Here is a 144179-nt window from a genome sequence, read left to right as displayed (position 1 = left end):
GGCTGATCCTTTTATTCTGATTGCGAATCTTAGAATACCTCCAGACAGGTAACAGGGCAGTCTCCCCGGTGGCCATTTGCTCTAGGTGCAGTTCACTTATTGACCTATGAGACAAAGGGGGCGCCGGAGAGCTGTGCCTGTGTAGTGACGTCATGGATTGGTGACGTGGGAGGAACCGCGTTTCCTTCACACCTGTACTGCTACATATATTCAGAGACCTATGCTCCCTTTACTTACATACTACAAATAACCTGTTCTCAGCTTACAAAAGGTAATTTATCTTCTGTATCATTTCAATACCATATCTGTTTATTTCAACTAATAATATGGTTACAGTTCCCTATATTGTATGTAAGTGCCTTCACTACAATACACAGTGCATGGCATAACCTAACATGACAATATACAAAACATCTGTAGCAGCATATAAATATCACTTGAAATGGCTTGAATAATAGAGGCATTTGACTGAAACGCACTGTATTATGTGAAAATATCTACCACATAATTTTTATGCGTGACCTTCAGTTCATTGAGTCTCTAGAAAAAGAACACTAGGTTCTGAACAAAAAGTCATGTTCTATTAAATTACTTTATTTAATGTATTTTTATTTTCAATTTCTGAAACTTTAGCAGAATAATCAATGTTTATCATGTGGAAATTATATGTTTACAATTCTCTTTCAATCAATTGCTGCAAATATAATATTGACACGAAGACAACCATAAATTTAGGTATTTCAGATGCAAAAGATAAATGTATCATTCAAATAAGAGTGTATGTTCACCTTTGCACTCGATTTTCTGTATAAAATGTAGCATTTGGGGGTGATCATAAGAAAATGTGACAAGGACCAGACTTGCGACAGTGAGGGGCTGGAAGGGTAAATGGTAAGTATTTCTTTTTTCGATTTTTCACATTTTAGAGAGTATAATAATGGAAATTCAATTCATGGAGATTAACTTCTCGGCTAATCGAATTTCCTGGGACAATTAAACAAAGAGGAAAATTGGAATTTTGTCCAATTAACTCGTGTCTAGAAAAATAAAATTGTCATGACAAACATGGTTTTAACACTTTTTATCGTTACATACTACATACTATAAACAGATAATACTTTTTTCAGTTTCACAGAAATTTGCCGGTGCTTTTTTTATACTCATTGTCAAAGTCCATTATAAAAACAGTCCTGAATTTGGCTCGAATCAAAGTTTATTTTGGAATATGAGTGAATTTATTTTGGCACTTATTGATGGAGTTTATTGGGTAAGAAAAGGAGTCCATACAAAGGAGAGAAAATTCTATCAGTCTGTCCTTTATAACTTTCCTTCCACGACCTTGCACCAAATTTTACATGTTTAACTGGACTCAAGAAACAATAGTGGCTGTATAGCGGAATAAAACTTTTGTTGTTTGTTTTTGATTTTGCCACTCAATATGGAGATGTTGGCAATCAAGGTATTTGGGACCTTATGATTTAAGTTTGGTTAAGTCCAAGTGGTGTTTTCTTTGGAGGGCGTGAATTTCTTCTCCATGATAACACCCACTTGCACTCAACAAAAGCTAACTCATTAAGTGCCAAAATGTTTTTTTCTACTCTGCAGTCACTATTACATTGTGTGTACAGTTCAATGTGAAAAACTTAAGGTCAAAGGTCCTCTTTAACCCCTTCCCAACCTGTGACGCAGCGTATGTGTCAAGAAAGTAGGTGTTAGGAGTCGAGTTTCCTCTGCTGCACAGGAGGAATCTCGATCCGTGCCTGCTGCGGTCTCCCATTCTGTACCGGCCGCAGTGGGGCCTGCTCAGCGGAGGCGTCGCTCCCAGCGTCTTGCTGGGACTGATTCTGTGCAAAGGGTTACTGTTGCCTTTTCTGGCTCTCCTGTTGTACCCTGCACTGATCTGCGGCGAGCGGGGTTCTCTGGGACTAAGTCCTTATTTGCACACACTGAGCATGCCCAGGGCAAGATCTCCCGTTGGAGATCGAGGGTCACATGCTCAGGTACTGCAGCACATTCCATTGGTCCTCCAGGAAGGTCCTGAAAGGGCAAAACTTCAGTAGCAGCTTCCTGTGCTGCAACTATATAAACTGCGCATGACCGCACGGCCATGCGCTAGTATTGTCTTGATAATATGTGTGTGTGTTGTGAGTGAAAGTCGCTCTTTAAAATACCCTCCCTATTGGATGACTGTTCGCGGAAGGTGTATGTTTGCTATCTAGCGCCCGACTTATCCAACAGCACGTTACACACATTACAGCGTCTAGTTGCTGTGACCGCCTGTACGGCGTCGTGCGCTTCCTCTGCCCTTTCCTTACCCAAGCCTGGGTGGTTAGTGGCGTCCGTCAGTGCGGCACTGCATGCACTCTCGTGCCTTTATATACTATTTTAATAGTTTCCTTACACACCCAGTTGCGGTGTTGTGCCAGCAAGTGGTCTAATCGGACTTCAATCCTGTGTTGGGGTTGTGTTCGCTGACTTCTTGCTCGCGCTCTATGTGCGGTACCGCGGTCCTGTGACTCAACAGGATCACTTCCTTCACGCAGGGTGAAGTTAACCCGTGCGTGTATACTTATAGTACCACCATATAGTCCGTCTTACTAGCAGCAGGGTTTTTACCTGCACGGTGGACCTCGGACTGCGAACGCACCTAGTTTCATATCATCTATACTTGGTGCGTTCCGCCAGTCCTTAACAGTAGGTGCCAATCTGACCTGTGATGCATATACAGAATCATCACGTTCCTGCAGGTCGGGTGAAAGGGTTAACTGTAATTTCACCTGACCTGCAGGGACAGGGGGAGTGATACTTCAGCCCCCGTGGCTACGATCGCTCTGATTGGCTGTTGAAAGTGACTGTTTCACTTTCATTTTCAATCAGAGCAATCGTAATATTTCACCAATGAAAATTGGTGAAATATTACAATCCAGCCATGACCGATGCTGCAATATCATCGGCCATGGCTGGAGACCACGATCTGCCCCGCCATCGATTTCCTCCCCTTCGTACTCTGTCCTGTCATCGACTGTCCTCCGCTCACCTCCATCCTCCTGTCCACTCCCCTGTGCTCCGACCCACCCCCATGCTCCGATCCCACCCCCCATACTTACCGACCTCTGGTGCCCCTCCCGATGTCCGTCCATCTTCTGCATGGGTGTCGCCATCTTCCAAAATTGCGGACGCATGCGCCGTGTGCCTGCCGAATCTGCCGGCCAGCAGATTCATTCCAGGTACATTTTGATCACTGTGATAGAACCTATCACAGTGATCAAAATAAAAAAATTGTAAATAAACCCCCCCTTTATCACCCCCATAGGTAGGGACAATAATAAAATAAAGAAAATATATTTACTTTTATTTTTCCACTAGGGTTAGGGTTAGAACTAGGGTTAGGGTTGCAATTAGGGTTAGGGTTGCAATTAGGGTTAGGGTTAGAATTAGGGTTAGGGTTGCAATTAGGGTTAGGATTGCAATTAGGGTTAGAATTAGGGTTAGAATTAGGGTTAGGGTTGCAATTAGGGTTAGGATTTGAATTAGGGTTAGGGTTGCAATTAGGGTTATGTTTAGAATTAGGGTTAGAATGGTACGGAAAATACTACGCAGAAATGCTGCGTTGTATTTTCTGCAGCATGTCAATTCTCTGTGCGGATTTCGCAGCGTTTTACATCTGTTCCTCAATAGGAATCTGCAGGTAAAATCTGCACAAAAAACACTGGAAATCCGCGGTAAATCTGCAGGTAAAACACAGTTCCTTTTGCCTGTAGATTTTTCAAAAACGGTGCAAAAAATCCTCACACGAATTCACAACGTGGGCACATAGCCTTAGGGTTAGGGTTGGAATTAGGGTTAGGGTTGGAATTAGGGTTAGGGTTGGAAATAGGGTTAAGATTAGGGTTAGGGGTGTGTTGGGGTTAGGGTTAGGCTTGTGGTTAGGGTTATGGTTAAGGTTGGGCTTAGGGTTAGGGGTGTGCTAGAGTTGTGGTTTGGTTAGGGTTGGGATTATGGTTAGGGGTGTGTTGGGGATAGGGTTGTGATTAGGGTTATGAGAGTTAGAATTGAGGAGTTTCCACTGTTTAGGCACATCAGGGGTCTCCAAACGTGACATGGCGCCACCATTGATTCCATCCAATCTTGCGTTCAAAAAGTCACATGGGGCTCTCTCCCTTCCGAGCCCTGGCATGCGCCCAAACAGTGGTTTACCCAAACATATGGGGCATAATCATACTCAGGAAAAATTGCACAACAACCTTGGGGGTCTAATTCCTCCTGTTACCCTTGAGAAAATAAAAAATGGGGGCTAAAAAATTATTTTTGTGGGAAAAGAAATGATTTTTTATTTTCACGGCTCTGCGTTATAAAATTCTGTGAAGCACTTTGGGGTTAAAAGTGCTCACCACACATCTAGATAAGTTCCTTGGGGGGGTCTAATTTCCAAAATGGGGTCACTTGTGTGGGGTTTCTACTGTTTAAGCACATCAGGGGCTCTGCAAACGCAATGTGATGCCCGCAGACCAATCCATCTAAGTCTGCATTTCAAAACGTCACTACTTCCCTTCTGAGCCTCGACGTGTGCCCAAACAGTGGTTTACCCCCACGTATGGAGTATCAGCATACTCATGACAAACTGGGCAACAACTGTTGGGGTCCAATTTCTCCTGTTACCCTTGTGAAAATAAAAAATTGCTTGCTAAAAAATAATTTTTGAGGAAAGAAAAATGTTTTTTTTATTTTCACGGCCCTGCGTTATAAACTTCTGTGAAGCAGTTGGGGGTTCAAAGTGCTCACCACACATCTAGATAAATTCATTGGGGGATCTAGTTTTCAAAATGGGGTCAGTTGTCGGGGGTTTCTACTGTTTAGGCACATCAGGGGCTCTGCAAATGTAACATGACGCTCGCAGACCATTCCATCAAAGTCTGGATTCCAAAATGTCACTACTTCCCTTCCGAGCCCCGACATGTGCCCAAACAGTGGTTCCCCCCACATATGGGGGATCAGCGTACTCAGCAAAAACTGGGCAACAACTTTTGGGGTCCAATTTCTCCTGTTACCCTTGTGAAAATAAAAAATTGCTTGCTAAAAAATAATTTTTGAGGAAAGAAAAATGATTTTATTTCTGTGAGGCACTTGGGGATTTAAAGTTGTCGCTGCACATCTAGATTAGTTCCTTGGGAGGTCTAGTTTCCAAAGTGAGGTCACTTGTGGGGAAGCTCCAATGTTTAGGCACTTAGGGGCTCTCCAAACGTGACATGGTGTCCGCTAACGATTGGAGCTAATTTTTCATTCAAAAAGTGAAATGGCGCTCCTTCCCTTCCGAGCCCTGCCGTGTGCCCAAACAGTGGTTTACCCCCACAATGTGAGGTATCAGTGTACTCAGGAGAAATTGTGCAACAAATTTTAGGATCCATTTTATCCTGTTGCCCATGTGAAAATGAAAAAATTGAGGCTAAAAGATATTTTTTGTGAAAAAAAAAGTACTTTTTCATTTTTACGGATCAATTTGTGAAGCACCTGGGAGTTCATAGTGCTCACTATGAATCTAAATACGTTCCTTGAGGGTCTAGTTTCCAAAATGGGGTAATTTGTTGGGGATCTCCAATGTTTAGGCACACAGGGGCTCTTCAAACGCGACATGATGTCCGCTAAAGCTTGGAGCCAATTTTTCATTCAAAAAGTCAAATGGCACTCCACCCCTTCCAAGCCCTGTCGTGCGCCCAAACAGTGGTTCCCCCCACATATGGGGTATCGTTGTACTCAGGACAAATTTTTCAATAACTTTCAGAGACCAGTTTCTCCTTTTACCCTTGGGAAAATAAAAATATTGTTGCTAAATGATCATTTTTGTGACTAAAAAGTAAAATGTTCATTTTTTCCTTCCATGTTTCTTCTGCTGCTGTGAAGCACCTGAACGGGTAATAAACTTCTTAAATGTGGTTTTGAGCACCTTGAGGGGTGCAGGTTTTAGAATGATGTCACTTTTTTATTTTCAGCCATGTAGATCCCTCAAACTGACTTCAAATGTGAGGTGGTCTCTAAAAAAATGGTTTGGTAAATTTTGTTGTAAAAATGATAAATCGCTGGTCAAATTTTAGCCTTATAACTTCCTAGCAAAAAAAAAAATGTGTTTCCAAAATTGTGCTGATGTACAGTAGACATGTGGGTAATGTTAGTTATTAACTATTTTGAGTCACATAACTCTCTGGTTTAACAGGATAAAAATTCAAAATTTGAAAATTGCGAACTTTTCAACATTTTCACCAAATTTTTATTTTTTTCACAAATAAAGGCAAAAATGCTTGACCTTAATTTAACACTAACATGAAGCCAATATGTCATGAAAAACAGTCTCAGAACCGCTAGGATCCTTTGAAGTATTCCTGAGTTATTACCTCATAAAGGGACACTGGTCAGAATTGCAAAAAATGGCCAAGTCATTAAGGTCAAAATAGGCTGGGTCATGAAGGGGTTAAATCCACTCTTGTGTAAGTCTAAAAAAGCTGTTATCACATATTTCTGATGGGGTTTGACTTGTAGATCTTGTAGATTTTTATGTTTTTTTTAGCTACAGATAGAAATGGACACAGCTAAATGGAACCCTTTTTTATAATCTCATTCCTTTTTAATCTATTTCTGACTTTCACTTAAAAAATTGCATTTAATTGTACCAAAAGCTATATCAAATTTTATACCTCTTTCACATTGACCACTGTAATCCCTGTTTCACATAGATAACTGTATTCCTTGTTATCTCAGCTTGTGTCATCTACACTGCAACAGCCGTCATTTCATTATCATAGGAGAAAAAATTATAATGAAATGTAATACCTGCATTTTAAGGCATGGGGCAGATAACACACTGGCAGTAGGTGATGGAGAGTCACATCTGAGCACAGGGACCTCTTGCACATATCACAGAGCATGCTTACAATGCACTCTCATAGAATTCTATGATTAATATTCTAACTGATTCTAGAGGTAAAGAAAATGTTGTAAATAAAATATCATGTTTTATTCTTTTCTTAACCCCTTCCCAATGCAGCCAATTTTCGCTTTAACGTTTTGTTTTTTTCAAGCCCTCCTTCCCAGAGCCATAACTTTTTTTTCTCTGTCCACATAAACTTATGAGGGCTTGTTTTTTGTGGGACGCATTGTACTTTTGAATGACACCATTCATTTTACAACATAATGTATTGTAAAATGGGGGAAAAAATACCAAGTGCAATGAAATAGTAAAAAAAATGCAATTTTGACATTTTTGGGGGGGAATTGTTTTTATGGTTTACATTGTGTAGTAAAAATGACCTCGAGATATGATTCTTTCACCAGTATAATTATGGCAATACCAAACATATCAATTTTTTAAATTATTTTAGTTTTTTTTTTTTTTTTTAATTGAAGTTTGAAAAAAAAATGTTTTGGGGAATTGTGTCGCCATATTCCAAGACCTGTTAAGGGCGAAACAAAATTTCTATTGATTTCATTTTTGAATAAATATGAAATTTTGATAACTTTTTACAGCATTATTTGTGGTATTGGATTCACACGAAAAACTTAATTTTGGCATTCTTACATTTTTTTTCAGTTTACAATGTTTACCGATCTGGTTAATTATTTCTATATTTTGATAGATCGGACTTTTCTGAACATGGAAATTCCACATGTTTTTTTTTACTATTTTCTTTATTTTTAATGGGGGAGAAGGCGTGTGTTTTGGACTTTTATGGGGGTTTTTTTCAGATTTTTAAGCATTTTTTTTCTTTTCACTGTACTTGTTAGTCATTTTAGGGACTTGAACATGTGATTGTCTCATTACCTGTGCTGTATACAGCAATACCCCAGTATTGCTGCATATAGTAAAAATCATGGTCATTTTTTGAAGCCCGGCCACTTACTGTGTTGCAAGGGATCTCCCTAATGACAATCACAGAGGTCTTTAACAGACTCCCGACTGTCATAGAAACCCATCAGCAACTGGCGATCATGTCATAGATGCACCCATGGACACATGGAATAACTCTCTCCCTTGCCGCTTCGCTTTTAATGCCGCTGTCAGAATTTGATAGGGGCATTTAACAGTTTACCAATCCTGGGCGACACTTTTCACCTCCTGCAGTTGTTAGAGGCAGGCCCTTGCTTTAGCACACAGGTATTACCTGCCGAGTATGGGGTGAGCTCACCCCATAAGCCCCTCCATTCACCCGCTACCGACTTTTGCACATGATAACATACTAATATCTAACAGGCTGTTTCATTGAATAATTATGCATGGTGAAGAGCACCTATCAAAAATCTAAAATCCAAACTTCCTGCAGAATTGTACTTGAGGCACAGCTTGGCTGTGGTAATAACAATTTTGCAAATATTTACTGGTGGACTGAATACTTTAACAAAATGAACCACAGGAGATCTGCTTATTTCTATGTCAGCCATGTTTGCTGAAAAAGGTGAAATGTTTGCTAAAAAAATAAGATCTGCTGTTTATTTAATACCGGTTTTTTAACTTTAGGAACAGATGGAATTTTGTAAAATAAGACGGCGCTTGTTAAACTTATCCTGACTTATCTACACTGCGCTCAAGTGTCGTTACAGAAAGGGGAATCTCACAACGACAATAATTTAATGAATAGTGCAGAAGAGAAATCCATAACCATTCTAAAGCCAGACAAGGAGCAACATGCAGGGGTAAAACAGACTTGAAATAAGTAATGAACATTCCATTAGTGTGCTCTGGAACATACTTAATTGGCAGCGGATTGTGCTTCAAAGGCAATGTCTGCACTTTAGCTGTGATCTGACAGCCCTATAATTTGCAATTGTAGGCGCCACTCGGCGATTTCAGATGCACATTTTGCTTATTGAAAGACCTCTAAGAGTAATATGAGATGGGATAGATGATTGATTGTGTTTTACCTCTTTCTTATAGCTGCCATTTCAATACTCATCAGAATGTGTTAACTTTTAATGAGCCTCTTATTTTTAAGCTATAGCTGTAGTCAAGCATTACGCAATCGTCACAGTAAATTTACTTCATTGGATTTAAAAGTGAATGACATTTTTTTTCTGACAAATGGCTTGTATCTGCTGCATGGACTGATTCAGATCTGTGAATTTACTTCAGTGCTTCATATAAAGCGACTGATAGAACAGGTCATCTGGATGAGTTATCGCTGTCACTCCAACAATGTCAGAGTCGAACATTTCCCTTCTATGCCTACAACCTCGTGATGTACGCCATGCAAATCAGAACATTCCTCAAGTCAGTGCACTGAGAAATGTCATCTTATCTAATAAAACTAGGAATATAAATAGTTGTTTTTAAAACATCTTTTTTTACTTTTTTGTTTTACAAAAAAATATAGAAGGAAGGTTTTATATGAAAACTGTACATGAAAAGTTTGCACGAACAGCATAACACACATTACCCCCCTCTCATTCTGACTCAACATCCCCAATCATCCCATTCTCTTTCAGCACCCTATCCCATAATTGTGAAAACATCCAATCCCTTAAAGGGGTTGACCAGGACTTTAACATTGATAGCCAATTCCTTGGATAGGTTATCAATGTCTGATAATTAATGTTGTGACTCCCGGCACCCCCTACCAATAAACTGTTCCCGGAGTTGGCAGGAGCTTAGTTACAGAGCTGCAAAACACAGCTCTGTCTACGGAACAGTGGACATGGGTGGATACTGCACATCCACTCCCAACTGACTTCAATAGGAAGCTGATGCACTGTATCCTGCCATGGCCACTATTTCATCAATTGAGCAGTGTTGTACAGCTTCAAAACTGAGCAGTTCTAGTCACTGCCAACTTTGGGAGCAGCTGAGAGTCTGAATTTTCAGGTGTCGAACCCCCACTGATGAGACATTGATGACCTAGCCTAATGATTGGCCATTAATGTTAACGTCCCAGACAACTACTTTACAATACAAAATAAAGGAGGAGAATATATATGCAACATACTGGAGGAGAGGTCATAGAGGAAAGATACCACTCTGTAGAACCAATTCTTTAGGCATATTCTCATGATGATATTATATCAGCAATGTTTGGTCCATCAGAATGTCTTGTTACCGAAATGAACAGAAACATAAGCACATATGATACTGTTATTCTTGATCACAAAGTTCAGGGAAATGGCTGAGTACTCATCGAGCATCATGGCCCTTTTATGATGGTAATCAATGTGCATTTGTAAAGCTCAGACTTAAACTCACTGTACAAACATTTGAGAATAGAGATTGAACAGTGGTAAAATACAAAAAATACAGGTTACCAATAATTCATATAGTAACAAGAAAAAGTGTTAGTCCTCATACACATGTCAGCTTTTTCGGAAAGCCCATCCTAAAGTTTAGTTGCATAAATTATTCTGTGTTTAGGAAGCAGATCAAATAGCATCAATACAAAACATTAGAAAAATTATTAGGCAAGTCAGTATTTTCACCGCATCATCATTTTTATGCAGCTTTTCCATCTCCAGATCAGGTGATATGTTTTTGTGTAATGAGGGAAAGTGAGGCCTAAGGATACAGCACCCTTTATCAAGGTGTGCAAAATTATTGGGTGGTTTGTTTTCCTCAGGCAAAATGAGCCAAAGAGGAGATTTAACTAACTAACTAAAAGCTCATTAAAAGTCATACAAGGAGATGTAGCACTCTTGAAATTGCTAAGATATTGGGTTGTGATCACAGAACAGTCAAAAGTTATGCTGCAAATGGTCAACTTGGTCAAAAAATGTCTTGAGTAGTGATGAGCGAACATGCTCGATGATACTTGGATTTCACTCGAGTATATGGGGGCCAAGATATGCCCAGCACTCATCGAGCATTGGGTAGTGCACAGATTGAATGCTGGAATCCTCAGCCTACATGTTTGGCACCTGTTACAGTGCCAATAAACATGCGTGAATTTCTTGCCAGTCACTGTAATGCTTCAGCCATCTTGGTATTAGCATTGCTGTTATTGGCTGGCTGCATTACAACATCAGAGGTTATAAAAGGACTGGCACTGCCATGCTCAGTACACTGAGGTCATTGCACAGCTCAGGGACAGTTATTATTGGAGAGATAAAATAGTTTTCCAGACCCGTGTGAACAGTTTCAGGAATCAGAATTCTCTAATGGTGATACTTTGCTGAACCATCATCTTAAAAGTTCTTCTTAGGCAAATCTTGAGCTTTGCTGTTTTATGCCATACATTCTGAATTTAGCCTAGGGGCAGCTGGAGCAGGGAGAGTGGTGAATACAGCCTCTAGGCATGGCTTAGGGCTTTGCAGTCCAATGCTAAATATATAGCTGCTTTACGTAACCACAATTTTGATGGTGAAATACTGTAGTTGACAGTATTGTCATCCATACAGCTTAACGTGCTTTACATGAAATTACGGTGGTTTAACATGTTCTTTAATAATGGCTTGGCCTGCTACAGGTGACAATGTTTTTGTTCCAAAATTTGACTATTGTCATCCATACAGTTTAACCTGCTTTCCCTGAAATTACGGTGTTTTGAATTTTATAGAAACCTTTTGGCCTGCTACAGGTGACCACATCTTTTTTAAATTTAGTTTCAATTAATCAAGGAAACTTTGTTTCCAGAGACCTAGGAATTAGAAAATGCAAAAGGCGTGCAGTACACGGTGGGGAAGTGGAAGTGCTGATGACGATGCATGCAGACTGTGAGGATGTGAGGCAGGTGTGACTGCGCCTGTTGCTGGAGCACAAGCAACATGCATATCCACGACACATACCTTACTGTCCCCTTTTTCAAGGAGGCAAGGGACTCCACTCCTGAAGCCACACCAATACAAAGAGGTAATTTGTTGAATAGCAGATAATGCTTCCAGCATGCTTGCCAGCAACACCCATTCTTCCACTCGGTCCAGTCTCACCACTCAAGAGTCTGGATCACTTAATCTTCACCCTCATCCTCTTTACTCCCACCATATCAAGTCCCAAGATCCCATACTAGGACACTTTGAGGAGCTCTTTACATTATTTCATGATTGTCACCTCTTACCCTGTTCCAAGAGGGACACATGCTATTCAGTGATGCACAAAACTTATAGCAGCCACAGTCACAAGCATATGATGGCGGGGAAGGGCAAACTTTGTCTAAGGAGGTAGATGATGATGAGACACAGTTGCCGACAAGTCTGCTTGTTAAATCACCATGTCGGGAGGACCAGTGGGTGGCAGTGGAAGACAAGGTGGTGGATGACCCAACCTGGGGAGCTGGAATGCAGAGCAAGGCCAGCAGCGCTGAGGAGCAGGGATTGGTAGCATTGACATATGCAGTAAGAGGTAGTTGGGTGACCAGAGGCAGGCAACTGTTCGGCGGACCATCGACACTCCTGAATTTCTCCAAAAATGGTTAGGTGCTCTGCACCATTCCCTCAGTGAAGCAGCAACATGCTCTGCTGAAGCTTATTTATTTGGGAGACAAACTGCATAATGAGGCTGAGGAGGAGGAGGAGGAACATGAGCTGGTTGCTAGTGCAACAGAGGATGAACCCACACAAGTTTCATCATGTCTCTCCTATCTGGATGGGCTGAGGAGGGGAATGAAGAGGAAGAGAGGGAGGAGATGTAAAGTCATCATCATGATGGAGAGAGGGAAATATTGGCCAAAAATTTTGGCCAAAAAGAGTACTGGTTCTTCAACTAGCTAGACGCACGCTACAAGGAAAACCTTACATCTCTCCTTCCTGAGACAGAGAGGTCTTCAAAAGTGGTGCTATACAAAAAAAGACCATTGTGGAAAATATGCTAAAAAAATAACATCAGACAACGCTAGCAGCAGGGAGCAATCTCTCAAGGAGGAGAGGCGAAGAATAAACACACCAGGTACAGATGAGGCCCTGTCAGAGGCCTGGGCCAATTTCATGACACCCTCTGAGCATCCAGGTCCTTATGATAGGGTATTTTTAACAAGAAGGAAAAGGAAAAGTTTTTAAAGATGGTCAAGCAATACCTGACGGACAAAACCATCATGCTCCCTAATTCCTCTGCAACCTTCAGCTACTGAGTCTAAAAACTGGACACCTGGCATGAGTTGTCCCTCTATACCTTTGAGGAGTTGTGTTGCCTTGTCACTAGCATCTTGTCTGATGGGGTTTTTAGTGCCACCAGGGGGATAACAGACAGGTACTATCGTCTGTCAACAGAAAATGCTGACAGGCTCACTCAGATAAAAATGAACAAAGATGGCCCTTTTTAGAATTTTTTTGGCTTTGCACTGTGTATAGAGCCTTTGAGTGTAGAAATAAAACAACTACTTTCTTAAATTTTGAGGCACTCAACTTGGTGCATTCAAGGATGTGTGCATGACCCTGCTTGTAATTTTTAACAGGCTTTGCACTTTGTGCAAAGCTTTTATGAGTGTAAGAGTACCACAACTACACTTTGTTCACAATATTTGAATGAAGTACTTCAGTTGATACTTTGAAGGGTGTATGAGTGACCCTGCCTGTAATTTTTGACAGGTTTTGCCCTGTGTGCAGAGCTTTGATGAGTGTAGGAGTACCACAACTACATTTTGTTCACAATATTTGAATGAGGCACCACTGCATGACAATTTAAACAGAATGTGTATGAGGCCCTCCTTTATGTCTCATATAGAGTGTATCTGAGTTCCTCTTTTATCACATTTTTGGTAGTTTTTGGTTCCTTTATAAATTACACTGAAATTTCCAATTTTGTTAAATAAAAATCTCAAGTTTGGTTTACTTAAGTTACTTTTTATAATAATTTTTTAATTTTGCTTTATATGCAAGTACAGGAAATAATGTTTCTTAACATTTTTTTCCTGTACACTCCAATTTCTCGTTGATTTTGAATGTTTTATTGTCAGTCCTTTAAAGTGGAGTAAAAGTGTGACATCATTGTTCTAGGAGTCGGAGATGATTCCAGGGGTCTTCCCCGTGCTGTTCTTCCATTCAGCGCTTTTCCTATCCATTTCAACATTTTCAACGTCTTTATAGGGTATGCTGGAAAAATGATCGGATTAGCCTTTGACTCTCATTATACTTGTTTCACAAAATGAGCAATCGAGAAATATGAATGGCTCGGTTAAAGTGACAAGCATCTGAACACTGTAGTGCTTGCTCTTCCCTAGTCTTGAGAATGACTACCAAAGATTTTAGAACAATCAAATGTCAAGCATCCAGAAAGCGATTATCCTCCAGTGTTGCAATATTCCAGAACTGCAACCTCTCCGGAGGGCCCAGATGTGCAAGGTGTTTAGTGCTCAGAGACATGGCCAAGGTAAGGATGGCTGAAACCCGACCATCATTGAGCAAGACACAGAAGTGGAAATGTCAAGACTGGGCCAAGAAAAATATCTGGATACACCTTTTTCAAAAGTTTTATTGACTAATGAGGTGAGAATGATTCTTGACGTACCAGATGGATGGGAATGTGACTGGATCCGTAAGGGGCACAGACCTCCATTTCAAATCGGATACCATAAAGGTGGCGGTTGGGAACTGCTATTGGATGATATTATTAAAGTTGAGTTAGTTGGACCTTTTCAGGTTGAATATGGATTCAAAATCAACTCCCAAATCTATTGCCGTTTTTTAGAAGACACTTTTTACAAACAGTGTACAGAAATAGTATGCATCTTTCAAGAAAACCATGATTTTTATGTAGGACAATACTCCATTGCATGCATCAAAATTATCCAATGCCTGGCTATTAGTAAAGGTCTTAACCCCTTTACCCCCAAGGGTGGTTTGCACGTTAATGACCGGGCCAATTTTTACAATTCTGACCACTGTCCCTTTATGAGGTTATAACTCTGGAACGCTTCAATGGATCCTGGTGATTCTGACATTGTTTTCTCGTGACATATTGTACTTCATGACAATGGTAAAAATTCTTTGATAGTACCTGCGTTTATTTGTGAAAAAAACGGAAATTTGGCAAAAATTATGAAAATTTCGCAATTTTCCAACTTTGAATTTTTATGCAATTAAATCACAGAGATATGTCACACAAAATACTTAATAAGTAACATTTCCCACATGTCTACTTTACATCAGCACAATTTTGGAACCAAAATTTTTTTTTGTTAGGGAGTTATAAGGGTTAAAAGTTGACCAGCAATTTCTCATTTCTACAACACCATTTTATTTTAGGGACCACATCTCATTTGAAGTCATTTTGAGGGGTCTATATGATAGAAAATACCCAAGTGTGACACCATTCTAAAAACTACACCCCTCAAGGTGCTCAAAACCATATTCAAGAAGTTTATTAACCCTTCTGGTGCTTCACAGGAATTTTTTGAATGTTTAAATAAAAATGAACATTTAACTTTTTTTCACAAAAAATTTAATTCAGTTCCAATTTGTTTTATTTTAACAAGGGTAACAGGAGAAAATGGACCCCAAACATTGTTGTACAATTTGTCCTGAGTATGCCAATACCCCACATGTGGGGGTAAACCACTGTTTGGGCGCATGGCAGAGCTCGCAAGCAAAGGAGTGCCATTTGACTTTTCAATGCAAAATTGACTGGAATTGAGATGGGACGCCATGTTTCGTTTGGAGAGCCCCTGATGTGGCTAAACATTGAAACCCCCCACAAGTGACACCATTTTGGAAAGTAGACCCCCTAAGGAACTTATCTAGAGGTGTGGTGAGCACTTTGACCCACCAAGTGCTTCACAGAAGTCTATAATGTAGAACCGTAAAAATAAAAAATCATATTTTTTCACAAAAATTATTTTTTCGCCCCCAATTATTTATTTTCCCAAGGGTAAGAGAAGAAATTGGACCCCAAAAGTTGTTGTACAATTTGTCCTGAGTACGCTGATACCCCATATGTGGGGGTAAACCACTGTTTGGGCGGATGGGAAAGCTCGGAAGGGAAGGAGCGCCGTTTGACTTTTCAAAGCAAAATTGACAGGAATTGAGATAGAACGCCATGTTGCGTTTGAAGAGCCACTGATGTGCCTAAACATTGAAACCCCCCACAAATGACACCATTTTGGAAAGTAGACCCCCTAAGGAACTTATCTAGAGGTGTGGTGAGCACTTTGACCCACCAAGTGCTTCACAGAAGTTTATAATGCAGAGCCGTAAAAATAAAACAAAATTTTTTTCCAACAAAAATTATTTTTTTAGCCCCCAGTTTTGTATTTTCCTGAGGGTAACAGGAGAAATTGGACCCCAAAATTTGTTGCCCAATTTGTCCTGAGTGCGATGATATACAATATGTGGGGGGAACCACTGTTTGGGCACATGGGAGGGCTCAGAAGGGAAGGAGTGCCATTTGAATGCAGACTTAGATGGAATGGTCTGCAGGTGTCACATTGCGTTTGCAGAGCCCCTAATGTACCTAAACAGTAGAAACCCCCCACAATTGACACCATTTTGGAAAGTAGACCCCCTTAGGAACTTATCTAGATGTGTGCTGAGCACTTTGACCCACCAAGGGCTTCACAGAAGTTTATAATGGAGAGCCGTAAAAATAAAACAAAAATTTTTTCCCACAAAAATTATTTTTTAGCCCCCAGTTTTGTATTTTCCTGAGGGTAACAGGAGAAATTCGACCCCACAATTTGTTGTCCAATTTGTCCTGAGTGCGCTGATACCCCATATGTGGGGGGGAACCACTGTTTGGGCGCATGGGAGGGCTCGGAAGGGAAGGAGCTCTATTTGGAATGAGGACTTAAATGGAATGGTCTGCAGGTGTCACATTGCATTTGCAGAGCCCCTAATGTACCTAAACAGTAGAAACCTCCCACAAGTGACACCATTTTGGAAACTAGACCCCCTAAGGAACTCATCTAGATGTGTTGTGATAGCTTTGAACCCCCAAGTGTTTCACTACAGTTTGTAACGCAGAGCCGTGAAAATTAAAAAAAAAAATCTTTCCCCCCAAAATTATTTTTTAGCCCCCAGTTTTGTATTTTCCAGAGGGTAAGAGGAGAAATTTGACCCCAAAAGTTGTTGTCCAATTTGTCCTGAGTACGCTGATACCCCGTATGTTGGGGGAAACCACCGTTTGAGCGCGTGGCAGAGCTCGGAAGGGAAGGAGCGCCATTTGGAATGCAGACTTAGATGGAATGGTCTGCAGACGTCAGATTGCGTTTGCAGAACCCCTAATGTACCTAAACAGTAGAAACCCCCCACAAGTGACCCCATATTGGAAACTAGACCCCCCAGGGAACTAATCTAGATGTGTTGTGAGAACTTTGAACCCCCAAGTGTTTCACTACAGTTTATAACGCAGAGCCGTGAAAATAAAAAATCTTTTTTTTTCCCACAAAAAATATGTTTTAGCCCCGAGTTTTGTATTTTCCCAAGGGTCACAGGAGAAATTGGACCCCAAAAGTTGTTGTCCTATTTGTCCTGAGTACCCTAACTGTAACTTTAGCCCCAACCCAAACTGTAGCCCTAGCCCTAGCCCTAACCCTAATCCTAACCCTAGCCCTAACCCTAGCCCTAACCCTAACCCTAACCCTAACCCTAGCCCTAACCCTAACCCTAGCCCTAGCCCTAACCCTAGCCCTAACCCTAACCCTAGCCCTAACCCTAGCCCTAACCCTAGCCCTAACCCTAACCCTAGCCCTAACCCTAGCCCTAACCCTAACCCTAGCCCTAACCCTAGCCCTAACCCTAACCTTAGCCCTAACCCTAGCCCTAGCCCTAACCCTAACCCTAACCCTAACCCTAGCCCTAACCCTAGCCCTAACCCTAGCCCTAACCCTAGCCCTAACTCTAACCCTAGCCCTAATGGGAAAATGGAAATAAATACATTTTTTAAATTTTTCCCTAACTAAGGGGGTGATGAAGGGGGGTTTGATTTACTTTTATAGCTGTTTTTTTAGCGGATTTTTATGATTGGCAGCCGTCACACACTGAAAGACGCTTTTTATTGCAAAAAATATTTTTTGCGTTACCACATTTTGAGAGCTATAATTTTTCTATATTTTGGTCCACAGAGTCATGTGAGGTCTTGTTTTTTGCGGGACGAGTTGACGTTTTTATTGGTAACATTTTCGGGCACGTGACATTTTTTGATCGCTTATTCCGATTTTTGTGAGGCAGAATGACCAAAAACCAGCTATTCATGAATTTCTTTTGGGGGAGGCGTTTATACCGTTCTGCGTTTGGTAAAATTGATAAAGCAGTTTTATTCTTCGGGTCAGTACGATTACAGCGACACCTCATTTATATCATTTTTTTATGTTTTGGCGTTTTTATACGATAAAAACTATTTTATAGAAAAAATAATTATTTTGGCATCGCTTTATTCTCAGGACTATAACTTTTTTATTTTTTTGCTGATAATGCTCTATGGCGGCTCGTTTTTTGCGGGACAAGATGACATTTTCAGCGGTACCATGGTTATTTATATCTGTCTTTTTGGTCGCGTGTTATTCCACTTTTTGTTCGGCGGTATGATAATAAAGCGTTGTTTTTTGCCTCGTTTTTTTTTTTTTTCTTACGGTGTTTACTGAAGGGGTTAACTAGTGGGCCAGTTTTATAGGTCGGGTCGTTACGGACGCGGCGATACTAAATATGTGTACTTTTATTGTTTTGTTTTTTTTTATTTAGATAAAGAAATGTATTTATGGGAATAATATTTTTTTTTTCATTATTTTGGAATATTTTTTTTTATTTTTTTTTACACATTTGAAAATTTTTTTTTTTACTTTTTTACTTTGTCCCGGGGGGGACATCACAGATCGGTGATCTGACAGTTTGCACAGCACTCTGTCAGATCACCGATCTGAGAGCAGTGCAGGCTGCTTCACAGTGCCTGCTCTGGGCAGGCTCTGTGAAGCCACCTCCCTCCCTGCAGGACCCGGATCCGCGGCCATCTTGGATCCGGGGCTCGAGCAGGGAGGGAGGGAGGTAAGACCCTCGCAGCAACGCGATCACATCGCGTTGCTGCGGGGGGCTCAGGGAAGCCCGCAGGGAGCCCCCTCCCTGCGCGGTGCTTCCCTGCACCGCCGGCACATTGCGATCATCTTTGATCGCGGTGTGCCAGGGGTTAATGTGCTGGGGGCGGTCCGTGACCGCTCCTGGCACATAGTGTCGGATGTCAGCTGCGATAGGCAGCTGACACCCGGCCGCGATCGGCGGCGCTCCCCCCGTGAGCGCCGCCGATCGCGCTGGACGTACTATCCCGTCCATGGTCATAGGGGCCCACCCCACATGGACGGGATAGTACGTCCGATGTCAGAAAGGGGTTAAAGATGAAAGAATATTAACAGGGCCCTTTACTCACTTGACCTAAACCCTATTGAGAATGTTTGGATCCTTCTTAAACAGGAGATTTACAGTGTTTGGTGCTGCCCAAAAAGTTGACCATCAACAAATTAAGAAACTAGCTGACTTCCTGGATGGAAGGCTTATGACTGTTATTAAAAAGAAGGGTGGCTATATTAGCCACTATATTTTTTATGTCAGATATGTATTTTTGCACATTTTAGGTTGTTTGGTCATTCTCACTTTAACATATGAAAATAAACAGTTGAGATGAGAAAATGTAAGTTTTTCAATTAGTTGCCCAATAATTCTATACATACAAATATTCTACTAAGGAAAGCAAAACCTCCCTGTTACTTAAATATTCAGGTATCTGGTTTATTAACCTTTTGCATTGACTGTCAGCACTGGTGTTATTCAATAAAAAAAGTAATCATCAAAAATGCAAATTGGCTAACAGTTGTCCACACAGTGCAGATTTGTTTCCTATGTCAGTCTTTCTATTAATTTCGGTAAAACATTCCAATTAAATTGCCCGTGATTTAATGTTAAAATATAAAAACACAGAACATGATATTTTACAAGTGAATAAGTATTATATACTGTTTAAATGGAAGCACACTGGACACTGTACAGTACATTGAAAAAATGGTCTAAGTGATTATTTTTCTGACATACTTATGATTGGAGAAAGGTCTCACCACAGGGCACCCATACGGTCTGCTTTAAATGGCAATGTAAGTGCTTATATGAATTCATGAGAGTATCTACAGTCCTCCAGATGAGAAAAGTACAGTCATTAATTCTCACTGTGGACTGCCTCTGGAAGCTCATTATGCCAGAATAGGCATCATCATCAACCTATCAATAATGTTCTGCAATACTTTTTGCACTGGAAATGTGTAGTTTGCTATAAAACCATTATAAAGGGTAATATAAAAAGTAGAATTAAATATATAACACTTTTATGTCTTGCTCACATAGTGCAAATGTGCCTTTTGAATTAATATTTCTATTTTTTTTATTTTTAAAGTAGATTTTTCTTTATGCTTGTTCTGTTTAGAATAATATGTTGCGTTTGTCTTAATAATTTTTAAAATTGTATCAAATTAGTGAATTGTCTATTGCTTAAAAAAGCCTTTATTATAAGCATTACTTTAATAGTTTGCTATTAGTAGGGACATGCTTAGTGGATACTCGGATTTCACTTGAGTATCTGGGTACTCAAATTTGAAACTCTAATCCCCAACCATCATGTTTTATCTCCTGCTATATAGACAGTAAGCATGTAGGGATTGCCTGCAAGTCACTGTAACGCTGTAGTTATCTTGGTTCTGAAATTACTATGATTGACTGGCTGCACTACTTCATCAGAGGTTAAAGGACCAGTGTCATGCTGCTGCTATGCAGCATAGCGCAACCTCCACCAAAGGGAGCTTGAGAGCAAAGTGATACTGCGTAGACAGAGAAGCACCACAGAGCAGCAGCACAGGCGCCACCAAGTGGCGAGAGCGTGGTCAGACAAGCCGATTCAAAAAACAATCACAGGCAGAAGTACAAAAGGAATCAGCAGTACACATGGTCAGGAACAGGCCAGGAGTTCAGCAATGGTCAGAAGCGGATAAGACAAAGTCAGAAGGCAGAAGCGAGTCCGATTACAAGCCAAGTCAGAAACCAGAGAATCAACCCAACAAACAGGGAAACGCTGGGAAACAAGGGCAGACATAGGGAGTCAACAGAAATGGGGCAAGTCAGGGATTACAGCAGGAAAAATCAAGAGCTACCAGAGTCAGGTTCACACGCCGGAGGCAGAACTACAGCTGACACCGCCAGCAGGATGCATAGGAGCTAAATAGCAAACCTGAACCCAGAATGAGGCAGAGCAAAGTTAACTCTTGACATGATCTGCCTGGAAAAAGGGCTTACAGAATTAAACTCTGGAACGGATCATGACAATCTGCTTTGTGTTACAGTTCAGTGGTAAAAAACAATCCCAAACAATCGTTGAAAATATTTCTGGATTCAATTAGTCATCCATAGAGTATTAGGTGCGTTCTGTTAAATTTTGGTTGTATGTAACACTCCATAAAACTGTTCCAAATTTTTTTCTTAATTCAAGTAGTCATACATACAGTTTAACGTGCTTATTGTTACATTACAGTGGTATATAAAACTAAAAAAAAAAATACAAAAAAGGGATGAAAATTTTTTCTGTATTCAATTAGTATTGATGAGCAAATAGTGAAATATTTGCTTTCGGGAAAATTGGCACAAATAATTTCTAATATCTGTGTATTTGTGTATCTGTGTATGTATCTGTATAGGGCAGCACGGTGGCACAGTGGTTAGCACTGCAGCCTTGCAGCGCTGGCATCTTGGGTTCAAACTTTCCGTGTTTGCGTGGGTTTCCTCCGGGTTCTCCGGTTTCCTCCCACATCCCAAAGACATACTGATAGGGAATTTAGATTGTGAGCCCCATCGGGGACAGTGATGATAATGTGTGCAAACTGTAAGGCCATGTTCACACTTTGCGGTTTTTACCGTGGAAACGTGGCGATTTTGCAGCTGTGGGTTCGCAGCAGTTTCCATAGCGTTTACAGTAACCTGTAAACCCTATGGAGACCGCAAACCGCTGTGCACTTGCTGTGGGAAAAACCGCGCGGGAACGCAGCGGTTTACAACCCACAGCATGTCACTTCTTTGTGCAGAATCGCAGCGATTCTGCACCCATTGCATTGATCCGCTTACTTCCCGCATGGGGCTGTGCCCACCATGCGGGAAGTAAGCGGATAATGTGCGGGTGGTACCCGGGGTGGAGGAGAGGAGACTCTCCTCCAGGCCCCGGGAACCATATTTGTGGGTAAAAAAAAGAATTAAAATAAAAAATAAGCTGTACTCACCTCTCAGCACTGCACGCAGCCGTCCGGTCTCAGGTATGCTATGCGACCAGGACCTGCGGTGACGTCGCGGTCACATGACCGTGACGTCAGGAAGGTCCTTTTCGCACAGCATCTTTGGAACCGGACCGCCGCCTGCAGCGCTGAGGAGATCGGGACGTCAGAGGGTGAGGATATCATTATTTTATTATTTTTAACAATACTATTGATGCTGCATATTGCTGCATCTGCAGCATCAATAGTAGGAGTAAAATTCCGCAGCGGAACCTGCAGGACAAAATGTGATAAATCTGCAGGGATAACCGCAGCGGGTTTGCCCTGCAGATTTATCAAATCAGCTGCGGGAGAACCCGCAGGGACCCGACGCTATGTGTGAACATAGCCTAAAGCGCTGCGGAATATGTTAGCACTATATAAAAATTAAGATTATTATTTGTGCCAAACAGCAAATCCAATGCAAGTCAATGGGAAAGCCGGATATTTTTCAGCTGGACCAAACAAACAGGTCTATGGGCACGAGAAAAACGCTGAAATGGATGGGAAAGAGCTAAAACTAAATGGGAACAGCATGGAGAAGATGCCTGCATGCCTTTCTAACTCATACATGGTATCTGGGAATAATGTTATCAGACTATTGTGCCGGTTTTATAGATTTATAAAAAGACCAACCAAACCTAATTTTTTTTAAGGGGAAAAATGCTAAGAAACATTTTTTCCTACATACTTACATGTATATAATGCAATATAAAAATGAAAAAAAAATATACCTCCCCTTTAACATATGTTCAAATGGAGCATTTTGGCTTTAGTTTTTCCTTTAACATTTGTGAGGGCTCTCACTTCTACATTTGGGAGGTCCCTCCCTCACAACAAATAGCAAAATAGTGGAATACATATTTCCCACACCTTTGCAATGCCAGCTAAAAGTGCCCACCGACATGTCATTATGCGACCATTGCTTCAAATTTTCAAGGGACCAGTGGGTGCTCTGAAACCTGAATTTTGTGAGCTCCACAATTCATTTTGACCACCTGATCCCAATGGAGCCACTGTCAAAGCGGGTGAAGCCACTGCAAGGTGAAAATATTAAAGGAGTTGGGAAAACTGTATGATCAATGTCAGTAAATTAGATTCTACCAGACACCAAAAGCATTATAATTAAATTCTGAATACAGTGTATGCAAGCTAAATCCTGTATCATGGTCAGTCTGCCTGAAACCCAAGTTGTGAATATGTACAAGCCTCATTTTACTTGGAAGCAACCTCCTCAAGGGAAAGAAACAGGAGTGCCATTGACCAATCTGCACAAGCCTAAGCAGATCTTCTGGAAACTACCCAACCAGGCAGAATTACTCAGGTGACAGGCAGTGCTACAGAGCTCAGGTAAAGGCCTTAGCGTGGCAATGACCATGTTCCAATATGTGTAAGGCTGCAGTCTGAATAGGTCTGCGAGCATATTATTCCAGTCTCTTAGATGTGCTTAAAATGTAGTTTAACTTGCCAGTACTCCACCACCATTTTCTTGTAAGGACCCAAATTTAGAAAATGTAAGGGAAGCGACAGTTTAATAAAGAGATATGTCTCATTTACGAGCCTGAAAAAGTCAGCAATGTTCTTTTTCTTGCACCAGACAATGTAAATTGCTAATGAATAAGTATGCCCTATCTAACTAACAATTTCTAAACAGACTTATATGCTTACAAATGACAACTGAACACTGTGCAAGGATAATGAACTGGACATGACTGGATAATGAACTGGTTGCTGACAGTTGTGTCTGTGCCACCGCAGGTTGTGGGCAAGACACATCAGCGCATCCATCCTAGCCAGCCGATTGAGAAGGATGTAATACATGGGAAGTGCCAGTGGTTTCACCATCAGACATAGATTTTGTATCCAGGCGTTCTGCCCACTTACTGGGGTGCTGCGTATATGAGCAGTATATGGCGTATGCTAACAGAGGTATTGAGTCCAATTTCCCTTTGTAAAGGAATGTATGACCAAGATTTTCGAACAAGCAGCATATGTAGAGAATGTTTCATTACTCATATTATTATTCTGTGTAAGGCTGAAACCTGAAGAATTGTGTGGAGCATATTAATCCATAGATGTTCCAAAATGTCCAAGTGCACACCCAAAAATCAACATCAGGCTACCAGGTGCACGCTTAAAGAGACCATGAGATGGTCAACACAATAAAAAATTATAATAATAATAATAATTTTATTTATATAGCGCCAACATATTCCGCAGCGCTTTACAAATTATAGAGGGGACTTGTACAGACAAAAAACATTACAGCATAACAGAAATACAGTTCAAAACAGATACCAGGAGGAGTGAGGGCCCTGCTCGCAAGCTTACAAACTATGGGGAAAAGGGGAGACACGAGAGGTGGATGGTAACAATTGCTTTAGTTATTCGGGCCAGCTATAGTGTAAGGCTCAGGTGTTCATGTAAAGCTGCATGAACCAGTTACCTGCCTAAGTATGTAGCAGTACAGACACAGAGGGCTAATACTGCATAAAGTGTATGAGAACATGATGCGAGGAACCTTTTTTTTTTTTTTATTATAAATAGGCCACACAGGGATCGTTAGGTTAATGCATTGAGGCGGTAGGCCAGTCTGAACAAATGAGTTTTTAGGGCACGCTTAAAACTGTGGGGATTGGGGATTAATCGTATTAACCTAGGTAGTGCATTCCAAAGAATCGGCGCAGCACGTGTAAAGTCTTGGAGACGGGAGTGGGAGGTTCTGATTATTGAGGATGCTAACCTGAGGTCATTAGCGGAGCGGAGGGCACGGGTAGGGTGGTAGACTGAGACCAGGGAGGAGATGTAGGGTGGTGCTGAGCCATGGAGTGCTTTGTGGATGAGGGTAGTAGTTTTGTACTGGATTCTGGAGTGGATGGGTAGCCAGTGTAATGACTGGCACAGGGTAGAGGCATCGGTGTAACGGTTGGTGAGGAATATGATCCTGGCTGCAGCATTCAGGACAGATTGGAGCGGGGAGAGTTTTGCAAGAGGGAGACCGATTAGTAGAGAGTTACAATAGTCCAGACGAGAATGAATAAGTGAAACAGTCAGAGTTTTTGCAGAGTCGAAATTAAGAAAAGGGCGAATTCTAGAAATGTTTTTGAGATGCAGGTAAGAAGAGCGAGCCAGTGATCGGATGTAGGGGGTGAATGAAAGGTCAGAATCAAGGATGACCCCAAGGCAGCGGGCATGTTGCTTTGGAGTAATGGTGGAACCGCACACGGAGATGGCAATGTCAGGCAAAGGTAGGTTAGTAGAGGGAGAGAACACGAGGAGTTCAGTTTTTGACAGGTTTAGTTTCAGATAGAGGGAGGACATGATGTTAGAGACAGCGGTAAGACAATCACTGGTGTTTTCTAAAAAGGTCGGTGTGATATCGGGAGCAGAAGTGTATAATTGGGTGTCGTCAGCATAGAGATGGTACTGGAAACCAAATCTACTGATTGTTTGTCCAATAGGGGCAGTATACAACGAGAAGAGTAGGGGGCCTAGGACTGATCCTTGAGGAACCCCAACAGTAAGGGGAAGGTGAGAGGAGGAGGAACCAGCAAAACATACAGTGAAGGATCGGTCAGAGAGATAGGAGGAGAACCAGGAGAGAACGGTGTCCTTGAGGCCGATGGAGCGGAGCATAGTGAGGAGGAGCTGATGATCCACAGTGTCAAATGCTGCAGAGAGATCCAAGAGAATTAGCATGGAGTAGTGACCATTAGATTTAGCTGTTAGTAGGTCATTAGAGACTTTAATGAGGGCAGTTTCAGTAGAGTGTAAAGAGCGGAAGCCAGATTGAAGAGGGTCGAGAAGAGAGTTATCTGAGAGATAGCGGGTAAGACGGGAGTGGACCAGGCGTTCGAGGAGTTTAGAGATGAAGGGAAGATTAGAGACAGGTCTATAATTAGCGGCACAGTTTTGATCGAGGGATGGTTTTTTAAGTAATGGATGTATGATGGCATGCTTAAATGAGGAGGGAAAAATACCGGAAGTGAGGGAAAGGTTGAATATTTTTGTTAGGTGAGAGGAGATAGCCGGGGAAAGGGACTGGAGGAGATGTGACGGAATGGGGTCACTGGTGCAAGTGGTCGGGCGCGAAGATGCAAGGAGCCTGCTTACTTCTTCTTCTGTAACTGCTTCAAAGTCAGAGAGTGAACTAGATGCAGTGGGGGAGGGAGGACAGTGCATGGTATGAAGAGATTGGGAGATGATTTCCTGTCGAATGTGGTCAATTTTTTCTTTGAAGTAATTGGCCAGATCGTCAGCACGGAGATCCGTGGTTGGGGCCTGCTCTCTTGGGTTGAGTAGGGACTGGAACGTGTCAAAGAGACGTTTAGGGTTATTGGACAGGGAGGTGATGAGGGTGTTGAAGTAGGTTTGTTTGGAGAGGTGAAGGGCAGAATTGTATGTCTTTAGCATGAACTTATAATGTATGAAATCTTCGGGTAGATTAGATTTTCTCCACAGACGTTCTGCGCACCTGGAGCACCGCTGCAGGAAACGTGTTTGCAGCGTGTGCCACGGTTGTTGCCGTCTGTGCCGAGTTGTTTTATGTATAGGAGGAGCAGCTTCATCCAGAGCACTTTGCAGGGTTTCATTGTAATGCTTCAATGCAGAATCAGGACATAAGATGGAGGAAATAGGGGCCAATGAGGACTGCAAGTTCATCATAAGTTTCTGGGTGTTAATGGCCTGTATGTTTCTATAGGTGTGGAAAGTGGGGGTGACCTGAGCGGGATGGCAGTTCTTGATAGAGAATGAAAGAAGGTTGTGGTCAGAGAGCGGGAGAGGGGAGTTTGTGAAGTCATCCACTGAGCAAAGTCGGGAGAAGACCAAGTCAAGGGAGTTTCCATCTTCATGTGTTGGAGAGTTAGTATGCTGCGAGAGGCCAAAAGAGGAGGATAGAGATAAAAGGTGAGAAGCAGATGGGGAGAGGGGAGAGGCAATGGGGATGTTGAAATCACCCATGATAAGGGTAGGGGTGTCACAGGAGAGAAAGTGTGGAAGCCAGGTGGCAAAGTGATCCAGGAACTGATGAGAGGGGCCGGGAGGACGGTACACCACCGCCACTCGCATGGAGAAGGGGACGTAGAGTCTGACCACATGGACCTCAAAGGAAGGGAAGACAAGTGAGGGTACTTGGGGGATAACTTGGAGAGTACATTTGGGTGAAAGGAGCAGACCAACGCCTCCACCTGCTCTGTTGTCTGATCTTGGGGTATGAGAAAAGTGCAGTCCACCATATGAAAGAGCAGCAGCAGCGGTGGTGTCTGACTGCTGGATCCAGGTTTCAGTAAGAGCCAGGAGATTAAGAGAATTAGAAAGGAAGAAGTCATGAATGAAGGAGAGTTTATTACACACAGAGCGAGAATTCCAAAGGGCACAATTGAAAGAGACAGCAGGCATGCAGGGAATATTAATAAGGTTAGAGGGGTTTCTGGGTGTAGCAATTGGGAGGTTTGACTGGCTATAACATGGGGGGCCGGGGTTTGGAGATATGTCTCCAGCGACTAGGAGAAGGAGGATCGAAAGAGTGAGCAGATGGTTAAGTGATTTGTGAGAGCGTCTCTTGTGTTGGATGTTGGGACTGAATGGATCTGTGCTGTTAAGCAATGTGAATAGAGCATGAGTGCTATACATAGGAGAGGCAAGGACAGAGGGGCCGATATGGATGGAGTGTAGAGAGTTAATGCAAGGGCGGTGAATGTGAGTGAATGCAGCAGCCAGAATATAGATTATACAAATAAATATGGTGAGTATTTGTGCTGTTTCAAGTGAATATGGATTAGATTTAGTTTTTCTTACCTGTCTCCTGCCCTGTCTAACTGCCATGTTATAACTGCCGAGTACTTAGAAAAAAAAGTACTTTGAATAAAAAATACACGAATAACAGTGCACGAATGCACCCCTGCATGAATGCATCCCCAAGCTACATCTACATTTATAGAAGGCTAGCCCTTAGATCTTTTTTTTTTTTTTTTTTTTTTTGTGTTAAAGCTCGTTAGCAATCAATCTAACTCAGTTGAGACAACAGGACACAATAAATGTAGTGATCAGATAAACAAATGTCCAGGTCTACATGGATCATAAAGCACTTTGAAACAGTTATGTGATCTCTCTGAGTAAGGACATGCAAAAGTGAGTTAAATATCTATAAACACAAAGGCATAATAGTATGACTAACATATATAGATACATGCAGGATTCAATGCCGAAGATAGAATGACTCAGATACCATCCAAGCTGCTTGCTGTCAGGGACTGGAGCAATAGACATGCAGGATATTTCAGCTCAGAGAATGAATGATATGTTTACCATCCAAGCTGCTTGCTGTCAGGGACTGGAGCAATAGACATGCAGGATATTTCAGCTCAGAGAATGAATGATATGTTTACCATCCAAGCTGCTTGCTGTCATTGACTGGAGCAATAGACATGCAGGATATTTCAGCTCAGAGAATGAATGATATGTTTACCTGTATGAAGAGAGAAGAGATGCTTGATTATATTCTGCCATGTTATAACTGCCGAGTACTTAGAAAAAAAAGTACTTTGAATAAAAAATACACGAATAACAGTGCACGAATGCACCCCTGCATGAATGCATCCCCAAGCTACATCTACATTTATAGAAGGCTAGCCCTTAGATCTTTTTTTTTTTTTTTTTTTTTTTTTGTGTTAAAGCTCGTTAGCAATCAATCTAACTCAGTTGAGACAACAGGACACAATAAATGTAGTGATCAGATAAACAAATGTCCAGGTCTACATGGATCATAAAGCACTTTGAAACAGTTATGTGATCTCTCTGAGTAAGGACATGCAAAAGTGAGTTAAATATCTATAAACACAAAGGCATAATAGTATGACTAACATATATAGATACATGCAGGATTCAATGCCGAAGATAGAATGACTCAGATACCATCCAAGCTGCTTGCTGTCAGGGACTGGAGCAATAGACATGCAGGATATTTCAGCTCAGAGAATGAATGATATGTTTACCATCCAAGCTGCTTGCTGTCAGGGACTGGAGCAATAGACATGCAGGATATTTCAGCTCAGAGAATGAATGATATGTTTACCATCCAAGCTGCTTGCTGTCAGGGACTGGAGCAATAGACATGCAGGATATTTCAGCTCAGAGAATGAATGATATGTTTACCTGTATGAAGAGAGAAGAGATGCTTGATTATATTCTGCCATGTTATAACTGCCGAGTACTTAGAAAAAAAAGTACTTTGAATAAAAAATACACGAATAACAGTGCACGAATGCACCCCTGCATGAATGCATCCCCAAGCTACATCTACATTTATAGAAGGCTAGCCCTTAGATCTTTTTTTTTTTTTTTTTTTTTTTGTGTTAAAGCTCGTTAGCAATCAATCTAACTCAGTTGAGACAACAGGACACAATAAATGTAGTGATCAGATAAACAAATGTCCAGGTCTACATGGATCATAAAGCACTTTGAAACAGTTATGTGATCTCTCTGAGTAAGGACATGCAAAAGTGAGTTAAATATCTATAAACACAAAGGCATAATAGTATGACTAACATATATAGATACATGCAGGATTCAATGCCGAAGATAGAATGACTCAGATACCATCCAAGCTGCTTGCTGTCAGGGACTGGAGCAATAGACATGCAGGATATTTCAGCTCAGAGAATGAATGATATGTTTACCATCCAAGCTGCTTGCTGTCAGGGACTGGAGCAATAGACATGCAGGATATTTCAGCTCAGAGAATGAATGATATGTTTACCATCCAAGCTGCTTGCTGTCAGGGACTGGAGCAATAGACATGCAGGATATTTCAGCTCAGAGAATGAATGATATGTTTACCTGTATGAAGAGAGAAGAGATGCTTGATTATATTCTGCCATGTTATAACTGCCGAGTACTTAGAAAAAAAAGTACTTTGAATAAAAAATACACGAATAACAGTGCACGAATGCACCCCTGCATGAATGCATCCCCAAGCTACATCTACATTTATAGAAGGCTAGCCCTTAGATCTTTTTTTTTTTTTTTTTTTTTTTGTGTTAAAGCTCGTTAGCAATCAATCTAACTCAGTTGAGACAACAGGACACAATAAATGTAGTGATCAGATAAACAAATGTCCAGGTCTACATGGATCATAAAGCACTTTGAAACAGTTATGTGATCTCTCTGAGTAAGGACATGCAAAAGTGAGTTAAATATCTATAAACACAAAGGCATAATAGTATGACTAACATATATAGATACATGCAGGATTCAATGCCGAAGATAGAATGACTCAGATACCATCCAAGCTGCTTGCTGTCAGGGACTGGAGCAATAGACATGCAGGATATTTCAGCTCAGAGAATGAATGATATGTTTACCATCCAAGCTGCTTGCTGTCAGGGACTGGAGCAATAGACATGCAGGATATTTCAGCTCAGAGAATGAATGATATGTTTACCATCCAAGCTGCTTGCTGTCAGGGACTGGAGCAATAGACATGCAGGATATTTCAGCTCAGAGAATGAATGATATGTTTACCTGTATGAAGAGAGAAGAGATGCTTGATTATATTCTGCCATGTTATAACTGCCGAGTACTTAGAAAAAAAAGTACTTTGAATAAAAAATACACGAATAACAGTGCACGAATGCACCCCTGCATGAATGCATCCCCAAGCTACATCTACATTTATAGAAGGCTAGCCCTTAGATCTTTTTTTTTTTTTTTTTTTTTTTGTGTTAAAGCTCGTTAGCAATCAATCTAACTCAGTTGAGACAACAGGACACAATAAATGTAGTGATCAGATAAACAAATGTCCAGGTCTACATGGATCATAAAGCACTTTGAAACAGTTATGTGATCTCTCTGAGTAAGGACATGCAAAAGTGAGTTAAATATCTATAAACACAAAGGCATAATAGTATGACTAACATATATAGATACATGCAGGATTCAATGCCGAAGATAGAATGACTCAGATACCATCCAAGCTGCTTGCTGTCAGGGACTGGAGCAATAGACATGCAGGATATTTCAGCTCAGAGAATGAATGATATGTTTACCATCCAAGCTGCTTGCTGTCAGGGACTGGAGCAATAGACATGCAGGATATTTCAGCTCAGAGAATGAATGATATGTTTACCTGTATGAAGAGAGAAGAGATGCTTGATTATATTCTGCCATGTTATAACTGCCGAGTACTTAGAAAAAAAAGTACTTTGAATAAAAAATACACGAATAACAGTGCACGAATGCACCCCTGCATGAATGCATCCCCAAGCTACATCTACATTTATAGAAGGCTAGCCCTTAGATCTTTTTTTTTTTTTTTTTTTTTTTGTGTTAAAGCTCGTTAGCAATCAATCTAACTCAGTTGAGACAACAGGACACAATAAATGTAGTGATCAGATAAACAAATGTCCAGGTCTACATGGATCATAAAGCACTTTGAAACAGTTATGTGATCTCTCTGAGTAAGGACATGCAAAAGTGAGTTAAATATCTATAAACACAAAGGCATAATAGTATGACTAACATATATAGATACATGCAGGATTCAATGCCGAAGATAGAATGACTCAGATACCATCCAAGCTGCTTGCTGTCAGGGACTGGAGCAATAGACATGCAGGATATTTCAGCTCAGAGAATGAATGATATGTTTACCATCCAAGCTGCTTGCTGTCAGGGACTGGAGCAATAGACATGCAGGATATTTCAGCTCAGAGAATGAATGATATGTTTACCATCCAAGCTGCTTGCTGTCAGGGACTGGAGCAATAGACATGCAGGATATTTCAGCTCAGAGAATGAATGATATGTTTACCTGTATGAAGAGAGAAGAGATGCTTGATTATATTCTGCCATGTTATAACTGCCGAGTACTTAGAAAAAAAAGTACTTTGAATAAAAAATACACGAATAACAGTGCACGAATGCACCCCTGCATGAATGCATCCCCAAGCTACATCTACATTTATAGAAGGCTAGCCCTTAGATCTTTTTTTTTTTTTTTTTTTTTTTTGTGTTAAAGCTCGTTAGCAATCAATCTAACTCAGTTGAGACAACAGGACACAATAAATGTAGTGATCAGATAAACAAATGTCCAGGTCTACATGGATCATAAAGCACTTTGAAACAGTTATGTGATCTCTCTGAGTAAGGACATGCAAAAGTGAGTTAAATATCTATAAACACAAAGGCATAATAGTATGACTAACATATATAGATACATGCAGGATTCAATGCCGAAGATAGAATGACTCAGATACCATCCAAGCTGCTTGCTGTCAGGGACTGGAGCAATAGACATGCAGGATATTTCAGCTCAGAGAATGAATGATATGTTTACCATCCAAGCTGCTTGCTGTCAGGGACTGGAGCAATAGACATGCAGGATATTTCAGCTCAGAGAATGAATGATATGTTTACCATCCAAGCTGCTTGCTGTCAGGGACTGGAGCAATAGACATGCAGGATATTTCAGCTCAGAGAATGAATGATATGTTTACCTGTATGAAGAGAGAAGAGATGCTTGATTATATTCTGCCATGTTATAACTGCCGAGTACTTAGAAAAAAAAGTACTTTGAATAAAAAATACACGAATAACAGTGCACGAATGCACCCCTGCATGAATGCATCCCCAAGCTACATCTACATTTATAGAAGGCTAGCCCTTAGATCTTTTTTTTTTTTTTTTTTTTTTTGTGTTAAAGCTCGTTAGCAATCAATCTAACTCAGTTGAGACAACAGGACACAATAAATGTAGTGATCAGATAAACAAATGTCCAGGTCTACATGGATCATAAAGCACTTTGAAACAGTTATGTGATCTCTCTGAGTAAGGACATGCAAAAGTGAGTTAAATATCTATAAACACAAAGGCATAATAGTATGACTAACATATATAGATACATGCAGGATTCAATGCCGAAGATAGAATGACTCAGATACCATCCAAGCTGCTTGCTGTCAGGGACTGGAGCAATAGACATGCAGGATATTTCAGCTCAGAGAATGAATGATATGTTTACCATCCAAGCTGCTTGCTGTCAGGGACTGGAGCAATAGACATGCAGGATATTTCAGCTCAGAGAATGAATGATATGTTTACCTGTATGAAGAGAGAAGAGATGCTTGATTATATTCTGCCATGTTATAACTGCCGAGTACTTAGAAAAAAAAGTACTTTGAATAAAAAATACACGAATAACAGTGCACGAATGCACCCCTGCATGAATGCATCCCCAAGCTACATCTACATTTATAGAAGGCTAGCCCTTAGATCTTTTTTTTTTTTTTTTTTTTTTTGTGTTAAAGCTCGTTAGCAATCAATCTAACTCAGTTGAGACAACAGGACACAATAAATGTAGTGATCAGATAAACAAATGTCCAGGTCTACATGGATCATAAAGCACTTTGAAACAGTTATGTGATCTCTCTGAGTAAGGACATGCAAAAGTGAGTTAAATATCTATAAACACAAAGGCATAATAGTATGACTAACATATATAGATACATGCAGGATTCAATGCCGAAGATAGAATGACTCAGATACCATCCAAGCTGCTTGCTGTCAGGGACTGGAGCAATAGACATGCAGGATATTTCAGCTCAGAGAATGAATGATATGTTTACCATCCAAGCTGCTTGCTGTCAGGGACTGGAGCAATAGACATGCAGGATATTTCAGCTCAGAGAATGAATGATATGTTTACCATCCAAGCTGCTTGCTGTCAGGGACTGGAGCAATAGACATGCAGGATATTTCAGCTCAGAGAATGAATGATATGTTTACCATCCAAGCTGCTTGCTGTCAGGGACTGGAGCAATAGACATGCAGGATATTTCAGCTCAGAGAATGAATGATATGTTTACCTGTATGAAGAGAGAAGAGATGCTTGATTATATTCTGCCATGTTATAACTGCCGAGTACTTAGAAAAAAAAGTACTTTGAATAAAAAATACACGAATAACAGTGCACGAATGCACCCCTGCATGAATGCATCCCCAAGCTACATCTACATTTATAGAAGGCTAGCCCTTAGATCTTTTTTTTTTTTTTTTTTTTTTTGTGTTAAAGCTCGTTAGCAATCAATCTAACTCAGTTGAGACAACAGGACACAATAAATGTAGTGATCAGATAAACAAATGTCCAGGTCTACATGGATCATAAAGCACTTTGAAACAGTTATGTGATCTCTCTGAGTAAGGACATGCAAAAGTGAGTTAAATATCTATAAACACAAAGGCATAATAGTATGACTAACATATATAGATACATGCAGGATTCAATGCCGAAGATAGAATGACTCAGATACCATCCAAGCTGCTTGCTGTCAGGGACTGGAGCAATAGACATGCAGGATATTTCAGCTCAGAGAATGAATGATATGTTTACCATCCAAGCTGCTTGCTGTCAGGGACTGGAGCAATAGACATGCAGGATATTTCAGCTCAGAGAATGAATGATATGTTTACCATCCAAGCTGCTTGCTGTCAGGGACTGGAGCAATAGACATGCAGGATATTTCAGCTCAGAGAATGAATGATATGTTTACCTGTATGAAGAGAGAAGAGATGCTTGATTATATTCTGCCATGTTATAACTGCCGAGTACTTAGAAAAAAAAGTACTTTGAATAAAAAATACACGAATAACAGTGCACGAATGCACCCCTGCATGAATGCATCCCCAAGCTACATCTACATTTATAGAAGGCTAGCCCTTAGATCTTTTTTTTTTTTTTTTTTTTTTTGTGTTAAAGCTCGTTAGCAATCAATCTAACTCAGTTGAGACAACAGGACACAATAAATGTAGTGATCAGATAAACAAATGTCCAGGTCTACATGGATCATAAAGCACTTTGAAACAGTTATGTGATCTCTCTGAGTAAGGACATGCAAAAGTGAGTTAAATATCTATAAACACAAAGGCATAATAGTATGACTAACATATATAGATACATGCAGGATTCAATGCCGAAGATAGAATGACTCAGATACCATCCAAGCTGCTTGCTGTCAGGGACTGGAGCAATAGACATGCAGGATATTTCAGCTCAGAGAATGAATGATATGTTTACCATCCAAGCTGCTTGCTGTCAGGGACTGGAGCAATAGACATGCAGGATATTTCAGCTCAGAGAATGAATGATATGTTTACCATCCAAGCTGCTTGCTGTCAGGGACTGGAGCAATAGACATGCAGGATATTTCAGCTCAGAGAATGAATGATATGTTTACCATCCAAGCTGCTTGCTGTCAGGGACTGGAGCAATAGACATGCAGGATATTTCAGCTCAGAGAATGAATGATATGTTTACCATCCAAGCTGCTTGCTGTCAGGGACTGGAGCAATAGACATGCAGGATATTTCAGCTCAGAGAATGAATGATATGTTTACCATCCAAGCTGCTTGCTGTCAGGGACTGGAGCAATAGACATGCAGGATATTTCAGCTCAGAGAATGAATGATATGTTTACCATCCAAGCTGCTTGCTGTCAGGGACTGGAGCAATAGACATGCAGGATATTTCAGCTCAGAGAATGAATGATATGTTTACCATCCAAGCTGCTTGCTGTCAGGGACTGGAGCAATAGACATGCAGGATATTTCAGCTCAGAGAATGAATGATATGTTTACCATCCAAGCTGCTTGCTGTCAGGGACTGGAGCAATAGACATGCAGGATATTTCAGCTCAGAGAATGAATGATATGTTTACCATCCAAGCTGCTTGCTGTCAGGGACTGGAGCAATAGACATGCAGGATATTTCAGCTCAGAGAATGAATGATATGTTTACCATCCAAGCTGCTTGCTGTCAGGGACTGGAGCAATAGACATGCAGGATATTTCAGCTCAGAGAATGAATGATATGTTTACCTGTATGAAGAGAGAAGAGATGCTTGATTATATTCTGCCATGTTATAACTGCCGAGTACTTAGAAAAAAAAGTACTTTGAATAAAAAATACACGAATAACAGTGCACGAATGCACCCCTGCATGTAATAGAATATATAGAGATTGAGAGTAGAAACTTGAACATTGCACAATGTACAAATGTTTCCAAAATTTACCCCAAGGGGTCAGTATCATGCACACTGGAAGAGGCCGTGATTGGGATCTCCTAATAAATTTAGCAATTATAAGAGATAGGAGGACAATTTTCATCATTGCACATTACCCATGTGCGGTATACATATATGATCACTAAGTACTTGTTGCAGATGCAGGAGAAGGAGGAGGAGGTGATTTCCTGAACAAAATGGGTTTGGATAGTAAGGAATGGATGTTAAGACAACTTAAAAAAACCAGACTGCTTTTACTTTTTGTTGCTGTCATCCGTAGGGCTTACAAAATCAGTGGAAATCCAGCCGTTGCTCAATTTTAGAAGAGTCATCTGTCTGCATTTTCCGTTTTCAGACGTGTACTCCTATCCATTCTGATTGCAGCAGCCAAACTAAAAACCCACTAGAATAACACAGTTGTGGCAGGACATGGCATCACCTCCAAGGTGTACAAGGAGAGGTCGTGCCAAGTGTGCTGCTTGGACAAGCAATAGTTAAAGGTTAGTGAAGAATCAGGAAGAACACTGGTATGGTCACTTAAATAGTCCTTCACTATCTTGGTTAAGTTCTCCCTACTTATCATAGTTACACCCACAGATAGATCTTGCTGATGTGATGGTTTCATGAAAATGGCCCAGTTGGTGGACATTCCCTCCACCCACCCCTAAGTTGCACCTGGTATGCGTGGCCCACCCCTGTAATCCTTGTGGCTAAAAAGAGCAGATACCTCTGCCAGCAGCATTGTCTGAGGGTAATCTTTTGAGCAAGTCTTCCACAATGGCCCTCTGGCATGCATGCACTGAAAACGGCACAGCACGTCTACCTCCAACATGAAAGAAGCAAATATCTCCTTGTACCGTGGGTCAAGAAAGGTGCAGAGGCAATATATCTTGGTGGACAAAATGTGTTTCACGCGAGGGTCTTGGAAAAGGCATCTGAATATGACCTCTGCCATGCGTGGCAGACTACAAAGAGTCAAACATTAAGTGTCCTCACCAGAAAGAACACTAAAAATCCTCTCCTCATCACAACACATAGCCTCCTCCTCCTCTTCATGCCATCCATGAATATTGTGATATATTGTGTGAATATTGTGTGAGGCTGGGCTGTGAGGTATCATCCAGTATAAAATCTTGCTCGATAGCCATCTGCTTGGCATCCAAAGCTTCCTCTTTGAGATTCTGCAGCAAACAGTTTGATAGACAGAGCAGCGGGATGGTTACACTGATAATAGTGGGGTTAGTGTTCACCATCTTGGTGCACTACTCAAAGTTTTGATGAACCTCACATATGTCAGTGATCCACACCCACTCGGCAGATGTGGTGTGGGGGCTGAGTGTTACTCTAAGGGGCATTGTAAAGCTGGAGTCAAGAGACTGCCCTCTGCTTCTCACTAAATATTGCTAACATATGAAAGGTCGAATTCCATCGTGTGGGCATATCACAATTCCGGTGGTAACGAGACAAATTAAAACTCTGTTGCAGAAAAGCAGGTGAAAGCCTGAGATGACTTTCGGAAATGTGCGCTGACACAGCATACCTTGGCAAGAAGGTCAGGCAAGTCAGGATACGTTTTTAAAAACCGCTGGACAACCAAGTTCTGCATGTGGGCTATCCATGGCACGTGTACCAGCTTGTCGAGCTTTAAAGCCATCACCAAATTATGCCCATTATCGCACACAACCAGACCTGGTTGGAGGTTCAGTGGGGAGAGCCATGGATCGGTCTGTTTTTTATCCCTTTTAACAGTTCAGCTGCATTGTTGGCTTATTACCTAAACAGATGAGCTTCAGCTGACATTTCGCCAAGGCAGTGCTGCAGATTTCTCAGCTGGGGAGTGATGGGGAGGCTAGTTCTGCTGAGGATGAGGAGGAGGAGGTGAAACAGGAAGTGGAATACGAGGAGACTGAAACCCTGATGGAAGTTGTGCCTGCTATTCTTGGTGTGGGTAAGATGTACGATGTCCCAGCATCTAACTCTGTCCCAGACTCCACCAGGTTAACCCAGTGTGCCATCAGGGAAATGTAGCATCCCTGTACACATGAACGTGTCCACGTGTCTGTGGTTAGGTGGACCTTTCCTGTGACTGCGTTGGCAAGAGAATGGTTGATATTGTGTAACGTGCTTATGTAAAGCAGGGACAGTATACCAGGAAAAATAGTGGTGGCTGGGAATCGAGTACGATGGGGCTGCCACTGTCAAGAGGTCATGGAAAGACTCTGTTCCCGCCAGTCAAAACAGCAACATTTCAAGGGATATCAATCTGGCAATGTAAGTGTTTAGCATTTGGCTGTGGGTAGGTGGATATTTCTGCATTGTTACACGTCTGGGCAGTGACTACCGAACACTATGCTGAGACAATGAACTGCATATGGTTGCTGACTGTTGATTGTGCAGCTGCAGGTTGTGGGCAGGAGGCATCAGCGTTTGATTCATGGACAGCAGATTGGGAAGGCCATAACACCGGGGAAGGGTTAGTGGTTTCACCCTCAGACACAGATTTTGTACTCAGGTGTTCCGCCCACCTACTGGGGTGCTTGGCTGCCATGTGCTTTTGCATGCTGTTGGTGCTCAGGTTGGCAGTGTTCTTGCCTCTTCTTAGCTTGGTTTGGCACAAGCTGCAAATTAGTTGTTTTGTCAGAAGGAATTTCAGGAAAAAACTGCCATACATGCCATTATCTAGCCGAGTGTTGGGGGCTTTTTCTAACAGTTGACCAAGATCTCCATCTGGTCAAAACACTGCAAGTGATGAGCGAGCACTAAAATGCTCGGGTGCTCATTACTCGGGTCAAGCAAATTGGAATACTTGGGTACTCAGACAGAACGAGCCTAATGTAAGTCTATGGCAGACCCGAGCATTTTTACGGCGATCCCCCTTGCGGGTCCTTTTAAGGTCTAAAAACATCTGAAAATGAGGGAAACACTGCTCAAATGACATGGGAACATGATGGCATTTCACGCCATTTTTACAGGTGTACCAAAAACATACACTACCGTTCAAAAGTTTAGGGTCACTTAGAAATGTCCTTATTTTTGAAAAAAAAGCACAGTTTTTCCAATGAAGCTAACAATAAATGATTCAGAAATACACTTTATACATTGTTAATGTGGTAAATGACTATTCTAGCTGCAAACGTCTGGCTTGTAATGCAATATCTTCATAGGTGTATAGAGGCCCATTTCCAACAACCATCACTCCAGTGTTCTTATAATACTTTGTGTTTGCTAACGGTGTAAGAAGGCTAATGGATGGTTAGAATACCCTTGAAAACCCTTGTGCAAGTATGTTAGCACAGTTGAAAACAGTTGGGCTGATTAAAGAACCTATAAACCTGACCTTCCTTTGAGCTAGTTGAGAATCTTGAGCATTACATTTGTTGGCTCCATTAAACTCTCAAAATGGCCAGAAAAAAAGAACTTTCATGTGAAACTCAACAGTTTATTCTTGTTCTTAGAAATGAAGGCTATTCCATGCGAGAAATTGCCAAGAAACTGAAGATTTCCTACAATGGTGTGTACTACTCCCTTCAGAGGAGAGCACAAACAGGCTCTAACCAGAGTAGAAAGAGAAGTGGGAGGCCCCACTGCACAACTGAGCAACAAGACAAGTACATTAGAGTCTAAACTGGCAGCTTCATTAAATAGTACAAGCAAAACGCCAGTGTCAACGTCTATAGTGTAGAGGCAACTCCAGGATGCTGGCCTTCAGGGCAGCATGGCAAAGAGAAAGCCATATCTGAGACTGGCTATTAAAAGGAAAAGATTAATATGGGAAAAATAACATAGATAATGGACATTGGAAGATTGGAAAAAGTGTTATGGACAGACGAATCCAAGTTTGAGGTGTTTGGATCACACAGAAGAACATTTGTGAGATGCAGAACAACTGAAAAGATGCTGGAAGAGTGTCTGTCGCCATCTGTCAAGCATGGTGGAGGAAATGTGATGGCCTGGGGTTGCTTTGGTGCTGGAAAAGTGGGAGATTTGTACAAGGTAAAAGGGATATTGAACAAGGAAGGCTATCACTCCATTTTGCAATGCCATGCCATACCCTGTGGACAGCGCTTGATTGGAGCCAATTTCATCCTACAACTGGATATTGACCCAAAGCACACCTCCAAATTATGCAAGAACTATTTAGGGAAGGAGCAGGCAGCTGGTATTCTATCTGTAATGGAGTGGTTAGCGCAGTCACTAGATCTCAACCCCATTGAGCTGTTGTGTTAGCAGCTTGACCGTATGGTAGGCAAAAAGTGCCCATCAAGCCAAACCAACTTGTGCGGGTGCTTCCGGAACCATGAGGTGAAATTTCTCCAGATTGCCTCAGCAAAATAACTGCTAGAATGGCAAAGGTCTGCCATGCTGTAATTGCTGCAAAGGGAGCAATCTTTGATGAAAGCAAAGTTTGAAGGAGAAAATTATTATTTCAAATATATATTTTTTTTAACCTTGTCAATGTCTGGACTAGATTTTCAATTCATTTGGCAACTCATTTGATTAATAAAAGTATGAGTTTTCATGGAAAACACAAAATTGTCTGGGTGACCCTAAACTTTTGAACGGTAGAGTACAAAAATAAAACAAAATTAGGGTTGAGCGACTTTTCTTTTTATAGGATCGGGTCGGGTTTCACGAAACCCGACTTTTTCAAAAGTTGGGTCGAGTGAAATCGGCCAATCCTATAGAAAAGTCGGGGTCGGGGTCGGCCGAAACACGAAACCCAATGCAGTGCATTGGGTTTCTAATGGTTCCCAGGGTCTGAAGGAGAGGAAACTCTCCTTCAGGCCCTGGGATCCATATTTAAGTGTAAAATAAAGAATCAAAATAAAAAATATTGATATACTTACCCTCGGACGCGTGCTGGTTCTCAACGGCAGCCTTCCTTCCTAAGAATCAGCACCTGAAGGACCTTCGATGACGTCGCGGCTTGTGATTGGTCGCGTGAGCGGTCACATAGGCGTCACGCGACCAATCACAAGCCGTGACGTCATCTAAGGTCCTTCAGGCGCTGATTCTTAGGAAGGAAGGCTGCGGGTTAGAACCAGAGCGCATCCGAGGGTGAGTATATACCTATTAGGAATATACTCACCCTCGGACACGCCCTCGGACGCTTCCTTCCTAAGAATTAGTGCCTGAAGGACCTTAGATGACGTCGCGGCTTGTGATTGGTCTATGATGCCCATGTGACCGCTCACGCGACCAATCACAAGCCGCGACGTCATCGAAGGCCCTTCAGGCGCTCATTCTTAGGAAGGAAGGCTGCCGGTGAGAACCAGGGCGCGTCCGAGGGTGAGTATATCAATATTTTTTTTTTTTATTCTTTATTTTACACTTAAATATGAAGTCCGATACCGATTCCCGATATCTTAAACATATCGGAACTCGGTATCGGAATTCCGATTCCAGATCAGAAGATCGCCGACCTCATGGCCGACCCCACACAGGGGTCGGGTCGGGTTTCATGAAACCCGACTTTGCCAAAAGTCAGCAACTTCTGAATCTGGCTGACCAGTTTCGCTCAACCCTACCCAAAATGGATTTTGCTGGGAAATTTGTTAAGATACATCTTTTCCAGGGTTATCACTTGTATATAAGGCAAAAGAATTAACCCCAGACAAAAATGTTCCTCCAACTCTTTGGCTATGTACACATGCAGCGTTTTTGATGCGTTTTTCAACTTTAACATTGCTTTCAATAATGTTTCAATAAATGTTTTTTGGTTGGGGACAGGATGGCACTGTACCCCTGAAACCACATAATCTTTATATTTGATTATCTGTCCTTTGACCATCTCCTCTGTGTTGGGATGGGTTATATAAGAAACCTATTTGAAAAGAAGATATATCTTTATATTCTGAGTGTTTCTCTAATTGGGGATTATGCACAACCCCCCTCCCTTTCTTATTCTCATCACATTGGGATATTAGTTATAATAACAAAAAGATTAACCAAGATGTACTTATTGCCCTAGAAGGCTCATGAAAGATTATAGTCATTTTGCATGTTTCTAAAACGCTGAGCTCTATTGTTTGCACAGCTCAGTAGTTATCAGGCAAAAAGAAACAGATAAACAAGTTAATTTTGCATATAGCACTTTATCGGGTGTTTGGTGGTGGCTTTGTTAAGGAGTCCTGGTGAAGGTCATTGAGGGTCAGTCGACGTGGAGCAGGGGCGTCAATTCACTACCCAGGATGCCAACCTCCATTGATAGGAAGGGATACCTTCAGGGATAGGCACAATCTATCTTCCTTACATCTTTCCTATTATTGTCAATTTTTGAATTTAATGTGCCATTGTTGCATATCCCGGTGGATAACTTTCACGGGATGATTTCCTCAAGACCCTGTACCTATTCCTTTTTTAAGAATTGTGGTATTTTTTTAAGAAATATATTAAAAGTTAATTTTTAAAGGGTTTTTGTCTTGACACTTGGTTTTCCACTGTTACTAAAGCCCTACACTATTGCCTTTGGTTTTTGAGTTGTTTTTTAGTAACCATTTCTTGATCATGTGAGGAGAGGTGTATACCTCCAATAGGTTTTTAATCTTCCCAGTCACTACATAGTTCTTAGGCTATGAGTAAGAGGAGTATATATCGAAACATGTCAACCAATATGCGCTAAATTGCGATTTTGAAACAAACTTTTTTATGTACCTGGATTTGTTGTCTTTTTGGCCATAATGGATTTTATCTATGGAAATAAATCCTTTATTTTATGAAGTTCCGGATCCCTTGTATCTTGTTTACATTTTGTTTGATTGGATTCCATGCACTCATTGGGACAGGTGAGCTGGATTGTCTACCTACAGTCAGCATCTGATGGCAATGCTTTTTGACTAGAAAATAAAGATCAAGAAAAATTGTTATCAATAAATTGACACATTTTTCATAAATCAAAATGTGTGAAGCAATATCCAAATAAAGTTATTTGCCTCTAGATTTGGTATGATATAAATCTGTTCCACAAAGATCCATTATACAACTTTATGCAATAGCTCATTGGCATATCATGGTAAATAGGAGAATACTGATCCATTCAATTAATCTGTGAACTGTGGATAAAATTATAAAGATTGGATTTCAAGCTAAAATTAAAGAGTTTTTATTCTATTTATCTGTATGATTCAAACTTATCATACAAAAGGTCAATGGGGTGTACATGTATTTCTAGCTACTGTATATATTTAAGTTACCGGTACCTACCAATTATTAGAAAAATACCGTTTGTCAGTTTTTTCGTTTCCTGATCAAAATAAAGTTTACCTGCTTGTTGCTAAGTAACAGCATCTAAAGAAGACATTTAAAATACTGGAATATGTTTTATTTTTTTATTCTCAAAGGAAAAGAACTTCTTCTGTAAAGTAATTGAATTTTAATGAGCCATATAAATGAAACAAGAAAATATAGCAGCATTTATATTAGGTGGCTAATAAGCAGCTTGCATTAACCTAATTGATGATTATATAAATCTATTTTTTAAAACAAAGTTTTCAAATGATGATTACAAATATTAGTTTCTTTTACATTAATTTTGACACATTTTGACATTGTAGAGAGGTTTATTTAAAGTTCATATGAAATATGGACATATTTACACCTATAAAATAATCCAGTCCATACACTTTAAAAGGATTGCCCAATTCTGAGTCATGGCTGCAGTTTGTTACAAAAAAAAATCAACAAACCATGCTGCTCTCACTTTTCCCTAGTTTAAGGGTACCGTTACACTATACGATTTACCAACGATCACGACCAGCGATACGACCTGGCCGTGATCGTTGGTAAGTCGTTGTGTGGTCGCTGGAGAGCTGTCACACAGACAGCTCTCCAGCGACCAATGATGCCGAGGTCCCCGGGTAACCAGGGTAAACATCGGGTTACTAAGCGCAGGGCTGCTGGTTACCAGCGTAAAAAAAACCAAACACTACATACTTACGTTCCGGTGTCTGTCCCTTGCCGTCTGCTTCCCGCACTGACTGTCTGCCGGCCGTAAAGTGAAAGCACAGCACAGTGCGCTGTGCTCTGCTTTCACTTTACGGCCGGCAATCAGTCAGTGCGGGAAGCAGACAGCAAGGGACCTGACAGACACCGGAATGTAAGTATGTACTGTTTGGTTTTTTTTTACATTTACGATGGTAACCAGGATAAACATCGGGTTACTAAGCGCGGCCCTGCGCTTAGTAACCCGATGTTTACCCTGGTTACAAGCGAACGCATCGCTGGATCGGTGTCACACACCGATCCAGCAATGACAGCGGGAGATCCAACGACGAAAGAAAGTTCCAAACGATCTGCTACGACGTTCGATTCTCAGCAGGGTCCCTGATCGCTGCTGCGTGTCAGACACAGCAATATCGTATGGATATCACAGGAACGTCACGAATCGTACCATCGTAGCGATCAAAATGGCACTGTGTGACGGTTCCCTAATGGCAAGTCTACACCACTGCTTCTAGTGTCTGGCATTGGCTGCAGCAACATCAACAGCATGACAGCAAATCAGTGCCAGTGTAGACTGAACAACTCCTTCAGAGCCGTTGAGTTCACTGATTGGCTGTCAATGAGACGTAAACCCCGCAGTCACTGCTAGACACAGAAAGTAGCGGTAGAGTCCTGGTTATGCTTTCAAGATTTTCTTAGTATTGCCCAGGTGATATTTGCATCACCTGCAAAGGCAGGAATTCCATCACCTGTGCAATACTAAGAAAATCCTGAAAACATGACCTGTTGGGTGGCTCTTGAGGGCTGGAATTGGGGAACACTGTGGTAGAGACTCCCCAGGGGGCCTGGTAATGGTGAGATTTTGTAAGCTTGCAAGCTTGTTGCATTTAAAGAAATAAATAAACTGCAGCAGAGACATACATTTTCTGAAGGGGGATATCTCATTTAAATTAATGTTGATGAAAATAAAAAATTTCAACCAAACCAATAATTTATTTAGTGAATATTTAAGAATAATCATTTTAGTCAACCAATTACAGACTTTGTTTAAATTTAGGCTACCCTTGTTTGATTTTAACAGCCAAAAACTCTGACAAAAGACCTTACATTCCAAGAAAGATCATTTGCCTACAAACTATCTTTCTCTGAAAAATAATTTCCAGAAATAAAGGTCTTTCATTGTCCAGTGCCACTTGACATGTATGCCCAGATTGAAGAACATCAACAGACAAGAAGGAATAAAATGTGTATGGTGGTGTTGGCATTATAGCCATTAATAAAAGCTGTTATCTCAGACTTTTATATTTTTCTTCTTATGGGGTTAAGACCTTACAGGAAGATAGTTGCTAAGTATCTGTTGCCTCTGCCCAGCACCAATCTCTACTGCCTCAGAGCAGTCATATGACCGCTTGTCATGCTGGGGGTGAGAGGATGCCCAGTGTGCGGTGCAACTTGAGGGGAACACCAGGGAAGATGTACAAGGGAGACCCTGATGATAGGGAGCAGGGAGTGGGGATACCTCCTAACATAAATTTGAGTGTGATCCCTTGCATTCCCTACTGTCCATAAACAGGCCCTTCCCCCTGTGCGCAATCACGTGCATAAGCTCTCACTGACCTGGAACTTATGTTGTCTAGTGCATAGGCCAGAGAAACAATAGTCCCACTACTGCAAAAAGACAACAAGAAGAAGGTACGACAGACAATGGGAAAAGACACAACAAAGAGAACTACTCTACTTCACTAACAGGAAAGCTCAAAGTTCACAGCCAGAATTGAAAGAGTCCTTAATCTTTTCAGTACCAAACAAAAGTAAATCCATTCCAATTCAAAGTAAATGAGGACCTGCAATCTATTAAACTTTGTGATCTTCTGATCACAGATCCTCCAGGAGTCACATAAGGACGTGACATCGCTCCTACTGTTAATTCTTCTACTTCATTTGACTACACATCAACAAAGAAGCTCTTTTACTTTGGTCTGTTCTGTTGACACAGCATTACTGCCAACATCATCCTGACTGAAAGCCTGCTCCACATAAAAAGGGAGGAGCTGGCTGTCAGTTAGCATGACATCAACAGTGACACCCAATCAACAGAGCAGAGCAAAAAAGAAGATGCTAGAACAAAGTGACAACACCGGAAGCTGCAGAATCACCAGCAGAAGTGGTCTATGACTGCTCTGAGCTGGCAGAGATTGGCGCCTAGCAGAGCAGGCAGGATATTGGCAATTAACCCATTAAAAAAAGTCCCAGATAACTTTTTTAATCAGTCATTCGAGCAGTAATATAGTTAATGTCCATGGGGGACTTCAATCATTGAAATGACTTTCTTTATTTAGTCTGATTTCACAGGTATGTAAAATCTACCTACAAAAGGGATGGCTTGTTCTGAAGAGCTCACTAAATTTGATTGTTTTACAATAATCTTATGTACCTTTGCAGTTTATGAAATGTCTTCCCTGCTGAAAAATCTATGATCAATAATGAGTAATATTGTCGAAAAAAGTGGAAGCATTTAGGAACAACAGTAACTGAGCCAGAAATGGCAGACCATTTAAAGATGTAGAATGCACTCTCCAAGTGCTCAGGCACATGATGCATAGAAGTCACCAACATTCTGCTCAGAATTATTCCAGAATGATGTATAGAGATTCTACCCTGCCATCTGACATCATCGCACTCTAATCAGCATGTATATTTATCTATTCCCCCAGCAGGTATGTCATCCAGCTTTTCCAAACTGAACTTTCCTATCTCAGCCTGTAACAAAACTTTTTATGTCATCAAGCTTTTCCAAACTGAACTTTCCTATCTCAGCCTATAACAAAACTTGGTATGCTTTTCAACTGACCCCTGCAATATCCCCAATGTTATTTCTGACCTTCATTAGTCTGCCTTGATCATATACATATGGCTCTTAAGTATATGACCAAGAGGAGCACAGACCACTCCTCTCTGCTTCCCACCTGAATGCACTTTGCTGCACATATATTGTATAGCATAAGTCTGCCAAGACGTCAGTCTGCCCCGTGTATCACATAAGTGTATCATAGAAGTGTAATGCTCAGAATTCATTCCAGAATTGACCCAAAAGGGAACTGACAGTAACTGGATATAGTGCAAATAGATACAGAAAGGACAGGCTAACGGAGCGCCAGGCTGGCGGTCAAGGGAGATGTTGATTGAGAAAGGTCCGATGCAGCTCCTGCCGGGTGCCTCAGGAGAGAAATAAACAGTGAGTTGCAAAATACTCCAGTCACATGGAAGCGCACAGGACACAGATGAAAGGATTAAAAGTTTCTTTGTTTATTGAAATCCACAACACGTTGTTAGGACTGGCGGAACGCACCAAGACAGATGGTATAGATGCGTTCGCAGTCCGGGGTCCACCGTGCAGGTGAAAACCTGCTGCTAGCAATTAGCAGACTATATGGCGGTACACTAAAGTATATACGCGTGGGTTAACCTCACCCAGCGTGAAAGAAACAATCCTGTTAAGGCACAAGACCGCGGTACCGCACCTAAAGCGCGAGCAAGTAGTCAGCGAACTCAACCCCAACTAGGATTGAAGTCCGATTAGACCCTTGCTGGCACAACACCGCAACTGGGTGTGTAAGGAGACTGAAGAGCAATATTAAGGCACAAGAGTGCATGCAGTGCCGCACTGACGAACGCCACTAACCACCCAGGCTTGGGTAAGGAAAGCACAGAGGAAGTGCACGGCGCTGTACTGGCGGTCACAGCAACTGGACGCTATAATGTGTGACTAGTGCTGTAAGATAAGTCGGGCGCTAGGTAGCAGCCATACACCTTCCGCGAACAGTCATTCAATAGGGTAGGGGTATCCAAGGATGACTTGCACTCACAACATACACACATTAGCGATTGAAAGACAATACTAGCGCATGGCCGTGCGGTCATGCGCAGTTTATATAGCAGCAGCACAGGAAGTGGCCACAGCACCTTTGCCCTTCCAAGACCTGCCAAGAGGACCAATGGAATGTGCTGCAGAGCCTGAGCACATGACCCTCGATCTCCAACGGGAGATCTTACCCTGGGCATGTTCAGTACGTGCAGACAAGGACTTAGTCCCAGAGAAGTCCGCTCGCTGCTGACCAGCACTGACTTTAATGGCAGAGACTGGAGAAGCAGCAGTAACTCTCAGAACAGAGTGAGAATGAGCAAGACGCTGGGACTGACGACTTTGCTGAGCAGACTCCACTGCGGCTGGACAAGAATGGGAGACAGCAGCGGAGGTGGCTCGAGATTCCCCCTGTGCAGAAGCGGGAACTCGACCCCTAACACGCGTTTCAACGGAACAGCTCCGTCTTCATCAGGTGGCAGTATACAGAGAGTGGGCCAGAGTGAGTATATAAAGGAGCACCAACCAATGAGATTTAAGGAGCAATTGTTCAGAACACATGATTAGGTGGAATCACTTGATTAATTAAGATACAAGTCGCAAACGCAGTTTAAAAACATATATGTCAAAAAAGATTAAAAAACCGGATACAGCATAATAATATAAAATCAACTAAAATAAAAACAATAAAATGCATAAAAATAATAAAAGAACAGGGCAAAAATGCAGCCGTTATGTGACCTTTTCAATGATGAGATTTAACCCCTCAGGTGCCAGTATGCCGAGTTTAAAAATCCAATAACTTTCTCTTCTTACTAAATTGGTAAAGCGGTCAGGCATATCCTTTGGTATCTGATGGTATGATGGTAAGTTTTAGTGATCTTAGGTTCCTATTATGTACTGCGAGGAAGTGTTTTGACAGACTATGCATTAAATACCCATTCCGGATGTTCTGACGGTGTTTATTCATCCTTGCATGCATAGCCTGTATCGTCCGCCCGACATATTGCAGCCCACAACCACATTCGATCAGATAAACTACATAGCTAGAGCGGCAATTTACATGACAGTTAATATTAAAACTGATACCCGTAGTGTATGACTGAAATACTTTCGCTCTATTACTGATGGAACCACAACATAAACACTTAGCTGCCCTGCAAGCAAAGCAACCCAGATTATGGTGTGTCCGGCAAGTAGATGTGGATTGTTGTGAATTCTGTTTTCGGGCTCCCTCCTGTGGTCATGAATGGTACTTCGGCTGGTTCTGTCCATGGACTTTCTCTGATGCCTGTGGGTGTTTCTGAGTTTCCTTCTACAGGTGACGAGGCTAATTCGTTAGTGGGCTGCTCTATTTAACTCCACTTGGATCCTTGTCCGATGCCAGCTGTCAATGTTGTAGCATTGGTCTAGTTCGCTCCTGGATCTTCCTGGTTACCTGTTTTCTCCAGCAGAAGCTAAGTTTCGCTTTGCTTTTTTCTTGTTTGTTATTTTTTCTGTCCAGCATGCTTATGTGAATTTTGCCTTGCTTGCTGGAAGCTCTGGGACGCAGAGGGGCGCCTCCGCTCCGTTAGTCGGTGCGGAAGGTATTTTTCCCTGCACTCTCTGTGTGGCTTTTTTAGGGTTTTGTGCTGACTGCAAAGTGACCGTTCCTATCTTCTGTCTGTTTAGTAAGTCGGGCCTCTCTTTGCTAAATCTATTTCATCTCTGTGTTTGTGATTTCATCTTACTCACAGTCAATATATGTGGGGGGCTGCCTTTTCCTTTGGGGAATTTTCTCTGAGGCAAGATAGGCTTATTTTTCCTATCTCTAGGGCTAGCTAGTTCTGAGGCTGTGACGAGGCGCCTAGGTCATGTTAGGAGCGCTCCACGGCTATTTCTAGTGTACGTGATAGGATTAGGGATTGCGGTCAGCAGAGGTTCCACTTCCCAGAGCTTGTCCTGTATTAATGTGCTATCAGGTCTTTTCTGGTGCTCTAACTACCAGATCCACTATTTGTTCTAACCACCAGATCATAACAGTCCAGTTGGCCAAAAGTATTGATGCATCTCAATAGAGGGATAAGTGAAGCTCTGAGACCATTTTTTTTTCTTTGCATTGTGTTCTGTCTCACTTTTCCCCTTTACCTCTGGGTGGTTCAGAACACAGGTGTAGACATGGACATTCAAGGTCTGTCCTCTTTGATGGATAATCTCACTATAAGTGTACAAAAAATTCAAGATTCTGTGGTTCAGAATCCGATGTTAGAGCCTAAGATTCCAATTCCTGTTATAAAACTCCATTTAGTGAAATCAGAGGGTTTAACAGACCTTTTATTCTTATTTTTAATCTGCTCAATGCATTCTTTTTGTGTGAAGGCTCTGGCTCTTGTGAATGCATCAGAAACCAATTTTTTAGGGTACGCTTTACTCTTAAAATGGTGTTTCAGGATATCGGCTTCTTTGAAGAAATCACTGTCTTTAGTGCAGTTCTTCCTGATCCTCCAGTACTGCCCATAAGGGATATTTAAAATCCAATTAGGGAGGTGACCACTGCTAAAATTTAGATAGCTATTTACGTCTACCCTTTTGAAATGCATGGATGTTGAAAAGTGACCATGTGGGTCAACATGTACCAATAAATCTAGAAATTGGATTGCTGTACTAGATAAGTTGGCTGTGAATTTTAGTCCCCAAGAATTCATATTCAGGGACTGAATAAAATCCAGTGCTTCTAGTTCGGAACACATCCAGATAATAAAAAGATCATCAATAAAACGGCGGTAGAGGGCAATTTTGCCAACCGCCAGTGGGGACTGCGCGATGAAGACAGACTCAAATGCCCCCATGAATAACTGGATATAGTCACTGTAAACAATGTTTCTGTTTGTTTTCACTCTCGTCCCTATAATCCTTCACTTTCTAATAACTCCCCTAAACCCTACACCTAGTAAGGAACTGGTCATCTCTTTGTCAATCCTCCCCATCCATCTCACCTCCTCCTCTGAGCTGTTCCTCAACATACAATCCTCTGTCTCCAAGCACAGACAGTCCCCTCATGCTCTCTCCTGTTCCCACTTGCTAACACTTTCCCTGCTCCTCCTCACTGCCGGTGATATTAATCCAAATCCTGGTCCTCCTCACCAAATTCCCACAGTCATTTCTACTTCCCATCCACGCATCTCAACTTTACGTAACCTCTCTAACCTTATACCCATTCGCCCAGCCCCCACTTCCCCAGTCCCACTAATAGGAGCAATATGGAACGCTCGCACTGTCTGCAACAAACTTTCCTACATCCATGGTCTTTTCATTACTCACAAACTTTCCTTCCTCAACATCACCGAAACCTGGCTCACCTCCTCTGACACAACCTCTCCTATTGCACTCTCGTATGATGGATTTCACCTTTCCCACACCCTCCCCCCGCCCCAGCAGCAAGCATGGTGGAGGAGTGGAAGTGCAGTTGTGCACAAAACAGCTGTCATCCTACATGGACACGTTCTCCCTGATTTTACTGCATATGTTCTAATAAAGACTGTCACAGTTCATCAGGCCTGGTGAGTGAAAGCCGTTTTCTTTTCTTCTTTTTTTCATTGGATTGTTATGCACTTTTTTGACTGTGCACCCGGAGTGCCCTTGCATGGATGAGTGGGTAGTTATACTGGAGCGGCTTTACAAGGCACACTGCAAGATGATCACATAAGGCAGCAGTGTGGGCACGACTCTTCTTTTTTTTCTTGGATGGTGGAGGAGTTGGTTATCTCCTGTCAGATAACTGCACCTTCAACACAATCCCACTGCAACCCTCTGTTACCCTCACTTCCTTTCAGGTGAACTCTGTGCACATCTATTACCCCTCCAACCTCCAACTGGCTGTCATTTACTGACCCCAGGGCAGCCACTTAGACAACTTCACTACCTGGCTACATAATTTCCTCTCCACTGACATCCCTACTATCATCATGGATGACTTCAACATCCCCATTGATACTTCTCTCTAAGCTACCACTAAGCTTCTATCTCTGATTCCTTCTTCTGCTGTCTCCCTCTTACAGGCATAAGTTCCCCACAAAATGCGGAAGCCGCTGCCGCTTTGTATAACACCACAATAGCTGTAGCTCTGGAATCTGTTGCCCCTCTCACACATACCAGAGCTTGCAAAATCAACAGACAGCCCTGGCACACCAGCATGACCAAAGAACTGAGGCGAGCTACCAGGGCTGCTGAGCGGAGATGGAAAAAATCTCACTCTAATGATCACTTCATCGCATTCAAACAGTCCCTCACTACTTTCAAGGCCAACACTTGCTGCAGCAAAAGAAACCTACTTTTCATCTCTCATATCCTCCCTTTCTCACAACCCTAAACAGTTATTCAACATTTTCAATTCTCTCCTCCATCCCCCAGCACCCCATCCTTCTCCACTCATCTCGGCCAAAGACTTTGCATCATTTTTCAAGCAGAAGACTGATAACATCAGAGACACTTTTGGTCAACAACCCCCAGAAACCTTTCTCCTAACTGCCCAACCCTCCTCCTCCAAAACCAACTTCTCCTGCATTACAGAAGATCAACTCTCCACTCTACTCTCAAGATCACATCTCACTACATGTGCACTTGACCCGATCCCATCCCACTTCATCCCAAAGCTCACCACAGACTTCATTCTAGCCCTAACCCATCTCTTCAACCTATCACTAACAACCAGTGCCTTCCCCTCAAGATTTAAACATGCCTCAATCACACCTATCGTCAAAAAGCCCTTTCTTGACCCATCCTATGTATCTAGCTATCGCCCTATATCACTTTTCTCCCATGCCTCAAAACTACTGGAATAACAGCTTCATCTTGAACTGTCCTCCCACCTCTCTTCTTGCTCCCTCTTCGACTGTTTACAATCTGGTTTCCAGTCACACCACTCTACTGAAACTGGCCTAACTAAGGTCACCAATGACCTAATAACCGCCAAGGCCAAGTGACCCTACTCTGTCCTCCTCATCCTGGACCTGTCCTCTGCCTTAGACACAGTAGGCTATTCCCTATTATCACAGACCCTGTCATCCCTTATCATCACAGACTTGGCCCTATCCTGGATCTTGCCATACCTAACAGACCAGACATTCAGCGTCTCCCACTTGCACACCAACACCTTACCTCGTCCTCTATCTGTCGGAGTCCCTCAAGGTTCAGTCCTAGGGCCCCTGCTCTTCTCCATTTACACATTCAGCCTGGACTGCTCATAGAATCTCACGGCTTTCAATATCATCTCTATGCCGATGACACACAGATCTACATCTCTGGACCAGATATCACCACCCTACTAACCAGAATCCCACAATGTATGTCTGCTATTTCATCCTTCTTCTCTGCTAGATTTCTAAAACTTAACATGGACAAAACAGAATTCATCATCTTTCCCCCATCTCACTTGACTCCCCCAACAGACCTATCTATTAAAGTAAATGGCTGCCCACTCTACCCAGTCCCATAAGCTCACTGCCTTTTGGTAATCCTTGACACTGATCTCTCCTTCAAACTACATATTCAAGCCCTTTCCACTTCCTGCCGACTTCAACTAAAACATATTTCCCAGATCCGTACATTCCTGAACGAAGAATCTGCAAAAACCCTAGTCCATGCATTCATCATCTCCTGCCTTGACTACTGCAACCTCCTGCTCTGTGGCCTCCCCTCTAACACTCTCGCACCCTTCCAATTTATTCTAAACTCTGCTGCCCAACTAATCCACCTGTCCCCCCGTAATTCCCCAGCCTCTCCCCTCTGTCAATCTTTGAACTGGCTCCTCATTTCCCTAAGACTTCAGTTCAAAACCGTAACCATGACATGCAAAGCCTTCCACAACCTGTCTCCTCCATACATCTATGACCTTGTCTCCCGGTATTTACCTGTACGCAACCTCCGATCCTCACAAGATCTTCTTCTATACTCCCCTCTTATCTCCTCTTCCCACAATCACATACAAGATTTCTCCCGCGCATCCCCCATACTCTGGATCTCTCTACCCCAACATATCAGACTCTCACCTACCATGGAAACCTTCAAAAAGAACCTGAAGGCCTACCTCTTCCGACAAGCCTACAACCTGCAGTAACCACCGATAGACCAAACCGCTGCACAACCAGCTCTACCTTATCCTACTGTGTTCTCACTCATCCCTTGTAGATTGTGAGCCCTCGCGGGCAGTGTCCTCTCTCCTCATGTACCAGTCATGACTTGTATTGATTAAGATTATTGCACTTGTTTTTTATTATGTATACCCATCTCACATGTAAAGCGCAATGGAATAAATGACACTATAATAATAAATAATAATAATATAGGGGAGATCCAGCTCAAGATGGAATAACATCAGAAAAAGTTTAATCAATCAGCAAGTAGCATCTACGTGTTTTACCTTCTCATCTCATAAGTGTTAGCCCAGAACTTCAAACTATCTAAATTGCACTGTAGAGATACTTGGAGTTCACTATGATTAATGGTGCAATATGCCAAAGAAACACATAGAAACTTGCTGATTGGTGCATTTTTTTTAGTATTTCATAGCAGTATTTTAATGCAGTTAAAAAAAAAGTTTGTGTTTTTTACACTGTCTTGAGCTGGATCTCTTTTTGATGTCCATGTCATTGGTTATGTTCCGGGCATCAGGGGATGTATTGCTACATTGGTGAACTGGCTTTTTCCCTTTTTTTGTTTATAAAGAATCTTTTCGAAGCACGAGTGCTATTTTATTGATTTTATGTTGTATAAAATGTCCCATGCATTTATCATTACACAGGCCAAACATATTCTAAGAGCGCTTAAAGTGCATAATAAATGTCCACCTCCAATGTCCAACTTCTATTTTCTCTTAAAAGGCTTGAGGCTGCACCAATTTTATTAAAGCATTGTGGGAAGCTGCAAACATAAGGAATTCTTTTATTTTGTTTTTGCAGTGTTGTTTACCAAAGTAAAAAAAAATAGCCTGCTGAAACATTGGATGATTCTCCATTCCCCATTAAAATGATCAATCACATTTGCACAGTGTTACTATGTGTTCTCTTCCAATGTTTATAGCACATTACATTTTTAATTATTTCAGTCTATCAACATTTGCAAGTGTCTAAGGATTGTGTCTCCTGTTTTTATATAAAAAAGACGGTTTGTTCTGTTTGCTAGTGAGCTTAGATCAAAGATATTCATCATATAAAGCCTCTCAAAGAATTTGAATAACCCCAAAAATCCCAGCTGGTGGCAATATCAGTGTTGTTCTGAAAAAAATAGGATAAAAGAAAGACAGATGGTTAAGGCAGTGCCTTCCCCACATGATCTTCGTTCATCATCCCTTTTGATGAAATGAATGAAAAGCAATAGAGAAACAAAAAGCACAGTGCAAATTACTTTTTCAGTGGACCTAATAAAATCTGGCGCCAGTTTTATAATTTGGGCTGCTCATCTCATGAAACATTAATTCAACCATAATATCAATCAATCAAAATGTAAGTTGAGAACTCAGTGACCGAAAAATGAAGATTGTGAGTTCTATATTCTCTGTACCAACAGATGTGAATTCCACTTCTATTGAGTACACCAAAATGGAGAGAAAGTCATATTTTCTATGCATCAATGCATCATCAAATATAAATCTTATACCAATAAACACTTAGAATTATTTATATGTTTACAACCTAGAAAAAATATTTGGAGGGCTATTGCCAGTGTGACACAGAAGTTTCAGTTCCAAATACTAAAATTTTTCATGCAATAGTATGTATTAAGTATTAGAATCTGTTGAAAGTTTTTTAGAGATCCACATGGAAATAGTTGCGCTATCCAGTTTTCGTTAAGTTCTAATATTTATTTGCAACTATGACAGCTGAACAAGCAATTGCAGCACTACAGATTCTTATATGGCTTAATTCCATGTTGTTATTTTTTTACAGACTCAACATATACCCATTATAATCTATTGTGCGATTTGCATGTTCATGTTTTTTCACGGACAATGTGTCTATGCAAAACTCATGGTGACGTGCATTTTTTCTGGCAGCACGGATGGCAGTGGCCAATACAAGACTATGCGTAAAAAAAAAACACATGCAGCACATGGATGCACATGGATGCCATTATTGTGCCATCCATGTGCTATCCATATTTAACATTGCAAAAGAAAGAAGAAGCTTTGTAATTGATTTACCGTATATACTCGAGTATAAGCCGACCCACCTAATTTTGCCACAAAAAACTGGGAAAACTTATTGACTCGAGTTTAAGCCTAGGGTGGAAAATGCAGCAGCTACTGGTAAATTTCAAAAATAAAAATAGATGCTCCATACCGTTCATTATGGCCCCATAGATGCTCCATATAAAGCTGTGCCACATATAATGCTCTGCACTGTTCAGTATAGCCCCATAGATGCTCCACATAAAGCTGTGCCATATATAATGCTCTGCACCTTTCAGTATGGCCCCGTAGATGCTCCATAGAAAGCTGCCCCATATATAATGCTCTGCACCATTCAGTATGGCCCCATAGATGCTCCACATAAAGCTGTGCCATATAGAATGCTCTGCACCGTTGATTATTGCCCCATAGTTGCTCCACATAAAGCTGTGCCATATAGAATGCTCTGCACCATTCAGTATGGCCCTATAGATGCTCCACATAAAGCTGCCCCATATATAATGCTCTGCACCATTCAGTATGGCCCCATAGATGCTCCACATAAAGCTGTGCCCCATATATCATGCTCTGCACCGTTCAGTATGGCCCCATAGATGCTCCACATAAAGCTGTGCCCCATATATAATGCTCTGCACCGTTCAGTATGGCCCCATAGATGCTCCACATAAAACTCTGCCGTATAGAATGCTCTGCACCGTTCAGTATGGCCCCATAGATGCTCCACATAAAGCTGCCCCATATATAATGCTCTGCACTGTTCAGTATGGCCCCATAGATGCTCCACATAAATCTGTGCAATATAGAATGCTCCGCACCATTCATTATGGCCCCATAGATGCTCCATATAAATCTGTGCAATGTAGAATGCTGCTGCTGCTGCAATAAAAAAAATGACATACTCACCTCTCTTGCTTGCAGCTCCTCAGCGTCCCGTCTCGGCGTCTCTCCGCACTGACTGTTAAGGCAGAGGGCGGCGCACATTAATACGTCATCGCGCCCTCTGACCTGAACAGTCAGAGCAAGGGGACGCAGAAGACAGAGCGGCGCCCGGCGGGTGGAACAGGGTCTGTTCCGCAGGACTGGCGCATAGCAAATGTGGTGCCAATATTCAAAAAGGGCTCTAAAAGTGAACCTGGAAATTATAGGCCAGTAAGTCTAACCTCTATTGTTGGTAAAATATTTGAAGGGTTTCTGAGGGATGTTATTTTGGATTATCTCAATGAGAATAACTGTTTAACTCCATATCAGCATGGGTTTATGAGAAATCTCTCCTGTCAAACCAATCTAATCAGTTTTTATGAAGAGGTAAGCTATAGGCTGGACCACGGTGAGTCATTGGACGTGGTATATCTCGATTTTTCCAAAGCGTTTGATACCGTGCCGCACAAGAGGTTGGTACACAAAATGAGAATGCTTGGTCTGGGGGAAAATGTGTGTAAATGGGTTAGTAACTGGCTTAGTGATAGAAAGCAGAGGGTGGTTATAAATGGTATAGTCTCTAACTGGGTCGCTGTGACCAGTGGGGTACCGCAGGGGTCAGTATTGGGACCTGTTCTCTTCAACATATTCATTAATGATCTGGTAGAAGGTTTACACAGTAAAATATCGATATTTGCAGATGATACAAAACTATGTAAAGCAGTTAATACAAGAGAAGATAGTATTCTGCTACAGATGGATCTGGATAAGTTGGAAACTTGGGCTGAAAGGTGGCAGATGAGGTTTAACAATGATAAATGTAAGGTTATACACATGGGAAGAAGGAATCAATATCACCATTACACACTGAATGGGAAACCACTGGGTAAATCTGACAGGGAGAAGGACTTGGGGATCCTAGTTAATGATAAACTTACCTGGAGCAGCCAGTGCCAGGCAGCAGCTACCAAGGCAAACAGGATCATGGGGTGCATTAAAAGAGGTCTGGATACACATGATGAGAGCATTATACTGCCTCTGTACAAATCCCTAGTTAGACCGCACATGGAGTACTGTGTCCAGTTTTGGGCACCGGTGCTCAGGAAGGATATAATGGAACTAGAGAGAGTACAAAGGAGGGCAACAAAATTAATAAAGGGGATGGAAGAACTACAATACCCAGATAGATTAGCGAAATTAGGATTATTTAGTCTAGAAAAAAGACGACTGAGGGGCGATCTAATAACCATGTATAAGTATATAAGGGGACAATACAAATATCTTGCTGAGGATCTGTTTATACCAAGGAAGGTGACGGGCACAAGGGGGCATTCTTTGCGTCTGGAGGAGAGAAGGTTTTTCCACCAACATAGAAGAGGATTCTTTACTGTTAGGGAAGTGAGAATCTGGAATTGCTTGCCTGAGGAGGTGGTGATGGCGAACTCAGTCGAGGGGTTCAAGAGAGGCCTGGATGTCTTCCTGGAGCAGAACAATATTGTATCATACAATTATTAGGTTCTGTAGAAGGACGTAGACCTGGGGATTTATTATGATGGAATATAGGCTGAACTGGATGGAAAAATGTCTTTTTTCGGCCTTACTAACTATGTTACTATGTTACTATGAATGTGGACAGGTAACTATGTAATACTCACCTGCTCCCGGCGTCCCTGGCTCCTTATCCCGGACAGCTGGTCTCTGGGTGCCGCAGCCTCTTCCTCTGTCAGTGGTCACCGTTACCGCTCATTAGAGTAATGAATATGCAGCTCCACCCCTATGGGAGTGGATTCCATATTCATAACTTTAATGAGCGGTCCCCCGTGACTGCTGAACAGGGGAAGAGCTGCAGCACTGAAGACCGTGGGATGGGCAGGAGCAGCGCCAGGAGCGCCGGGACTAGGTGAGTATGCGACAGTCCTCTCTCCCCCTCACCCGCCGACCCCACTGCCAATCATGACTCGAGTATAAGCCGAGAGGGGCACTTTCAGCCCCAAAATTTGGGCTGAAAATCTCGGCTTATACTCGAGTATATACGGTATTTATCCATCCATGAAAAACCTTGATGACACCAATTGTAAAAACAGAAACACTGATGACACTCTGATCTAAAACACCGGTACTATTTGGATACGCAAATGAGTTCAAACATAGGAACAGCAACATTGAATTAGTTTTTCTAAGGCTATGCTCACACGTTCAGTATTTGGTCACCATTTTATATTAGGCCCCCTTCACATGTCCTGGTGATTCCTGTACAGGAAAAAACAGTACTGATGAGAACCTTGGTCATGTCTGTGTGACATTTGTATGTATGTATGTGACATTCTTGTATCCATGCGCTGTTGGTGTGTCAAATCTATGTGCCATTTGGGTGATACCTACCGGCACCTGGGAAAAACAGTATAGTTTGCAATGATCCCAGGTGCCGGCGGCTAAAGGCAGCTCTCATCATTGTCGCCTGGTCTCTCTGTTGTATTCAGCACCTGCTGTGTACATCTTATGTAAAATTAAGAATTTAATTTAAAAAAAAGGTGTGGCCTCCCTTGTAATTTTCATAACCAGCTGAGGGAAAGCAATATCCCAAAAAGGTTCCCAGGCTATTAATAACAGCTCACAGATAGAGTTGAGCGACCTTGACCTTTTTAGAGTCGAGCCGGGTTTCGTGAAACCCGACTATCTCAAAAGTCGGGTCGAGTGAAATCGGCCGATTATGACGTAAAGTCGGGATCGACCGAAACACGAAACCCAATGCAAGTCAATGGGGCAGCATAGTCGGCAGTGAGTGGGGGCCAGGAAAACACCTAGAGTGCCCATTTTAATGTCAAAACCATCCATTCTTCTTAATGAAGCTTGTCAAGCGTAATTTACCTTATAATAATTGGAAGGCATTTGAAATTGGAGGTCATTTGGCTAAAGTTGTGGTGGGTAGGGCTGGTTCAAGTAATTAGTGGGCCCAGGAAATCTGGACCACGTCACGGCAGTGGAGCAGGGAGAGGTAAGTATTTCAACTTTGCAAGTGCTGTGAACCTGAGCAAGCAGGGGGGGCCCATTCGTTGGCATTGGCACTGGCACAGGGCCCCTCAAAGTACAGCGGTGTGTTTGCACGGCGGGGGCGCCTCCCACCGGCAGCAACACTTTTGCGTACTATGAGAGGCCCTGTGCCAGTGACGTCGCCAACTAGTATTCCCCCCCCACCTGATGAAGGAACCTGCACTTTCATCTGCACCTTCCTCTTTGTCCCCGTGTAAGGTGGTATGGTATGCGGGAAGAGCAACCTGACTTTCAGCAGGGTCACAATGTTGATGTGTAGCGTGCACGGGGAATGTTGCGTTATGGGTCAATGTACCAGCAGACTCATCTATCACTGGCTGGGCAATGGGCAGGATGAGGAGGAAACACAGACATAGGCCCAAATAATAAAGTGGGCTAAATGCAGTTCAAAATTGGTAACACAGGAATAACCAGGGGGCATTGCAGTGGAGGACAACTGGAATGAGAGGCTGACACAGAGAGTAGGCCCAAATCAGTAAGTAGTCGAAATGCAGTTCAAAATTGGCAACCGTAGTAAACAGGCGGCACAGCTTTGTTCAGTGGAGGAGAACAGCAAGGAGTGGCAGACACCGATAGTAGGCCCCAACCCAACTAGTAGGCCAAATGCAGTCTAACATTAACAACTACTTAACGAGCGCCTGAAAACGGAATTTCAGGACAGGAAACCAGGAGAACAGCAAGGAGCGGCAGACACTGTTAGTAGGCCCCAAACCAACTAGTACGCCAAATGCAGTTGTTCCATTTAACCACAATTTAACGAGAGCCTGAAGATAGAAGCTCAGGAAAGGCAACCTGGAGAATACCTTGGAGTGGAACACACCATCTCTCTCCACCCCATACCCATTTTGTAGGCCTAATGCTGTGTAGTTTTCTACAACTACTAAACGAGAGTCGGAAGACCGAAGCAATGGCAAGGCAACCTGGGGAACACCTTGGAGTGTAACACACCATCTCTCTCCACCCGATACCCATTTTGTAGGCCTAATGCAGTGTAGTTTTCTACAACTACTAAACGAGAGTCGGAAGATCGAAGCAATGGCGAGGAAACCTGGAGAACACCTTGGAGTGTAACACACCATCTCTCTCCACCCCATACCCATTTTGTAGGCCTAATGCTGTGTAGTTTTCTACAACTACTAAACGAGAGTCGGAAGACCGAAGCAATGGCAAGGCAACCTGGGGAACACCTTGGAGTGTAACACACCATCTCTCTCCACCCGATACCCATTTTGTAGGCCTAATGCAGTGTAGTTTTCTACAACTACTAAACGAGAGTCGGAAGACCGAAGCAATGGCAAGGCAACCTGGGGAACACCTTGGAGTGTAACACACCATCTCTCTCCACCCGATACCCATTTTGTAGGCCTAATGCAGTGTAGTTTTATACAACTACTAAACGAGAGTCGGAAGATCGAAGCAATGGCGAGGAAACCTGGAGAACACCTTGGAGTGTAACACACCATCTCTCTCCACCCCATACCCATTTTGTAGGCCTAATGCTGTGTAGTTTTCTACAACTAGTAAACGAGAGTCGGAAGACCGAAGCAATGGCAAGGCAACCTGGGGAACACCTTGGAGTGTAACACACCATCTCTCTCCACCCGATACCCATTTTGTAGGCCTAATGCAGTGTAGTTTTCTACAACTACTAAACGAGAGTCGGAAGACCGAAGCAATGGCAAGGCAACCTGGGGAACACCTTGGAGTGTAACACACCATCTCTCTCCACCCGATACCCATTTTGTAGGCCTTATGCAGTGTAGTTTTCTACAACTACTAAACGAGAGTCGGAAGATCGAAGCAATGGCGAGGAAACCTGGAGAACACCTTGGAGTGTAACACACCATCTCTCTCCACCCCATACCCATTTTGTAGGCCTAATGCTGTGTAGTTTTCTACAACTACTAAACGAGAGTCGGAAGACCGAAGCAATGGCAAGGCAACCTGGGGAACACCTTGGAGTGTAACACACCATCTCTCTCCACCCGATACCCATTTTGTAGGCCTAATGCAGTGTAGTTTTCTACAACTACTAAACGAGAGTCGGAAGACCGAAGCAATGGCAAGGCAACCTGGGGAACACCTTGGAGTGTAACACACCATCTCTCTCCACCCGATACCCATTTTGTAGGCCTAATGCAGTGTAGTTTTCTACAACTACTAAACGAGAGTCGGAAGACCGAAGCAATGGCAAGGCAACCTGGGGAACACCTTGGAGTGTAACACACCATCTCTCTCCACCCGATACCCATTTTGTAGGCCTTATGCAGTGTAGTTTTCTACAACTACTAAACGAGAGTCGGAAGATCGAAGCAATGGCGAGGAAACCTGGAGAACACCTTGGAGTGTAACACACCATCTCTCTCCACCCCATACCCATTTTGTAGGCCTAATGCTGTGTAGTTTTCTACAACTACTAAACGAGAGTCGGAAGACCGAAGCAATGGCAAGGCAACCTGGGGAACACCTTGGAGTGTAACACACCATCTCTCTCCACCCGATACCCATTTTGTAGGCCTAATGCAGTGTAGTTTTCTACAACTACTAAACGAGAGTCGGAAGACCGAAGCAATGGCAAGGCAACCTGGGGAACACCTTGGAGTGTAACACACCATCTCTCTCCACCCGATACCCATTTTGTAGGCCTAATGCAGTGTAGTTTTCTACAACTACTAAACGAGAGTCGGAAGATCGAAGCAATGGCGAGGAAACCTGGAGAACACCTTGGAGTGTAACACACCATCTCTCTCCACCCCATACCCATTTTGTAGGCCTAATGCTGTGTAGTTTTCTACAACTACTAAACGAGAGTCGGAAGACCGAAGCAATGGCAAGGCAACCTGGGGAACACCTTGGAGTGTAACACACCATCTCTCTCCACCCGATACCCATTTTGTAGGCCTAATGCAGTGTAGTTTTCTACAACTACTAAATGAGAGTCGGAAGATCGAAGCAATGGCGAGGAAACCTGGAGAACACCTTGGAGTGTAACACACCATCTCTCTCCACCCCATACCCATTTTGTAGGCCTAATGCTGTGTAGTTTTCTACAACTACTAAACGAGAGTCGGAAGACCGAAGCAATGGCAAGGCAACCTGGGGAACACCTTGGAGTGTAACACACCATCTCTCTCCACCCCATACCCATTTTGTAGGCCTAATGCAGTGTAGTTTTCTACAACTACTAAATGAGAGTCGGAAGACCGAAGCAATGGCAAGGCAACCTGGGGAACACCTTGGAGTGTAACACACCATCTGTCTCCACCCCATACCCATTTTGTAGGCCTAATGCAGTGTAGTTTTCTACAACTACTAAACGAGAGTCGGAAGACCGAAGCAATGGCAAGGCAACCTGGGGAACACCTTGGAGTGTAACACACCATCTCTCTCCACCCGATACCCATTTTGTAGGCCTAATGCAGTGTAGTTTTCTACAACTACTAAACGAGAGTCGGAAGATCGAAGCAATGGCGAGGAAACCTGGAGAACACCTTGGAGTGTAACACACCATCTCTCTCCACCCCATACCCATTTTGTAGGCCTAATGCTGTGTAGTTTTCTACAACTACTAAACGAGAGTCGGAAGACCGAAGCAATGGCAAGGCAACCTGGGGAACACCTTGGAGTGTAACACACCATCTCTCTCCACCCCATACCCATTTTGTAGGCCTAATGCAGTGTAGTTTTCTACAACTACTAAACGAGAGTCGGAAGACCGAAGCAATGGCAAGGCAACCTGGGGAACACCTTGGAGTGTAACACACCATCTCTCTCCACCCGATACCCATTTTGTAGGCCTAATGCAGTGTAGTTTTGTACAACTACTAAATGAGAGTCGGAAGATCGAAGCAATGGCGAGGAAACCTGGAGAACACCTTGGAGTGTAACACACCATCTCTCTCCACCCCATACCCATTTTGTAGGCCTAATGCAGCCTACTTTCCGACAACTACTAAACGAGAGCATGAAGATCGAAGCTCAGGAAAGGCAACCTGGGGAACACCTTGGAGTGTAACACACCCTCTCTCTACACCACGGAAGGGCTGATTCTTAGGAAGGAAGGCTGTCGGAAAGAAGCAGGGCGCGTCGGAGGGTGATTATATTCTTATTAGGTATATACTCACCCTCGGACGCGCCCTACTTCTTTATTTGTAATGAATGTTTATTTGCAATGTGGTTTTGACTTACTCTATTTTTTTGGTAAATAATGATTTTATTATTTTCATTGTTTTGCATCTTCTTGGCAATAATATAAAGAAGACGCGACAGGACAACACTCGGTGGATGCCATATCTGTGTTTTAAATTGAAAAAAACTTTCAGTTAACTACTTGCAGGAGAAAGTTATTGTAGCTGGTGGCCATTTTTAGTACTGTACCAGATTTTTGTTGTATGTGTTTGTTTTTAATGTTACAATGTCTGCATTTGATATCTCTCCAGTATTTTCTTTTTTATAAGCAAAATACTTATTTTTATATTTTCTGATGTTGGTTCAAGGGGTACACGGGCAGCAGTAGACAGGTCAGTGGAGGCCTAGTGGAAGGAGGGACCGCAGACAGGCTTCGAAGCCCTAACATAATAAATTGGGCTGGCTGTAGGCAATTTAAAATTGGTTCCAGGGGAACCCGGGCAGCAGTAGACAGGTCAGTGGAGGCCTAGTGGAAGGAGGGACCGCAGACAGGCTTCGAAGCCCTAACATAATAAATTGGGCTGGCTGTAGGCAATTTAAAATTGGTTCCAGGGGAACCCGGGCAGCAGTAGACAGGTCAGTGGAGGCCTAGTGGAAGGAGGGACCGCAGACAGGCTTCGAAGCCCTAACATAATAAATTGGGCTGGCTGTAGGCAATTTAAAATTGGTTCCAGGGGAACACGGGCAGCACTGGCCTGGTCAGTGTAGCAGTAGTGGAAAAACGGGCCGCAGACAGGCTTCGAAGGCCTAACATAACAAAAATTGGGATGTAGGCAATTTACAATTGGTTCCAGGGGAACACGGGCAGCAGTAGACAGGTCAGTGGAGGCCTAGTGGAATGAGGGACCGCAGACAGGCTTCGAAGCCCTAACATAATAAATTGGCCTGGCTGTAGGCAATTTACAATTGGTTCCAGGGGAACACGGGCGGCAGTAGACAGGTCAGTGGAGGCCTAGTGGAAGGAGGGACCGCAGACAGGCTTCGAAGCCCTAACATAATAAATTGGGCTGGCTGTAGGCAATTTAAAATTGGTTCCAGGGGAACCCGGGCAGCAGTAGACAGGTCAGTGGAGGCCTAGTGGAAGGAGGGACCGCAGACAGGCTTCGAAGCCCTAACATAATAAATTGGGCTGGCTGTAGGCAATTTAAAATTGGTTCCAGGGGAACACGGGCAGCACTGGCCTGGTCAGTGTAGTAGTAGTGGAAAAACGGGCCGCAGACAGGCTTCGAAGGCCTAACATAACAAAAATTGGGATGTAGGCAATTTACAATTGGTTCCAGGGGAACACGGGCAGCAGTAGACAGGTCAGTGGAGGCCTAGTGGAATGAGGGACCGCAGACAGGCTTCGAAGCCCTAACATAATAAGTTGGCCTGGCTGTAGGCAATTTACAATTGGTTCCAGGGGAACACGGGCGGCAGTAGACAGGTCAGTGGAGGCCTAGTGGAAGGAGGGACCGCAGACAGGCTTCGAAGCCCTAACATAATAAATTGGGCTGGCTGTAGGCAATTTAAAATTGGTTCCAGGGGAACCCGGGCAGCAGTAGACAGGTCAGTGGAGGCCTAGTGGAAGGAGTGACCGCAGAGAGGCTTCGAAGGCCTAACATAAGAAAAATGTCAATACAATGGTATTGACAGTGCCAGGCATTGAAGGATGTCAGCGCATAGACTAAACATTGGTGGAGCTGTGAGAGAAAATTTTGCAAGTGGTAGAGCACTGTTTGACCTGGGGGGGGGGGACTGTCTTGTGGCCGGCGGTACAGGCCCAGGGCCCCTCATATTACAACGGTGTGTCTGACGTTGGGTGCGCACCACCACCGCCAGACACTTTATTGTACTATGAGGGACCTAGTGGCAGTGCCGTCGACCAAAAGCGGGCACACCCACCTCTTCAGACAAACAGTACTCTCACGGGTGCTGGCGCCAAGTGGCGATACCACGGCCCCGTGTGGGGACTTTGGCCATTTAGGGAGGTGTTAACATGTCGGATGCTGGACAATCAGGTGCTGCAAATTACGAGATTGGAAAAGTCGTTCAGAATAGTCCACAGGCAAGACCTTTACATAGGAAAGCTAGGTGTCAGCCGGGCAAGGTGGGGCAAAAGATTTCGAAATCCAGTTGTGGTTCATTTTAATGAAGGTTAGATCATCTACATTTTGGGTAGCCAGACGAGTCCTTTTTTCTGTTAGTATTGAACCTGCAGCACTGAATACTCTTTCTGATAGGACACTAGCTGCCGGGCAAGCAAGCTCCTGCAATGCATATTCTGCCAATTCTGGCCAGGTGTCTAATTTTGATGCCCAGTAATCAAATGGGAATGACGGTTGAGGGGGAACGTCGATAAGGGATGAAAAATAGTTAGTAACCATACTGGACAAATGTTGTCTCCTGTCACTTTGAATTGATGCTGCAGTACCTGTCCTGTCTGCGGTCATAGCAAAATCACTCCACAACCTGGTCAGAAAACCCCTCTGGCCAACGACACTTCTGATTTCTGCCCCTCTAACACCACTGGTCTGCTGGCCCCTGCAGCTCGTGTTAGAACGATCACGGGCGCTGTGTGCAGGGAATGCCAGAAGCAAACGGTCAACAAGAGTTGATTGTTTGGTTGCTAATATTAGTTCCAAGTTCTCATGTGGCATTATATTTTGCAATTTGCCTTTATAGCGAGGATCAAGGAGGCAGGCCAACCAGTAATCGTCATCGTTCATCATTTTTGTTATGCGTGTGTCCCTTTTGAGGATACGTAAGGCATAATCCGCCATGTGGGCCAAAGTTCCAGTTCTCAAATCTGTGGTTGTGCTTGGTTGAGGGGCAGTTTCAGGCAAATCCACGTCACTTGTGTCCCTCCAAAAACCAGAACCCGGCCTTGCCGCGCCAACAATTTCCACTGGCCCCGGAAAAGCTTCCTCATTAAAAATATAATCATCCCCATCATCCTCCTCGTCCTCCTCCTCCTCTTCGCCCGCTACCTCGTCCTGTACACTGCCCTGGCCATACAATGGCTGACTGTCATCAAGGCTTTCCTCTTCCTCAGCTGCAGACGCCTGATCCTTTATGTGCGTCAAACTTTGCATCAGCAGACGCATTAGGGGGATGCTCATGCTTATTATGGCGTTGTCTGCACTAACCAGCCGTGTGCATTCCTCAAAACACTGAAGGACTTGACACATGTCTTGAATCTTCGACCACTGCACACCTGACATCTCCATGTCTGCCATCCTACTGCCTGCCCGTGTATGTGTATCCTCCCACAAAAACATAACAGCCCGCCTCTGTTCACACAGTCTCTGAAGCATGTGCAGTGTTGAGTTCCACCTTGTTGCAACGTCTATGATTAGGCGATGCTGGGGAAGGTTCAAAGAACGCTAATAGGTCTGCATACGGCTGGAGTGTACGGGCGAACGGCGGATATGTGAGCAAAGTCCACGCACTTTGAGGAGCAGGTCGGATAACCCCGGATAACTTTTCAGGAAGCACTGCACCACCAGGTTTAAGGTGTGAGCCAGGCAAGGAATGTGTTTCAGTTGGGAAATGGAGATGGCAGCCATGAAATTCCTTCCGTTATCACTCACTACCTTGCCTGCCTCAAGATCTACAGTGCCCAGCCACGACTGCGTTTCTTTCTGCAAGAACTCGGACAGAACTTCAGCGGTGTGTCTGTTGTCGCCCAAACACTTCATAGCCAATACAGCCTGCTGACGTTTGCCAGTAGCTGCCCCATAATGGGAGACCTGGTGTGCAACAGTGGCAGCTGCGGATGGAGTGGTTGTGCGACTGCGGTCTGTGGACGAGGTCTCGCTTCTGCAGGAGGACGAGGAGGAGGAGGAGGGGGTGCGAATGGCTACAGCCAACTGTTTCCTAGACCGTGGGCTAGGCAGAACTGTCCCAAACTTGCTGTCCCCTGTGAACCCTGCATCCACCACATTTACCCAGTGTGCCGTGATGGACACGTAACGTCCCTGGCCATGCCTACTGGTCCATGCATCTGTTGTCAGGTGCACCTTTGTGCTCACAGATTGCCTGAGTGCATGGACGATGCGCTCTTTAACATGCTGGTGGAGGGCTGGGATGGCTTTTCTGGAAAAAAAGTGTCGACTGGGTAGCTCGTAGCGTGGTACAGCGTAGTCCATCAGGGCTTTGAAAGCTTCGCTTTCAACTAACCGGTAGGGCATCATCTCTAACGAGATTAGTCTAGCTATGTGGGCGTTCAAACCCTGTGTACGCGGATGCGAGGCTAAGTACTTCCTTTTTCTAACCATAGTCTCATGTAGGGTGAGCTGGACTGGAGAGCTGGAGATCGTGGAACTAGCGGGGGTGCCGGTGGACATGGCAGACTGAGAGACGGTGGGAGATGGTATTGTTGCCGCCGGTGCCCTAGATGCAGTGTTTCCTACTACGAAACTGGTGATTCCCTGACCCTGACTTCTTTGGCCTGGCAAAGAAACCTGCACAGATACTGCAGGTGGTGCAGAAAATGGTGGCCCTACACTGCCGGAAGGGATGTTGCGTTGATGACTAGCTTCATTGGCTGAGGGTGCTACAACCTTAAGGGACGTTTGGTAGTTAGTCCAAGCTTGCAAATGCATGGTGGTTAAATGTCTATGCATGCAACTTGTATTGAGACTTTTCAGATTCTGCCCTCTGCTTAAGGTAGTTGAACATTTTTGACAGATGACTTTGCGCTGATCAATTGGATGTTGTTTAAAAAAATGACAGACTGCACTCTTTCTAGCATCGGATACCTTTTCAGGCATTGCAGACTGAGCTTTAACCGGATGGCCACGCTGTCCTCCAACAGGTTTTGACTTTGCCACGCGTTTTGGGCAAGATACGGGCCCGGCAGATGGAACCTGTTGCGATGTTGATGCCTGCTGCGGCCCCTCCTCCTCCGCTTCAGAACTGCTGCCGCCTGCACCCTGTTCCCCCAATGGCTGCCAATCGGGGTCAAGAACTGGGTCATCTATTACCTCTTCTTGTAGCTCGTGTGCAACTTCGTCTGTGTCACCTTGTCGGTCGGTGGTATAGCGTTCGTGATGGGGCAACATAGTCTCATCAGGGTCTGATTCTTGATCAGCACCCTGCGAGGGCAATGTTGTGGTCTGAGTCAAAGGACCAGCATAGTAGTCTGGCTGTGGCTGTGCATCAGTGCACTCCATGTCAGATTCAACTTGTAATGGGCATGGACTGTTAACTGCTTCACTTTCTAAGCCAGGGACGGTATGTGTAAAGAGCTCCATGGAGTAACCCGTTGTGTCGCCTGCTGCATTCTTCTCTGTTGTTGTTTTTGCTGAAGAGGACAAGGAAGCGACTTGTCCCTGACCGTGAACATCCACTAACGACGCGCTGCTTTTACTTTTACCAGTTTCACGAGAGGAGGCAAAAGAGCTAGAGGCTGAGTCAGCAAGATAAGCCAAAACTTGCTCTTGCTGCTCCGGCTTTAAAAGCGGTTTTCCTACTCCCAGAAAAGGGAGCGTTCGAGGCCTTGTGTAGCCAGACGACGAACCTGGCTCCACAGCTTCAGACTTAGGTGCAATATTTTTTTTCCCACGACCACCTGATGCTCCACCACTACCACTACCCTCATTACCAGCTGACAATGAACGCCCCCGGCCACGACCTCTTCCACCAGACTTCCTCATTGTTTTAAAAACGTTACCGTATTTGTTGCAGTCACACAACTTACACGGTGAGCTATAACTTCAGTATGATTTAGCTACCCCTTTACAGGTGGGTGAGACCACAATGAAAATCAGGCACAATGTTACACACTCTGTTGTTGGTGGCAACAAATGAGAGAGATGCCACACACGCAGGACTGTCACTGAAGCGCAAATGTAAATCTTAATCTCCCACTGATTTGTGTTTTTTTTTTTAAAAAGGAGACTTTAGAAAAAAAAAAAAAAATAATGATTTTTTAAGGAAGAATTTATAAACCAAATAAAATGAAATGATTTTTTCAGGGAGAATTTAGAAAACAAATAAAACATAAAATAGCCTTTCTAGGGCCCAGTGAGTGAGAGAGGACGCACACAGGAGTCAGGAGTGGCACACAAGCCCAGAGGCCAATATTTATCTCCCACTGATTGATTTAGTGATTTTTTCAGGTAGATTTTGGAACCCAAATCAAGCAAAAAAATTAATAGGCTTTCTATGGCCCACAATTGGAGAGAGAGAGATGGCACACCCAGGAGTCAAGACTGGCACACAAGCAGAAAGGGCAATATTAATCTCCCACTGATTTGATTTTTTATTTTTTTTTTTCAGGGAGACTTTAGAAAAAAAATACAAAAAAATGAATTTTTCAGGAAGAATTTAGAAACAAAATAAAATAAAATGATTTTTTCAGGGAGAATTTAGAAAACAAATAAAACAAAAAATAGGCTTTCTAGGGCCCACTGAGTGAGAGAGGACGCACACAGGAGTCAGGAGTGGCACACAAGCCCAGAGGCCAATATTTATCTCCCACTGATTGATTAAGTGATTTTTTCAGGTAGATTTTGGAACCCAAATCAAGCAAAAAAATTAATAGGCTTTCTATGGCCCACAATTGGAGAGAGAGAGATGGCACACCCAGGAGTCAAGACTGGCACACAAGCAGAAAGGGCAATATTAATCTCCCACTGATTTGTTTTTTGTTTTTTTTTTCAGGGAGACTTTAGAAAAAAAAAATACAAAAAAAATGATGTTTTTCAGGAATAATTTAGAAACCAAATAAAATAAAATGATTTTTTCAGGGAGAATTTAGAAAACAAATAAAACAAAAAATAGGCTTTCTAGGGCCCACTGAGTGAGAGAGGACGCACACAGGAGTCAGGAGTGGCAAATTTATAAACCCAATAAAAAAAATAATAAATAGGCTTTCTATGGCCCACTATCTGAGAGAGAGAGATGGCACGCTTAGGACTGGCACACAAGCCCAAAGGCCAATATTAATCTCCCACTGATTGATTTATTGATTTTTTCAGGTAGATTTTGGAACCCAAATCAAGCAAAAAAATAAATAGGCTTTCTATGGCCCACTGAGAGATGGCACACACAGGAGTAAGAAGTGGCACACAAGCCCTGAGGCCAATATTTTTCTCCCACTGATTGATGTAGTGATTTTTTCAGGTAGATTTTAGAACCCAAATCAAGCAAGAAAATAAATAGGCTTTCTATGGCCCACTGAGTGAGAGATGACACAGACAGGGATGGCACTCTAGCAGAAATGCCAATCTTAATCTCCCACAAAAAAAAAAAAAAAAGGAACTGTCCTTCAATTACTATCTCCCTGCAGTAATCTTAGCCAGGTATGGCAGGCAGCAATAAGGAGTGGACTGATGCACAAATTAAATAAAAAGTGTGGACAAACAAACAAGATAGCTGTGCAGAAAGGAAGGAACAAGAGGATTTGTGCTTTGAAAAAAGCAGTTGGTTTGCACAGCGGCATACACACAGCAATGCAGCTATCAGGGAGCCTTCTAGGGCAGCCCAATGAGCTACAGCGCTGAGGGGAAAAAAAAAAAATGTAGCTTTCACTGTCCCTGCACACCGAAGGTGGTGTTGGGCAGTGGAAATCGCTACAGCACAAGCGGTTTGGTGGTTAATGGACCCTGCCTAACGCTATCCCTGCTTCTGACGAAGCGGCAGCAACCTCTCCCTAGGCTCAGATCAGCAGCAGTAACATGGCGGTCGGCGGGAACGCCCCTTTATAGCCCCTGTGACGCCGCGGACAGCAAGCCAATCACTGCAATGCCCTTCTCTAAGATGGTGGGGACCAGGACCTATGTCATCACGCTGCCCACACTCTGCGTTTACCTTCATTGGCTGAGAAATGGCGCTTTTCGCGTCATTGAAACGCGACTTTGGCGCGAAAGTCGCGTACCGCATGGCCGACCCCGCACAGGGGTCGGATCGGGTTTCATGAAACCCGACTTTGTCAAAAGTCGGCGACTTTTGAAAATGTTCGACCCGTTTCGCTCAACCCTACTCACAGATGTTAGCTTAGCCTTTACTGGTGAATTTAACGGGACCCCAGAAAAATATTAACATAGGGTCCCCCTATAAATTCAAACCAGCAAGGCTAAACAGACAATTGTTGGGCTGATATTAATAGCCTGGGAAGGGGCAAGAGATATTGACCCCCATCCCAGGCTACTAATATCAGCTCTCAGCAGCCATACATAAGATGTGCCAAATCGTGCACTCAGCCTCACTCTTCCCACTTGTCATTTGGTTGTGAAAAGTAGGGTAATAGGTTTGGAGTTGATGTCACCTTTGTATTGTCAACTGACATCAAGACCAGGGTTAGGAATGGAGAGGCATCTATAAGACACCCCCATTACTAGCCCCATAGTAAGTTTTGAAACAAATACACAGCAAGAATAAAATAGTTTATTTGAAATCAAACTGAACACACTGTTTTTGGAGCGCCCCCAGACGCAGGGCCACGGGTTACTCAGTACCGGTCCTCTGCTGGCTCAGTTCTGGGGATGTCACGGTGGCTGGACCCAGTCCGTGACCCTGCTAAGGGGCGTCCAATGAAAGGTGATACAAGTCTGTCAAGGTTTTGTGATGCCACCTGTGGTATTCGGTCAGAGTGACCGACGCTGCTTGGGGCCCACTGGGGTGATGTGATGGCAGCTAGATGGTAAACCTTCCCACAGGTGAAGTATGTCCCCAGGGCTTCCCAGTCAGGTGGATGGTGATAGTGTGAGGTGCAGACAATAACGAGGACACAGGGTTGCAGTCTCTTTACCTCTTTACTGAAGACTTCAGGATCCGCAATCCAGAGCACAGTTAACAGGGCAGTCTGAGACCGGCCAGTCCGAAGGCACATCCAGAGTTCTCTTTGCAGGTGGAAATAAGCGCCTACCACTCGCGCCTGTGTGTTGTAGTTCTTCCCTGCTGAGCATTCGGGATAGTCCTCACAACTTCTATTCTCGTTTCTTTCTGATTCGTTCCAGTTCTTTCTAGTTCTACGTCCCCCAGGTATGTTATGGCTAGGATGCACCCGTTTGACGGGTAGGCTCAGAGTCCTTCCGGGACCCTAGAGACGCCCCTCTCCACGCGTTGCCCCCTATGTCTGCTTAGGTGATGTAAGGTAGACAGCCAACCTATAATTAACTGTCCTGCGGAGTTTGAAGTAAGGCATAGAGTCAGTTACTTCCTCAGTGTTCCGGCCACTGGTATGCACCTCAATAGGATGTTGCCGTTCTCCGGGCACGACTCCTACTGGCTCTCCTTTGTGCTTGATCTCGTTTCTCACTGTCCACAATATCCTTCACTTCATGTCTCTTTCTTAGGATACTGCCACGGGTAGTGCAGGCGCGGTTCCGTAACGTTCTGTTCTGGTCGCTAGGTACCTGCCAGGTTCCCACGCCTGACAGGGACCCCCCTGAATCTTCTACCTGCAACACCCCCTGCCACGGGATGTTGCCTGAATCCAACCCAGTCAGCTTCTGATCTAACTTCCTATCCAACCCCTAGTTTTACCAGTGTGAGGAGTGGCCTAATAAATAAAACCTTTTGCTCCCCCTAGTGGCCGGAGTGGGAAGTGTAATGTGTGCTGGTGATACCTGGTCAGAAAAACTCCTTTAGTGCCATCAGACGTACCATCACTCCCCTTAGTGGCAGAGCGACGTTACTGCAACGACCAGATCTCTGGGGCGCTGCACTCCCCCCCCGGTTAAATCCAGTACTCCTGGACTGGGAAGAAGAACAACAATACATGTGAGCAAAAGACATACAAAATTTTGAAATGCTTGAAACAAGTAAATTTAACAATGCTTCCCTTTATGGGAGGTGAGGACACTTGAACGTTACAAATAAAAACAAGGTTAAATATTTTAAATAACATTCTGACTATAAATAACTTCTGGTACCCTGCCGGGTATTCTACTAAGTGCAAATTCTGAACAATAATTTAACTTTTCCTTTAAGGGCGTATAGGCTGAACCCACTAAAGGCTAACTATAAAGTACTATAAGTCAAACTCAATGTTTTCTTCATTTTCTAACTTCACCAATGCAGGACCGCCGAGCTCCTTGGCTGGGCCTACTGTCATTGTCGCAACCAGCTATCGTTCTACGGTTCTCAGGAGGACTCTCTCTCTAACCCCTACGGGTTTTAGCAGCAAGAAAAAACAAGAGGTTAACTATTTACAAATGCGGGCCTTCGAGGTTTATTTCTTTAATGTTGGTGGTTGTAGCTCCGCAGGCAACAGCGAGCGGGGCCATCCAGCCAGATACTTGCGGACACTAGGTGTAGTCACAGGAGATCCTTCACTCCAGGCAGGGGTCTGGGTGGTGATTGTTCTGAACCCCGCAACGGCCGGGGTGCTAACCACTCCCGAGGCTAGGCTTTCTGCCACCACAGTGGTAGTGGTGTCCACGGTGCAAGTGGTGGTCTTAACGATGGTGCACGTGGGGGTCACCACCGTAGTTTTGGTGATAGCAGTTGTCTGGTCACAAGGGGGCACCCTTGCCAGGGGGAAGGCTTCTCTGATGCTTTGGTTGATGATGTCACGGGCCTTGCCGCTTATGAACGTTCAGGGCGAACCACACCCTTTCCCCAAAGTGTCACGTATAGGTGACCTCGTCCCCCGGGTAGAGATCCCGGTCCAGGTGTCCCTCTTTGAGATGGGACTCCACATCCCTCCGGTTGACGAAGATCTCTGAATACAGGTCCGGCTCCTTGATGAAGCCCCATCCCCCACAGAGCTTGAAATCCACAACGGTACCCTGCCTGCGTGGGGCCTGGTGGATGGTGCGGTCTTTGCGGGCCCGGTCCTTCACCGCGAGGTCCCGCCGGTAATGGGCCTCTCGTCCGGCCTGATACCTCCTCTCCTGCTCCTCCCACTGCCGATCCAGCTGGGCCTGGTAGTCTTCCCAGCTGAGGGCCTCCACCATCTCCCCCTCTTGCGTCTTCACCCCGGGGAACCCCATGAAGTCAGATCCCGGGTTCACCCAGCGGCACACTGTGCGCTCAGCATAGACCTCGCCTGGCATGGTGATCGGCGAGATCGGGGCCTTTAGGAAGTGTTCCATGCCCGTGGCCCGGTCCCAGTGTGGAAGGTGCTGACAGGTGTGGGGCCCAGGGGAAAAGGGTGCCGTGACGAGGCCTATCAGCAGGTCCTCTGCCTGCGGAATGGGGTCGGCAGACTCACTGGCCGATGCGGCATCCTCCATTGCTGCCGGCTCCGGTGATGGCAAAGGATCCGGTGTCGGGGGTTCCTCCGCCGGTGCCTCCTGGCACGAGGCCTTGGTCTCCAGCCACCACTGAAGAAGCTGTTCCATCAGGTCCTCCATCTCACCCTGCAGGAGACCGGTCCCAGCCGTGGAGATCTGGCTGCTGTGCTCATCTGGGTAGCTGGGGGAGCCCTCTGCTTCAACCCCGCATTCTAGGTCTGAGCGACTGGCCATGGCGTCCTCCACGTGGGTCGCTTCCTGGTCTCTTTCCTGCTTTCTCCTTCATGGGCGGTTCCGTTTTCTCTGTCTCTGTCCTCCATTGAGAATCAGGAGGCGGATCTCGGCCGCTGACAGACACGTCCTCAAGGTACCGAAATATTTGGACTGGGCGGTTATGACTGTTCGCGCTTCTCAGCTTTTCCATGCCCACACTCCACGCCCTTCTTCTTCTCCTGCGCTCCTCGTGGCGCTATAATGGCGGCGGTTTTGGCGGGAATCAGGCGGCAATCAGCAATACACAGTCCTTGCAATAAATCACGGTTCAAGCACAATTCAATCACAGTTCCAAGGCACACATGACCTGCTTCTTCAGGCTTATGTACAATCCTGTTCATGACGCCAAGTTGGAGCGCCCCCAGACGCAGGGCCACGGGTTACTCGGTACCGGTCCTCTGCTGGCTCAGTTCTGGGGATGTCACGGTGGCTGGACCCAGTCCGTGACCCTGCTAAGGGGCGTCCAATGAAAGGTGATACAAGTCTGTCAAGGTTTTGTGATGCCACCTGTGGTATTCGGTCAGGGTGACCGACGCTGCTTGGGGCCCACTGGGGTGATGTGATGGCAGCTAGATGGTAAAACTTCCCAGAGGTGAAGTATGTCCCCAGGGCTTCCCAGTCAGGTGGATGGTGATAGTGTGAGGTGTAGACAATAACGAGGACACAGGGTTGCAATCTCTTTACCTCTTTACTGAAGACTTCAGGATCCACAATCCAGAGCACAGTTAACAGGGCTGTCTGAGACCGGCCAGTCCGAAGGCATATCCAGAGTTCTCTTTGCAGGTGGAAATCAGTGCCTACCACTAGCGCCTGTGTGTTGTAGTTCTTCCCTGCTGAGCATTCGGGATAGTCCTCACAACTTCTATTCTCGTTTCTTTCTGATTCGTTCCAGTTCTTTCTAGTTCTCCATCCCCCAGGTATGTTATGGCTAGGATGCACCCGTTTGATGGGTAGGCTCAGAGTTCTTCCGGGACCCTAGAGACGCCCCTCTACACGCATTGCCCCCTATGTCTGCTTAGGTGATGTTAGGTAGACAGCCAGCCTATAATTAACTGTCCTGTGGAGTTTCAAGTAAGGCATAGAGTCAGTTACTTCCTTGGTGTTCCGGCCACCGGCTACGCGCCTCAGTAGGATGTTGCCGTTCTCCGGGCATGACTCCTACTGGCTCTCCTTTGTGCTTGATCTCGTTTCTCACTGTCCACAATATCCTTCGCTTCGTGTCTCTTTCTTAGGATACCGCCGCGGCTAGTGCAGGTGCGGTTCCGTATTGTTCTGTTCTGGTCGCCAGGTGTGTGAAGTGTAATGTATGCTGGTGATAACTGGTCAGAAGAACTCCTTTAGTGCCATCAGACGTACCATCACTCCCCTTAGTGGCAGAGCGACGATACTGCAACGACCAGATCTCTGGGGCGCTGCATTTTACACATTTATTAAAAATAAAAGCATAGTTATACTCACCTTTATGCCTAAAATCCATTGAAGCCTATGTCCCCTGTAAAACACAAAAAAAACCTACCATATCCACATCTGTCTGACATTAAGCTAATCCTCCGATGCCCATGTCCTTCGTAAAAAAAATAAATAAATAATGAACAACCATATCCCTCACTTAACGGACATGAAGATAATCCATACTGCTTCATGCCGTAATCCATCTCTGCTACATCTAGTTTTCAAACTGGACTGTGGCATGATGCGACCATTCAGGATAAAAACCAGGAGACAATGAGCTGACAGCAGAAACATTACAGAGGTTACTGCCAGTCACTGAAGCTGTGTTTATATGCCGCTCAGTTATCTGTGAGATGGGAGGATGAACTCAGGTGACCTTAATGAGATCACTGCTAGCACCATGTCAGTAATATTGCCAGGTCAGTTTTACCATAAAGTGACATGGTAAATAAAAAAAAAACAAAATCAATTGCGTAATTGCATGTTCTTTGCAATGTTAACCCATTTGGATCTTTTTCCTGCTTTTCAGTACACCATATAGTAAAATCAATGGTGTTATTCAAAATTATATCTCATCCCACACAAAAATAAGCCTTCATATGGCTATATTGATGGAAAAATAAAAAGAGTTGTGGCTCTTGGAAAAAGGGAAGGAAAAAACAAAAGCAAAAAATGGAAAATCGCCCAAGGGTGAAGAGTTTAAAATGGTTTTCCAGATTTAGCAATCAGGTCTGCAGTCATTGCAATTGACTGCAGATTTGTGAATTTTGACATTACACAGTATTGCCGACCGTCAGGAGCAGGCGAGCACATAACTGCAAGTATACAATACAAATTAATTAAGCAAGGCCAGACTTAGGGTCTAATGTGGTCTGGGCATATGCAAATCACATACTTGTGGTAACATGACTGTCCGCTCCTACTGCAGACAATGGAGAATACTGACAGCACATGCCATGCATGTTGTGGGGATTCACAAGGTCTGTAGTCACATAGATTGACTGTAGACTTGTAGCGTAAGGCAGGACAACCCCTAGCAAGACATTGGAATATAAACCCACAAAATTAAAAGTGTAATTTCAGCATACTAGTTGAAAATCCCCTGCAAATGGTATATGCTGATATGTATGTGCACCTGAAAAGTATTTTGTTTGCTTTACACTTTCCTATATTTTCAAGAATTGCTTTCTATAAATCTTTTTGCATTTGAAGCTAAAGGCTCTGAATTCAGTTGGTATTCTCCGTGAAACATTTTCCTTATCCCTTTCACTTTCAAAGCTTTGCTTGTGTGCCTCTCTCTCCTTCACACCCATATCTCACACTAATATAGGTGTGGAAACTTTAGCTTCTACAGGGTAGGCCATTTATATGAATACACCTAAATAAAATGGGAATGGTGGGTGAAATCAACTTCCTGTTTGTGGCACATTTGTATATGGGAGGGGGAAAACTTTTCAAGATGGGTGGTGACCATGGCGGCCATTTTGAAGTCGACCATTTTGGATTTTTATCAATGGAAAGAGGGTCATGTGACACATCAAACTTATTGAGAATTTCACAAGAAAAAACCAATGGTGTGCTTGGTTTTAAGGTAACCTTATTCTTTCATGAGTTATTTACAAGTTTATGACCACTTATAAAATGTGTTCAAAGTGCTGCCCATTGTGTTGTATTGTCAATGCCACCCTCTTCTCCCACTCTTGACACACAGATAGCAACACTGCAGAGGAAATGTTAGCACAGGCTACCAGTATCCATTGTTTCAGATGCTGCACATCTCTTATCTTCACAGCATAGACAAATGCCTCTTCCCATTGAAAAATATAAAGTTGGATCCAAAATGGCCAACTTCAAAATGTCCGCCAAGGTCACCACCCATCTTGAAAAGTTTTCCCCTTCCCATATACTAATGTGCCACAAACTGGAAGTTTATATCACCAACCATTCCCATTTTATTTAGGTTTATCCATATATAACCAAAAAAAATGCAGCTCCGGAAATTACTCAGATGTATACCATGCTATGTGAGAATAACACAAACCAGATCTGACCATGGATGGCGTTAAAATGCTCAAATATATGTTAGAAGAGAAGACAATTTAATAGTATTTAAACACAAGATAAAAAAATCCATCACTAATGCACTTTTGTCATCAAAGCATCTGTATATACAGAATGTTATATTTCTGTAAGCCAAGGCAATTTACTCAGATGCCTTTTTATACATTAAATACATTGGAACAAAACCACCAATCCTCTTTACCAACAGTAATTTCATCATTATTTTTTCAGAATCAGTTTTTATCATTTATCTGGAGGATAATGGCAAGATGCAGTGATGGATCACAGTTGTGGTACCAATATGTTATCAGAAATAAGCTAAACCATTCCTCAGACAGTGTAATTAATATAGGCTGACAGTTTATAGCAGTGGCTCTTATCTTAAGCGCTTATCTTCATCTACAATCAAGAATTTAGAATAGATGCCCATCGAGAGTATGTTCTTCATAACAGGGAAGCATTCTGGATTCATTTTTTGAATACACAAGTCCCCATGGGTTTAAATCTCAGGAAAATATGCTACATTATTTTTTTTCTTTCCATTTAATATTAGCTGATCAAATTCTGGATTTAATCATGGAAAATGCCATTGGAATTGTATCTAGAAAAATGCCTACTCTACGTAATTCCTTTTTACCTAGTCTTTACAGCAACCATACTAACACTATGTTCCCCAAAAATAAGACCAATAAGACCTGGAAATAAGTCCTAGAATCATTTTACACTATTTTTGGAGTATACTTGAAATATAAACACTACTCCAAAAGTAAGCCTTAGTTACAGTAATGGCATTAGGTGTTGATGAGGATCAAGCTGAGCAATTGTCCAGGGCCCCAATCTCTTAGGGCCCTCCAGCTATACTATTCTGATGTTAATACTGCTTAAGGGCCTTTGGTGACATCACGGGCATGTGACTATGATGTCACCAAAGGCTCTTTGACTACAGGAGTCTAAAAGAACTAAAGAGGAGACAGGCTGGTATGTACGGTATGTGCAGTGTGTGTTTATACATGTATATATATGTGCAGTGGGTTTGTATGTACATGTGCAATGTGTGTATACATGTGTATGTGCAGTGTGTGTGTATATACATGTGTGTATATACATGTGCATGTGCAGTTTGTATATACGTGTGTATGTGCAGTGTGTGTGTGTATTCAGTATATATGTCTATGTGCTGTGTGTGTAATGACATGATTATATTTGAACAAATGTTCATTTCTTTGTTCAAGAATAAATGTGGATTGTTGTTCATGGGAAAAGACATCCCTTGAAAATAAGCCCTTACCCATCTTTTGAAGCCAAAAACAATAAAACCTTGTTTTATTTTTGGGGAAATACTTTACTAATGATGAGCGAGTATGCTCGTTACTTGAGCTTTCCGAGCATGCTCGGGTGTCCTCTGAGTATCTTCAGCGTGCTCGTATATTATGTTTGAGTCCCCGCAGCTGCATGATTGGCGGCTTCTAGACAACCTGAATACATGGGGGATTCCCTAACAAACAGGCAATCCCTGCATGTGTTCAGGTTTTCTAACAGCCGCAAATCATGCAGCTGCGGGAACTCAAACATAATCTACGAGCACGCTCAAGATACTCAGAGACAGGTACCGACTGGGACTGAAATTCAGTCCTGGCATTTGAAATCACACAGACCCATGCTGTCCCCATCTCCAAGCACCAGATGAAATATATTACTAATATTACCCTGGATGCAGGAAAGCAAGATTTACTACAAAAACAATATTTCTAATGATTCCCATGGGGTAAGTGACGGAGTCAGCGACTTTGTGTTCCATCACAACTGTTAATAATATGGATGTCTTGAGAACACTGATTCTGTTAACAACAGAGCAGACAAGGTGGCCCATGACCAGACAGGCCCTTCTGGCATTTGCCAGAATTGCCAAATGGCCAGTCCGGCCCTGCTCAGAGACCACCCAAGCATACTCAGAAAACACGAGTAATGAGCACACTCGCTCATCACTACTAACCACTCAAAAAACTGGTTGCCTTTGACTGGTTGCTACAGGTGTGGTCAACTTCCCTCTAACACATGTTCACACATCCTTAAGGCATAATCATTCTCAGATTCCAAGAGTGTTCGAATATAACACAAAAAAAGTTGTTGTTTTTTTTTCTTTTAATTCTGATTATATGATTTATATTATTGAATGTACAGGGTGCAATCTGAAATGCGTGGGATTCACTAGCAGTAAATTAAAATCTAGAATTAGGGAATATTGATATGTCACACAGCCCTCTAGTTGCAACATTTCAAATGCATCCAGATATTTTATTGCATCACAAAACAGCAGTGTTCCAAATCTCAATACTTACGCTATAAAACACAAACCGCTGCACATTTGCGGAGGTGACTGAAAATAGGCTCTTCATAACAGGGAACCCTTCTGAATTTATATTTTGAACACAAATATTTTTTTCTTTTTTCTATTGTTATTATATTCACAATTGTTCAATATTCCTACCAATTCTTCACTTTGCAAATTAGAGTGTGTGGAGCTAGCACCAAACCGATATGATGGAGCAGTTGAACATATAAAATTGCAACTCATTGCATGTATTTATATACCAGGATTAATGACGTTTGGCATTCGAAAAGCATAGGTTTCATGGAGTTCTCCTCTTTATTTTTTTGCAATGCATATACAGTGGGGCAAAAAAGTATTTAGTCAGTCAGCAATAGTGCAAGTTCCACCACTTAAAAAGATGAGAGGCGTCTGTAATTTACATCATAGGTAGACCTCAACTATGGGAGACAAACTGAGAAAAAAAAATCCAGAAAATCACATTGTCTGTTTTTTTATCATTTTTTTTGCATATTATGGTGGAAAATAAGTATTTGGTCAGAAACAAACAATCAAGATTTCTGGCTCTCACAGACCTGTAACTTCTTCTTTAAGAGTCTCCTCTTTCCTCCACTCATTACCTGTAGTAATGGCACCTGTTTAAACTTGTTATCAGTATAAAAAGACACCTGTGCACACCCTCAAACAGTCTGACTCCAAACTCCACTATGGTGAAGACCAAAGAGCTGTCAAAGGACACCAGAAACAAAATTGTAGCCCTGCACCAGGCTGGGAAGACTGAATCTGCAATAGCCAACCAGCTTGGAGTGAAGAAATCAACAGTGGGAGCAATAATTAGAAAATGGAAGACATACAAGACCACTGATAATCTCCCTCGATCTGGGGCTCCACGCAAAATCCCACCCCGTGGGGTCAGAATGATCACAAGAACGGTGAGCAAAAATCCCAGAACCACGCGGGGGGACCTAGTGAATGAACTGCAGAGAGCTGGGACCAATGTAACAAGGCCTACCATAAGTAACACACTATGCCACCATGGACTCAGATCCTGCAGTGCCAGACGTGTCCCACTGCTTAAGCCAGTACATGTCCGGGCCCGTCTGAAGTTTGCTAGAGAGCATTTGGATGATCCAGAGGAGTTTTGGGAGAATGTCCTATGGTCTGATGAAACCAAACTGGAACTGTTTGGTAGAAACACAACTTGTCGTGTTTGGAGGAAAAAGAATACTGAGTTGCATCCATCAAACACCATACCTACTGTAAAGCATGGTGGTGGAAACATCATGATTTGGGGCTGTTTCTCTGCAAAGGGGCCAGGACGACTGATCCGGGTACATGAAAGAATGAATGGGGCCATGTATCGTGAGATTTTGAGTGCAAACCTCCTTCCATCAGCAAGGGCATTGAAGATGAAAAGTGGCTGGGTCTTTCAACATGACAATGATCCAAAGCACACCGCCAGGGCAACGAAGGAGTGGCTTCGTAAGAAGCATTTCAAGGTCCTGGAGTGGCCTAGCCAGTCTCCAGATCTCAACCCTATAGAAAACCTTTGGAGGGAGTTGAAAGTCCGTGTTGCCAAGCGAAAAGCCAAAAACATCACTGCTCTAGAGGAGATCTGCATGGAGGAATGGGCCAACATACCAACAACAGTGTGTGGCAACCTTGTGAAGACTTACAGAAAACGTTTGACCTCTGTCATTGCCAACAAAGGATATATTACAAAGTATTGAGATGAAATTTTGTTTCTGACCAAATACTTATTTTCCACCATAATATGCAAATAAAATGTTAAAAAAACAGACAATGTGATTTTCTGGATTTTTTTTTCTTAGTTTGTCTCCCATAGTTGAGGTCTACCTATGATGTAAATTACAGACGCCTCTCATCTTTTTAAGTGGTGGAACTTGCACTATTGCTGACTGACTAAATACTTTTTTGCCCCACTGTATCTTTTTAATGGAATAACAATAAAATCAATACTTTACTCCATCTGGACCTGGAAGTTGTTTTTTTTGGGGGAAAAATTAATATAGGTTGACAGTTTATAGTGTAGTGACCAGGAGGAAAGCCATTACTAATGTATGTTATACAGTATATCATATGGTAAGTGTGTTCTCTATTCCCTAAATGATTATACTTGCGACACCGACTCCTTGTCTTGCCTTGGGAGGAGGTAAACTATTTAATTTTATGCTGCCCTCTCTTGCCTTGTTTTGGTATTACAACTTGTAGTACTATGCTGCCCTCATCTGCCTTAGTTTGGCATTGCATCATGTTTTTCTGATTTGAAGATAAGTGGCAGTTGGAGGTGGGGCGTGCGGGACAAACAGTACTTTATGGATGGTTTTGGTGGGGAGAGGAGGCAGAAAATTGGTGCTCCCGGATTGGGACAAGCGGGGTGTACAAATTGCATGCTATTCGGAGTGCCCCAAGTCTTACAGCAACAGAGTGCTGAGAGAAGGAACTGCAGAACTGCTCAGCAGATTCGCTGGATACTCTGATCTGATTAAGGACAGTTTGATCCTCCCCCTTCATGCAGCACAGTTAGTCAAATGAAAAGTTACCGCCGTCCTTCCAAGGCCGGGACCGAAAAAAAGCTTTGACCGTCGCAATTTTAAGAAAAATTTTATCGGCTATCCATGACTGTTATATTGAAAAATATAAGGATTGTTACAAGTCTTCAGTAAAGTTCATCTTTCAAGTTTGCACGAGACCCCAGTGTATGCTTCTTTTGTCCGGAGCCTCATCCCTCTTAAACATAACTCACAGTCTCATATATCCATTGTCTCCCCTTTACAATCGCCAGCTAATCTAGGGATTGTTAGAGCCATCGGAGTTACCGTGACTGAACCATCCTCCAAGATACTAGGCCCTGCATCTCACAAGGCGGTGCGTCAATAGCAGTGGCTCTTAATAAGTGCTTACCTACATCTACAATCAAGCATTTAGAATAAATGCGCATACAGAATATTTGAGTCTTTAAAAACAAAATATCCATCCTTAAACACACATTAACATGCAATGTACATTAGAGAGGTTCCCACTCAATATAGAAAAATCCATATATCAGTAAATCAAATGTTGTAACATTAGCCAGAGCTAGAATATATAAAAATGTGATATAATGCCAAAAAAAGAAAGAAATAGGTAAGAATATATTGGTGGTGATCAAATAGAACCATGATAACGCAAAACGGTAAAGAGGGAGAAGGGAAAACAAGATCTGAAGGCACCAAAAGGGAAAGAGAAAAGGAAAATTGATGAGGTAAAGAAAATAGAAAGAAGACTGGTACAATTTCAATCCTATCCTTGGATTCTTAGCACTTACTGGTAAGACTATAAGTTCAAGAAATTCCATAAAAAGCAGCCAGCATGTCAATGCGGCACAAGAAGGCTAAAGGAATTGGACAACATCACAGAATTGTAAACAGAGCAAACTTTCTCCCTAAAGACTTGTATTTCTGAGCAATCACATTAGATATGAAAATATGCTCCCAGATGCCTTTTGAATATGTCAGAAAAGGTCAGAAGCTTTTGGGAAAATATTTTGATGAATGTCAGGGTTTTCATACCACTGAGATATCACCTTGCATTTTTTTTTATTATATATTGTTTATTTCTACTTATTGTATGCTCCTGTAAATAACAAGGGAAGCAGGGGAGCCCAAAATATAGCAAAATGTCAAATTCAAAAGGAGGCCATATTTCCTTATGCACTAATAGGGAAATGCTATCCCAAGTAAGTGTAGAAATTATTTCTGATCTACATTTGTTTACATTTGTCTACAACTGGGGTCACCCAAGAAAGGTAGACAAGGGACCCTCAATAACCACCCATTGTTGGATGCTTTATTGTGTGAATGGATACAGTGTTTATTAAAGATGAGTGAATTGATTTCACGCAACCCTTTGTGGGAACCCTCCAAATTTAACTTAGAATCTGATTCATATGACTTGCCTAGGATGACAGCCTCCATTTTAGAAATTGCACAAAATTGAATAAGTCTGGGATTTTCTTGGAGCTATTACATCACATGTTATAGTACAACCAGTCAGGGCGGAATATCATAGCCTGCATAAAAGTAAAGCCAGCTCACAGCTTAGTAATAGAGATATAGAGAGAAAACCTTAAAGAACTGAATAAACATTGCAGACAGTGTTTGACAGCACAACAGTGAATAACAGCTACCATCTGTATACTCGCAGTCTTATATGAAGTCACTTTGAGATCATTTTGATATTACTAAGGTTTGCATTAATGAGCTTGAAACTAGTTGGATAGAGACCTAGGAGACTTCGGAGAGTTGTACACAATGCTTTGTAGTAGAGTACTTGTGATTAGAGTTGAGCTAATTTCTTTGGCACCCTGCTTATTAAGCTATAGCACTTCCTGAATAAGCTGCAGAGGAAACCGGATACATGGAGCGCGCCGGCTGATCAGCGCCGCAGCTACATGTGTTGCGGCTTTGTCACTGTCAGAGCACATGCATGAATATACCAACAAACTGTTCTGTGACAGTGACACAGTCGTGACATGTGCAGCTGCAGCTTCAATCAGCTGATCAGTTGGGGCCTCCATGTATCTGGGTTTCCTCTGCAGCTTATTTGGGAAGAGCTATAGCTTGCCATTTCAGCGGGGACCTGAAGAAATTCACTCAACTCTACTTGTGATTTGCTTCAAATCAATTTGCTGCAAATCAAATTTTTTGAGAAAATTTGGCAAAGGTATCACAGTCAAATTTCAAAAGAGTCGCTCATCAACCTGCATTTGGTCCAGCATTCTCACCATGATTATAATGCCGGCACAAGTTCTCAGAGAAGGCCGGTTTCTGAAAATGCAGTGATCTATCATTCAAAGGCAGAGGGGACGGAAGGACAAACCCTAGTTTACAGCCCGGCCCCTGTGCACCGACATATAATTTATGGAAAACTTCAAATGGTGGTTATAGAAGAACCACAAGGCAGATTTCTTTACCAAAGGTATTAATGTAATCAATATTACAGCACCATCAGAGCCACGTGTTTACTTTACAAAATTATACTGACTGGTTCTTTTTAAATGTTAGTAAAACACACAAAATACAAATGTCAATATTTTATGCAGATATCGCAGACACTGTACAAGTGAAACAAAATGAGGGCTGCGTCAACTAGCTTGTCAAATACCGAACAAAAATTAATGGTCATTGGTGACATTTCACTGCTTACTTAATGGAGTCTTGGCTTTTCATATGTGCTGCAGCACTAATTGCTATTTATGGATATCCTTTCTCCTCCTCCTTGTCTTGTAATGGTACAACAGCCGAGCTCTGTAATGAATACTGACATTTGGGGGATCTGAGTCTTTAGAGTGATGGAGCCATGCAAGAAGAAGATGCAGGAGTATTTTGGTTTTTGTTTGCTGTCACCTGCCCAATTAATTATTTCTTGTCCTCTGATTCATTTGAGTCCATCGCCACCGTTGTCCTCAGGTGTGAGAAGGTGTTAATGGGCTCTGGTTTTTTTTCAAAATTCTTGCATGTCAAAGGTCCAGAAATGACCTTCCTACAGAAAATATCATATATATCTTAATACTGTATGTGTCATATATTTGTGAATAATCGGTGTACATTATATACAAGGACAGTCATGAAGTGGTTCTGAATATATATTCTAGCACTTTTCATAATAAAAATTACACTCTTATTTTTCTAATATAAAAATCATGCACACAAGTATGATGGGCAGCATACAGAATGGTCAAAAAATTTCAAACACTGATACTTAGAGTTCATGTAAATAACCATATTTTCAGTCCAAGTGCGATCCAACAAAACTTCGAATTGCACTTGGATCAATGTTATTCTATGGAGCCGTGCACATGTCCGATTTTTTTTCCTCCGACACTTTGTCTGAATAAAAAATTGCAGCAAGCTCAATTTGCATCTGATTGTTGTTTCACACTTAAGGTACCGTTACACTAAACGACTTACCAACGATCACGACCAGCGATACGACCTGGCCGTGATCGTTGGTAAGTCATTGTGTGATCGCTGGGGAGCTGTCACACAGACAGCTCTCTCCAGCGACCAACGATCAGGGGAACGACTTCGGCATCGTTGAAACTGTCTTCAACGATGCCGAAGTCCCCCAGCCGCGCTTAGTAACCTGATATTTACTCTGGTTACCATTGTAAAAGTAAAAAAAAAAAAAACAGTACATACTCACATTCCGATGTCTGTCACGTCCCCCGCCGTCAGCTTCCCGCACTGACTGTGTCAGTGCCGGCTGTAAAGCAGTGCACAGCGGTGACAGACATCGGAATGTGAGTATGCAGTGTTTTTTTTTTACTTTTACAATGGTAACCAGGGTAAATATTGGGTTACTAAGCGCGGCCCTGCACTTAGTAACCCGATATTTACCCTGGTTACAAGTGAACACATCGCTGGATCGGCGTCACACACGCCGATCCAGCGATGACAGCGGGTGATCAGCGACCACAAAAAGGTCCTAATCATTCCCCAGTGACCAACGATCTCCCAGCAGGCGCCTGATCGTTGGTCGCTGTCACACATAACGAGATCGTTAGCGGGATCGTTGCTACGTCACAAAAAGTGTGACGTTGCAAGGATATCGTTAATGATCTCGTTATGTGTGAAGGTACCTTTAGTCATGCAAGTAAATGAGTTTGTGGGAAACATTGGACTACACTCAGATGACACCTGAATGTAGTCAGATTGTCATGGACTGACAAAATGGAGAAGATGGAGACATTTTTTTCCATCTTCTCCTCCTCATTCAAGAAAATCAGATAACACTGATCCATGTGATTAGCATAACCGGTCTGATGCCCTCAAATGAGAGAAAATACTGTTGTATGACCCTTGCCTGTCTCATGGCCACATGATTGTTACTGAACTGTCTGACAGGACCCTTTGCAATTGCTCAGAGGTGGTGAAAAGGCTATTTTAAACCCCTCACCCCAAAGCCTGTTTTCACCTTCACGACCTGAACGCCTAAATGTATATCCTATATGGTAGCCATAAGATACATATATATATGTATATATATATACATATATATATATTGTGATGTGACTGGTGGTCGCGTGGTTAATGGGAGGTATATATCACAGGGATGGATGCTCCCTGCGATGCAACACGGAGTATTTTGTCATTAGTGCACATGAGCACTAAAGATGTCGTTTCGTGCACCTGGGTCCAGGTTGCGGGTAGCTACGAGAGATGGGAACGTCTGGCTACCCATATACCTCACCTCTGAGTGGGGGCGCTAACTGTACGTTTTTCCCTGCAGGAGTTTGAGGACCTGCAATGATGTCATGATCACGTGAAAGTGCATGTGATGTTACCTCACCTGTGGGTGTGGTTACAGGCTACCTAAAGGAGGTGTGTTTAGCACATGGTAGTGAGTGTTTGGGAGTCTGCCAGTGTGGACAGACTTCCATGTGTCTGGGCTGGACACTACAAAGAGACCGTGTTTAGACTGTAGAGCCTGCGTGCCCACAGACCAGAGAAAGTGGAGCTCTACTATGGACATTGAGGACTTATCTGTCTGATGTAAGACTGTTTACCGTTTGTTCATCTTTCTATGGTTTATGGAGAGAATAAACCAAACAGACTGCTTTAAGTGGAAAAACCGTGCCAAAGTGCTAGAATCTCGTGCCAAGCTGCACGTGGTGTGGTCATGAATGGTACTTCGGCTGGTTCTGTCCATAGACTTCCTCTGGTGGGTGTTTCTGAGTTTCACAGGTGACGAGGTTAATTCGTTAGCTGCTGCTCTATTTTACTCCACTTAGATCTTTGCTCCATGCCACCTGTCAATGTTCCAGTATTGGTCTGTTCTCTCCTGGATCGTTCTTGTGACCTGTCTTCCCATCAGAAGCTAAGTTCCAGCTTGTATTTCTTTGGTTTGCTATTTTTCTGTCCAGCTTGCTATTTAATTTGTTGTCTTGCTTGCTGGAAGCTCTGGGACGCAGAGGGAGCGCCTCCGCACAGTGAGTCGGTGCGGAGGGTCTTTTTGCGCCCTCTGCGTGGTCTTTTTGTAGGTTTTTGTGCTGACTGCAAAGTAACCTTTCCTATCCTCGGTCTGTTCAGTAAGTCGGGCCTCACTTTGCTAAATCTATTTCATCTCTGTGTTTGTATTTTCATCTTTACTCACAGTCATTATATGTGGGGGGCTGCCTTTTCCTTTGGGGAATTTCTCTGAGGCAAGGTAGGCTTTATTTTTCTATCTTCAGGGCTAGCTAGTTTCTTAGGCTGTGCCGAGTTGCATAGGGAGCGTTAGGCGCAATCCACGGCTATTTCTAGTGTGTTTGATAGGTTTAGGGATTGCGGTCAGCAGAGTTCCCACGTCCCAGAGCTCGTCCTTATTATCAGTAACTATCAGGTCATTCCGTGTGCTCTTAACCACCAGGTCCATTATTGTCCTGACCACCAGGTCATAACAGTCCCCCAAGACACGAAGTGTGCGAAATGCTACTATATATATATATATATATATATATATATATATATATATACACCTACAAACTAAAAAAAGGCTCCACACAAAAGCAATTGATACTATGAAAATATATATTTTTAATTTAATAAATTAAGACCAGAAAGTCATTTAAAAATCAGTATACATTACAGGCGAGACTCACAAAAAACACAGCTAGCACAGATCACGGACATTTAACTCCTCTGAAATAATAAAAGACTCACTGGCACATTCAAGCTAATGTGAATAGGTGCATACTAGGAGCAGCCAGCTCCATATAAAATCTGCAAAAAAAAGTTGCACTTTATCATGCTAAAGCATGTCAATGTTAAATATATGAAATATGAATAGCAATATTATTTTATATGGAGGTGGCTGTTCCTAGTATGCAACTTTTCACATTAGCTTGGATGTTCCAGTGAGTCTTTTGTTATTTCAGAGGAGTTAAATGTCCATGATCGGTGCTAGCATGGTCACTGTGGCGCTCAATGTGAGGCTGCGCAATCGTGCCTCCTTACATCTACTGCTCTTTGGGGGAATGCAACTCCTGCACAACAGTACATGTACAGCGCATGTCGGAAAGGAGTTAAACATTTGGATTTGTCAGATTTGCTAATTTTGATCCACAAAGATTGTAAACCTTCTTCCTCTTGAATTATGCTCTCATTCTCTGGGATTTACTGATTTATGAAATATCTAAGCAGTGACTCTCAAGGAAACATCAAGACCTCAACTTAGACATTGACATTTTAAAGCTAAACATCCATTATTTTAGTACAGATGGAGGGTAACCTCTTTGGAAACTAGTGGTGGGCCAAAGCCTGACATTGTCTTCTTCATCAAGTTTCTTGACCCCATCACCTCACCTCTGTTGCATGTGGTGCCTACCTATAATCCTCCAACTGTTAGTCCCTAGGATGTGTGAGTGTACAACCCAGCAGCCTGCACACAGATGAGGTCTATAAAAATTAGGAGTACTGAATTCTATAATAAAGTTTGTTCACTGTTATCTTCTTCCCCTACATAGAAATTACCAGCATTCCATTTGCTTGATCTTCAAGTCTTCGTGGGAAATATTCCTAATTTTCCCCTCTTATTGAATTCAACAATGAACTTGTTATCTTGTTAGCTTCTTAAAAGGAGCCTGTAAACCCCAAAATGCATATTAATCTATCTTTCTTTTAATTCACATTCAAATGAGGGAGCATTGCTGCACTCCTGGCATGGCCAAAGACTCAGAGCCCTATTATCCTCCATCAATTTGCATTTTGAGACCTTCCCCTACTTATGATTACCAGAGCTTGCTTGATCAGAGAGATCACTGCCAGAGCTCAGCCCTCTTGTCTGTGCATGTGAATTAACATTGCCTGAGCCCGGCTGTGCACATAAGGTACAGTACAAGGCAATATCAGTGTTTGCTCTGGCAATATAGGAAGTCCCTGAAGTTCATATTTAGGGGGCATAATGATGCACTGAGCAAAGCCAATGTTACATAAAATCCCCCTCTCTTTCATTTTTTTCTAGGGTAATTGCTTTCATTCACATGACTTTGCAAGAACCTGCAGAATGGCCCTATTTGCTTGATGTAAAAATAATGCTGAAAGGACTGATTTAAAGGGTGAGCCCAACGTTCCGCAACCCAAATTTGCACAGCATTTATGGCTAGGTGATAAGCTTGTGTGCCGGTGCTGATTTTGAGTTTCAGTTTGCCTGTATTATGACTGCTATTAAGGGTACTTTTGAAAAGTTATCTTTTTATGGCAGTGCTTAGCTATGGCTTTCACAATGTCAAGTTTGGTCATATTCCCATGAAAATGGTGCATTTTAATTAATAGATCATGGAATAAAAATAAGTTCCTCAACTGGATGTTTTAAAAAAAATGTTCCTGAGATAATCTTATAAATGTGGGATCATGCTGGCAATTGACAGCATGTGGACTGCAGTTGTCTGACTGTGTTTGCCACATTGTCATGTACATGACAGCGCGGCAAACACTGGATGTTCGGGCCTCCCGTTCAGGTGAATGGGGTCTGGGTTCTAGTTTGTGTCTGGGTACTGTTCTGGTATCCGAATCCAAACTTTTTTTTAACTGTGCAGCCGAACCTGTCAGACCCGAACATCTAAGGGTCCGCTCATCTCTACCCATCAGAGCCTAGTCTATTGAATTTCTCATCTCTCCAAATCACCCATTTCAAATCTTGCTGGTGCTGTGCAATAAATAAATAAAATGGTGTGGACTCCCCTCAAGTTTTGATAACCAGTGCAGGTAAAGCTGACAGCTTACAGCTGCGGGCTGCAACCCCCAGCTGTCAGCTTTATATTGGCTGCTTATGAAAAATAGAGGGGAACCCACTCAATTGTTTTCCTTTTTTATTTATTGCACAGGCAATGGCTGACGAATACTCTCATCATTGTACGCCTGCTCTCGCTGCTATCAGTGAGAGCAGGTGTAGGATGATGAGAGTAGCACTCTTATCAGTCAACGCCTGTGAATGGCAGTAATCTATCTACTGCTGTCAGAGCTGCTGGGTCACATGCTGTCATTTGACAGCGCAGGAACCGCAGGGCACTGACTAGTGGTAGCAAACTTACCGCCGATTAGAGCCACTGGGACAGCATGGGAAACACCCAATTTAAGGCTGTTAAACCTGAACAGTAACAAAGACTACTTGGAGAAGTCTGTATTCGGGGTCCGTGCACTGACTCTAGGTGTTCGGTGCGGACCCCAAAGTTTACTGTTTGAATTTGCCCATCACTAGAGTCAACTCTTTTAAGACAATACAAGTGACAGTGTACTGTATTTAGCTATTTTTTTTCAACAAAACTAATTTGTAAAATGTAACTAACATCTCTACAACAACTATAAAACACTCCATAGTAGCATGTCTTTTTAAAAATGCTTATTTTTTATTAATATTAATCCCACAAATTGAAGCATGATCGTTTGCCAGACTTCTCTAAGCAGGCACTATACCAAATAAGTAAGTGACTTAGTCCTTCACATTGAACATTTTCAGAATGATATAGTAGTCCTTCTCTGAAAACTGTCATAATGCCACTCACTGCTACTGTTTAGGATTTGAAATATTACAAATAATGCTAAATTATCCATCTCGAAAGCCACAAATTACTTCCAATAAAATAGACCTGCCTGCATTACAGTCTTGGAATATAACAAAATGAGTCTGATAGTCAAATTCAAGGCCAACAATTATTGTTCTTGTTTTATTGGCTTTCTTCTTGAAGTACTACTTTTGATTTTATAAATTTTAAAGTGACAAAAATGAAGAATTAAAAACAAGACTTTAGATTGCTATTTTATTATTGAACACACAAAATTTTTAAATTCAATGGGATTGTGTTAATATTACTAGAGCTGCCACTAGATAAGTCATGCTCTCATCATATTGTTTACATTAAAGCCCGTCGCCCCCGGGGATGCTTGTATAAGGTAAATTCTATGTAAGGCCGATGTCACACTTGCGTGTGCAATGCGAGAAACTTGCACCAATACCGGGAACTGCTGCGCGCCCTTAGGACCGGAGTGTGTGGCTGCATGTATTTCTATACAGCTGAACGCCCAGGTCCGCACCACCAGCGGCAGTGTCAGGAATTGATGCGCATGTTTCTCGCATTGCACACGCAAATGTGACACTGGCCAAACTAATGCTCTCGTGCTGTAGTCTATTTGGCTAAACGGTGGTGGATTTTTTACCCCATGTACTAATATCTTGGTTGATATACATGATGTGATTAGAACTTTGCTATGCTGTAATTGCACTAATTAGTGTCCCAGATATTTACTGTCCAGTAGTTTGCTTGTTCGTTTCCAATTTGTTTTTAAATATTTCATATTAAATAAAAATTAAATTTTTAATGGGTTTATACTCTCTGGGTATCTATTTAACCGTTTTTGTGCTTAACATATTTGGCATCGCCGCTTTTAGAATCGTCTGATCTATCAAGCTATCAAAATAACTAATCCAATCAGTAAACAGCATAGCGAAAAAAGTCATAACGCCAGAATTACAGTTTTTTGGTTGCCACAATGTTGCATTAAAATGCAATAACCAGTGATCAAAAGATTATAGCCACACCAAAATGGTATAATTAAAAACTGTGACCTACCCACCAGGTGGAATTCAACGTTACATATGTTGGAGCGGTTGTGTGAGCAGCAGCCAGCAGTAATGGAGTACCAGCTGCATCAGGCGCAAAGAAGTCGCACTGCGCACCATTCAGATTTCACAACCACTGAGTGGGCCACCATGAAGGACATCTGCCAGGTTTTGCGTGCCTTCGATGATTCCACGCGGATGGCGAGTGCAGATGATGCATTAGTCAGCATGACTGTCCCCCTTATCTGCCTGTTTGAAAGAACACTGCAAGCGCTAAGGGATGAGGTTATGGAAGAGGTGGAGGATGAGGAGTCACAAATGCCATCTACTTCTGGACAGTCTGCGCAATGTGGTTCCTCACAAAGGCCTAGGCAGGGGACACTTTGTGAGGAGGATGAGGAGGAGTCAATGGAGGAGGAAGACATCTTTACAGAGGAGGGAGTTACACAATGCTCCAGTAGTCAGTATGTAGAGTGAGGGTGGGGTGATGCAGAGCAGGCAGAGATCACACCTCAAGCAGGGGACAGTGTTTCTTGGCCAGTTGGCAGTCTGCAGCACATGGTTGATTTCATGCTGCAGTGTTTGAGAAACGACCGCCGCATCACCCACATTCTCAACATGGCTGATGATTGGGTGTACACCCTCCTAGATCCGCACTACCGGGACAACTGACAAACCCTCATAACTAGGGTTGAGCGAAACGGGTCGTTCATTTTCAAAAGTCGCCGACTTTTGGCAAAGTCGGGTTTCATGAAACCCAATCCGACCCCTGTGCGGGGTCGGCCATGCGGTACGCGACTTTCGCGCCAAAGTCGCGTTTCAATGACGCGAAAAGCGCCATTTCTCAGCCAATGAAGGTAAATGCAGAGTGTGGGCAGCGTGATGACATAGGTCCTGGTCCCCACCATCTTAGAGAAGGGCATTGCAGTGATTGGCTTGCTGTCTGCGGCGTCACAGGGGCTATAAAGGGGCGTTCCCGCCGACCGCCATGTTACTGCTGCTGATCTGAGCTTAGGGAGAGGTTGCTGCTGCTTCGTCAGAAGCAGGGATAGCGTTAGGCAGGGTCCATTAACCACCAAACTGCTTGTGCTGTAGCGATTTGCACTGTCCAACACCACCTTCGGTGTGCAGGGATAGTGGAAGCTACATTTTTTTTTTTTCAGCGCTGTAGCTCATTGGGCTGCCCTAGAAGGCTCCCTGATAGCTGCATTGCTGTGTGTATGCCGCTGTGCAAACCAACTGCTTTTTTCAAAGCACAAATCCTCTTGTTCCTTCCTTTCTGCACAGCTATCTTGTTTGTTTGTCCACACTTTTTATTTAATTTGTGCATCAGTCCACTCCTTATTGCTGCCTGCCATACCTGGCTGAGATTACTGCAGGGAGATAGTAATTAAAGGACAGTTCCTTTTTTTTTTTTTTTTTGTGGGAGATTAAGATTGGCATTTCTGCTAGAGTGCCATCCCTGTCTGTGCCATCTCTCACTCAGTGGGCCATAGAAAGCCTATTTATTTTTTTGCTTGATTTGGGTTCTAAAATCTACCTGAAAAAATCACTACATCAATCAGTGGGAGAAAAATATTGGCCTCAGGGCTTGTATGCCACTCCTGACTCCTGTGTGCATCATCACTCACTCAGTGGGCCATAGAAAGCCTATTTTTTTTTGCTTTTTTTGGGTTCTAAATTCTACCTGAAAAAATCAATAAATCAATCAGTGGGAGATTAATATTGGCCTTTGGGCTTGTGTGCCAGTCCTAAGCGTGCCATCTCTCTCACAAATAGTGGGCCATAGAAAGCCTATTTATTTATTTTTTTTTGGTTTTATAAATTCTCCCTGAAAAAAAAAAGGGAGATTAATATTGGCCTTTGGGCTTGTGTGCCAGTCCTAAGCGTGCCATCTCTCTCTCTCAGATAGTGGGCCATAGAAAGCCTATTTATAATTTTTTTTGTTGGGTTTATAAATTTTCCCTGAAAAAAAAAAAAAAGTGGGAGATTAATATTGGCCTCTGGGCTTGTGTGCCAGTCCTGAGCGTGCCATCTCTCTCACAAATAGTGGGCCATAGAAAGCCTATTTATTTTTTTTTTTTTGGTTTTATAAATTCTCCCTGAAAAAAAAAGGGAGATTAATATTGGCCTTTGGGCTTGTGTGCCAGTCCTAAGCGTGCCATCTCTCTCTCTCAGATAGTGAGCCATAGAAAGCCTATTAATTTTTTTGGTTGATTTGGGTTCTAAATTCTACCTGAAAAAATCAATAAATCAATCAGTGGGAGATAAATATTGGCCTCTGGGCTTGTGTGCTACTCCTGACTCCTGTGTGCATCATCTCTCACTCAGTGGGCCATAGAAAGCCTATTTTTTGTTTTATTTGTTTTCTAAATTCTCCCTGAAAAAATCATTTTATTTTATTTGGTTTCTAAATTCTTCCTGAAAAAATCATTTTTTTTTATTATTTTTTTTTCTAAAGTCTCCCTGAAAAAAAAAAAATCAAATCAGTGGGAGATTACTATTGTACTTTCTGCTTGTGTGCCAGTCTTGACTCCTGGGTGTGCCATCTCTCTCTCTCTCTCCAATTGTGGGCCATAGAAAGCCTATTATTTTTTTAGCTTGATTTGGGTTCCAAAATCTACCTGAAAAAATCACTACATCAATCATTGGGAGAAAAATATTGGCCTCTGGGCTTGTGTGCTACTCCTGACTCCTGTGTGCGTCATCTCTCACTCAGTGGGCCATAGAAAGCCTATTTTTTGTTTTATTTGTTTTCTAAATTCTCCCTGAAAAAATCATTTTATTTTATGTGGTTTCTAAATTTTTCCTGAAAAAATCATTTTATTCTATTATTTGTTTTTTCTAAAGTCTCCCTGAAAAAAAAAAAAATCAGTGGGAGATTAATATTGCCCTTTCTGCTTGTGTGCCAGTCTTGACTCCTGGGTGTGCCATCTCTCTCTCTCTCCAATTGTGGGCTATAGAAAGCCTATTATTTTTTTTGCTTGATTTGGGTTCCAAAATCTACCTGAAAAAATCACAACATCAATCATTGGGAGAAAAATATTGGCCTCTGGGCTTGTGTGCCACTCCTGTGTGCGTCATCTCTCACTCAGTGGGCCATAGAAAGCCTATTTTTTGTTTTATTTGTTTTCTAAATTCTCCCTGAAAAAATCATTTTATTTTATTTGGTTTCTAAATTCTTCCTGAAAAAATCATTTTATTTTATTATTTTTTTTCCAAAGTCTCCCTGAAAAAAAAAAAAATCAAATCAGTGGGAGATTAATATTGCCCTTTCTGCTTGTGTGCCAGTCTTGACTCCTGGGTGTGCCATCTCTCTCTCTCTCTCCAATTGTGGGCCATAGAAAGCCTATTATTTTTTTGCTTGATTTGGGTTCCAAAATCTACCTGAAAAAATCACTACATCAATCATTGGGAGAAAAATATTGGCCTCTGGGCTTGTGTGCCACTCCTGACTCCTGTGTGTGGCATCTCTCACTCAGTGGGGCATAGAAAGCCTTTTTTTTTATTTTTTATTTTTATTTGGTTTCTAAATTGTCATTGGAAAAATCATTTTATGTTATTTGGTTTCTAAAGTCTCCCTGAAAAAAATAAAAAATAAAAAAAAACAGTGGGAGATTAATATTTACATTTGTGCTTCAGTGACAGTCCTGCGTGTGTGGCATCTCTCTCATTTGGTGCCACCAACAACAGAGTGTGTAACATTGTGCCTGATTTTCGTTGTGGTCTTACCCACCTGTAAAGGGGTAGCTAAATCATACAGAAGTTATAGCTCACCGTGTAAGTTGTGTGACAGCAACAAATACCGTTAGTTTGGTTACGTTTTTAAAACAATGAGGAAGTCTGGTTGAAGAGGTCGTGGCCGGGGGCGTTCATTGTCAGCTGGTAATGAGGGTAGTGGTAGTGGTGGAGCATCAGGTGGTCGTGGGAAAAAAAATATTGCACCTAAGTCTGGAGCTGTGGAGCCAGGTTCGTCGTCTGGCTACACAAGGCCTCGAACGCTCCCTTTTCTGGGAGTAGGAAAACCGCTTTTAAAGCCGGAGCAGCAAGAGCAAGTTTTGGCTTATCTTGCTGACTCAGCCTCTAGCTCTTTTGCCTCCTCTCGTGAAACTGGTAAATGTAAAAGCAGCGCATCGTCAGTGGATGTTCACGGTCAGGGACAAGTCGCTTCCTTGTCCTCTTCAGCAAAAACAACAACAGAGAAGAATGCAGCAGGCGACACAACGGGTTACTCCATGGAGCTCTTTACACATACCGTCCCTGGCTTAGAAAGTGAAGCAGTTAACAGTCCATGCCCATTACAAGTTGAATCTGACATGGAGTGCACTGATGCACAGCCACAGCCAGACTACTATGCTGGTCCTTTGACTCAGACCACAACATTGCCCTCGCAGGGTAATGATCAAGAATCAGACCCTGATGAGACTATGTTGCCCCATCACGAACGCTATACCACCGACCGACACGGTGAGACAGACGAAGTTGCACACGAGCTACAAGAAGAGGTAATAGATGACCCAGTTGTTGACCCCGATTGGCAGCCATTGGGGGAACAGGGTGCAGGCGGCAGCAGTTCTGAAGCGGAGGAGGAGGGGCCGCAGCAGGCATCAACATCGCAACAGGTTCCATCTGCCGGGCCCGTATCTTGCCCAAAACGCGTGGCAAAGCCAAAACCTGTTGGAGGACAGCGTGGCCATCCGGTTAAAGCTCAGTCTGCAATGCCTGAAAAGGTATCCGATGCTAGAAAGAGTGCAGTCTGGCATTTTTTTAAACAACATCCAATTGATCAGCGCAAAGTCATCTGTCAAAAATGTTCAACTACCTTAAGCAGAGGGCAGAATCTGAAAAGTCTCAATACAAGTTGCATGCATAGACATTTAACCACCATGCATTTGCAAGCTTGGACTAACTACCAAACGTCCCTTAAGGTTGTAGCACCCTCGGCCAATGAAGCTAGTCATCAACGCAACATCCCTTCCGGCAGTGTAGGGCCACCATTTTCCGCACCACCTGCAGTATCTGTGCAGGTTTCTTTGCCAGGCCAAAGCAGTCACGGTCAGGGAATCACCAGTTTCGTAGTAGGAAACACTGCATCTAGGGCACCGGCGGCAACAATACCATCTCCCACCGTCTCTCAGTCTGCCATGTCCACCGCCACCCCCGCTAGTACCACGATCTCCAGCTCTCCAGTCCAGCTCACCCTACATGAGACTATGGTTAGAAAAAGGAAGTACTTAGCCTCACAACCGCGTACACAGGGTTTGAACGCCCACATAGCTAGACTAATCTCGTTAGAGATGATGCCCTACCGGTTAGTTGAAAGCGAAGCTTTCAAAGCCCTGATGGACTACGCTGTACCACGCTACGAGCTACCCAGTCAACACTTTTTTTTCCAGAAAAGCCATCCCAGCCCTCCACCAGCATGTTAAAGAGCACATCGTCCATGCACTCAGGCAATCTGTGAGCACAAAGGTGCACCTGACAACAGATACGTGGACCAGTAGGCATGGCCAGGGACGTTACGTGTCCATCACGGCACACTGGGTAAATGTTGTGGATGCAGGGTCCACAGGGGACAGCAAATTTGGGACAGTTCTGCCTAGCCCACGGTCTAGGAAACAGTTGGCTGTAGCCGTTCGCACCCCCTCCTCCTCCTCCTCGTCCTCCTGCAGAAGCGAGAGCTCGTCCACAGACCGCAGTCGCACAACCACTCCATCCGCAGCTGCCACTGTTGCACACTAGGTCTACCATTATGGGGCAGCTACTGGCAAACGTCAGCAGGCTGTATTGGCTATGAAGTGTTTGGGCGACAACAGACACACCGCGGAAGTTCTGTCCGAGTTCTTGCAGAAAGAAACGCAGTCGTGGCTGGGCACTGTAGGTCTTGAGGCAGGCAAGGTAGTGAGTGATAACGGAAGGAATTTCATGGCTGCCATCTCCCTTTCCCAACTGAAACACATTCCTTGCCTGGCTCACACCTTAAACCTGGTGGTGCAGTGCTTCCTGAAAAGTTATCCGGGGTTATCCGACCTGCTCCTCAAAGTGCGTGGACTTTGCTCACATATCCGCCGTTCGCCCGTACACTCCAGCCATATGCAGACCTATCAGCGTTCTTTGAACCTTCCCCAGCATCGCCTAATCATAGACGTTGCAACAAGGTGGAACTCAACACTGCGCATGCTTCAGAGACTGTGCGAACAGAGGCGGGCTGTTATGTTTTTGTGGGAGGATAAACATACACGGGCAGGCAGTAGGATGGCAGACATGGAGTTGTCAGGTGTGCAGTGGTCGAAGATTCAAGACATGTGTCAAGTCCTTCAGTGTTTTGAGGAATGCACACGGCTGGTTAGTGCAGACAACGCCATAATAAGCATGAGCATCCCCCTAATGTGTCTGCTGATGCAAAGTTTGACGCACATAAAGGATCAGGCGTCTGCAGCTGATGAAAGAGGAAAGCCTTGATGACAGTCAGCCATTGTCTGGCCAGGGCAGTGTACAGGACGAGGTAGCGGGCGAAGAGGAGGAGGAGGACGAGGAGGATGATGGGGATGATTATATTTTTAATGAGGAAGCTTTTCCGGGGCCACTGGAAATTGTTGGCGCGGCAAGGCCGGGTTCTGGTTTTTGGAGGGACACAAGTGACGTGGATTTGCCTGAAACTGCCCCTCAACCAAGCACAACCGCAGATTTGAGAACTGGAACTTTGGCCCACATGGCGGATTATGCCTTACGTATCCTCAAAAGGGACACACGCATTACTAAAATGATGAACGATGACGATTACTGGTTGGCCTGCCTCCTTGATCCTCGCTATAAAGGCAAATTGCAAAATATAATGACACATGAGAACTTGGAAATAATATTAGCAACCAAACAATCAACTCTTTTTGACCGTTTGCTTCTGGCATTCCCTGCACACAGCGCCCGTGATCGTTCTCACACGAGCTGCAGGGGCCAGCAGACCAGAGGTGTTAGAGGGGCAGAAATCAGAAGTGGCGTTGGCCAGAGGGGTTTTCTGACCAGGTTGTGGAGTGATTTTGCTATGACCGCAGATAGGACAGGTACTGCAGCATCAATTCAAAGTGACAGGAGACAACATTTGTCCAGTATGGTTACAAACTATTTTTCATCCCTTATCGACGCTCTCCCTCAACCGTCATTCCCATTTGATTACTGGGCATCCAAATTAGACACCTGGCCAGAATTGGCAGAATATGCATTGCAGGAGCTTGCTTGCCCGGCAGCTAGTGTCCTATCAGAAAGAGTATTCAGTGCTGCAGGTTCAATACTAACAGAAAAAAGGACTCATCTGGCTACCCAAAATGTAGATGATCTAACCTTCATTAAAATGAACCACAACTGGATTTCGAAATCTTTTGCCCCACCTTGCCCGGCTGACACCTAGCTTTCCTATGAAAAGGTCTTGCCTGTGGACTATTATGAATGACTTTTCCAATATCGTAATTTGCTGCACCTGATTGTCCAGCATACGACATGTTTACACCTCCCTAAATGGCCAAACTCCCCACACGGGGCCGTGGTATCGCCACTTGGCGCCAGCACCCGTGAGAGTGCTGTTTTTTTTCTGAAGATGTGGGTGTGCCCGCTTTTGGTCGACGGCACTGCCACTGGGTCCCTCATAGTACAATAAAGTGTCTCTGGCGGTGGTGGTGCGCACCCAACGTCAGACACACCATTGTAATATGAGGGGCCCTGGGCCTGTACCGCCGGCCACAAGACAGTTCCCCCCCCCCAGCTCAAACAGTGCTCTACCACTTGCAAAATTATCTCTCACAGCTCCACCAATGTTTAGTCTATGCGCTGACATCCTTCAATGCCTGGCACTGACAGTACCATTGTATTGACATTTTTGTTATGTTAGGCCTTCGAAGCCTGTCTGCGGTCCCTCCTTCCACTAGGCCTCCACTGACCATTTTACTGCTGCCCGTGTACCCCTGGAACCAATTTTAAATTGCCAACAGCCCAATTTTGTTATGTTAGGCCTTCGAAGCCTGTCTGCAGTCCCTTCTTTCTACTACTACTACACTGACCAGACCACTGCTGCCCATGTACCCCTGGAACCAATGTTAAATTGCCTGCACCCCTATTTTTGTTATGTTAGGCCTTCGAAGCCTGTCTGCGGTCCCTCCTTCCACTAGGCCTCCACTGACCATTGTACTGCTGCCGCGTGTACCCCTGGAACCAATTTTAAATTGCCAACCGCCCTATTTTTATATGTTAGGCCTTCGAAGCCTGTCTGCGGTCCCTCCTTCCACTTGGCCTCCACTGACCATTGTACTGCTGCCCGTGTACCCCTGGAACCAATTTTAAATTGCCAACAGCCCAATTTTGTTATGTTAGGCCTTCGAAGCCTGTCTGCAGTCCCTTCTTTCTACTACTACTACACTGACCAGACCACTGCTGCCCGTGTACCCCTGGAACCAATGTTAAATTGCCTGCACCCCTATTTTTGTTATGTTAGGCCTTCGAAGCCTGTCTGCGGTCCCTCCTTCCACTAGGCCTCCACTGACCATTGTACTGCTGCCCGTGTACCCCTGGAACCAATTTTAAATTCCCAACAGCCCTATTTTTTCATGTTAGGCCTTCGAAGCCTGTCTGCGGTCCCTCCTTCCACTTGGCCTCCACTGACCATTGTACTGCTGCCCGTGTACCCCTGGAACCAATTTTAAATTGCCAACAGCCCAATTTTGTTATGTTAGGCCTTCGAAGCCTGTCTGCAGTCCCTTCTTTCTACTACTACTACACTGACCAGACCACTGCTGCCCGTGTACCCCTGGAACCAATTTTAAATTGCCTGCAGCCCTATTTTTTTATGTTAGGCCTTCGAAGCCTGTCTGCGGTCCCTCCTTCCACTTGGCCTCCACTGACCATTGTACTGCTGCCCGTGTACCCCTGGAACCAATGTAAAAGTGCCTACAGCCTGTCCAATTTGTTATGTTAGGCCTTCGAAGCCTGTCTGCGGTCCCTTCTTTCTACTACAACTACACTGACCAGACCACTGCCGCACGTGTACCCCTGTAACCTATTTTAAAGTGCATACAGCCAATTTTTTTTCTCTATTTTACAATTATAAAGCCCAGATGGACTACGCTGTACCACGGTAAGAGCTACCCAGTCGTCACTTCTTTTGCGAGAAAAGCCATCCCAGCACTACAGCATCATGTAAAAATCTGCATTGTCCATGCTCTCTGGCTATCTAATAGTAGAAAGGTGCACCTGACAACAGATGCATGGACCAGTAGGCATGTCCACGAAAGGTTAGATGTCCATTACGGCGCACTGGGTTAATGTTGTGGATGCATGGTCCACAGGAGACAGCCTACAAAGTCTGTCTGCAGTCCCAAATATAAATTGTCCTCCACTTACCACACCAATGCTGCCTGTGTACCCCTGGAACATTTCATAAACTCCATTGACCAAAATTTAGGGTTTACAGCCTACTACCAGTGTCTGCCGCTCCAAGGTGTTCCCCGGGTTGCCTTTTCTGAGCTTTGATCTTCAGGCTCTTCTTAAGTAGTTGTTGAAAACAACACTGAATTCGGCCTACAAGTTGGGTCTGGGGTGTAGAGATGGTGTGTTCCACTCCAAGGTGTTCCCCAGGTTTCCTCGCCATTGCTGCGATCTTAATGCTCTCGTTTAGTAGTTGTTGGAAACTACAGTGCATTAGGCCTACAAATTGGGTATGGGGTGTAGAGAGATGGTGTGTTCCACTCCAAGGTGTTCCCCAGGTTTCCTCTCCATTGCTTCGATCTTCCTGCTCTCGTTTAGTAGTTGTTGGAAACTACACTGCATTAGGCCTACAAATTGGGTATGGGGTGTAGAGAGACGGTGTGTTACACTCCAAGGTGTTCCCCAGGTTTCCTCTCCATTGCTTCGATCTTCCTGCTCTCGTTTAGTAGTTGTTGGAAACTACAGTGCATTAGGCCTACAAATTGGGTATGGGGTGTAGAGAGATGGTGTGTTCCACTCCAAGGTGTTCCCCAGGTTTCCTCGCCATTGCTGCGATCTTAATGCTCTCGTTTAGTAGTTGTTGGAAACTACAGTGCATTAGGCCTACAAATTGGGTATGGGGTGTAGAGAGATGGTGTGTTCCACTCCAAGGTGTTCCCCAGGTTTCCTCGCCATTGCTGCGATCTTAATGCTCTCGTTTAGTAGTTGTTGGAAACTACAGTGCATTAGGCCTACAAATTGGGTATGGGGTGTAGAGAGATGGTGTGTTCCACTCCAAGGTGTTCCCCAGGTTTCCTCGCCATCGCTTCGATCTTCCTGCTCTCGTTTAGTAGTTGTTGGAAACTACACTGCATTAGGCCTACAAATTGGGTATGGGGTGTAGAGAGATGGTGTGTTACACTACAAGGTGTTCTCCAGGTTGCCTTTCCTGAGCTTCTATCTTCAGGCTCTCATTAAATTGTGGTTAAATGGAACAACTGCATTTGGCGTACTAGTTGGGTTGGGGCCTACTATCGGTGTCTGCCACTCCTTGCTGTTCTCCTGGTTTCCTGTCCTGAAATTCCATTTTCATGCTCTCGTTAAGTAGTTGTTAATGTTAGACTGCATTTGGCCTACTAGTTGGGTTGGGGCCTACTATCGGTGTCTGCCACTCCTTGCTGTTCTCCTCCACTGAACAAAGCTGTGCCGCCTGTTTACTACGGTTGCCAATTTTGAACTGCATTTCGACTACTTACTGATTTGGGCCTACTCTCTGTGTCAGCCTCTCATTCCAGTTGTCCTCCACTGCAATGCCCCCTGGTTAGTCCTGTGTTACCAATTTTGAACTGCATTTAGCCCACTTTATTCTTTGGGCCTATATCTGTGTTTCCTCCTCATCCTGCCCATTGCCCAGCCAGTGATAGATGAGTCTGCTGGTACATTGACCCATAACGCTAAATTCCCTGTGCACGCTACACAGCAAGATTGTGACCCTGCTGAAAGTCAGGTTCCTCTTCCCGCATACCATACCACCTTACACGGGGACAAAGAGGAAGGTGCAGATGAAAGTGCAGGTTCCTTCATCAGGTGAGGGGAGGAATACTAGTTGGCGACGTCACTGGCACAGGGCCTCTCATAGTACGCAAAAGTGTTGCTGCCGGTGGGAGGCGCCCCCGCCGTGCAAACACACCGCTGTATTTTGAGGGACCCTGTGCCAGTGCCAGTGCCAACGAGTGGGCCCCCCCTGCTTGCTCAGGATCACAGCACTTGCAAAGTTGAAATACTTTCCTCTCCCTGCTCCACTGCCGTGACGCGTTCCAGATTTCCTGAGCCCACTAATTACTTGAACCAGCCCTACCCCCCACAACTTTAGCCAAATGACCCCCAATTTCAAATGCCTTCCAATTATTATAAGCTAAATTACGATTGACAAGCTTCAGTAAAAAGAATGGATGTTTTTGCCATTAAAATGGGCAGTGTAGGTGTTTTCCTGGCCTCCACTCACTGCCGACTATGCTCCCCCATTGACTTGCATTGGGTTTCGTGTTTCGGGCGATACCCGACTTTTCGCGATAATCGGCCGATTCCACTCGACTCGACTTCTAAGATAGTCGGGTTTCGCGAAACACGACTCGACTCTAAAAAGGTCAAGGTCGCTCAACCCTACTCATAACACCATTGAACCGGGAGCGTAAAATGCGGGAGTACCAAGACACACTGGTGCATTCCATCATCTTCTCCAGTCCAACTGAGAGCAGTGCTGCTAGTGCTTTACAAAGCAGCTCAGTGCGTCAAGGCAGTGGAGGAAGCTCAGCACAAACAGGGAGCAGAAGCAGTGCCTCAGCACAAGGCAAGACCAGTATGGCCCAACTGTGGGAAAATTTTGGGTGCCCGCCACAAATGTCTACACCATCACAGATGGCTCCAGTCAGCAGGAGGCAACGTTTCCGTCAGATGGTGACAGACTACATGTCTTGTCCTCTCAGTATACTCCCACACGGCTCTTCCCCTTCAAGTTTTGGGTCTCTAAGCTGGATACATGGCCTGAGCTTAGCCAGTATGCATTGGAGGTGCTGACTTGCCCTGCTGCTAGTGTATTATCGGAACGCGTCTTTAGTGCCACAGGTGGTGTTCTAAAAGACCGTTGCATGCGATTATACTCCGATAACATTGACCAGCTTACTTAATCTTCCAGATTAAATACTTGGTTGGCAACAGTATCCAGGTCTCCTGTTGTGTCCATGTTTCTACCACCTGAACTGTAATCCCTGGGCTCCAACACTGCCAGTTGCTGCTCAGAAGTGCCTTCTGCACAGTCAACACATGACCCAGTGTTATTGGGTTTCAGTAACGTCAGCTGATCCCCTGCTGTGTATCGAGCAATTGCTCCTGCTTCCTCCACACTCACATTACTACAGAAATTAAAGAGAACCTGTCCCCCTTAGGCGTTTGTAACTGGAAGAGCCACCTTGTGCAGCACAAATGCTGCACACCAAAAAGGTGTCTCTTTTAGTTTTGCTCCTTGCACATGCTGAACTTAACACTTATAAAATATGTGTCCCCTCATACCATGAAACCATCCCGGAGGTGGGACTTTCCTTCATAATGAGACGCAGCACAGCCGTCATTCCTCCCCCCTTGGCGCTGGGTGCTGCCCCCTCAGCGTTGTTTGAATCTGTCCTGGAGCCTGCGCTATTATGTTAAACCTTGGGCATGCGCAGTTAGCGCTGCCCATCTTCTGACATCATTTGTTGTCAGGCTAACTGCTCCTGTGCGGTCGCGCTGCCCGAGATCCCGCCCCGCAGTGTCTTCTAATGTATTCATACTGCGGGGCTTGTTTGCATATGTATTTCCCTTTGATGTCCACTGTTAGTGTTGCTGTGTTTGGGCGCTGTCCGCGGGTAGTTGCCTCCCGTATGCGCTGGCCCCGCCCACCGTTGGACGCGATGGTCGCATGGGGCCCCATGTGTCCTGGCGTCTGCGGTGGTTATTGGTGCCTGTGTGTGCGTGGCGTGCACCCCTCGGTCGTTGCTCAAATGCAGCCTTTATGCCTTTGATTGCTGTATGCACTTGCCTTGTGATGTCTTTGTCTGTCCGCAACGATACTGTGCTTTGTACTCTGTAGTATGGGCTGTTGCCCTCCACCAATATGGCCGCCGGTGTGCGGTGTGCGCTTGTGCGGCTGGATGATGATTGGCTCCGCCCGATGGTCCCGCCCACCGCATGACGCTTTGGTCACGTGTGATTCCAGGTGACCTAGCGTCGGCAGTGAGTTGCGGTGCCTGCGAGTGGGCGGCGCTTTCCATGCCGGCCGGTGCTCGTTTCCGGTTTGCGCCTTTATCTGATGGCGGCTTTTTGTCCGGTCCCATGCCCCCTGAGGAAGGAAGTTTCTAAACTTCCGAAACGCGCGTCGGGGAGGGCGGAAATACGCGCGTGAACCTGCCACACTACTAGGTATGTTACCAGAGACACGGCCACTGTGCAATATGGGTACTGTGTATTACTCTTTATAACTATCTGCTGTCTCTTAGGGTCGGTTCACATGCTCTTTCTCCGCCGGTTTTGTCTGTAGGAGTGCCCGTTACTTTTTACTATGTGTGCTGTCTATGGATCTTTTTTGTATGATTAATAAACTTTTGCATTGATTTTGGTGTCAGTCTCTGGACATTTGTACACTGATTTTTACCTGTGGTGTTCTCTTTATGGACTTCAGTGTGTCCGTGTACGTCCTGCAATATACTCTGGGTTACGCTTATATATATTACATTGTATATTAACATGATGTCCCATAGTTTTCTGTGTTTTCTTGCTTATTATTCTTCTTCAGATTGTGCGGCATCACGGCCGTGGCATGCTGCACAAGGTGGCTCTCCTCGTTGCAAACGCCTGGGGGGGTTAAAGGTTTCCTTTCAACTTAATCCAAATAGGACTCAGCTTACACTCTGTCATTTAATCCCTGGGCTCCAACACCGCCAGTTGCTGCTGTGAAGTGTCTTTGGCACGGGTACTCCCTCCTGCCCAGCCTGGTTCCAACACGCCAGCTGTTTCCAGGTAGTGTCAAGGTCACTTTGCCTCCGACTCTATGGTGCCTGCAGTTTAGGTACTTCCTATGTGGGCTGCGGGAACTGGCAATCAAGGCTGGTTCCGTAGTGCTAATAGGATAAGCTCCCCCTGTTGGACTGTGGATTTTCGGTAACTACGGCCGCAGCCTAGCAACTTTGTTTTTCCTGTGGACCTTCTGCTGCCTAACAGAGTTCCAGCACCATTAGCTGTTTCTTAGGAAGACAATCTTGAATAGGTCCCCCTGGGTTCCAGTACAGACAGCTGGTTCTGGGCAGAGCCTTTGGCTTAGGTGCCTCCTTCTGGGTATCCAAGTTCCACCAATTTCTGGTGGTCCTTGCTAGTGCTTTCTGGCATGGGTACCTCCTGCTTAGTAACCGGATTCCAGTAACGTCAGCTGGTCCTCGGTAGTTCCATTGGCTCTTGTACCTTTTGCTACCCATCCGGGTTCCAGTACCATCAGCTGGTTTTGGGCAGTGTCTTTTGCTCTTGTACCTTCTGCTCCCCATCCTGGTTCCAGTACCATCAGCTTGTTCTGGGCAGAGCCTTTGGCTTAGGTGCCTCCTTCTGGGTATCCGAGTTCCACCAACGTCAGGTGGTCCTTGGTAGTGCTTTCTGGCACGGGTACCTCCTGCTTAGTAACCGGGTTCCAGTAATGTCAGCTGGTCCACGGTAGTTCCATTGGCTCCATTGGCTCTTGTACCTTCAGCTACCCATCCGGGTTCCAGTACCGTCAGCTGGTCTTCGGTAGTTCCATTGGCTCTTGGACCTTTGGGTAGCCATTTGGGTTCCAGTAACGTCAGCTGGTTCTCGGCATTTCCTCAGCCTTCTTGTACCTTCTGCTACATTTCCAAGTTCAAGACCCTAAAGATGACGACCCTGAAGACCATCGCTAAGACGACGACGACCCCAGAGACGACAACCCCTGAGACGACGACCCTGGAGACGACGGCCATGAAGACCACCCCGAAGACGACGATGACCCCGGAGATGATAACCCTGGAGACGACGACCCTGGAGACGATGAGCCTGAAGACCGAGAAGCAGAAGAACAAGAAGCCGCAGAACAAAGAGCAGAAGAACATTAAGCATAAGACTAAAAGTAAAAGCAAAATATATTTTCTAAATTATAAGCAGAAGAAGACTAAGCAGTGTATGGGGGTGAGTCTGTTCCTCCTCGTGGTGCCCCTGGAAAAAGCCTGCTGCTGCAGGCCAAACTGAATGCGGACAAATCCTGTTGCAACTCTTTTGTGACAGGCAGAACGGAAGGTATAATCTTCAAACTTTTAGAGATAACAACTACAGGAATGCCTGTCACAAATAAGAATACAATGAAGAAGAATATGAAGAAGATGAAGAAGTAGAATATGAAGAAAAATAATAGTTAAATAAGAAGAATATGAAGAATGTAAAAAAAAAGAAAAATAGGAAGAAGGTGAAGAAGAAGAAGATGAATAAGGTGAAGAAGAAGTTGATGAAAAAGTTGCTGCTGCTGAGGATGATGAAGAAGAAAGTGTGGGAGAAGTAAAAAAGAAGGTAAAGAGCATGGAAGTAGTGAAACATAAATATCTGACAAAATATAAAAAATCTTAACATAGTCAATATCTTTGTAACTCCGAACGTCTTAAAAAAATAATTCCTGCTATTCCATTTGATTGGGCTTAACCTCTATGCCTTTAATGTCTCCTCCACCTCCCCCAATACATCCTACACTATTCTTAGTTGTTTTCCTTCATGTAGAATTAACTTACAAGGAAAGAAAGAGTTTATTTTAATTCCAATATTTTGGTCCCATTGACTTGCTTTCATATCGGGTATCGGTATCGGTGATATCCGATATTTTTCAAATATCGGCCGATCCAATCCGATACCGATATTTTCAAATATCGGAAGGTATCGCTCAACACTAACTATGGTATATTAATTCCACCCTATAAGTAGGGTTGAGCGACTTTTCTTTTTATAGGATCGGGTCGGGTTTCACGAAACCCGACTTTTTCAAAAGTCGGGTCGAGTGAAATCGGCCGATCCTATAGAAAAGTCGGGGTCGGCCTAAACACGAAACCCAATGCAGTGCATTGGGTTTCTAATGGTTACCAGGGTCAGAAGGAGAGGAAACTCTCCTTCAGGCCCTGGGATCCATATTTAAGTGTAAAATAAAGAATCAAAATAAAAAATATTGATATACTTACCCTCGGACGCGCCCTGGTTCTCATCGGCAGCCTTCCTTCCTAAGAATGAGCGCCTGAAGGACCTTCGATGACGTCGCGGCTTGTGATTGGTCGCGTGAGCGGTCACATGGGTCACATGGGTTAGAACCAGGGCGCGTCCGAGGGTGAGTATATACCTTTTAGGAATATACTCACCCTCGGACGCGCCCTCGGACGCTTCCTTCCTAAGAATTAGCGCCTGAAGGACCTTAGATGACATCGCGGCTTGTGATTGGTCGCGTGACGCCCATGTGACCGCTCACACGACCAATCACAAGCCGCGACGTCATCAAAGACCCTTCAGGCGCTCATTCTTACAAAGGAAGGCTGCCGGTGAGAACCAGGGCGCGTCCGAGGGTAAGTATATCAATATTTTTTTTTTTATTCTTTATTTTACACTTAAATATGAATTCCGATACCTATTCCTGATATCTTAAACATATCAGAACTCGGTATCGGAATTCCGATTCCAGATCAGAAGATCGCCGACCTCATGGCCGACCCCACACAGGGGTCGGGTTTCATGAAACCCGACTTTGCCAAAAGTCGGCGACTTCTGAATCTGGCCGACCCATTTCGCTCAACCCTACATATAAGTATTTCACGATGGATGCCACTGGACTTTCATAATGCACCTTATTATTCATTTGAATTCTGCTTATGGGATCTTTAGGATATTAGAGTATGGTGTTTGCTATCCGCTGAGTAAGATTGATAGTATATTGCAATTTATGTGTGAGGTTAATTCTTGTTGCACTTTATACATAGCGGCCCTTGTGTGAATACTTTATAATTAAGTCCTGCTCTTCCCTTTCCTGAGCATGCCCAGGGCAAGATCTCTCGTTGGAGATCAAGGGTCACATGAACGGGAAACCACTGGGTAAATCTGACAAGGAGAAGGACTTGGGGATCCTAGTTAATGATAAACTTACCTGGAGCAGCCAGTGCCAGGCAGCAGCTGCCAAGGCAAACAGGATCATGGGGTGCATTAAAAGAGGTCTGGATACACATGATGAGAGCATTATACTGCCTCTGTACAAATCCCTAGTTAGACCGCACATGGAGTACTGTGTCCAGTTTTGGGCACCGGTGCTCAGGAAGGATATAATGGAACTAGAGAGAGTACAAAGGAGGGCAACAAAATTAATAAAGGGGATGGGAGAACTACAATACCCAGATAGATTAGCGAAATTAGGATTATTTAGTCTAGAAAAAAGACGACTGAGGGGCGATCTAATAACCATGTATAAGTATATAAGGGGACAATACAAATATCTCGCTGAGGATCTGTTTATACCAAGGAAGGTGACGGGCACAAGGGGGCATTCTTTGCATCTGGAGGAGAGAAGATTTTTCCACCAACATAGAAGAGGATTCTTTACTGTTAGGGCAGTGAGAATCTGGAATTGCTTGCCTGAGGAGGTGGTGATGGCGAACTCAGTCGAGGGGTTCAAGAGAGGCCTGGATGTCTTCCTGGAGCAGAACAATATTGTATCATACAATTATTAGGTTCTGTAGAAGGACGTAGATCTGGGTATTTATTATGATGGAATATAGGCTGAACTGGATGGACAAATGTCTTTTTTCGGCCTTACTAACTATGTTACTATGTTACATGCTTAGATACTGCAGTGAATCCCATTGGAACTTTAGGAAGGTCCTGAAGGTGTTCTTCTTCTATGGCTGACTCCCATTGGTCCTTCTGGGAAGGTCCTGTTCTTGCTGCAGCTATAAAAGGTTCCCATGGCCTCACGGCCATGCGCTAGTGTACATTTGGAATCGTGTGTGTTGATGAGTGCAAGTCGTTCTTTAAAATCCCCTCCCTTGTGTATGACTGTTCGCAAAAGGTGGATGCTTGCTGTCAACATAAAGACACATGATACAGCATCTATTGCTGTAACCGCCAGTGCGGCGCCATGCGCTTATAGAGCGCTTTCCTATCCCAAGTCTGAGTGGTTAGTGACATCCGCCAAAGCGGCACGGCACGCACTCTTGTGCTTTAAGTTATTTTCTGTTACTTTGACACCCCAGTTGCGGTGTCGAGCGCGACTGGTCTGTACGTACTCTAATCATGTGTCTTGGGATAGAGTCCTGAGACTTCTTGCTTGCGTTCTTGGTGGCACCACGGCCCTGTGACACAACAGGGTTTGCTTCCTTCACATAGGGTGAAGTTAACCCGTGTGTGTATCCACATTGTACCGCCATATAGTCCGTCTTTACTCAGCAGCAGGTTCCATCTCTGCACGGTGGACCCTGGGCTGCGAACGCACCTTATACCATCTCTTTTATAATTTGGTGCGTTCTGCTAGCCCTAACAGGGTCTGAATACTTTTTGTACCCACTGTAAAGGGAGCCTGTCTGCAGGATTGTGCACAGTAACCTACACACAGTGTGCTAATGGTGATTCATATCTTGTACACATGTAGCAATCTATATTGTGCTTCATAGCTAAGTAGAAACTTAAAAGTCATCAAAATTTAGAGATTTGAGATTATGAATTTGGCAAGTTTCTACTCCAAAACTCAGTTTAAATTTGTGTGTGTTCACACTGATTGTTTTGAACCAGAAACTCTCCTCAAATACTGTTGATGTATTAGTGTACAGATGGTGTTTCTAGTTAAACATTCATATAAGTATCCCTTTACATTTCTGTGGCCCTTGGGAGTATCATAAAAATCTCCATTTGCCAAAATAAGGAATTTTGATAAATTGTTTCCGTGCAGGTTCAGCTGCTGACCTTTAAACTTTATAACTATCAAATGGTTAAAAGATTAAAAAATAGTTATACTCACCTTACAGTTCAACTCTTTGGCTTCTCCACCTCTTTCTGTCACTTCATCACTTCTTATTACCGCCGAGAGTGCTGAATCCCTTGGAGATTTCTGCCCATGCGCACACAAGGTTACGGCACAGGTCATGAAGTCATAACATTTTATCCTTATGCGAACTTGTTCAAAAACCTTCCTAGGCCTTACCAGGGCGGGAAGTTCTGATCTAGCAAGAGGACACCTGGGGATTCGGCACTCGCAGCTGTTATAAGAGGATGCAACGAGGGTATCTATAGAGGTGAGCGGTAAAGATTAAAAAAAATCTGGTTTTTTTTTTCAATTCTTTGCATCTTACATTTATTATGTCCTGGAGCTGTTAAAACCACAGGACATGTTAGTGACATTAAATTTACATTGACTAACGTATATAGCTAATCAAATTTCCTGGGAAAGTCCACAAGAATTGGCGAATTCTAATTTTCCAGTTATTCTCATCTCTAGGTAGCACCTTCCAAAAATGGTTTAAGGAAAGACAATGGCTGTATCGGTCACATAGTACTGGACCCTCAAGTCTCACTGTTGCACGTGGGAACTATAGGTGAGCCCACCTAGTGCTCTTGGACAAATTGCTAAGAAATGTAATTCTGGTGTACAAGAAAGGTGCCAGAACAGAGAGCACATTGAATTGAGTTTTATTATCATTATTTCTGCTGCTAAGTAACTGGGTTGCAGTGGCACAGTGCCACTCACTCATGCATATTAGCAAGGAGCAATACCATATGTTCAGTGTAGGCTGAGAACATATTGTAATTATTACAAAAGCACATTAGTAAAGTAACACTGGCTTTCCTTTCTTAAATATTTTAAAATGCAAAAGATGTCACAATTTAGAACAGGCTACTTTCAAAAGCCAGTAACAAATAGCTTTAATGTGTTTTTATCCACTTGGTGGGTTTCAAATGTTCAAAGCAATCACAGGTACACAGTATATTAAAATAGTTTCCCATCCATTCTCAGTACAGCATCGCAGGGAAAGCTGGCAAATTTACAATGTCATTTTTTTTTCTAAAGAGCCATTTTCAGACTAAGACAGCTCAATGCATAAACCATAAATTGTGAGCTAGTCAACAAAAACCTGAGCTCTTCTCTATTATCATTTCACACAAGACCAACAATATGCGGCAACAATCTCAAGAATCTGTTCATTTTTTTCTAATTGGAAGTAGCAGAAGAAAACATCTAGTAGTTATTTATAAGTACTTATAGATATACTTATAAATGTATATGTATAAATAAAGGGCTCTGTCTAACAAATTCACTTACCTGCAATAGTTCAGCTGCCACAAGGGAAGGTGACACCTTTTTATAACCCCTTAGTGATAGAGCCAATTTGGTACTTAATGATGAAGCCAATTTTTACAATTCTGACCACTGTCAATTTATGAAGTTATAACTCTGGAATGCTTCAATTGATCCCACTGATTCTGAGATTTTTTTTGTGACATATTGTACTTCATGTTAGTGGTAAAAAATTTTTGATATAAATTACGTTTATTTATGAAAAAACAGAAATTTGGCAAAAATGTTGAAAATTTTGCAATTTTCAAACTTTTAATTTTTGCACACTTAAATCAGAGAGTGGTTCCACACAAAATAGGTAATAAGTAACATTTCTCACATGTCTACTTTACATCAGCACAATTTTGGAAACATCATTTTTTGTTAAGATGTTATGAAGGTTAACATTTGACCAAGAATTTCTCATTTTTCCAAACAAATTTACACAACCACTTTTTTAGGGACCACTTCACATTTGAAGTGAGTTTGGGTGGTCAATATAACAGAAAATACCCAAAGGTGACACCATTCTAAAAACTGCACCCCTCAAGGTGCACAAAACCGCATCCAAGAAGTCTATTAACTCTTCAGGTGCTTCACGAGAACTAAAGCAATGTGGAAGGAAAAAATGAACATTTTACTTTTTCCACAAAAAATTTACTTTGGAACCAATTTTTTTTTTATTTTCACAAGGGTATCAGGAGAAAATGGACAGCAAAATTGTTGTGCAACATTTCCTGAGTATGCCAATATCTCAAATGTGGAGGAAACCCACTGTTTAGGTGCATGGCAGGGCTCAGAAGGGAGGGAGCACAGTTTGACGTTTTGAACGCAAAATTGGCTGAAATCAATAGTGGCGTCATGTCGCATTTAGAGACCCGCTGATGTACCTAAACACACCCCTATCACTAACCACAACCCTAACCATAACCCTAATCCCAACCCTAATCACCTAACCATAACCCTAATCCCAACCGTAACCATAACCCTAACCACAACCCTAACCCCAACACACCCCTAACCCTAGCCCCAACCCTAACCATAGCCCTAACGTAACCCTAGCCCAACCCTAAGCCTTAACTTTAGCCCAACACTAACTTTATCCCAACTCTAACCCTAATGGAAAATTAGAAATAAATACATTTTTTATTTAATTATTTTTACCTAACTAAGGGGGTGATAAAGGTGGGTTTGACTTACAATTTTTTTTTATTTTGATCACTGTGATAGGGTTTATCACAGTGATCAAAATGAACTAATAGGAAAAATTTCTTATTGTTGCTGTGTTCCGGCCAGCAGATCTCAGCGGGCGTACTGCACATGTGCCTGCCATTTTCTTCCCGGAAGTAGATGCCGGCTGCCCAGTAGGCTTCAAGGGGGGTCGCAGGGATGCCAGAGGTACTGGTAGCTGAGACCCCAGAGAAATTCTGACACTGGGGGGCTCTATACACTTATTTCTCAGTGCCGTGAAAAAACGGGGCAGAGGCTTAAGTACCTTCTATCTGCCGCTGTTAAAAGGCGTATCGGCGGTCGTTAAGGAGTTAAAATAGTAGAAGAGTAGATGCTGGGCCCCACCCTTTGTCACTGCTAACTACGCAATGATGCTTAAAAGTGTGTGAACCCTTCAAAATTTTACATATTGATTCATAAATTTAACCTACATCAAACTTTTTTCACAAGCCTCAAAAGTAGATAAAGAGAACCAAATCAAACAAAAGAGGCAAATATATTAGAAATAGTTAATTTTTAAAATAGGAAAATAATCCAATATCACATGTGTTAGGACTGGCGGAACGCACCAAGAAAGATGATACAGATGCGTTCGCAGTCTGGGGTCCACCGTGCAGGTGAAAACCTGCTGCTAGTAAATACAGGCTATATGACGGTACACTAAAGTATATACACGTGGGTTCAACCTCACCCAGCGTGAAGGGAGCAATCCTGTTGCGTCACAGGATCGCGGTACCGCACCTAAAGCGCGAGCGAGTAGTCAGCGTACTTAACCCCAACTGGGATTGAAGTCCGATTAGACCCTCGCTGGCACTACACCGCAACTGGGTGTGTAAGGTAACTAAATATAAATATATGAATGCACAGGAGTGCGAGCAATGCCGCACTGACGGACGCCACCAACCACACTGGCTTGGGTATGGAAAGCGCAAGGCAAGCGCACGGCGCCGTACAGGCGGACACAGCAAGAGGACGCTGCAATGTGTGTTTCGTGCTGTTGGATAAGTCGGGCGCTAGATTAGCAAACATACACCTTCCGCGAACAGACATTCAATAGGGAGGGTTATTTAAAGAGCGACTTTCACTCACAACACACACACATATTTACAAGACAATACTAGCGCATGGCCGTGCGGTCATGCACAGTTTATATAGTTGCAGCACAGGAAGTGGCTACAGAACTTTTGCCCTTCCAAGACCTGCCAAAAGGACCAATGGGATGTGCTGCAGTACCTGAGCATGTGACCCTCGATCTCCAACAGGAGAACTTGCCCTGGGCATGCTCAGTGCGTGCAAACAAGGACTTAGATCCAGAAACGTCCACTCGCCGCTGCCCAGCACTGGCCTTAATGGCAGAAGCAGGAAAAGCAGCAGCAACTCTTCGCACAGAGTCAGACTGAGCGAGACGCTGGGATCGACGTCCCTGCTGAGCAGACTCCACTGCGGCTGGAGGAGAATGGGAGACCGCAGTGGAGATGGATCGAGATTTCCCCTGTGCAGCAGAGGAAACTCGACTCCTAACATTACCCCTTCTCCTAGGGCCCCCCCCTCCTTGGGCCTCGCTACGTTCGAAGGCAGCAATGAGCTGCGGAGCCCGAATGTGCTCAACAGGCTCCCAGGACCTGTCCTCGGGACCATAACCCTTCCAGTCCACCAAATAAAATTTTTTACCACGCACCACCTTGCACCCCAAAATAGCGTTCACCTCATAATCGTCCGTAGACGAACCCGATGTCCCAGCAGATGACTCGGAGAACCGGGACATATACATGGGTTTCAAGAGGGACACATGAAAGGTGTCGGTGATACCCAGGTGTGGCGGAAGGGCCAAACGATAGACCACAGGATTAACCTGCTCGAGGACCTTGAATGGGCCCAAGTAGCGAGGAGCAAATTTAGTGGACTCAACTTGCAGCCTGATGTTACGGGCGGAGAGCCACACCAAGTCGCCAGGAGCAAAGGTCGGAGCGGGGTGACGATGAGCATCGGCGGAGGACCTCATTCTCTCCTTAGAGGCCTGAATGGCATCCTGAGTGCGGTCCCAAATATCCCGTGCCTCCACAGCCCAGTCTGCCACCCTGGAGTCGGCGGAAGACACGGGCATAGGCACAGGTACCCGTGGATGCTGACCATAGTTGAGGAAGAATGGGGTTTGTCCAGTGGAGTCGGCTACGGCGTTGTTCAGTGCAAACTCTGCCCATGATAGCAAGGATGCCCAGTCATCCTGCCTGGCTGAAACAAAATGTCGCAGGTATGTGACCAAGGTCTGGTTGGCCCTCTCTACCAACCCATTCGTCTCGGGATGATAAGCGGACGAGAGATTCAACTCAATACTGAGAAGACGACAGAGCTCTCTCCAGAACCGAGACGCAAACTGGGGACCCCGGTCACTGACAATTTTGTCTGGCATACCATGCAGGCGGAAGATATGTCTAATGAACAACGCTGCCAAGGCCCGTGCAGAAGGTAACCGTGGTAGCGGCACCAAATGCACCATTTTTGAGAAATGATCGGTGATGACCCAAATGATGGTACAGCCGCGAGACTTGGGCAAACCCACAACAAAGTCCATCCCGACCATCTCCCAGGGCCTATCTGCCACCGGCAGGGGATAGAGCAAACCAGCTGGTCTTTGACGCGGATATTTATTTTTGGCACAGGAGACACACGCCAGAACATAATCCCTGACATCCCGGACCATATGCGGCCACCAGTACGTCCTCGCCAGTAGCTCAGATGTCCTCTTTGTCCCAAAGTGTCCACCCACCCTGGACGAATGAGCCCAAGAGAGAACCTCCGGTCGCAAATTAATGGGCACAAAAGTCTTGCCCGGAGGCACAGACTCTAGCGAAACCGGCGCCACGGTTCTCAGGCTCTCGGAAGGGACAATAAGCCGAGGCTCCTCTTCCTCCTCCTCAGTTGACATAAGGGAGCGAGAGAGAGCGTCAGCACGGATATTCTTCTCCCCGGCGAGATAATGAAGAGAAAAGTGGAACCGGGAGAAGAACAGGGACCATCTGGCCTGGCGAGAATTTAGCCGCTGAGCTGTCTGCAAATAGACCAAATTTTTGTGGTCCGTGTAAACTTGGAAGGGAAACCGCGCACCTTCCAGAAGGTGTCTCCACTCCGAAAAGGCCAACTTCATTGCTAGCAACTCCCTGTCCCCGATGGAGTAGTTCCTCTCCGCTGGCGTGAAGGTCTTAGAGAAGAAGAAGCATGGATGCTTCCGACCTTGAGCATCCTTTTGGTAGAGGACTGCTCCAGCACCAACGGACGAGGCATCCACCTCCATTAGGAAAGGCTTATCCACATCGGGACAATGTAAGATGGGAGCGCTAGCAAAGTGGGACTTAATAGAAGTGAAGGCCTTGGAGACCTCTTCCGACCACAATTTGGGGTTCGCTCCCTTCTTGGTGAGGGCTACCAAGGGAGCCACCAGAGTTGAGAAGTGGGGAATGAACTGGCGGTAATAGTTTATGAACCCCATAAAGCGCTGCACCGCTTTAAGAGAATGGGGTTCTTGCCAGTCCATCACAGCCTGTAGTTTGGCAGGATCCATAGCCAATCCCTGGGCGGAGATGATATAGCCCAGGAAAGGTAAGGACTCCTGCTCAAACACACACTTCTCCAACTTCGCATAAAGAGAGTTTGCCCGTAGGAGGTCGAAGACTTTGCCAACATCTCTCCGGTGGGAGTCAATATCAGGAGAAAAGATGAGAATATCATCCAGATAGACTACCACCGAGGTGGAAAGCATATCCCGGAAGATGTCGTTGACAAAGTCTTGGAAAACGGCAGGTGCATTACAGAGCCCGAAGGGCATCACCAGATACTCATAGTGCCCATCTCTGGTGTTAAATGCCGTTTTCCACTCGTCCCCCTCACGGATGCGAATCAGATTATAAGCCCCCCGCAGATCTAGTTTAGTAAACACTCTAGCTCCCCGAAGCCTATCGAAAAGCTCAGATATCAACGGCAAAGGGTACTTGTTCTTAACTGTGATAGCATTAAGACCCCTGTAGTCTATGCATGGACGTAGTTCTCCATTCTTCTTCTGCACGAAAAAGAACCCTGCCCCAGCAGGTGACACTGACTTCCTGATGAACCCTCTTGCCAGATTCTCTTGTATGTACTGAGACATTGCCTCCGTTTCCGGGAGAGATAATGGATAGACTCGACCCCGGGGAGGCTCAGCACCAGGCAAGAGATCGATAGGACAGTCATAGGGGCGATGGGGCGGAAGAGTCTCCGCTGCCTTTTTGGAGAACACGTCTGCATAAGACCAATATTGCTTGGGGAGAGAGGAGAGATCTGCGGGTACCTCTGTAGTACTAACCTGAACGCACTCTCGATGACACCTGTTCCCACAAGATTCACCCCATCCCAGAATTCTGCCTGAGGACCACTCGATGTGAGGAGAGTGGTACCGTAACCAAGGTATCCCCAAGAGAACCTCATCAATTCCCTTAGGAATGACGAGTAGAGATATAATCTCCTGATGAGATGGTGACATGGACAGAGTGAAAGGGATAGTTTGATGTGTAATCTGTGTGGGCAGTGTCGACCCATTCACCACTCGTACCGTTACTGGTTGAGATAGCATGACCAGAGGAATTGCGTGACGTTGGGCGAAGGCTGAAGACATAAAATTGCCCTCCGCCCCAGAATCCACGCAGAGTTCCACCGAGTGAGAGGATGAGCCCAATGTTATTGTCCCCTTAAAGGACAATTTGGAGGCAAACGTCGCCGTGTCTAGTGCACCTCCACCAACTACCACTAGACGCTGACGTTTCCTCGACCGCTGGAGACATCTGGAGGCAAGATGTCCCGACTGTTGGCAAAGATGACATATCTGGAGTGCACGAGCGGTCCGGGACTTAGATCCTGCTCGAGACTCTACCACAGGCTCATGGGGCTCAGGAGCCTGGTCTGGAGATTCCAAAGGTTTGGCGAAGGTGGGAGCCAGCCGAAACCTCTGCCTACACTGGGCTCGCTCTAACTTCCGCTCGTGAAAACGGAGATCAATTCGAGTGGATAGAGTTATTAATTCCTCCAGTGTGGCGGGAATCTCCCTAGTGGCCAGGGCGTCCTTAACGTGGTCAGCCAGCCCCCTCCAAAATATTGGAATGAGGGCTTTATCCGACCACTCCAGCTCAGATGCTAAGGTGCGGAAGTGGACGGCAAAATGACTGACCAAGGACGAGCCCTGAGTCAATGCCAACAATTGGAGCGCTGTATCATGGGTGACACGAGGTCCCAAAAAGACCTGTTTCAGAGTGCTCAGAAACAACGGAGCACTCTGCACCACATGATCGCTACGCTCCCATAGCGGCGTAGCCCACTGCAACGCTCTGTCCGACAGAAGAGACACTATAAATCCCACCTTAGCCCGCTCTGTAGGGAAACGAGAGGCCAGAAGCTCAAGATGGATAGAGCACTGACTCACGAAACCCCTACAAGACTTACTGTCACCAGAGAATTTCTCTGGAAGCGGGAGGCGAGTTACAGTCGGGACAGGAGCGGCAGTGGACAAGGTGGCTGCAGCAACACTAGCAGCCTGTACAGCGACAGCAGTGACATCCACAGCTGAGGTTGAACGCTCAAGAGCCGCCAACCTTCCCTCCAGCTGCTGGATGTACCGCTGTGAATGCTGATCGTCCATCATTTACTAGCCAGACCCTGGCGCTAGTATTATGTTAGGACTGGCGGAACGCACCAAGAAAGATGATACAGATGCGTTCGCAGTCCGGGGTCCACCGTGCAGGTGAAAACCTGCTGCTAGTAAATACAGGCTATATGACGGTACACTAAAGTATATACACGTGGGTTCAACCTCACCCAGCGTGAAGGGAGCAATCCTGTTGCGTCACAGGATCGCGGTACCGCACCTAAAGCGCGAGCGAGTAGTCAGCGTACTTAACCCCAACTGGGATTGAAGTCCGATTAGACCCTCGCTGGCACTACACCGCAACTGGGTGTGTAAGGTAACTAAATATAAATATATGAATGCACAGGAGTGCGAGCAATGCCGCACTGACGGACGCCACCAACCACACTGGCTTGGGTATGGAAAGCGCAAGGCAAGCGCACGGCGCCGTACAGGCGGACACAGCAAGAGGACGCTGCAATGTGTGTTTCGTGCTGTTGGATAAGTCGGGCGCTAGATTAGCAAACATACACCTTCCGCGAACAGACATTCAATAGGGAGGGTTATTTAAAGAGCGACTTTCACTCACAACACACACACATATTTACAAGACAATACTAGCGCATGGCCGTGCGGTCATGCGCAGTTTATATAGTTGCAGCACAGGAAGTGGCTACAGAACTTTTGCCCTTCCAAGACCTGCCAAAAGGACCAATGGGATGTGCTGCAGTACCTGAGCATGTGACCCTCGATCTCCAACAGGAGAACTTGCCCTGGGCATGCTCAGTGCGTGCAAACAAGGACTTAGATCCAGAAACGTCCACTCGCCGCTGCCCAGCACTGACCTTAATGGCAGAAGCAGGAAAAGCAGCAGCAACTCTTCGCACAGAGTCAGACTGAGCGAGACGCTGGGATCGACGTCCCTGCTGAGCAGACTCCACTGCGGCTGGAGGAGAATGGGAGACCGCAGTGGAGACGGATCGAGATTTCCCCTGTGCAGCAGAGGAAACTCGACTCCTAACAACATGTTTCTGAGTGACAAATGTATATGAGACTTTGCTTTCAGTATCTCGTGTGACCCCTTTTGTGCAGCATTAACTGCATGTGAAAGTTTCCAATTGTTGATTAGTCCTGCATATCCCTACAAAACAGCTTCAACTCTGTGATGCTAATGGTTTCATCCATATGAGTTAAATATGTATTATGCTCTTTTCCTTGAATATTAAATGTTTTTAGTGCTGTGCTATCACATACTAAAGGTTTTTCATTGTTGTATGGCTTTAACTAACCTCCATGGCCAAGCTGTGTGCTGTGATGTCCTTGCGCAATCCAGATTTACCCAAAATGGCAGCTGCATTTACTGCTTTAGCTTTTCTACAGGCTATGATAATCCCTTCTGATTAGCTATGATGTAACAGAAGATGTGATAAGTGCAATGTATTTTGAGAAAACATGCTTTTTCTTGAAAAAAATAATATTAAATTGCAAAGACCATTTTAGCAGATTTACAAAAAGTCAATTGCATATTGTTTGAATTTAAGAAAAAGTTTTACATAAATGTAATTGACAGTAAAAGTAATCTGTCATCACATTTTTGTTATGTCGTCTGACAGCAGCATAATGTAGGGGCCAAGAACTTAACTGCAATGATGTTACACTTACTTGCCTGTGTGTTGCTGTTTTAATAAAATAAATATCTTATGAGCAGGAGATTATCACTACGTGATTGATGTCTTGTGCCTCCAACTCTGTGTCAGTCAGAGCTGTGGGTGGTGTTATACAGAGCTTAGCATGCTGGGGCTTGTGTCAAGTGGGAAAAAAACATGATTTATATAGCTTAGATCAGAGGTCCCCAACTCCAGTCCTCAAGGCCCACCAACAGGTCATGTTTTCAGGATTTCCTTTGCATTGCACAGGTGATGCAATTATTACCTGGGCAAGACTAAGGAAATCCTGAAAACATGACATGTTGGTGGGCCTTGAGGACTGGAGTTGGGGACCTCTGGCTTAGATGTCAAGGTGATGAAGCAAGTGCTGCAATGTTTCTCAGCTGCACCCAATCAGCAATTCCAAATTTATCTGAATCGCAATAGGGAACACAAACTATGTTCTATGTGTTTATAACTTATTATAAACGCTTTAAGTTAGGAGTGGAATCAAAGATTTGTCACTTCAGTAATGCACGTGGCGTAGCATACAAATGCTCTTTTACTCTAATAATAATAAATAATCCAGCTGCCAAGTCAGTTTAAAGCATGTTATAGAACATTGCTCTATGTGGAGCTATAGCTTTTAGATGACCTAAACACTGCTAATGAGATACACTAAGATCTGTTGTTTCATAAACAAGAAAAGCTTCCGACTTTACAGTGGCTGCGGTTCTAATTAAATGGAATAAGAGCCAGAATAAACATTTACTTTACATCCAGTGATTTACAAATAATGTCTTCTCAGTTTAAAAAAAATCCTTTTCTCCTTCTTTATCCAACTCAAACGAACCACAAAATATTCAAGCAGCCACACAATATCTTGTTTGCTACCCTTGTATCTTGAGGTCCATACCAATATATTATTCATAAATACTTGTACACACTATGCCTCTGAGTATTATTCTGTGACACACTATGCCCTCTGAAATAATAGTACTATCACTTAAAAATTATCCACATACAATGTCCCATTTTCGAAAGAAAAAAAAAAATCTTGTTCTTCTCACAAGACAGGAAGCACTTTTTTTTTACACCCAAGCCTTGGTTTCAGGATTTTTCTTTAGTAGCAAAATTAGGACAGTGTTATGGAATTGTCCTTCCTGTTTGAAGTGTGTGAGGAATAAAATATATCTTGGTACCGTGTTAGCCAGTGGATAGAAAAATATTTAGAATTGAGAGTCCTCAGTGGTTGATACCTTTTAATGGCTAACTGAAAAGATGGTATCAAATTGCAAGCTTTCAAGACTACACAGGTCTCTTCATCAGGCAAAGACTAAAACAAATTCTGAAGAATCACATATTTATGCACAACATAGTATAGGAAAATACTATGTTGTGCATAAATATGTGATTCTTCAGAATTTGTTTTAGTCTTTGCCTGATGAAGAGACCTGTGTAGTCTTGAAAGCTTGCAATTTGATACCATCTTTTCAGTTAGCCATTAAAAGGTATCAACCACTGAGGACTCTCAATTCTAAATATTGAGGAATAAAAAAATGCCATTATGAAGGTGCTGTTACTGCTGTAAGTCTCAGATCAATCAATTCACAGTCACAATAACTTTACAGGTCCTGCATCTCCAAGTCAATCAAATAGTTGTATAATTATTATTTACAGACTGAAACTAGACTCTTATTTTCAAAGTTTCTCAGCACTTGCATAGTACACCACACTTCAACTTAAGTGTTTTTCCTATTGCTATTTGTAATAATGAGCAGTTAATTATATATTCCAAATAGAAATGAGCAGATTGATCTCTTCAAATAAATCTGTTTTTAGTCCCATGATCAAACGTATAAAAAAAAATCAATCCAGCTCTGCAGTTTGCCTTTATAAATGTTTATGAAAGAAAGGGTCATTCTAAGGACCATATTAAAAATGAGAATAGTGTTATTGTGGCAAAATGTAAGTTTAGGAACTTTTTTCCCACCTAAATATTTCACAATTAACTGCAAGTGGTATCATTTCAAATGTGAAGCTTTTAGCAACTAACGCAACTTAGCCATGAAGTGGCACAACACTTTAAGTTTCAGAGCAGAGTCGCTCGCTAGTTATCTGCTGACTCAGTAACTCCAGAGTTTCAAACCTTAGAACCAGAAACACATGGGCTACTTGCACATTGAACAAGTCCGTAGGAACATGTTCACACACACCACCAAGAAGCTTGAAGACACGAAAGAGCACAGTGAGATCAAAAATATTCTGTTGTAAAAAATCATAGTAATAAGCAAGTGCTAGTCAAAAGATGGCACGCCTCCCCCCCCCCCCCCCCCCCCCCCGAGGAAGCATTGTTAGCGAAATGCACGTCGGGGCTTCTCCCATGTCTGGCATATAGGTCAGTATCCCCTTTATTACCTCATACCTTTTTGTATGTGCATTACTGACTCAGGGACTTTTTGTCTGGGGTAACATTGCCAACATCTAGCACGGCAACATTACCAATGGCGTCACACGTCTTACCTTATTAATTCTATTGGCATATTATGTTTATGGACTTAGCTTTTGCACTTGCATATCTGTGTGAGCCGCCATCTAGTCTTTAAAAGTCTGCTAATTTTGCTCTAGTGCTTTCTCCCTTATTGGGTTTATGCTCTTTACTTGTGTTATACCTCCTTACATTTCGTATTATATCTTTGCTGGACATGGCACTTAGGTGTCACTTTCCCTGTTGTCATTTTCTATATATATTTTAATTACTATTTTTGTCTTGTACTCCCCACTAGTAAAAGTGATTATATTTATTGGTACCTTGCTCTGTGGTTCCCTTTTTGTTTTTGGTAATAGAAGGGGGATAAAGCTATTGAAATGATTTTCAATGGTTTGTCTAGGCCTCTAAGCTTCTATGAAATAACCCTTAAATCGGTAGTCCAGTCTATGAAGAAAAGTTTGCATGTTGAATTATGATAGTGTTATAATTGCAGACTTGTGATCACATGCTGACTAGACACCACTTCACTTGTCGCTGTTTTAGGCCAGATAACCCATTTAATGCTTTAGCATTCTAAAACTTTGTGATCTGCCGTATAGGGTTGAGCGAAACGGGTCGTTCATTTTCAAAAGTCGCCGACTTTTGGCAAAGTCGGGTTTCATGAAACCCGATCCGACCCCTGTGCGGGGTCGGCCATGCGGTACGCGACTTTCGCGCCAAAGTCGCGATTCAATGATGCGAAAAGCGCCATTTCTCAGCCAATGAAGGTGGACGCAGAGTGTGGGCAGCGTGATGACATAGGTCCTGGTCCCCACCATCTTAGAGAAGGGCATTGCAGTGATTGGCTTGCTGTCTGCGGCGTCACAGGGGCTATAAAGGGGCGTTCCCGCCGACCGCAATCTTACTGCTGCTGATCTGAGCTTAGGGAGAGGTTGCTGCCGCTTCGTCAGAAGCAGGGATAGTGTTAGGCAGGGTCCATTAACCACCAAACCGCTTGTGCTGTAGCGATTTCCACTGTCCAACACCACCTTCGGTGTGCAGGGACAGTGGAAGCTACATTTTTTTTTTCTCAGTGCTGTAGCTCATTGGGCTGCCCTAGAAGGCTCCGTGATAGCTGCATTGCTGTGTGTACGCCGCTGTGCAAACCAACTGCTTTTTTCAAAGCACAAATCCTGTTGTTCTGCACAGCTATCTTGTTTGTTTGTCCACACTTTTTATTTAATTTGTGCATCAGTCCACTCCTTATTGCTGCCTGCCATACCTGGCTGAGATTACTGCAGGGAGATAGTAATTGTAGGACAGTCCCTGTTTTTTTGTTTTTTTTGTGGGAGATTAAGATTGGCATTTCTGCTAGAGTGCCATCCCTGTGTGTGCCATCTCTCACTCAGTGGGCCATAGAAAGCCTATTTATTTTTTTGCTTGATTTGGGTTCTAAATCCTACCTGAAAAAATCACTACATCAATCAGTGGGAGATAAATATTGGCCTCTGGGCTTGTGTGCCACTCCTGACTCCTGTGTGTGCCATCTCTCACTCAGTGGGCCATAGAAAGCCTATTTATTTTTTTGCTTGATTTGGGTTCTAAAATCTACCTGAAAAAATCACTACATCAATCAGTGGGAGAAAAATATTGGCCTCAGGGCTTGTGTGCCACTCCTGACTCCTGTGTGTGCCATCTCTCACTCAGTGGGCCATAGAAAGCATATTTATTTTTTTGCTTGATTTGGGTTCTAAAATCTACCTGAAAAAATCAATACATCAATCAGTGGGAGAAAAATATTGGTCTCAGGGCTTGTGTGCCACTCCTGACTCCTGTGTGTGCCATCTCTCACTCAGTGGGCCATAGAAAACCTATTTATTTTTTTGCTTGATTTGGGTTCTAAAATCTACCTGAAAAAATCACTACATCAATCAGTGGGAGAAAAATATTGGCCTCAGGGCTTGTGTGCCACTCCTGACTCCTGTGTGTGCCATCTCTCACTCAGTGCGCCATAGAAAGCCTATTTATTTTTTTGCTTGATTTGGGTTCTAAAATCTACCTGAAAAAATCACTACATCAATCAGTGGGAGATAAATATTGGCCTCTGGGCTTGTGTGCCACTCCTGACTCCTGTGTGTGCCATCCCTCACTCAGTGGGCCATAGAAAGCATATTTATTTTTTTGCTTGATTTGGGTTCTAAAATCTACTTGAAAAAATCACTACATTAATCAGTGGGAGAAAAATATTGGCCTCAGGGCTTGTGTGCCACTCCTGACTCCTGTGTGTGCCATCTCTCACTCAGTGGGCCATAGAAAGCCTATTTATTTTTTTGCTTGATTTGGGTTCTAAAATCTACCTGAAAAAATCACTACATCAATCAGTGGGAGAAAAATATTGGCCTCAGGGCTTGTGTGCCACTCCTGACTCCTGTGTGTGCCATCTCTCACTCAGTGGGCCATAGAAAGCCTATTTATTTTTTTGCTTGATTTGGGTTCTAAAATCAACCTGAAAAGATCACTACATCAATCAGTGGGAGATAAATATTGGCCTCTGGGCTTGTGTGCCACTCCTGACTCCTGTGTGTGCCATCTCTCACTCAGTGGGCCATAGAAAGCCTATTTTTTTTTTTGCTTGATTTGGGTTCTAAAATCTACCTGAAAAAATCACTACATCAATCAGTGGGAGAAAAATATTGGTCTCAGGGCTTGTGTGCCACTCCTGACTCCTGTGTGTGCCATCTCTCACTCAGTGGGCCATAGAAAGCCTATTTATTTTTTTGTTTGATTTGGGTTCTAAAATCTACCTGAAAAAATCACTACATCAATAAGTGGAAGATAAATATTGGCCTCTGGGCTTGTGTGCCACTCCTGACTCCTGTGTGTTCCATCTCTCACTCAGTGGGGCATAGAAAGCCTTTTTTTTTATTTTGGTTTCTAAATTGTCCTTGAAAAAATCATTTTATTTTATTTGGTTTCTAAATTCTTCCTGAAAAAAATCATTTTATTTTATTTTGTTTCTAAAGTCTCCCTGAAAAAAATAAATAAAAAATAAAACAGTGGGAGATTAATATTGCCCTTTCTGCTTGTGTGCCAGTCTTGACTCCTGGGTGTGCCATCTCTCTCTCTCTCAAATTGTGGGCCATAGAAAGCCTATTTATTTTTTTGCTTGATTTGGGTTCCAAAATCTACCTGAAAAAATCACTACATCAATCAGTGGGAGAAAAATATTGGCCTCTGGGCTTGTGTGCCACTCCTGACTCCAGTGTGTGCCATCTCTCACTCAGTGGGGCATAGACAGCCTTTTTTTTATTTTTTTTATTTGGTTTCTAAATTGTCCTTGAAAAAATCATTTTATTTTATTTGGTTTCTAAATTCTTCCTGAAAAAATCATTTTATTTTATTTTGTTTCTAATGTCTCCCTAAAAAAAATAAATAAAAAATAAAACAGTGGGAGATTAATATTGCCCTTTCTGCTTGTGTGCCAGTCTTGACTTCTGGGTGTGCCATCTCTCTCTCTCTCTCTCTCTCTCAAATTGTGGGCCATAGAAAGCCTATTTATTTTTTTGCTTGATTTGGGTTCCAAAATCTACCTGAAAACATCACTACATCAATCAGTGGGAGAAAAATATTGGCCTCTGGGCTTGTGTGCCACTCCTGACTCCTGTGTGTGCCATCTCTCAAACAGTGGGGCATAGAAAGCCTTTTTTTTTTTTTTATTTGGTTTCTAAATTGTCCTTGAAAAAATCATTTTATTTTATTTGGTTTCTAAATTCTTCCTGAAAAAAATCATTTTATTTTATTTTGTTTCTAAAGTCTCCCTGAAAAAAAATAAAAAAATAAAACAGTGGTAGATTAATATTGCCCGTTCTGCTTGTGTGCCAGTCTTGACTCCTGGGTGTGCCATCTCTCTCTCTCTCTCAAATTGTGGGCCATAGAAAGCCTATTTATTTTTTTGCTTGATTTGGGTTCCAAAATCTACCTGAAAAAATCACTACATCAATCAGTGGGAGAAAAATATTGGCCTCTGGGCTTGTGTGCCACTCATGACTCCTGTGTGTGCCATCTCTCACTCAGTGGGGCATACAAAGCCTTTTTTTTTTTTTTTTTTTAATTTGGTTTCTAAATTGTCCTTGAAAAAATCATTTTATTTTATTTGGTTTCTAAATTCTTCCTGAAAAAATCATTTTATTTTATTTTGTTTCTAAAGTCTCCCTGAAAAAAAAAAATAAATAAATTAAACAGTGAGAGATTAATATTGCCCTTTCTGCTTGTGTGCCAGTCTTGACTCCTGGGTGTGCCATCTCTCTCTCTCTCTCTCAAATTGTGGGCCATAGAAAGCCTATTTATTTTTTTGCTTGATTTGGGTTCCAAAATCTACCTGAAAAAATCACTACATCAATCAGTGGGAGAAAAATATTGGCCTCTGGGCTTGTGTGCCACTCATGACTCCTGTGTGTGCCATCTCTCACTCAGTGGGGCATACAAAGCCTTTTTTTTTTTTTTTTTTTTAATTTGGTTTCTAAATTGTCCTTGAAAAAATCATTTTATTTTATTTGGTTTCTAAATTCTTCCTGAAAAAATCTTTTTATTTTATTTTGTTTCTAAAGTCTCCCTGAAAAAAATAAATAAATAAATTAAACAGTGAGAGATTAATATTGCCCTTTCTGCTTGTGTGCCAGTCTTTACTCCTGGGTGTGCCATCTCTCTCTCTCTCTCTCAAATTGTGGGCCATAGAAAGCCTATTTATTTTTTTGCTTGATTTGGGTTCCAAAATCTACCTGAAAAAATCACTACATCAATCAGTGGGAGAAAAATATTGGCCTCTGGGCTTGTGTGCCACTCCTGACTCCTGTGTGTGCCATCTCTCACTCAGTGGGGCATACAAAGCCTTTTTTTTTTTTTTTTTTAATTTGGTTTCTAAATTGTCCTTGAAAAAATCATTTTATTTTATTTGGTTTCTAAATTCTTCCTGAAAAAATCATTTTATTTTATTTTGTTTCTAAAGTCTCCCTGAAAATAAATAAATAAATAAATTAAACAGTGAGAGATTAATATTGCCCTTTCTGCTTGTGTGCCAGTCTTGACTCCTGGGTGTGCCATCTCTCTCTCTCTCTCTCTCTCTCAAATTGTGGGCCATAGAAAGCCTATTTATTTTTTTGCTTGATTTGGGTTCCAAAATCTACCTGAAAAAATCACTACATCAATCAGTGGGAGAAAAATATTGGCCTCTGGGCTTGTGTGCCACTCCTGACTCCTGTGTGTGCCATCTCTCACTCAGTGGGGCATAGACACCTTTTTTTTTTTTTTTTAATTTGGTTTCTAAATTGTCCTTGAAAAAATCATTTTATTTTATTTGGTTTCTAAATTCTTCCTGAAAAAATCATTTTATTTTATTTTGTTTCTAAAGTCTCCCTGAAAAAAAAAATAAAAAAAATAAAACAGTGGGAGATTAATATTGCCCTTTCTGCTTGTGTGCCAGTCTTGACTCCTGGGTGTGGCATCTCTCTCTCTCTCTCTCAAATTGTGGGCCATACAAAGCCTATTTTTTTTTGCTTGATTTGGGTTCCAAAATCTACCTGAAAAAATCACTACATCAATCAGTGGGAGAAAAATATTGGCCTCTGGGCTTGTGTGCCACTCCTGACTCCTGTGTGTGCCATCTCTCACTCAGTGGGGCATAGACAGACTTTTTTTTTTTTTATTTGGTTTCTAAATTGTCCTTGAAAAAATCATTTTATTTTATTTGGTTTCTAAATTCTTCCTGAAAAAATCATTTTTTTTTATTTTGTTTCTAAAGTCTCCCTGAAAAAAATAAAAATAAAACAGTGGGAGATTAATATTGCCCTTTCTGCTTGTGTGCCAGTCTTGACTCCTGGGTGTGGCATCTCTCTCTCTCTCAAATTGTGGGCCATACAAAGCCTATTTTTTTTTTTGCTTGATTTGGGTTCCAAAATCTACCTGAAAAAATCACTACATCAATCAGTGGGAGAAAAATATTGGCCTCTGGGCTTGTGTGCCACTCCTGACTCCTGTGTGTGCCATCTCTCACTCAGTGGGGCATACAAAGCCTTTTTTTTTTTTTTTATTTGGTTTCTAAATTGTCCTTGAAAAAATCCTTTTATTTTATTTGGTTTCTAAATTCTTCCTGAAAAAATCATTTTATTTAATTTGGTTTCTAAATTCTTCCTGAAAAAATCATTTTATTTTATTTTGTTTCTAACGTCTCCCTGAAAAAAAAAAAAAAAAATAAAACAGTGGGAGATTAATATTGACATTTGTGCTTTAGTGACAGTCCTGCGTGTGTGGCATCTCTGTGATTTGGTGCCACAGAAAACAGAGTGTGTAACATTGTGCCTGATTTTCCTTGTGGTCTCACCAACCTGTAAAGGGATATTGAAATCATACTGAAGTTATAGGTCACCGTGTAAGTTGTTTGACAGCAACAAATAAAGTTACTTTGGTTAAGTTTTTAAAACAATGAGGAAGTCTGGTGCAAGAGGTCGTGGCCGTGGGCGTTCATTGTCAGCTGGTAATGATGGTAATATTCCACCTAAGTCTGGAGCTGTGGAGCCAGGTTCGTCGTCTGGCTACACAAGGCCTCGAACGCTCTCTTTTCTGGGAGTAGGAAAACCGCTTTTAAAGCCGGAGCAGCAAGAGCAAGTTTTGGCTTACCTTGCAGACTCAGCCTCTAGCTCTTTTGCCTCCTCTTCTGAAACTGGTAAATGTAAAAGCAGCGCGTCGCTTGTGGATGTTCACGGTCAGGGACAAGTCGCTTCCTTGTCCTCTTCAGCAAAAACAACAAGAGAGAAGGATGCAGCAGGCGACACAACGGGTTACTCCATGGAGCTCTTTACACATACCGTCCCTGGCTTAGAAAGTGAAACACTTAACAGGCCATGCCCATTACAAGTAGATTCTGACATGGAGTGCACTGATGCACAGCCACAGCCTGACTACTATGCTGGTCCTTTGACTCAGACCACAACATTGCCCTCTCAGGGTACTGATCCACAATCAGACCCTGATGAGACTATGTTGCCCCGTCACGAACGCTATACCACCGACCGACACGGTGACACAGACGAAGTTGCACACGAGCTAGAAGAGGAGGTAATAGATGACCCTGTTGTTGACCCCGATTGGCAGCCATTGGGGGAACAGGGTGCAGGCGGCAGTAGTTCAGAAGCGGAGGTGGAGGAGAGGCCGCAGCAGGCATCAACATCGCAACAGGTTCCATCTGCCGGGCCCGTATCTGGCCCAAAACGCGTGTCAAAGCCAAAACCTGTTGGAGGACAGCGTGGCCATCCGGTTAAAGCTCAGTCTGCAATCAATGAAAAGGGATCCGATGCTAGGAAGAGTGCAGTCTGGCATTTTTTTAAACAACATCCAATTGATCAGCGCAAAGTCATCTGTCAAAAATGTTCAACTAGCTTAAGCAGAGGTCAGAATCTGAAAAGTCTAAATACAAGTTGCATGCATAGACATTTAACCACCATGCATTTTCAAGCCTGGACTAACTACCAAACATCCCCTAAGGTTGTAGCACCCTCGGCCAATGAAGCTAGTCAGCAACGCAACATCCCTTCCGTCACTGTAAGGCCACCATTTTCCGCACCACCGGCAGTATCTGTGCAGGTTTCTTTGCCAGCCAAAAGCAGTCAGGGTCAGGGAATCACCAGTTTTGTAGGAGGAAATATTGCATCTAGGGCACCGGCGGAAATAATACCGTCTCCAACCGTCTCTCAGTCTGCCATGTCCACCGGCACACCCGCAAGTTCCACGATCTCCAGCTCTCCAGTCCAGCTCACCCTACATGAGACTCTGGTTAGAAAAAGGAAATACTTATCCTCGCATCCGCGTACACAGGGTTTTAACGCCCACATAGCTAGACTAATCTCGTTAGAGATGATGCCCTACCGGTTAGTTGAAAGTGAAGCTTTCAAAGCCCTGATGGAGTACGCTGAACCACGCTACGAGCTACCCAGTCGACACTTTTTTCCAGAAAAGCCATCCCAGCCCTGCACCAGCATGTTAAACAGCGCATCGTCCATGCACTCAGGCAATCTGTGAGTACAAAGGTGCACCTGACTACAGATGCATGGACCAGTAGGCATGGCCAGGGACGTTACGCGTCCATCACGGCACACTGGGTGAATGTGGTGGATGCAGGGTCCACAGGGGACATCAATTTCGGGACAGTTGTGCCTAGCCCACAGTCTAGGAAACAGTTGGCTGTAGGCGTTCGCACCCCCTCCTCCTCCTCCTCGTCCTCCTGCAGAAGCGACAGCTCTTCCACAGACCGCAGTCGGCCAACCACTCCATCGGCAGCTGACACTGTTGCACACCAGTTGTCCCATTATGGGCCAGCTACTGGCAAGCGTCAGCAGGCTGTATTGGCTATGAAGTGTTTGGGCGACAACAGACACACCGCGGAAGTTCTGTCCGAGTTCTTGCAACAAGAAACGCAGTCGTGGCTGGGCACAGTAGATCTTGAGGCAGGCAAGGTAGTGAGTGATAACGGAAGGAATTTCATGGCTGCCATCTCCCTTTCCCAACTGAAACACATTCCTTGCCTGGCTCACACCTTAAACCTGGTGGTGCAGTGCTTATTGAAAACTTATCCTGGGTTCTCCGACCTGCTCCTCAAAGTGCGTGGACTTTGCTCACATATCCGACGTTCGCCTGTACACTCCAGCCGTATGCAGACCTATCAGCGGTCTTTGAACCTTCCCCAGCATCGCCTAATCATAGACGTTGCAACAAGGTGGAACTCAACATTGCACATGCTTCAGAGACTGTGCCAACAGAGGCGGGCTGTTATGTTTTTGTGGGAGGATACACATACACGGGCAGGCAGTAGGATGGCAGACATGGAGTTGTCAGGTGTGCAGTGGTCGAAGATACAAGACATGTGTCAAGTCCTTCAGTGTTTTGAGGAATGCACACGGCTGGTTAGTGCAGACAACGCCATAATAAGCATGAGCATCCCCCTAATGCATCTGCTGATGCAAAGTTTGACGCACATAAAGGATCAGGCGTCTGCACCAGAGGAAGAGGAAAGCCTTGATGACAGTCAGCCATTGTCTGGTCAGGGCAGTGTACAGGACGAGGTAGCGGGCGAAGAGGAGGTGGAGGACGAGGAGGATGATGGGGATGAGTATATTATTAATGAGGAAGCTTTCCCGGGGGCACTGGAAATTGGTGGCGTGGCAAGGCCGGGTTCTGGTTTTTTGAGGGACACAAGTGACGTAGATTTGCCTAAAACTGCCCCTCAACCAATCACAACCGCAGATTTGACAACTGGAACTTTGGCCCACATGGCGGATTATGCCTTACGTATCCTCAAAAGGGACACACGCATTACTAAAATGATGAACGATGATGATTACTGCTTGGCCTGCCTCCTTGATCCTCGCTATAAAGGCAAATTGCTAAATATTATGCCACATGAGAACTTGGAACTAATATTAGCAACCAAACAATCAACTCTTGTTGACCATTTGCTTCAGGCATTCCCAGCACACAGCGCCCGTGATCGTTCTCACATGAGCTCCAGGGGGCAGCAGACCAGGAGTGTTAGGGGTGCACACATCAGAAGTGGCGTTGGACAGAGGGGTTTTCTGACCAGGTTGTGGAGTGATTTTGCTATGACCGCAGATAGGACAGGTACTGCTGCATCAATTGAAAGTGACAGGAGACAACATTTGTCCAGTATGGTTACTAATTATTTTTCATCCCTTATCGATGTTCTCCCTCAACCGTCATTCCTATTTGATTACTGGGCATCAAAATTAGACACCTGGCCAGAATTGGCAGAATATGCATTGCAGGAGCTTGCTTGCCCGGCAGCTAGTGTCCTATCAGAAAGAGTATTCAGTGCTGCAGGTTCAATATTAACCGAAAAAAGGACTTGTCTGGCTACCCAAAATGTTGATGATCTAACATTCATTAAAATGAACCACAACTGGATTTCGAATTCTTTTGCCCCACCTTGCCCGGCAGACACCTAGCTTTCCTACGAAAAGCTCTTGCCTGTGGACTACTGTGAATTTCTTTTCGAATGTCTAATTTGCTGCAGCTGATTGTCCAGCATACGACATGTTTACACCTCCCTAAATGGCCAAACTCCCCACACGGGGCCGTGGTATCGCGACTTGGCGCAAGCACCCGTGAGAGTGCTGTTTGTCTGAAGAGGTGAGTGTGCCCACTTTTGGTCGACGGCACTGCCACTGGGTCCCTCATAGTACAATAAAGTGTCTCTGGCGGTGGTGGTGCGCACCCAACGTCAGACACACTGTTGTAACATGAGGGGCCCTGGGCCTGTACCGCCGGCCACAAGAGAGTTCACCCACCCCCAGGTCAAACATTGCTCTGCCACTTCCACAATTATCTCTCACACTTCCACCAATGTTTAGACTATGCGCTGACATCCTTCCATTCCTGCCACTGACAATACCATTGTGTTGACATGTATAATGGTACTTAACATAGTCAGGGGCAGTGTCCTCTATTTACCCAAGTAAAAATTAGTAGGTCAGAAACAACGCAGAGGATCCCACCCCTGTACCTAAAGATTGCACCCTTTAGTGTTTTTGCTGGATTTTAATCTGAGACATTCACATTTATGTATTGTTTTGGACTACTAACTGGCAGACACTCATTACAATCATCCTCCGCTGACCAGGCCACTGCTAGCCGTGTTCACCTGGAACCAATTTAAAATTGCCTACAGCCATATGTTATTATGTTAGGCCTTTGATGCCTGTCTGCGGTCACTCCTTCCACTAGGCCTCCACTGACCACACCACTGCTGCCCGTGTACCCCTGGAACCAATGTAAAATTGCCTACAGCCATCTGTTATTACGTTAGGCCTTCGAAGCCTGTCTGCGGTCACTGCTTCCACTAGGCCTCCACTGACCAGACCACTGCTGCCCGTGTTCCCCTGGAACCAATTTTAAATTGCCTACAGCCAACCCAATTTTTTTATGTTAGGCCTTCGAAGCCTGTCTGCGGTCCGTTCTTTCTACTACTACTACACTGACCAGGCCACTGCTGCCCGTGTTCCCCTGGAACCATTTTAAAATTGCCTACAGCCATCTGTTATTATGTTAGGCCTTCGATGCCTGTCTGCGGGTACTCCTTCCACTAGGCCTCCACTGACCACACCACTGCTGTCCGTGTACCCCTGGAACCAATTTAAAATTGCCTACAGCCATCTGTTATTATGTTAGGCCTTTGATGCCTGTCTGCGGTCACTCCTTCCACTAGGCCTCCACTGACCAGACCACTGCTGCCCGTGTTCCCCTGGAACCAATTTAAAATTGCCTACAGCCATATGTTATTATGTTAGGCCTTTGATGCCTGTCTCCGGGCACTCCTTCCACTAGGCCTCCACTGACCACACCACTGCTGCCCGTGTACCCCTGGAACCAATTATAAAGTGCCTACAGCCCAATTTTTTTATGTTAGGCCTTCGAAGCCTGTCTGCGGTCCCTCCTTCCACTAGGCCTCCACTGACCTGTCTACTGCTGCCCGTGTACCCCTGGAACCAATTATAAAGTGCCTACAGCCCAATATTTTTATGTTAGGCCTTCGAAGCCTGTCTGAGGTCCGTTCTTTCTACTACTACTACACTGACCAGGCCACTGCTGCCCGTGTTCCCCTGGAACCAATGTAAAATTGCCTACAGCCATCTGTTATTATGTTAGGCCTTCGAAGCCTGTCTGCGGTCACTCCTTCCACTAGGCCTCCACTGACCAGACCACTGCTGCCCGTGTTCCCCTGGAACCAATTTTCAATTGCCTACAGCCAGCCCAATTTTTTTATGTTAGGCCTTCGAAGACTGTCTGCGGTCCGTTCTTTCTACTACTACTACACTGACCAGGCCACTGCTGCCCGTGTTCCCCTGGAACCAATTTAAAATTGCCTACAGCCATCTGTTATTATGTTAGGCCTTCGATGCCTGTCTGCGGGCACTCCTTCCACTAGGCCTCCACTGACCACACCACTGCTGCCCGTGTACCCATGGAACCAATTTAAAATTTCCTACAGCCATCTGTTATTATGTTAGGCCTTTGATGCCTGTCTGCGGTCACTCCTTCCACTAGGCCTCCACTGACCAGACCACTGCTGCCCGTGTTCACCTGGAACCAATTTTAAATTGCCTACAGCCATCTGTTATTATGTTAGGCCTTCGATGCCTGTCTGCGGTCACTCCTTCCACTAGGCCTCCACTGACCAGGCCACTGCTGCCCGTGTTCCCCTGGAACCAATTTAAAATTGCCTACAGCCATATGTTATTATGTTAGGCCTTTGATGCCTGTCTGCGGGCACTCCTTCCTTTAGGCCTCCACTGACCACACCACTGCTGCCCGTGTACCCCTGGAACCAATTATAAAGTGCCTACAGCCCAATTTTTTTATGTTAGGCCTTCGAAGCCTGTCTGCGGTCCCTCCTTCCACTAGGCCTCCACTGCCCTGTCTACTGCTGCCCGTGTACCCCTGGAACCAATTATAAAGTGCCTACAGCTAGAGTTGAGCGACCTTGACCTTTTTAGAGTCGAGCCGGGTTTTGCGAAACCCGACTATGTCCAAAGTCGGGTCGAGTGAAATCGGCCGATTATGACGTAAAGTCGGGATCGACCGAAACACGAAACCCAATGCAAGTCAATGGGGCAGCATAGTCGGCAGTGAGTGGGGGCCAGGAAAACACCTAGAGTGGCCATTTTAATGTCAAAACCATCCATTCTTCTTAATGAAGCTTGTCAAGCGTAATTTACCTTATAATAATTGGAAGGCATTTGAAATTGGGGGTCATTTGGCTAAAGTTGTGGGGGGTAGGGCTGGTTCAAGTAATTAGTGGGCCCAGGAAATCTGGACCACGTCACGGCAGTGGAGCAGGGAGAGGTAAGTATTTCAACTTTGCAAGTGCTGTGAACCTGAGCAAGCAGGGGGGGCCCACTCGTTGGCATTGGCACTGGCACAGGGCCCCTCAAAGTACAGCGGTGTGTTTGCACGGCGGGGGCGCCTCCCACCGGCAGCAACACTTTTGCGTACTATGAGAGGCCCTGTGCCAGTGACGTCGCCAACTAGTATTCCTCCCCCCACCTGATGAAGGAACCTGCACTTTCATCTGCACCTTCCTCTTTGTCCCCGTGTAAGGTGGTATGGTATGCGGGAAGAGCAACCTGACTTTCAGCAGGGTCACAATGTTGTTGTGTAGCGTGCACGGGGAATGTTGCGTTATGGGTCAATGTACCAGCAGACTCATCTATCACTGGCTGGGCAATGGGCACGATGAAGTGGAAACACAGATATAGGCCCAAAGAAGAAAGTGGGCTAAATGCAGTTCAAAATTGGTAACACAGGAATAACCAGGGGGCATTGCAGTGGAGGACAACTGGAATGAGAGGCTGACACAGAGAGTAGGGCCAAATCAGTAAGTAGTCGAAATGCAGTTCAAAATTGGCAACCGTAGTAAACAGGCGGCACAGCTTTGTTCAGTGGAGGAGAACAGCAAGGAGTGGCAGACACCGATAGTAGGCCCCAAACCAACTAGTACGCCAAATGCAGTTGTTCCATTTAACCACAATTTAATGAGAGCCTGAAGATAGAAGCTCAGGAAAGGCAACCTGGGGAACACCTTGGAGTGTAACACACCATCTCTCTCCACCCCATACCCATTTTGTATGGCCTAATGCAGTGTACTTTTCTACAACTACTAAACGAGAGTCGGAAGACCGAAGCAATGGCAAGGAAACCTGGGGAACACCTTAGAGTGTAACACACCCTCTCTCTACACCCCATACCCAATTTGAAGGCCTAATGCAGTGTAGTTTCCAAGAACTACTAAACGAGAGCCGGAAGATCGAAGCTCAGGAAAGGCAACCTGGGGAACACCTTGGAGTGTAACACACCCTCTCGCTACACCCCATACCCAATTTGAAGGCCTAATGCAGCGTAGTTTCCAACAACTACTAAACGAGAGCCGGAAGATCGAAGCTCAGGAAAGGCAACCTGGGGAACACCTTGGAGTGTAACAAACCCTCTCTCTACACCCCATACCCAATTTGTAGGCCTAATGCAGCGTAGTTTCCGACAACTACTAAACGAGAGCATGAAGATCGAAGCTCAGGAAAGGCAACCTGGGGAACACCTTGGAGTGTAACACACCCTCTCTCTACACCCCATACCCAATTTGTAGGCCTAATGCAGCGTAGTTTCCGACAACTACTAAACGAGAGCCGGAATATCGAAGCTCAGGAAAGGCAACCTGGGGAACACCTTGGAGTGTAACACACCCTCTCTCTACGCCCCATACCCAATTTGTAGGCCTAATGCAGCGTAGTTTCCGACAACTACTAAACGAGAGCCGGAATATCGAAGCTCAGGAAAGGCAACCTGGGGAACACCTTGGAGTGTAACACACCCTCTCTCTACACCCCATACCCAATTTGAAGGCCTAATGCAGTGTAGTTTCCAAGAACTACTAAACGAGAGCCGGAAGATCGAAGCTCAGGAAAGGCAACCTGGGGAACACCTTGGAGTGTAACACACCCTCTCGCTACACCCCATACCCAATTTGAAGGCCTAATGCAGCGTAGTTTCCAACAACTACTAAACGAGAGCCGGAAGATCGAAGCTCAGGAAAGGCAACCTGGGGAACACCTTGGAGTGGAACACACCATCTCTCTACACCCCATACCCAATTTGAAGGCCTAATGCAGAGTAGTTTCCAAGAACTACTAAACGAGAGCCGGAAGATCGAAGCTCAGGAAAGGCAACCTGGGGAACACCTTGGAGTGTAACACAACGTCTCTCTACACGACGGAAGGGCTGATTCTTAGGAAGGAAGGCTGTTGGAAATAAGCATTGCGCGTCCGAGGGTGATTATATTCTTATTAGGTATATACTCACCCTCGGACGCGCCCTGCTTCTTTATTTGGAATGAATGTTTATTTGCAATGTGGTGTTGACTTTCTCTATTATTTTGGTAATTAATGATTTTATTATTTTCATTATTTTGCATCTTCTCGGCAATAATATAAAGAAGACGCGACAGGACAACACTCGGTGGATGCCATATGTGTGTTTTCAATTTAAAAAAACTTTCAGTTAACTACTTGCAGGAGAAAGTAATTGTAGCTGGTGGCCATTTTTAGTACTGTACCAGATTAGAGTTGTGTGTTTGTTTTTAATGTTAAAATGTCTGCATTTGATATCTCACCAGTATTTTCTTTTTTATAAGCAAAATACTTATTTTTATATTTTCTGATGTTGGTTCCAGGGGTACACGGCCAGCAGTGCCCTGGTCAGTGTAGTAGTAGTTGAAAGAATGGACCGCAGACAGGCATCGAAGGCCTAAAATAATAACACATGGCTGTAGGCAATTTTAAATTGGTTCCAGGGGTACACGGACAGCAGTGGTGTGGTCAGTGGAGGCCTAGTGGAAGGAGTGACCGCAGACAGGCATCGAAGGCCTAAAATAATAACACATGGCTGTAGGCAATTTTAAATTGGTTCCAGGGGTACACGGGCAGCAGTGACCTGGTCAGTGTAGTAGTAGTTGAAAGAATGGACCGCAGACAGGCATCGAAGGCCTAATATAAAAAAATTGGGCTGGCTGTAGGCAATTTTAAATTGGTTCCAGGGGTACACGGGCAGCAGTGGTGTGGTCAGTGGAGGCCTAGTGGAAGGAGTGACCGCAGACAGGCATCGAAGGCCTAAAATAATAACACATGGCTGTAGGCAATTTTAAATTGGTTCCAGGGGTACACGGGCAGCAGTGACCTGGTCAGTGTAGTAGTAGTTGAAAAAATGGACCGCAGACAGGCATCGAATGCCTAAAATAATAACACATGGCTGTAGGCAATTTTAAATTGGTTACAGGGGTACACGGACAGCAGTGACCTGGTCAGTGTAGTAGTAGTTGAAAGAATGGACCGCAGACAGGCATCGAAGGCCTAAAATAAAAAAATTGGGCTGGCTGTAGGCAATTTTAAATTGGTTCCAGGGGTACACGGACAGCAGTGGTGTGGTCAGTGGAGGCCTAGTGGAAGGAGTGACCGCAGACAGGCATCGAAGGCCTAAAATAATAACACATGGCTGTAGGCAATTTTAAATTGGTTCCAGGGGTACACGGACAGCAGTGGTGTGGTCAGTGGAGGCCTAGTGGAAGGAGTGACCGCAGACAGGCATCGAAGGCCTAAAATAATAACACATGGCTGTAGGCAATTTTAAATTGGTTCCAGGGGTACACGGACAGCAGTGACCTGGTCAGTGTAGTAGTAGTTGAAAGAATGGACCGCAGACAGGCATCGAAGGCCTAAAATAAAAAAATTGGGCTGGCTGTAGGCAATTTTAAATTGGTTCCAGGGGTACACGGGCAGCAGTGGTGTGGTCAGTGGAGGCCTAGTGGAAGGAGTGACCGCAGACAGGCATCGAAGGCCTAAAATAATAACACATGGCTGTAGGCAATTTTAAATTGGTTCCAGGGGTACACGGACAGCAGTGGTGTGGTCAGTGGAGGCCTAGTGGAAGGAGTGACCGCAGACAGGCATCGAAGGCCTAAAATAATAACACATGGCTGTAGGCAATTTTAAATTGGTTCCAGGGGTACACGGACAGCAGTGACCTGGTCAGTGTAGTAGTAGTTGAAAGAATGGACCGCAGACAGGCATCGAAGGCCTAAAATAAAAAAATTGGGCTGGCTGTAGGCAATTTTAAATTGGTTCCAGGGGTACACGGACAGCAGTGGTGTGGTCAGTGGAGGCCTAGTGGAAGGAGTGACCGCAGACAGGCATCGAAGGCCTAAAATAATAACACATGGCTGTAGGCAATTTTAAATTGGTTCCAGGGGTACACGGACAGCAGTGACCTGGTCAGTGTAGTAGTAGTTGAAAGAATGGACCGCAGACAGGCATCGAAGGCCTAAAATAAAAAAATTGGGCTGGCTGTAGGCAATTTTAAATTGGTTCCAGGGGTACACGGGCAGCAGTGACCTGGTCAGTGTAGTAGTAGTTGAAAGAATGGACCGCAGACAGGCTTAGAAGGCCTAACATAACAAACTTGGGCTGGCTGTAGGCACTTTTAAATTGGTTCCAGGGGTACACGGGCAGCAGTGGTCTGGTCAGTGGAAGTCTAGTGGAAGGAGTGACCGCAGACAGGCTTCCAAGGCCTAACATAACAAACTTGGGCTGGCTGTAGGCACTTTTAAATTGGTTCCAGGGGTACACGGGCAGCAGTGGTCTGGTCAGTGGAAGTCTAGTGGAAGGAGTGACCGCAGACAGGCTTCCAAGGCCTAACATAACAAACTTGGGCTGGCTGTAGGCACTTTTAAATTGGTTCCAGGGGTACACGGGCAGCAGTGGTCTGGTCAGTGGAAGTCTAGTGGAAGGAGTGACCGCAGACAGGCTTCCAAGGCCTAACATAACAAACTTGGGCTGGCTGTAGGCACTTTTAAATTGGTTCCAGGGGTACACGGGCAGCAGTGGTCTGGTCAGTGGAAGTCTAGTGGAAGGAGTGACCGCAGACAGGCTTCCAAGGCCTAACATAACAAACTTGGGCTGGCTGTAGGCACTTTTAAATTGGTTCCAGGGGTACACGGGCAGCAGTGGTCTGGTCAGTGGAAGTCTAGTGGAAGGAGTGACCGCAGACAGGCTTCCAAGGCCTAACATAACAAACTTGGGCTGGCTGTAGGCACTTTTAAATTGGTTCCAGGGGTACACGGGCAGCAGTGGTCTGGTCAGTGGAAGTCTAGTGGAAGGAGTGACCGCAGACAGGCTTCGAAGGCCTAACATAACAAAATTGGGCTGGCTGTAGGCACTTTAAATTGGTTCCAGGGGTACATGGGCAGCAGTGTATGGTCAGTGGAAGTCTAGTGGAAGGAGTGACGGCAGACAGTCTTCGAAGGCCTAACATAACAAAATTGGGCTGACTGTAGGCACTTTTAAATTGGTTCCAGGGTAACACGGCCAGCAGTGGCCTGGTCAGTGTAGTAGTTGTAGAAAGAAGGGACCGCAGACAGGCTTCGAAGGCCTAACATAACAAAAATGTCAAAACAATGGTATTGTCAGTGCCAGGCATTGAAGGATGTCAGCAGCTAGACTACACATTGGTGAAGCTGTGAGAGATAATTTTGCTAGTGGTAGAGCACTGTTTGAGCTGGGGGGGGGAACTGTCTTGTGGCCGGCGGTACAGGCACAGGGCCCCTCATATTACAACGGTGTGTCTGACGTTGGGTGCGCACCACCACCGCCAGAGACACTTTATTGTACTATGAGGGACCCAGTGGCAGTGCCGTCGACCAAAAGCGGCCACACCCACCTCTTCAGACAAACAGCACTCTCAAGGGTCCAAGCGCAAAGTGGCGATAGCACGGCCCCGTGTGGGGAGTTTGGCCATTTCGTGAGGTGGAAACATGTCGTATGCTGGACAATCAGGTGAAGAAAATTACGAGATTGGAAAAGTCATTCAGAATAGTCCACAGGCAAGACCTTTTCATAGGAAAGCTAGGTGTCAGCCGGGCAGGGTGGGGCAAAAGATTTTGAAATCCAGTTGTGGTTCATTTTAATGAAGGTTAGATCATCTACATTTTGGGTAGCCAGACGAGTCCTTTTTTCTGTTAGTATTGAACCTGC

This window comes from Ranitomeya imitator, chromosome 2 (genome assembly GCF_032444005.1).
Source record: "Ranitomeya imitator isolate aRanImi1 chromosome 2, aRanImi1.pri, whole genome shotgun sequence".
Classification (NCBI taxonomy): domain Eukaryota; kingdom Metazoa; phylum Chordata; class Amphibia; order Anura; family Dendrobatidae; genus Ranitomeya; species Ranitomeya imitator.
The sequence above is the reverse complement of the archived record's forward strand: the minus strand, read 5'-3'. Positions refer to the sequence as shown.